The sequence below is a fragment of the Eleutherodactylus coqui genome, chromosome 5 (assembly GCF_035609145.1).
Source record: "Eleutherodactylus coqui strain aEleCoq1 chromosome 5, aEleCoq1.hap1, whole genome shotgun sequence".
Classification (NCBI taxonomy): domain Eukaryota; kingdom Metazoa; phylum Chordata; class Amphibia; order Anura; family Eleutherodactylidae; genus Eleutherodactylus; species Eleutherodactylus coqui.
The window spans coordinates 264,093,600-264,204,389 of record NC_089841.1 but is presented as its reverse complement, the minus strand read 5'-3'; the positions used below and the strand labels follow the sequence as shown (position 1 = coordinate 264,204,389).

Sequence of the window (110,790 nt, the reverse complement as noted above, 5' to 3'; positions counted from 1 at the left end):
TCAGTCTATATGTGCTTTTTTCAATTTTGCTTGCCCAGATGTAGGACTTTCTCCTTGTTAAATACCATTCTGTTAGTTGCTTCCCACTGTTAAAGCTTGTCTAGATCTTTTTGAATCCTTTTTCTCTCTTCCCTAGTGTTAGCTATCCCTCCTAGCTTTGTGTCGTCGGCAAATTTGATCAGTTTTAGCTTAATTCCCTCCTCTCATGTATAACAATGTTGAACAACACTGAGCCTGGGACAGAGCCTTGTGGTTCCCCACTTGATACATTCTTCGAATTGGTTGCGCAGCCATTTATGACCACTTTTTGAGTACGATCACTCAACAAGTTATGAATCCACCTCACAGTTGCCTTGTCAATCCCATATTTGGTCTTTTTTCAATATGCAAGGTAATGGATACTTTGTTAAATGCTAAAAGTCAAGATATACTATATCCACTGCATTTCCCTGATCAACCCATTCGGTGATTCCATCATTGAAGGAAATTAGATTCGCCTAGCATGACTTGTTTGTTACAAACCCATGCTGGCTCTGGTTAATTACTCCATTTTTATCCAAGTATTTGCATACATGCTGTTTAATAATTTTTTCAAACATCTTTCCCAGTATAGAAGTCAGGCTCACAGACCTGTAGTTTCCTGGATCCACCTTCTTCCCTTTTTTTGAAGATAGGGACAACATTTGCCCTTTTCAAATTTTCTGGGACTTCTGTTCTACAGGAATTTTCAAAGATTATGGCGAGTTGCTCAGCAATTACCTCCACTGCTTCCTTTAGTATCCTAGGATGTAATTCATCTGGACCTTGAGACTTGAATTCATTTAAGTTAGCTAAGTGTTCCCTCACCATCTCCCTGCTTATAGATAGATAGCCTACATTCTTTTATTCCCCCAATAGCACAGGGAAGATCAGTTGATGTTCCATCTACTTTCTGAGAGAAAACAGATACAAAATAGGAATTTAAAAGTTCGGCCTTTTCAACATTCTTAACCAATTCACTATTTTCATCTTGTAAGCTGCCAATAGCATCTTTGACTTTTCTTTTGCTTTTTGACATACCCCCAAAATAATTTTTTCTTGCTTTTGGCCTCTGTTGCAAGCATTAATTCATTATCAGCTTTAGCTTTTCTGACACTTGCCTTACAGTTTCTGCAGACGGCATTATATTCTTCTTTAGATATTCCACCCATCTTTCCATTTGATAAACATATTTTCCTTCCTTTTTAACATGTGTGGAAGTTATGTGTTCATCCATCTTGGTCTCTTTAAATGCTTCCCATTTTTCCTTCTTTTAGGGATTGTTATTTGTTAACGATTGTGCTTTGAGAATCTAATTTCTCAATATTTCCCAACCTTCTTTGACATTTCTTTCCTTAAGAACATCCAGCCATTGGATTCTTCCTATCCTCTTTCTGAGTTCATAAAAAATCTGCCTTTCTGAAATCCAATCTTAAGGTCTGTGAATATAAAAAAATGAAAAAAGATCCAGCGCTCCAGAAAAACCTTTCTGACTCAAATTAGTCAAAGGCTCCTTGAATATGCATACATACTTTTATTGAAAATATATCCAAATATGTCCGACACGTTTCGTCGCCTAACAGCGACTTTTTCAAGTGACATATACAACCATTACTGACCTTATATACTCTCTTAGAACAAATCTTACCTAAGAGGCACCCGGAGTTTATTCCATGATCAATCACCCGAGTCGCCGTGTCGTCACATCCGGCGCACGGGAGGGTTTACGGAGTACTTCCGGATCATGCACACTGCTTCCGGGTTCGTTCTCCACATTGAAATACCCATAGTATGACGTTACGCTATGCCGGTCATGTGACTATTGTAGGTCACATGATCCCCCAGCGTTCTGTCATCAATGCGCCCGGCGTAAGGAGAGAACGTTGCCATATCAACGGAACGCTCTCCTCTAGTATGAGCGAATATATCTCTCTTACTGTGTTATAGCGATATATAAATACAAGAATACATAAATTGATATATAGGTACTATCAGAACAATCAGGATGGTCGTAACCTCCTTTTAACTTTGCCATAAAGACAATTCTAAAAATATTAGAACCGAAGAGTGCATGCCCATCCAGACAAGATGACAATGCAGACCTCATTCTTATATTTGTTACCACTATTCTATATCTTAAAATTTCATTAAAATATAAACAATAACAATAAATACTCAAATTTACAATAAATATTCTAATATAATGTAATCTATAATCTAAAAATTTATATTAGACCATCACAAATCCCACAAACTATATCAATAAATATCCTATATATAAAAAACCACAAGAGTCTTGAGATGTATGCATAAATATGTTATGTTGTATATGTATATACATATGGGATAATGCATACATATATACATACCTATACACATTCTGAATAATACGAATAGTCTATCTAAACATTGAACTAACTAGATATATAAAAGAATGATCCTTTAGAATTTCTCTAGCACCTCATTCAGGCCATTAGGAGTGAGTGTGTTTAATTTATATATCCAATACATCTCCTTGATTCTTAGATTTTTCACTGATCGTAAGGAGATGCTCTCTAGTGGGGTAACTTTCAAACCCGATGGGTCACTGTCATGGTATATTTTAAAATGTCTAGAGATACTGTGCTGCATGAACCCCTTTTTTATATTGCTCTTATGTCTTGAAACCCTGGCTCTTAGCATATTGAGCGTCCTCCCAACGTATTTTTTGTGACATGGGCATTCCAATAAATATATCACGTTCTTAGATCTGCATTAGAGATGAGCGAACGTACTCGTCCAAGCTTGATATTCGTGTGAATATTAGGGTGTTCGGGATGCTCGTTACTCGTAACGAGTACCACGTGGTGTTCCGGTAACTTTCAGTTTCCTCTCTGAGACGTTAGCGCGCTTTTCTGGCCAATTGAAAGACAGGGAAGGCATTACAACTTCCCTCTGTGACGTTCAAGCCCTATACCACCCCCCTGCAGTGAGTGGCTGGGGAGATCTGATGTCATCCGAGTATAAAAGTCGGCCCCTCCCGCGGCTCGCCACACATGCCTTGTGAGTTAGCTGAGGGACAGTGGTATCGTGCTGGAGCTGCTGTAGGGAGAGCGTTAGGAGTTAGTGTAGGCTTCAAGAACCCCAACGGTCCTTCTCAGGGCCACATCTAATAGTGTGCAGTACTGTGTTAGCACTGTATTTTTTTTTTTTTTTTTCAAAATTGGATCTGCAGAGCATTGCGCCCTGCAATAGGGACAGAAGTGGTGGTTAGGCAGGGAGAGTGTTAGCAGTGAGTGTAGGCTTCAAGAACCCCAACGGTCCTTTCTAGGGCCACATCTATCCGTGTGCAGTACTGTCCAGGCTGCTGTTAGCAGTGTTGCATTTTTTTTTTTTTCTCAAAACCGGCTGTGCAGACCATTGCACCCGGCATTAATACTACAGGGATAGAATTGTGTAGGCAGGGCCAGAAGACATACATTATTCATTGAATAGATGCAGTGTGGCTTGTCCTTTGAAAAACAAGGGAAAAAATTCTATTTCGCCTGCCTCTGACAGTCCTCAGGGCTCTGGGTACGTGTGTGCTGCGTGCAGAACGTTAAAAAAAAAATCAGACGCAGCCAGCTACGTTTTACTGCAGGCTTGCGCCAATTTTTTTCCTGCATGGGAAATCCCTGATCTGCTGGAGCCAATAACTTTGCATCACTGCAGTTCTCTGACACATTTGCAGGGCCACAACACAGTTATTAAACTTAGTACTATTCATTGTATACACGCAGTGTGGCTTGTCCTTTGAAAAACAAGGGAAAAAATTCTATTTCGCCTGCCTCTGACAGTCCTCAGGGCTCTGGGTACGTGTGTGCTGCGTGCAGAACGTTAAAAAAAATCAGACGCAGCCAGCTACGTTTTACTGCAGGCTTGCGCCAATTTTTTTCCTGCATGGGAAATCCCTGATCTGCTGGAGCCAATAATTTTGCATCACTGCAGTTCTCTGACACATTTGCAGGGCCACAACACAGTTATTAAACTTAGTAGTATTCATTGAATAGACGCAGTGTGGCTTGTCCTTTGAAAAACAAGGGAAAAAATTCTATTTTGGCTGCAGGCTTGCGCCAATTTCTTTCCTAGCTTGGAAATCACTGGTAATACAGCATGCTGAGGGGTAGGGGTAGGCCAAGAGGACGTGGACGCGGCCGAGGACGCGTAGGCCCAAGTAAGGGTGTGGGCACAAGCCGAGCTCCTGATCCAGGTGTGTCGCAGCCGACTGCTGCACGATTAGGAGAGAGGCACGTTTCTGGCGTCCCCACATTCATCGCCCAAATAATGGGTCCACGCGGGAGACCTTTATTAGAAAATGAGCAGTGTGAGCAGGTCCTGTCGTGGATGGCAGAAAGTGCTTCGAGCAAGCTATCATCCACCCAGAGTTCTGCGCCGTCCACTGCTGCAAATCCGAATCCTCTGTCTGCTGCTCCTCCTTCCTCCCAGCCTCCTCACTCCACTACAATGACACATGCTCAGGAGCGGGAAGACTCCCAGGAACTGTTCTCGGGCCCCTGCTCAAATTGGGCAGCAGTGGCTCCTCTCCCACCAGATGAGTTTATCGTCACTGATGCACAACCATTGGAAAGTTCCCGGGGTCCGGGGGATGAGGCTGAGGACTTCCGGCAACTGTCTCAAGACCTTTCAGTGGGTGAGGAGGACGATGACGATGAGACACAGTTGTCTTGCAGTGAGGTAGTAGTAAGGGCAGTAAGTCCGAGGGAGGAGCGCACAGAGGATTCGGAGGAAGAGCAGCAGGACGATGAGGTGACTGACCCTACCTGGTGTGCAACGCCTACACAGGACAGGTCTTCAGAGGGGGAGGCACGGGCAGCAGCAGGGCAGGTTGCAAGAGGCAGTGCGGTGTCCAGGGGTAGAGGCAGGGCCAGACCAAATAATCCACCAACTGTTTCCCAAAGCACACCCTCGCGACATGCCACCCTGCAGAGGCCGAGGTGCTCTAAGGTCTGGCAGTTTTTCACCGAGACGCCTGACGACCGACGAACAGTGGTGTGCAACCTTTGTCGCTCCAAGATCAGCCGGGGAGCCACCACCAACAGCCTCACCACCACCAGCATGCGCAGACATATGATGGCCAAGCACCACACAAGGTGGGACGAAGGCCGTTCACCGCCTCCGGTTTGCACCCCTGCCTCTCCCCCTGTGCCCCAACCTGCCACTGAGATCCAACCCCCCTCTCAGGACACAGGCACTACCGTCTCATGGCCTGCACCCACACCCTCACCTCTGCTGTCCTCGGCCCCATCCACCAATGTCTCGCACCGCACAGTCCAGCCGTCGCTAGCGCAAGTGTTGGAGCGCAAGCGCAAGTACGCCGCCACGCACCCGCACGCTCAATCGTTAACCGTCCACATAGCCAAATTTATCAGCCTTGAGATGCTGCCGTATAGGGTTGTGGAAACGGAGGCTTTCAAAGCTATGATGGCGGCGGCGGCCCCGCGCTACTCAGTTCCCAGTCGCCACTACTTTTCCCGATGTGCCGTCCCAGCCCTGCACGACCACGTCTCCCGCAACATTGTACGCGCCCTCACCAATGCGGTTAGTGGCAAGGTCCACTTAACAACGGACACGTGGACAAGCACAGGCGGGCAGGGCCACTACATCTCCCTGACGGCACATTGGGTGAATTTAGTGGAGGCTGGGACAGAGTCAGAGCCTGGGACCGCTCACGTCCTACCCACCCCCAGAATTGCGGGCCCCAGCTCGGTGGTGGTATGTTCGGCGGTGTATGCTTCTTCCACTAAAGCACCCTCCTCCTCCTCCTCCTCAACCTCTGTCTCGCAATCTAGATGTGTCAGCAGCAGCAGGACGTCGCCAGCAGTCGGTGTCGCGCGGCGTGGCAGCACAGCGGTGGGCAAGCGTCAGCAGGCCGTGCTGAAACTACTCAGCTTAGGAGATAGGAGGCACACGGCCCACGAACTGCTGCAGGGTCTGACAGAGCAGACCGACCGTTGGCTTGCGCCGCTGAGCCTCCAACCGGGCATGGTCGTGTGTGACAACAGCCGTAACCTGGTGGCGGCTCTGCAGCTCGGCAGCCTCACGCACGTGCCATGCCTGGCCCACATCTTTAATTTGGTGGTTCCGCTTGTCAGACCTGCTCGTAAAGGTGCGCCGGCTCTGCGCACATTTCCGCAAGTCCCACACGGACGCTGCCACCCTGCGCACCCTGCAACATCGGTTTAATCTGCCAGTGCACCGACTGCTGTGCGACGTGCCCACACGGTGGAACTCTACGCTCCACATGTTGGCTAGGCTCTATGAGCAGCGTAGAGCTATAGTGGAATACCAACTCCAACATGGGCGGCGCAGTGGGAGTCAGCCTCCTCAATTCTTTTCAGAAGAGTGGGCCTGGTTGGCAGACATCTGCCAGGTCCTTCGAAACTTTGAGCAGTCTACCCAGGTGGTGAGCGGCGATGCTGCAATCATTAGCGTCACCATTCCTCTGCTATGCATCTTCAGAAGTTCCCTGCAAACCATAAAGGCAGCCGCTTTGCGCTCGGAAACAGAGCCGGGGGAAGACAGTATGTCGCTGGATAGTCAGAGCACCCTCCTGTCTATATCTCAGCGCGTTCAGGAGGAGGAGGAGGAGCATGAGGAGGATGAGGAGGAGGGGGAAGAGACAGCTTGGCCCACTGCTGACGGTACCCATGCTGCTTGCCTGTCATCATTTCAGCGTGTATGGCCTGAGGAGGAGGAGGAGGAGGAGGATCCTGAAAGTGATCTTCCTAGTGTGAACAGCCATGTGTTGCGTACAGGTACCCTGGCACACATGGCTGACTTCATGTTAGGATGCCTTTCTCGTGACCCTCGCGTTACACGCATTCTGGCCACTACGGATTACTGGGTGTACACACTGCTCGACCCACGCTATAAGGAGAACCTTCCCACTCTCATTCCCGAAGAGGAAAGGGGTTCGAGAGTGTTGCTATACCACAGGACCCTGGCGGACAAGCTGATGGTAAAATTCCCATCCGACAGCGCTAGTGGCAGAAGGCGCAGTTCCGAGGGCCAGGTAGCAGGGGAGGTGCGGAGATCGAGCAGCATGTACAGCCCAGGCAGTGCAACAGTCTTTAAGGGCCTGGACAGCTTTGTGGCTCCCCACCAAGACTGTGTCACCGCTCCCCAGTCAAGGCTGAGTCGGCGGGAGCACTGTAAAAGGATGGTGAGGGAGTACGTAGCGGATCGCACGACCGTCCTCCGTGACGCCTCTGCCACCTACAACTACTGGGTGTCGAAGCTGGACACGTGGCCTGAACTAGCGCTGTATGCCCTGGAGGTGCTTGCTTGTCCTGCGGCTAGCTCTTGTCGGAAAGGGTGTTTAGTGCGGCTGGGGGAATCATCACAGATAAGCGTACCCGCCTGTCAACCGACAGTGCCGACAGGCTAACACTCATCAAGATGAACAAAGCCTGGATTTCCCCAGACTTCTCTTCTCCACCAGCGGACAGCAGCGATACGTAAGCAATACGTAGGCTGCACCCGCGGATGGAAGCTACGTTCTCTCTCACCATCCAAAACGGGGACATTTCTGCTTCATCAATCTGTGTCTAATATTCCTCCTCCTCCTCCTGCTCCTCCTCCTGAAACCTCACGTAATCACGTTGAACGGGCAATTTTTCTTTGGGCCACAAGGCTCACTCATCTAATTTTTCTAAACAATTTTTATATGTTTCAATGCTCTTAAAAGCGTTGAAACTTTAACTTGAACCAATTTTTAGTTAAACTGGGCTGCCTCCAGGCCTAGTTACCACTTAAGCCACATTAACCAAAGCGATTAATGGGTTTCACCTGCCATCTTGGTTGGGCATGGCCAATTTTTACTGAGGTACATTAGTACTGTTGGTACACCAATGTTTTGGGGCCCTCACCTACAGTGTAATCATAGCAATTTGTATGTTCTTCGCCTGCACTCATGGTACAGAAGTGTGTGTGGGGTTGGCCTACACTTTAGCTACATAAATGTAACTTGGGCCTTGGCTATACTGCAGCTACTGAAATGGAACTAAGACTGCGCTCCCACTATACTGCTGCTTCGGAATTGTTCCTGGGGCCTGTGTAGGCTGCTACTATTACTGAAATGGAACGAAGACTGCGCTCCCACTATACTGCTGCTTCGGAATTGTTACTGGGGCCTGTGTAGGCTGCTACTATTACTGAAATGGAACTAAGACTGTGCTCCCCCTATAATGCTGCTAGTGATATGTTAGTGGGGCCTGTCTTGAATGCTACGGCTGAAATGTTACTAACTCTGGGCTCTGCCTATACCGCTGCTAATGGTATGTCTCTGGGGTGTGGAAACAGAGGCTTCCCAAAGACATGATGGCGGCGAGGCCATTTCCCACCAACGCTGTTACTGTTAAGGTGCATATAACCACGGACACGTGGAGAGGACACGTAGTGCCTCAAAAACATCCCCCGCCACGGCCCACTTAATCCTGGCCACATTCCGAAAACCAACAAAATAAAACCGTGCTACTAGGTCCGCAGTCACCACCACATTACCACCAACGCGGTTACTGTTAAGGTACATATTACCAGTCTGACTGGGGCATGCAGTGTGGGCCGAAGCCCACCTGCATTAAGCACGACATTACTACCGCAGCTGTGTTGGGCAATGCAATGGGATATTTCTATGTACAGCCGGTGGCTTCCTGGCACCCACCCATGCTGTGGGTCCACAGGGAATTATAAATGCATCTGTTTCCACTTGTAAAGAACCCCAGTCAGACTGGGGCATGCAGTGTGGGCCGAAGCCCACCTGCATTAAGCACGACATTACTACCTCAGCTGTGTTGGGCAATGCAATGGGATATTTTTGTGTATCGCCGGTGGGTTCCAGGGAGCCACCCATGCTGTAGGTGCACACGGAGTTTAACCTACATGTGTCCACTTGTAAAGAACCCCAGTCTGACTGGGGCATGCAGTGTGGGTCGAAGCCCACCTGCATTAAGCACGACATTACTACCTCAGCTGTGTTGGGCAATGCAATGGGATATTTTTGTGTATCGCCGGTGGGTTCCAGGGAGCCACCCATGCTGTAGGTGCACACGGAGTTTAACCTACATGTGTCCACTTGTAAAGAACCCCAGTCTGACTGGGGCATGCAGTGTGGGCCGAAGCCCACCTGCATTAAGCACGACATTACTACCTCAGCTGTGTTGGGCAATGCAATGGGATATTTCTATGTACCGCCGGTGGCTTCCTGGCACCCACCCATGCTGTGGGTCCACAGGGAATTATAAATGCATCTGTTTCCACTTGTAAAGAACCCCAGTCTGACTGGGGCATGCAGTGTGGGCCGAAGCCCACCTGCATTAAGCACGACATTACTACCTCAGCTGTGTTGGGCAATGCAATGGGATATTTTTGTGTATCGCCGGTGGGTTCCAGGGAGCCACCCATACTGTCGGTCGACAGGGACTTCACAATAGGGAGTTGTACCTGCCTGTGTCTATGAATTAAAAAGCCCGGTCTGACTGGGGCATGCAGAGACACCTTGACAGAATGAATAGTGTGTGGCACATAGGTTCCCCATTGCTATGCCCATGTGCAGCTCCTGATGGCGGTGGCACAGGATTCTATTTCTCATTGCTTCTGTACAGCATTGTGGGCTATCGCCCCGCCCCTTTTAAAGAGGGTCGCTGCCTAGCCGTGCCAACCCTCTGCAGTGTGTGCCTGCGGTTCCTCCTCATGGCAGACGCACTTCTAAATAGACATGAGGGTGGTGTGGCATGAGGGCAGCTGAAGGCTGCGCAGGGACACTTTGGTGTGCGCTGTGGGGGGGGAGGGGGGGCGGTTGGGCAGCATGTAACCCAGGAGAAGTGGCAGTGGAGTGTCATGCAGGCAGTGATTGTGCTTTGTTGGAGGTAGTGTTGTGCTTAGCTAAGGTATGCCATGCTAATGAGGGCTTTTCAGAAGTAAAAGTTGTTGGGAGGGGGGGGGCCCACTCTTGCCGCTATTGTGGCTTAATAGTAGGACCTGTGAACTTGAGATGCAGCCCAACATGTAGCCCCTCGCCTGCCCTATCCGTTGCTGTGTCGTTCCCATCACTTTCTTGAATTGCCCAGATTTTCACACAAGGAAACCTTAGCGAGCATCGGCGAAATACAAAAATGCTCGGGTCGCCCATTGACTTCAATGGGGTTCGTTACTCGAAACGAACCCTCGAGCATCGCGAAAAGTTCGTCCCGAGTAACGAGCACCCGAGCATTTTGGTGCTCGCTCATCTCTAATCTGCATGTAAGATGTTGTTTTATCTGGATTCTTTCATCTTCCTCAGTTGTTACTTCCATGAGTAATGTGCATGCAGCTTTTGCATCTCTTTTTTCCACATTTATATGTGCCCTTTTTCTCAGTTCTTTCATATTTCTCCATATCTTCCTTTCCTCTTTTTTCTTTTTTTGGGCGTGACGGGGCCAGCATATTTTTAAGGGTCTTATTCTTCCTAAAGATGCATCTTGGGTTTTGGTCTATGCATTTTCCCAAAATGGGATAATTTTTCAGTAAGCCCCAATTTTTTTTGATGATTGTTTTTATTTCATTATGCTGTGAACTATATTTAGTAATAAACATAGTTTTCAAGGATCTGTTTTCTTCAATTTCTTTCTCGTTATCTTTTTTCCCACTGCTTTCTGGTATTGCACTCACTCGTTTCTGAGCCCCCTCTATTATTTCTCCAGGGTATCCCTTTGCTCTAAACTTCCGTTTTATAATATCGGCCTGTGTTTCAAAATCAGATTTCTTGGAGCAATTCCTTCTAATCCTCCTAAGTTGGCCATAAGGAATGTTTGTTCGCCAACTCTTGAGATGGCAGCTATTAAACTCTAAAAAGCTGTTAGTATCAACTGGTTTAAAAAATGTTTTTGTCACGATCTCTTTTCCTTCAGTAAATATCTCTAAATCTAAAAACACTATATTGTATGGACTAATCGTGTCGGTGAACTTCAGATTGTATTCATTCGTATTCAAGGTGTCAATAAATTCTCTCAAGCTTTCCAGATCTCCTCTCCATATCATTAGAATGTCGTCAATATAACGTTTATACAACCCAATACGTGGGTCTATAAAACGCTTCCTTTCAAATATACCCATTACTAAGTTGGAAAAGCTTGGCGCACATTTAGTGCCCATGGCTGTGCCTTTCATCTGCCTGTAAAATACCTCATTGTATGTAAAACAATTATTGCTTAAAATAAATGACATGGCTTGTATAAGGAAATTTTTTTGCTGAGTCGGCACAAGGGGGTCTTCATCAAGGACCTCTCTTATAGCATCTAGGCCCTGTTTATGTGATATATTTGAATACAGTGCCTCAACGTCTAGTGTGCACCATAGCGATGGACTCTGCCATTGTTCTTCCTTTAAAATCTCTAACAGATGACCAGTGTCCTTAATGTAAGATGGTAAGGTTTTTACGCATCGTTGTAGCTGTATATCTACATATTCTGATAAGTGACTAGTTAGTGAGCACATTCCGGCAATGATAGGGCGTCCAGGGGGATTATGTATGCTTTTATGTATCTTAGGGATATGATAAAAGTAAGGGATCTCTGAATCGATACTTGTGATGTATTTATACTCCATTTTGGAGATACTATTTTCTTCTAAAGCCGTCTTCATCATAGCATGAAACAATTTATTAATTTCTCCCATAGGATCTTTAGTTAGCTTTTTATAATAAGATGCATCATCCAAAATTCTTAATGCTTCCTTATGATAGTCAGAATGATCAATCAGAACGATCCCCCCCCCCCCCCTTTATCCGCTTGTCTGACTACAACGTCTTTATCCTTCATGAGTCTATTCAATGTTTTTCTCTGTTCTTCGTTTAAATTAGGTTTCTCTATTCTGTTAGCTTTTTTACACATTACATTAAAATCCCTCTGGACATTCTGATAAAAAAGCTCTAAGTACTCGCCCTTGGCTTCTGTTGGATAGAATTTTGAATGGGGTTTCAACTCTGTAATGATAGGTTCCTCTAATGCAAATTCACTTACTGCCCCCTCATTATTCATATTTCTATTTTTATTTTTATCATGTGAGTGCTGTATGAAATATCTATTAAGAGTGAGATTACGAAGAAATGCGTTCAAGTCTACAAAGAGGTCAAACATACTAGATCTTTGAGTGAGACTAAAAGACAGACCTTTCGATAAGATTTCTACTTCTTTTCGTCTTAATAGATGCTGTGAAATATTGAAAATCCCAAATCTTTTTGCTTCTTCAAAGCTCACTATTTCCTCATCTGTATTGGATTTTTTTCTGCATTTCTTGTGTTTCTTACCCCCCCTAGTGCCCCTTCTTTTGTCCCCTCTGCTTTTCTTTTTTGTATTTGAGTGGACTGTGTCAGGGGGTGGTAAAACTGCGTGATTTTGGATCTTGCTCCTGGTCCACAGGCCATTTTGAGTGTTCTGTCCCCACTTGGTTTGGGGGTATTGCCCACTAATGTGTTGGTCATGGACAATGCTATTCGGTTGGTAGTGACCAGAGGGCAATGAATGGTTTCTTGTGACCCTAAAAAAACCGTACCTGGGACTCTTTGATTATGAGGGTTGTTGTTATTTGACCCTCTTTCATTTTGCCCAATTGTTGAATTGGCTAAACATAGATCCAAGATATCCGTGGGAGAGTCGCCTAGCGGAGAAGTCAGAAGGGCTCTCTCCACCGGATGTGGGATTAATTCCGGTGTGAAATATATATGATCACTATTTAATCTTCCTGTGTTATTTCTAGAGGCATCTAAACTCCTGATTGGTGTAATGGTGGGACTAGAACCTGCGTCTCTTGTGGTTTCACATCTCGTATCATCTATCGTAATCATTGATTGAAGATTTATGGTGTTTTCCTGAGGATGTGAGACACTTCTCCTTCTATTAACATACCCTTGTCCACCCTCTGTTTGTGTCATGTTGTCCCTATTTGTTCTATACCTATGTCTGGTTATACCATATGTATTTCTATTTCTATTGGTGTGGGAATTTATATTGGTGTAGTCCCTCCTCATGTCCCCTCCTTTTCTACCCCCCCCCCCCCCATAATGATATCTAGGTCTAGCTTGTTCCCGGGAATGGAGATTATCATAAACACCATGATGTGGGTTATTTCTTTGATTCCATTCAATATTATTTCTATAATTATTTGATCGGCTGTAATTAGTAAAAACCTGTGTTTCCCCAAACCAGATTTTTTTTGCGTGGAGGCACAAATTTTAAGATATAGAATAGTGGTAACAAATATAAGAATGAGGTCTGCATTGTCATCTTGTCTGGATGGGCATGCACTCTTCGGTTCTAATATTTTTAGAATTGTCTTTATGGCAAAGTTAAAAGGAGGTTACGACCATCCTGATTGTTCTGATAGTACCTATATATCAATTTATGTATTCTTGTATTTATATATCGCTATAACACAGTAAGAGAGATATATTCGCTCATACCAGAGGAGAGCGTTCCGTTGATATGGCAACGTTCTCTCCTTACGCCGGGCGCATTGATGACAGAACGCTGGGGGATCATGTGACCTACAATAGTCACATGACCGGCATAGCGTAACGTCATACTATGGGTATTTCAATGTGGAGAACGAACCCGGAAGCAGTGTGCATGATCCGGAAGTACTCCGTAAACCCTCCCGTGCGCCGGATGTGACGACACGGCGACTCGGGTGATTGATCATGGAATAAACGCCGGGTGCCTCTTAGGTAAGATTTGTTCTAAGAGAGTATATAAGGTCAGTAATAGTTGTATATGTCACTTGAAAAAGTCGCTGTTAGGCGACGAAACGCGTCGGACATATTTGGATATATTTTCAATAAAAGTATGTATGCATATTCAAGGAGCCTTTGACTAATTTGAGTCAGAAAGGTTTTTCTGGAGCGCTGGATCTTTTTTCATTTGTTTTATATTCATTGATATATTGTCGCATCACCACCTAGTGGTGCGACAGATCCCTGCTTGCTCCTTGTGTTTTATTTCATTTTTTCTGGACTGGAGGGAGGAGTTCTAGGAAATTTGGATCAAGGAATTCCAGTAATATATACAACGCCTACCAGGACGTGGAGGTGTTTGGTGGGGGGGTCACACACCAGGCCCACCCAACTACACCGGGTAAGTCCCATTTATATATTTGCCACACTAACAATATACTACAGTGGGAGGAGCGCTGTCTCACAATAGTCTTTTTGTTTAATCTTAAGGTCTGAGTTTTCTGAGGTCTTCCTCCCCTTTTTATCCAAACTTCAAGGATAGCATGATCACTGCCTCCTAAGGTCCCAGCCACCTTTATTTTCTCAACCATTTGCTCCCTGTTGGTAAGAATTAGGTCCAAGATAGCAGATCCCCTTGTTTTCTTTTTTACCTTTTGGAAGATAAAGTTGTCAGCAAGAGTGGATAAGAATTTCTTGGATCCATTACTTTTGCCTGAGAGAGATTCCCAAGAAATTTCTGAATAGTTAAAATCTCCAAAGATCATTATGAGAGACTGATTCGAGAGAAAATTTTTGTCTTTGTTCTGTCTTTCCCTTCTAATAGCAAGGTTCTTAAATGTATTCCAAATCCAAATCTTTGCTCGCGGCACCATTGGTGTAGCCAGTTGTTGCTACAGATCGACAAGTGTTTCCTATTGTTTTCAATGGGAAACCTTATATCGCGCGCCAATGCAATGTTTTTTTCTGGCCCGATTGAGAACAATAGGCGTTGCATTTCTTGGGAACACACAAATACAGGAAATGCTGCATTTGAAAGTGGCCTAAGGTCTGGTGGATAAAATTGAAGCAAATGATTGAAGTTGTCCTTCGGTGGTCCTCAGTGTGTTAAATATAAAAAACCTACAAGTGAATGTTTCTGCATTGACGAATCGTCTTGAGCTGTAGTGAAATCAGATTTATTTTACAAAATATTTTTTATCACATTTAAATCAGTGAGACAATCACAGACACTGTCATTTCATATTCCTGTTTATTATCCATTGTATTTTAAAATACAGCCAGAGTCTTCTCCAGAAGAAGGGAAAAGAGCATTTTTGCCTCTCATGACTGACTTATGATGAGAGTCAGGAAGCATATGGTTTCTCCATAGGGAGAACACTTAATGAGGAGGCTTATAAGGCAACACAAGCTCCTCTTGAAAATTTATGCAAATGGAGGATGGAACAATGCCTCTAGAGCACCACCTATTGCAAGATAGCACTCCTGCAAGTCAGTGTCTGACCTTTTAACAAGGCTTGTAACAATGACTGGGAATATAAGGCAAAGCTTAAGCCTTCTCCAGAAGGAAAAGATAAACCATGCTTCGACAGCCTGGTTTACTAGGTGTTCTCCAAAGGGAGAAACCATACCTTTCCAGAACCACATCATAGGGCTCTCACCAGCCAAGCCAGTAATGTCCTGAACACTGATGAAGGGCCAAAACCCTGAAACAGTCTGTCCGCACATGTTATCTTTTAACTTTGGAGAAGATTCTAGCTTATATTCTTCTTCTCTGAAGAAGATAGGCAGTCCCCCTGCTGGCCTGTAAGCTGTGACGTAACGTTCACTGGTTGGCAGGCAGAAGACTGCCAACCAAATGTACGTAACCTCACAGGAAGGAGAGGAATCAGGCAGCTGGAGGTAAAGTGACCCCCCGGACTGCAGGAGACAGGGGAAGATAGGAGAGGTGAAGATCTGTTAAGTAGACTGATGGGGGAGGAATAGATAAGTATAGAATCTTTCATTTTTAGTGACAGAACCCCTTTAATGTCTGACCATTGTTTATGTGTATAGCATCCCTCACTCTCCACCTCGCCATGCCATGCACATCTTCAGCCCCTTTACCTTTTGTATCACCCCATTACTTGTACCCCATCACCCCTATTGTTTCCATCAACTGATTACTACATATAACCGTGATTCTGGAATTTTTGTACTTTTGTCTCTCTGTATTCCCCCTGTCTATGTAAGCGCTGTGCAATATGTTGGCGCTATACAAATAAAGATTATTATTGTTTTTATTTATACTCACTCCATTCCTTGGAGACTTCCCTGTGCTGTTATCTAAGGGTTCCCCAAGAGTGTTCTTTTAGCTATGATGTGTTGTTGTTATTGTAAGCCATAACGATTTCACTTGGCTGTTACTTTCAATCTACATTAAAGGGGTTTTTCCATCTTCTAAAGTTATAGCACAGCACTAGGATATGTCATCACTTCATGATCGGTGGGCGCCAATCTCTGGAACCACCACTGATGGTGAGAATCTAGGGGGCATGCAGGGCTGTCTTAACAGCTATATCCCATTTGGGCTTTGTTTTTTCAATGGTGTTTCTAGATCTAATTTCGTAATCTATTTGATTCCAAAACTGACATCCTAAACTAAATAGGGGCTCCTATAGGTGTTCATACACATTAGACAGAAGTAGGCTTATGGCTGAACAACCATTGAACAATCGTTTCTCCGAAGCAGCCATACACATTTTAATCAACATGGGCTGTTGCAGTCATCCAAAACGGCCATACATGTTCAAGGACACTGGGAAAGAACAAAGAATCTTCTTGGTAATATTCTTTCATAAGAAAATCTTTTGTCTTTCATCTCTCTCTTGGCCAAAAATTTCAAACATGGCCGACTTCTTTCCATACAATAATGGTGTGTCGTCTGGATAAATGATGATTGGTTGACAAATGTCATTGATTGTTCTGATTGAAATCATCTATTTTCATCAACTTTTGAAATTATATTTAAAGGAGGGTAACTTTGTTCTGTACCCTTGGAGATATAAGCTCTTTAGTATCGCTCTCATACTTACATTTTTCATATACATTCTGTTTTCCTCAGATCTTAATGAAAATATGTCCTGCTATTTTGACTGGGAGATCTGGGATTTGGGTTTGACTGGGAATTTCTGTTAATTTGAATATTAGTATAATATTATTATGATGGTTGTTATTGCTTATTATCCATATATGTCCTATTATTGCTCTTTTTTATCCCGCATCTCCAGGCACTTTAGACAGTTAGATATAACTTTATACAGTGGTACTTGATTAGCAACTTATAATAATATTGCATATGTATCATGTCATTAGAGAAACTGAATCCAAAAATGGATAACAGGCCACACCTTTTGACAATTTCATTTAGTGCCAAGTATATGTTGATGCGGCATGTTACACATAGGGGCACATTATAAAGGGTCTTATGCCACTTTCTGGTGTACAAAAGTCACAATTTTTTACGCAAACAGGTATTTGCACATAAATTAGCAACTTCTTCCCTTTTTGTGCCAGCCTGACCACTTTTACAGATTTATATATAATTTATGCCATAGATTTCTGAAAAGGCGCATAGAGGAGCCGAGATGTGCCGTGCGCAAGGGTAAATAATACTACGCCCGACATCAGAGATGCAGGGCTTAGTAAATTTCCCCCATTGTGTCATTAATGTTAAAGGGGTTGGAGCAACCTCACTTAGCCCTATTTATATTAGTGGTGCTGGAATGCACTGCAGATACAACCCTCGGACAAGTGTGGTGCGGGTGTCTAATGCCATACAGCCCTTATGTCGCAATGTAAGTGTTTCTTTAACATGTTGTTCCTTGATTTGCAATGCAAGTGCTTTAATTGATGATTGTCTGATCTGATTTGCGAGCACTTTCTCATCCTGTATGTACTCTGTCTCATTCTTCCTAAAGGGCAATGACCGCTAGTAAGCTAAGAAAGTTAAGCAATGCGGCATATTTGTGAACATTTAGCAGTCTGCTCCTTGCAGTTGCACAAATTGCTTCCTGGTACCTTCTTATTACTGGTATCTTTTACTTTCTCAACAGTACATGTAGAAACGTTGTTGGGTTTAACCGTACATGTAGACTTGATGTTCTGTAATGGGTTATACTCAGGGCTTACTATGTGTGGGCACTGAAACTTTTCCTGAATCACAAACCCCAGTCGTGTGGTTCCCATAAATCCATCAGCGGTGGAGACAAGGCGAGTGATGTCTGCATATACATATTGTACTGCAAGCAGAGAACCTGTTTGACAAAAGATAACCTAGTTAAAATAAGAATATATACTGTATATTACATCAAGGTGGGAAATTAACTTACCTGAAATTTTCATTTCCTGGAGTCCATAGGCAGCACACAAATAAGCTAATAACTCTTTTATGTCTCGGGTAGAAGAGACAATTAAACAGCAGTAAACAGTGAACCAAATCAATCAACCAATAGCTTAATGGCATGAATAGCTGAAGAAATGAACCTCAGGGCTCTTTCACATGAGTGTATATCGGCCCGTCGTTTCCATGGTCGGCCTATATACACTGTGATCTGATACATTGGATTCCAAGGCATCAAATAACATGACCGTATTCCCGCAATGTAAGTGGCCAGCTGGCCAATATAGCGCCGGGTGTTATGTCAGGCCCAAAAGATAGTCCTGGAACTATCTTTTGGTCTGGAATACGTCGGCCGCTGCATGGGCTACTATGGGAGCCAATGACAGCGGCTGGAGAAGGGAGGTGGGAGGGAGTTTAGCAGCGTGACTGTTAAACTCCCTCCCTCTTCTCTCCTCCCCTCCGGCTGATTCCAATGGGAAGGAGCAGGATGGGGGCAGAGCTACGCTCCCGCCCCTTGTCCACAGCCAGCAATGGGAGGAGTTGGGACGGGGCGTTGCTTAGCCGGACAGGCGCACAAAAGTTAGATTTGTGTGCCCGTTCACGAGTTTTTACTCCTTACATCATAGCGTACATCGGCCGGCCGTGAAAACGACGGCCGATATACGCTCCTGTAAAAGAGCCCTCGGTGGCAATTGAGCATGCAGCAGTAAAGAAAAATGTATAGGTTGAAATTGCCTGCTGATTGCAAGAAATTAAGAGCTCAGGTAAGTAAAGTTTAGACTTTCTAATTGTCCTAAGGCAGCAAAGGTTGAACAGGATAATCAATCAAATAGCTGTTCTACAGATCTGCTCCAAGGGTACCTGTCACTTCTCTGCCCAGGAGACTGCATTGGAACAAGTGGAATGTGCCCACAGGGATAAGGGGCATTCAAGCTCTTCTGTAGAGTAAGACTCCATAATAAGATTTTTAAGCTAGCAAGCTACTGTGGCCTTGCTGACCTTCTTGCCTTATTGTGGTCCTAAAACTGGATGAAATAGTGTTGAGATAGATGCAATGAAGAAGAGTAAGGGCGCCCACCCACTGGCGTTTTTTTACCTGCGTTTTGCGTTTTGCGTTTTTCCTGCACAGGCATAGAGATAACATGTGTTCCTGTCCACTGGCGTTTTTTTTTGCGTTGCGTTTGCGTTTTTAAGATAGGAACTGTCAGTTGCATATGTGTCCTTATTTTTCTCCTAATGCACCCATGAATATCAATGGAAATTAACGGAAAAGCCGCGAAAACGCCACGAAAAACGCGCGGAAAAATCGCGGAAAACGCCCCCTCTCTGCCTCCTCTCCGCCCCTCTGCACTATTTGCAATGGGGAGAGGCGGGACGGGGGCGGGGCTAATTCACGGCACTTGGCCCCGCCCCCGTCTCGCCTCCTCTCATTGCAAATAGTGCAGAGGGGCGGAGAGGAGGCAGAGAGGAGGCGGGAGCACAGTTCCTGCTCCTGGCTCTTCCATCCCCCCCCCTGCACCCGAGGACAACGTATATCGGCTCGACGTGAAAACCGAGCCGATATACGTTCGTGTGAATGCAGCCTAAGAGATAGAATCCTAAGAAAGAACAGGCAGCACAGTGTTTTAAATCAGATTTGAAATAGAAGACAAGAACTTTAGGCAATAACCCTGGCATAGTCCTCAGAACACAGAAACATAGGAAATTGATGGCAGAAAAAGTGCACATGGTGTACCCATATATTATTTCCTTTGTATCCTTTGCTTAGAATACATACATACTTATCCCAGGCAGCTTGAATTACTTTATTGTTGATTTTTTAACCATATCCGCTTGAAGTTTCTTCCAATCATCTACTACTCTTCGAAATAATATTTTCTGACATTGCTTCTGATCTTTCCTCCTACTAATCTCAAATTGTGCCTTCCCAAAACTTACCTTTAACTTAATTTAAAGGTCTTGATCATGACTCCCCCCTTATTTCCTCCATGTTAGGGTGCGTTCACACGAACGTATATCGGCTCGGTTTTCACGCCAAGCCGATATACGTTGTCCTCATGTGCAGGGGGGGGGAGGCTGGAAGAGCCCAGGAGCAGAAACTCAGCTCCCGCCCCCTCTCTGCCTCCTCTCCACCCCTCTGCACTATTTGCAACGGGAGAGGCGGAACAGGGGCGGGGCTAATTCCCGGAACTTAGCCCCGCCCCCATTCTGCCTCCTCTCATTGCAAATAGTGCAGAGGGGCGGAGAGGAGGCAGAGAGGGGGCGGGAGCTCAGTTCCTGCTCCTGGGCTCTTCCAGCCTCCCCCCCTGCACATGAGGACAACGTATATCGGCTCGGCGTGAAAACCGAGCCGATATACGTTCGTGTGAATGCACCCTTATACAAATTAAGTTCTTTAAGTCTTTCTTGATAAGTTTTGTTCTTGAAGGTCCCCCAGCAAGAAATCCCAGACAACCCTTTTAAAAACAAGATATTTTCTCTAAAATCATTCATATTATCAGTCATAAGGAGACAGACCCTTTAAAGGGTTATTCCAATCACACCAAGTTGTTCCCTATCCACAGGATAAAGGATAGCTTGCTAATCAGTGGGGGTCCAACTGCTGGGAATTCCACCAAACCTAAGATTTCACTCCCTGTGTCCCAAAGTTATGGCATAAGAGAAATGCTACATGTAACAGTGCCCACATGAAATTTCCCCAGACATCCGTCACATAACAGAGATGTTCCTTTTTTGTGCATTTAGATTTTGCAGATCATCCAGTATATTACTATCATGTCTGTGTAACTGGTTTTGTATTTGTTATGAGCTTGGTTTTGGTGCTGTGTATATGTACTGAGCTTGGTTCTACTGCTGTATTTATATTATGAGCTTGGCATTGGTGCCGAAGTTATGTTACGAGGTTGGTTTTTGTGCTGTAGTTAAAGGGGTTGTCCCGCGGCAGCAAGTGGGGTTATACACTTCTGTATGGCCATATTAATGCACTTTGTAATATACATTGTGCATTAATTATGAGCCATACAGAAGTTATATACTCACCTTCCCTGCGCTGGCGTCCCCGTCTCCATGGCTCCGTCTAATTTTCAGCGTCTAATCGCCGGATTAGACGCGCTTGCGCAGTCCGGTCTTCTTCTTTTCTGAATGGGGCCGCTCGTGCCGAAGAGCGGCTCTGTGTAGCTCCGCCCCGTCACGTGCCGATTCCAGCCAATCAGGAGGCTGGAATCGGCAATGGACCGCACAGAAGCCCTGCGGTCCACCGAGGGAGAAGATCCCGGCGGCCATCTTCACCAGGTAAGTAAGAAGTCACTGGAGCGCGGGGATTCAGGTAAGCACTGTGTGGTTTTTTTTTTTAAGTCCCTGCATCAGGTTTGTCTCGCGCCGAACGGGGGGGGGGGGCTGTTGAAAAAAAAAAAAACCCGTTTCGGCGCGGGACAACCCGTTTAAGTACTGAAGTGGGTTCTAATGCTGTATTTATGTTATGAACTTAGTTCCATTAGTATATTTACGTTATGAGCTTAGTTTTGGTGCTGTATTCATGCTAAGTAAATAAAAGATTAAGGGTGGAAACACAAAGTGTGGCTGACTGCACATGGCAAACTCATGTCTACATGATCGGACAATTTTGCCGTTAATTTGTGCGGTACTTGGCTACCATGTTTTGGCTTAGAATTGCTGAATGCAGCCAGCACGTCGTGTGTTTTCACCTTTAGGGCTTCTTCTGAGCGTCGTTTTGATACTGAATAGGCACATCAAGGAATTGCATATAGAAGAACACATGGTTTCCTATGGGTTTTTTCAGATGAACGATTTTTTGATGCGCCGAAAAAAATTGTGCGTTAAAGAAAAAAGCACAATAGGCGCGTTTTTTGAGTGCCGAGATTTCTCCCCGTCAAAAGATAGGACAAGTCCTATCTTTTGATGGCACAATGGCAGATCCCATAAACGCCTATGAGAGCCAACCGGCAAAAGGAGGAGGCGGGAGGGGAGCTGCATACTCACGAATAGCAGCAATGACGTGCTTGCAGCTGCTATTCGTTCATCCAATTTAACGCTCAGATACCCACGCTGTTTTAGCATGGGTGAGCCATTAAGTAAAATTTACCAGCCATCCCCCAATAGAGGGGTAATGTATAAAAAAAAACAATGTGGTCATCTTCTATCCAGCTTGAGAAGAGAAAAAAATACTTGTGAGGTTCATTATTTCAGCAATTTATGTTATTTGGTTATTTGTTGATTGACTGCTTTATTGCTTACTGCTGTTTAATTGTCCCTTCTATCTAAGCTGTAAAAGGCTTACTAATTCACTTGTGCACTGCCTTAGGACAATCAGGTATATATAATCGATTCCTCTAGATATAATTGCATGAATTTTGAAGCATTATAGTCAAGTGTATGATTAACCGATTATACCAAACAGATGATAATGATCATAATTTTGTTGAGATATGTAGGTTGGGACACAGTCATTAACTGAAACAGAAACAGCTGTGTAGGAGGCTTAAATCTGGGTGAGGAACTGCCAAACGCTGCTACAAATATGAGGTTCTGGATGACAATTTGTGCCACCGATCATACACCATAACAAGACTGCGCACAGCAACAAGACACAAAGTAGTTAAGAACTACAGCTGTGGAAGATATACATATATATATATATATATATATCCATGCAAGGTGAAATGTCTATTTCATTATCTGAGCCAGAGAATGGAATGTGTGGCAGGTCCTGCACTGCTAACCATTATCAGAATATGCAGCTTGATAGAAACACACACTCATAACCTCAGGGCACATTTTTTACCCGCACATAACCCTAAGGCGTCATTTAACGACACATTGCTCATTCCCGCCCCTGCCCCCTCCATTGAACTCGAAAAGATGGCGCTGGCTCTTCATCTGAAAACACGTGATGTCGGACATCCATGACCACAGCAACTCATGCAAGACCGGATATAAAAAGACCATATTTAGACCACCCAATCCCATGCTTTGATTTCCAACCACGTACTGCTTCCTGCTGTCCATAAAGGGCAATTAACCCTTAATGCTATAAAAGATGCTTTACGCCTACTAATAAACAGAGTCAGGAAGACTTTCTACACTGACAGTCTTGTCTCCTTGTAATCTCTTCCATTGTGCGCACAATCTCTGAGCATAAGTTTGGAAGGGTGCAAACATTCCTATTGATTACGCCGTGGACCCCAAAATAAATCCACTACACAGCAGTGAAGCATAGTGGAATGCGGTACAATAAGGAGTGTCTGCAGGTAGCAGTGAAGCATGGTGGAGAGCGATACAATAATGAGTGTCTGCAGGGAGCAGTGTAGCATAATGGAGAGCAGTACAATAATGAGTGATTGCGGACAGCAGTAAAGCATGGTAGAGAGCAGTACTATAATGGTTTATTGCAGACAGCAGTGAAGCAAGGTGGAAAGTGGTACAATAATAAGTGTCTGCAGAGAGCAGTGAATGATGGTGGAAGACAGTACAATAATGAGTGCTCGCAGCAGTGAAGCATGGTGGGGAGCGGTACAATAATGAGTGTCTGTAGGCAGCAGTGAAGTATGGAGAGTGGTGAAATAATGAGTGTCTGCTTGCAGCAGTGTAGCATGATGGAAAGTGGTACAATAATGAGTGTCTGCTGGCAGCAGTGCAGCATGATGGAGAGCGGTACAATAATGAGCATCTGCAGGCAGAAGTGTACCATGGTGGAAAGCTGTACAATAATGAGTGTCTGCAGGCTGAGGTGAAGCATGGTGAAGAGCGGTACAATAATGAGTGTCTGCAGGCAGCAATGAAGCATGGTGGAGAGCAGTACAATAATGAGTGTCTGAAGGCAGCAGGGAAGCATGGAGAGTGGTGTAATAATGAGTGTCTGCAGGCAGCAGTAAAGCATGGTGGAGAGCGGTACAATAATGAGTGTCTGCAGGCAGCAGTGAAGCATGGTGCAGAGCGGTACAATAATGATTGTCTGCAGGTAGAAATGAAGCATGGTGGAGGTTTCTTGCACGTTAGGGCTGCATTCCGGGAAACGGAGTTGGGCATTTGGTACAGATTAATAATATCCTCAATGCCGAGAAATATAGACAGACACTGTACTTATCCAACATGCAATACCACCAGAGAGGCATGTACATCTTCAAATTTTTGTGCAGCACGATAATGATTCCAAACATCCAGCCAATGCCATTAAAAACAAAATTCAGCATAAAGAAGAACAAAGAGTCCTGGAAGTGATAATATGGCCCCCACAGAGTCCTGATCTCAGCATCCTCTGTTTGGTATTACATGAAGAGACAAGCCGACATCCACAGAAGATCTGTGCTTAGTTCCCCAAAATGTTTGTAAAAACCTCTCTGCTGAGTTAATTTAACCCTTTCCAATCCACTGTCTGACCTCTGAAGACATTATGATTTAAGGCTGTACAGCTCCGATGTTAGAAGACATCAGCCGGGGTTCTCTTACTGCATATTGCCAGCCTCTCTGCTGTCGTAACCTATCCAACGTGTCACCTCATGCAGTACTGGCTTTAGCCAGCAGATAGCGCCATTGTATAATGGCAGAAAAAGAGTAATGGAAAACCAGGAAACAAATTGGATTGGAAAGGGTTAAAAACTGTGTGCAAGTGTAGCTAGAAGAACTGAAGCTTTTTGAAGGCAAAGGGCGGTCACACCAAATATTGATGTAATTTAGATTTTTCTTTTGTTCTGTCACTTTGCTTTTTGGTAATTGACAAAAATAAATCATTCATTAACAATTCTATTTTTGAAAGCCTTCTTACTTTGCATCATTTTTTCCACACCTGTCTAAAACTTTTGCATACCGTAGTACTGTATATACAACTTTGTGATCACTCATAATTAAATTTTTTTTTCTTGGAGAAGGAGTGACCAAAAAACTGCAATCCTAACAGCATTCAACATGCGTGTTAAATAATGTGATATTTTTGGAAATGTTACTTTTACAGTGCATAGATACCATGTTGTTTTGTTTTGTTTTTAAAGTGACGGCCTAGAAAAGGATCTTTCACATTTTAATATTTTTTACATTTAAAAATTGATTTTTTTAGTCTCCGTAGGAGACTTGAACTGGCAATTGTCTGATTGCACGTACAATATACTGCAATACTTATGTATTGAAGTATTTCGTACATTTGCAGTTATTCTGTTAAACCGGTTGTCCAGTTACCGGACAACCGGCGTCCAATAGCACTGTCTGCATTAAAACAATAAACTGAAGTATAGTTACCCATCTGCAGCTGCTGGGATCCAATCCTGCAGCCCGCTGCAGTACCGGTGATGGTTGGGACAGATGATGTCACCGGAAATCAAGTGACCACTGCAGCCAATGAGAGGCTATAGCATCACATTCTTGTACAACTGGCATCATGGCGTTCGGGATGTGAGTGCCGATACCAGGAAAATGAGCCATAATGCTGCTATTGAAACAGGTTTGCCCAGGGTTTTCCAGTAACCGGACAACCCCTCTAAGCCTTGCTATAAGCAGGGCTTAATGGGAAAACATCCATAGCAGGCCTGGTAACCAAACGGCACCAAACAATTTTGTCAGGCCATTGTCAGTATTGATAGCGGCATCTAAAGGATTATGAACCGAGATCAGAGTTATCTCTGATCCTGGCTTTTGTCACCGTGTGTCATCTGTCAAAGACAGCTGGCACCTGCCATGTATGGAGCAGCTCCTGAGCCCACTCCAAACAATGATACCCGACTTCACTGTACATGTATGGTGTCCGTCGGTAAAGGGTCAAAATTAATTAAAGCTTAAAGTCTACACTTTAAACACATATTGACTACTAGCCTCAAGACTAGTAACTTATTTGGATCTGAGTTTATTGGGGAAGTCAAAGGCAGGTACAGAGCTAACAAATCCTTTGAATAAGCAGACCTAAGAGAAATGTAGGTGGAGCTCTGTTAAAAGAAGCACAATTGGCTATCTGAACTTTCTGTTCTTCCTGTCCAATAAAACTCTTTTTGGGAGTTCCTGTTTCCCCATGTGCCCATTACCTCTAGTTAATTTCTGGTTCTCATAAGTCATTTGAGAAGGCTGACGGCCATCATGCTTTCTAGGAGGGAAAAATTCTAAACAAATGCCCGTAGTCTCACGTGACTATGAGTGGACAGCTAGTGTTCTTTTTCCAACAGCAAGGGAGGCAGCCGTCTATACCCGTAGCTGTTGCTAGCTGTCTGTCCTTACCCCAAGAACAAATACCATTTTTAGGTCGTAGGTTCCTAACACTGCATAAAATTTGTTAACTGTAACCAGAAAATTTTAGTAAAACAAGGGTTTAACATTATAACAGATATCATCATCTCACCATCTGATATCGCCCATACTTTGACTGTTCTGTCCTGAGATCCAGTATAAATATAACGGTCATCTGGCGAGAAACAGGCACATTCAACACCTTGGAAGAAGAAGTCCTATGGGACATGTAATAATATATTTAATCTCTTGACTTCTGTAAAAATACACAACTGCATATAGAAATTTAAATTCTATGTTTAAAATCTCTTTTATTGCCATTTGACAATAGAACTACTCAAAGGGAACCTGTCATGTCCAGACAGCACCATAAATTAAGTTATGGTGCTGTTAGGGGAGGTGATATATTTTCTATATTCACCAGTCCAGTGTCCTGTAGGGTGACCCTGGACACATGGCATACACTGAGGAGCTAGGAGGGCAAGATGCTGGCTTGTCACAGCGGCACCTACCACTCTCCCTCCCGAAGGGACGCACATAGCCAAGGCCAGAGCAGCACTAGGCCTCTTCCGGACACCCCTAGGGTAGGGATGCCCAATAGATGATAGAACAGGAAAAAGTTTGTCATGGGTGACCCAGTGATCCAGACTTCAGAATGGCCAGGTGTGAAAGACAAAATCAGTGTACCTCTACGTGGTGATCCACTAGATCCGGACGGCCGCGTAGGAGATTATCACGTAGACAGTACCTCTGCACTGGGCCTAGACAAGCACTCACTCACGGTTGATCTCGCACTCGCTTTGCTTAGGTCGGGCTCACTCCTTTCTCCTCACATGCACATCCAGCTGGGAAAACTTCTCCTCTTCCATGCTTCATGACGTGAGGGCTAAAGGTACCCCCATGTAGCTGGACCTCTTGACTATAACTCCAGAAAACATGGACCCCCTTACCGCTTTCAAACACTCACTTTTATAACCTCTCTCATACCACGTGACAGGACATAAATTGATATATTTACAGACAGTCTCCAGGCTTTGCAAACACTAAACCTCTCTCTTGCTGCAGCTGTGCAATACACATAACAGAATGACAAGACAGTTTTGCACAGAGCATCTATATAAGACATACATGTATAACATTATGGAGGGGGCCAGGAAAGCATGCTCTGGGCCACTACACCAGCTCCTATGATCCAACGGTGTTTCCCTGTGAAGTTGGTGCACGAAAGAAAATCTGACTCTTTTCAGAAGCCCTTTCCCATGCTCTCCCATAGACTTGTATCGGAGAGCATGCATTGGACTCTGACAAGAGTCCAATTTCCTTCCATCCGACTTCAGAGGGGAGCACCGCTGGATCGTGGGAACGGATGAGCATAAAAAAAATATAATTGGGCTTTCTGTCACATCCCCAAACAGCACCGTAACTGTGTTAACAGGTTGAAAGGTTGCTTTTAAACAAAGCACCCTAAACAATATATTTTAAAACGATGTTCCCATCTGTGCTTCCTATCAACAGCACAGTATTCTTCTGACTATAAGCGGCACATTTTATCTCCAGAGTATCTTGTACATGTACCTTTAAAATAGCTGTTTATTAATCTTTTTTCAGGAAGGAGGCGGGGGGGGGGGGGGGGGCAAGAGAGGTTTTATGGTTGAGAGGTCCTTGTCTGAGAAAGTTCTCAGAAAAGTTGTATTTCGGATGGCAGTATGGTGGCGGGGGGGAGGGGGATGCACGATGCTTCGATTTCTTCATTGTTGATCTTTATTTTTCCTGTACCGGCTGTTGTCATGATCTTAGTTTAATTGATATTCAAGCACAGGCCGGCTTTTTCACTTTCTTCTTTAACTTTTAGTATCAGTTATTCAAGATTTTCCTGACTTTCTGCCAGCAAGGTTGTATCATCTGCATATCTGAGATTGTTGATGTTTCCTCCACCGATTTGGACTCCGATGTTGGATTTGTCTAAATTGCATTGCCTCAAGATTGCCTCTGCGTAAAGGTTGAACAATGCAGTAGATTGGCGTACGCCATTCCTTGATTCCAAACCATTCTGTGTTACCATTGGAGGTCCTGACTGTAGCTTCTGTTTATAGCCTCACTTATTGCTTCTGTACTGCCCTATGCTACAAATGCTGTGTACCGAACTTGGATTGTTGACTAAGCTTGCTTCATTAACCCCTTGAGTGGCGGGTTTCCTACCACCCTGTCGTGCCCACCAGGGCAGGTTTTTTAAAATGGTCTAATCATTGAATTTCAACTAATTTTGCAGTTGCGTCTCAAGAGCCATAACTTCATTTTTCCATTAACATGGCCATATAAGGGCTTGTTTTTTGCGGGACAAGTTGTGATTTTTTAAACAGGGGGGAGGAAAAAAAGAAATGGGGAAAAAAGAAAAAAAGGGGGCATGTCATTAAGGGGTTAAATAATGTATTAACTTCCTTCTCTGGGTCATTACGACGCATGGATACCACATGTGTGATTTTATTTTTGATTTTTTACAAAGTTAGGGCGCCCACCCACTGGCGTTTGCGTTTTCCGCGGGAAAAAATAGCAGCGTTTTCGCCGCGTTTCCCGCGATTTTTCCGCGCGTTTTTCGCGGCGTTTTCGCGGCTTTTCCGTTAATTTCCATTGACATTCATGGGTGCATTAGGAGAAAAATAAGGACACATATGCAACTGACAGTTCCTATGTTAAAAACGCAAACGCAACGCAAAAAAAACGCCAGTGGACAGGAACACATGTTATCTCTATGCCTGTGCAGGAAAAACGCAAAACGCAGGTAAAAAAACGCCAGTGGGTGGGCGCCCTAAAGGGAGACAAATGTTTTTATTTTTTTTTTATTATTTTTTAACTTTTTTTTTTTTTTTTTTTTTTTTAATTTTTTTTTTTGTCCCTTTAGGGGACTTCCACAGGGACCCATCAGGACCCCTGATCACATTCCGGGGGTCCGATGGTGACAGCCCTTTACATGCTGCAGTGACAGCCCTTTATATGCTGCAGTCACATAGACTGCAGCATGTAAAGGGTTAACACAGCAGAGATCGGAGGTTTTCTCTGATCTCTGCTGTAAGAGCTAGTACCTAGCTGTCCTCTGACAGCTAACAACCAGCTCTCCCTGCCACAGAGACCATCGGCTTGCTTCTGACAAGCCGATGGTCTCCATGGCAACCTGTAAACAAACCAGTGCAGGATATTGCCGACATATCTGCAATATCTTCTGCTGGTTTTTCAAAGCCCTTGCACTGCTCTCTGTGGGTCTGTGCAGGCAGAACACAGTGCCACAGCTTGTGGCATTGTGCTCTGCAGCTCCCATAGTGATACATAGCCCGGAAATCTTCCGGGCTATGTCGCTATGAGCAGTGGAGTTCGTCCCGGAAAATTTCCGGGCATGCCACTCAAGGGGTTAAAGGGGTTGTCCAAGTTAAGAAAATGCCTGTCAACCGTTCCCCCATCCATTAGAATAAAAAATCAGGAGTTACTTACCTCTCACCTGTTGACTGAGGTTTCCTTAACTCGGACAATCCCTTTAACAAAGTCATCCAATGTGTCTCAACCACTAGACTTTGAATTTACTATCAGCAGTTGACACTAGTCATAAAATTGACTAAAGGGCCAGGAAAATTCAGACAGAAATCCTGCAAACCACCAATATGTGTAGTATACTACAAGGGAAGGGAAAAGTGATACTTTCTTTGACCTACTTATAAGTTTAATAAAAGTAAGTATACATCATAAGATGTCTTTAGTACCTTATAACACATCTCATGTTCCCAGTCACATGTCTCCATATTCCACAAACGTTGAACTGAGTCCTCGAAGCCACTAAGTACATATGTCTCCTTTCTACTGATTTCCAAGCAAGTAACTTTGCTTTCATGAGACTCCAAATTATGATTGTCATTTTTTCTAGGGTTGAATAGACAAAGGTCTCCTCCCACCGTTCCATAAATAATTGTTTGGTCTTCAAAGACAGCTACTCTGCTCACAGAACCAGGAGTATTTGGATGTACTGAATACACGGGGCCATCGAGCATCGGAAGAGGGTCTCCTTTTGTTACTTCATATAGTACAATAGTGTCTTGGTAATCCACAGCCAGGAGGCTTTCCTGTCTGCTCAGAGATATACAAAGTACAGGTAAACTATGATCAGGAGGCGGAATACAAGCAACATTCTGTTTTTGGTCTAATGGAAATGCCAGTACAGTGCCAGATGTCAAGCCACAGAACAAAATTCTTTTGCAATTTGCAATCTCCAGGCAGGTCACCCCTGAAGAAGCTTCCAGGATATCTGTCATGCGACCTATAAGACAATAAATATTACTTTAATTCTATTAACCTTCAGATATTGTATGAACTTCTCTATACACTTAATTGCCCCATCACCAGAATAGCTGAACTACTACAAGGTTCGCAACTAATGTCCAAGCTGATAAAATAACTCTGTATAACTATAAACTATGATGTAATGGAAATTATTTGATTGTAAGGTATTATAATTGTTATATGAATTTAAAATGCGCATTACGAGAGATTGAAATATACCAGGAGAAGTTACTTCACAAACTAGGGACATATGTCTAGATGAGATAAGAATATCAAGAAGCTTCCACATGTTAGCTGAAGGGGCCCTAGGAATATCAAGATACTAAGGGAGGGGTTGACTCCTCACACTAGGAATAAAAGAATAATGTTCAGATATGTGGATGTGTATATATATATATATACACACATGTATGTATATGTATATATGTGCATATGTATGTGTATGTATATATGAAGGTGCACATGTATGTATGTGTGCCTATATGTATGTAAATGTGGGTATATAAGTAATATTTAATATTACGCCACAGAGTCATACGAAAAGGACTACACAAAATGGCCGACCACATGCTTAGCTAAAGTACGAGCTAACACATATGGTGAGATAAGATAAGGACTTCGAGCTGCTTGGGCCCCTCAGCACTCCGTCAAGAGTTATTCACTGCTGACTTGGAAGTTTATGGAAGGTATGCAAATGAAGGATTAGAATGTACCCAGTGAATGCCATGAAATGTCTAAGAAGTAACCAATCAGAGTTCAGATTGAGAACTGTGCAAAGAACTATGATATTTCTTGGAGTAATGAGGTGTAACCAATGGACACGAAGAAGGGTTAAGTTGACCTATGAGAAATGTTGGATTGGAAACTAACCAATAAACTGCATAGTTAATTGTCCAATGATCTTGCGACACCCCAATGTAAGGGGGCTATAAATAAAGAAGCCCGACATCGATTTGTGGGGAATTCTTTGATGAATCCATAACTGTGTGGGCTCTGTCATTTAATTCCTCCGTCATATGACGTACTGAACTCTAGGTGTGAGCAGCCCTACTGCACGGGTCACCTAGACTTCAGTCGCAGGGTACAGTCTGCTTTCCCTCATCAGGCTATCGCCGTAGCATGGGTCATATGACGTCATTCACGAGGTACACTCCGCTTTCCCTAGACGGCCATATATTTTTGCCGCGACATATGGATATTACAGTAAAAAAAATATTTTAATCCAATTTTAAGGGGGGCTTCATCAGTGCTGGGTTATAAAATGGACTGGATTATCAGAAAATTCAGTGAAAGGTTGAAAAACATTGAAGCTAGTAAAATGTCAGTAGAACAAATGTTAGCCACGGGGACTCCTGCCATGTCTTACCCTGAACTGCGTCCCAGACAACAATTTTGTGATTGTCACCAGTTTTAGGGAAATATACTCTGTCTCCTGCATCTGAAAGAGCAACACAACCACTACGGTCCTGGAAAGGTGTCAATGTCTTGGACTTTTCATCATAATCCAGATTCCAGAGCTTGAGGTAGCAGGCATGGTAGGAAGAAGAAACCAATGTTCTTTCTTTTAAGGCTAGGCCAGTGACTGGTACTCCCATCCCATACAAACAGTCTAGCAGTGTACCTCCCTTAGACAGGCTCCAGACCTGAAAGCAATGAACACGAATTGCATTCTACAGTACAAATAGTCAGTTTTCAGAATATAAATTTCACAGTGCAAATTATACTAAAAGGGGTTGTCCCGCGAAAGCAAGTGGGGTTATACACTTCTGTATGGCCATATTGATGCACTTTGTAATGTACATCGTGCATTAATTATGAGCCAAACAGAAGTTATTCACTTACCTGTTCCGTTGCTGGCGTCCCCGTCTCCATGGTGCCGTCTAATTTTCAGCGTCTAATCGCCGGATTAGACGCGCTTGCGCAGTCCGGTCTTCTTTTCTGAATGGGGCCGCTCGTGCCGGAGAGCGGCTCCTCGTAGCTCCACCCCGTCATGTGCCGATTCCAGCCAATCAGGAGGCTGGAATCGGCAATGGACCGCACAGAAACCCTGCGGTCCACCGAGGGTGAAGATCCCGGCGGCCATCTTCACAAGGTAAGTAAGAAGTCACCGGAGCGCGGGGATTCGGGTAAGTACTGTGCGGTTTTTTTTTTAAGCCCCTGCATCGGGTTTGTCTCGCGCCGAACGGGGGGGCTATTGAAAAAAAAAAAAAACCCGTTTCGGCGCGGGACAACCCCTTTAATTTACTCATATGTACATGAGTAACTTAAGTATAATAGTGCTAAAACACATCACTCTTTGGCTCATGTACACGACTGTGTTTTCACCACTTATCACAATTGCGTTGTATGGATGTGTAGTACGCGGGGAATGGGGTCCATGAAAGTCAATGGATTTTCGTTGCTCGATACACACCGGCGTGTGGACACTGCATATCAATATGCAAGAGAAATAAATTGCAGCATGCTCTATTTCTCTGCGTTCATACGCAGCATGAGCCTATACACTTGTATGGGCAATGTATGATATGCTGTCCATACGCAATACAAATGCGCATGGGCAGCATTTTCATATGCATCTCCGCTCTAGACGGAGCAGGGAATTTAAAAAGAAAAAAAACACACTGCGCATGTCCTTGAGCATGTGATTCGTGGGCATGGGCAGAGCCATATGCAGCCATACGCGGTCTCTACTGGCAGAGCGTATGGCTGTGGACATGGGCCTTTTCTGTGCCATTACAATGTACAAACCAGCTGATCAGCAGTAGAAGAATACAAATTATAATAATGAACTCTTCTTACAAGCAAATGTCCTTCTAGATATCTTGACATTCTTTCTTTGTTTATGAACTGGATGTGTAATTTTCAAGGGTTGTTTTGTTTGCAATAGAGCAATTTGTAAAGGAATTTTCTGTTTATGTAGTGGCCTAGAACACCATCCTGGTCAATAGAGAGTACTAACACAGAGCCGCATGGAAGCACCTTCAGCTTCCATGTAGGTGAAAATGGAGGAGGAAGAGTGACATCCCGTAGCGTTTGGAACGTGGATGTGAGAGTAGTGAGTCCCTGCAACAGAGGGAGCGCACTATCCAAGTCCTAAAACAGGTACCCGTTCACACCACAGGCTTTTCCTGTGCGGCCATCCGTAATTAGGATCACCGCACAGAGGTAAATTATTGAGAAACCCACGCATCTGCCGTGCGGGGTGTGTATTGGCAATGCCTCCCTGAATAGTTGTTTGCCAGAGTGCCTGCGGAGTGACCCCCCATTCCCCTTCCTCCTCTGGAGTGCTCCCAATCAAGGACCGGTGACATACAGATAACGTGGACTGTAGGGCCGTATTCATCCTATGTATCCTCCCTGCCTCCGAGCCATAGCCTGTTACTGTTAAACGTGAATTGTACCTGCATTACCTGCCGCCCAGCCGGCACATGCGCAGTGCAGAGCCAGCGCGTCAGAAGTGACATTTGTGTGCAGGCCTCTGCGAGGCTCACACAGAAATAGGACATGCCGCGATTTGTTTACCGTGTGAATTTTCACGTGGTCAAATGGCAGCCATCTGCATAGGATTGCATAAACTCATGCGATCCTATGGCAGCAGACACGGGCGGAAATTCTGTGGGAAATCCTGCCACGGAATTTCCACCTGTGTGCATTTGGCCTTACTATGATTCACTATGAAATATTTTGATTGGTTATTAAGGGGGTGAAGCAACTTGTGCTCAATTCCTGACAAGTGCTAGAAATTTTGCTATATAAACTATGCAATAATAAAACACTTCAGAACAGCTTGAAAACATCACTGAATGGCTCTCATTGTCTTCTTGCTGGATGCATCAAGAAATAATTAGGCATACCTGATTGATGAGGCTACAATACCTGTAGAGTATCTAGATTAAAGGGGTTGTCCCGCGCCGAAACGTTTTTTTTTTTTTTCAACAGCCCCCCCGTTCGGCGCGAGACAACCCCGATGCAGGGGTTAAACAAGAACACCGGACAGCGCTTACCTGAATCCCCACGCTCCGGTGACTTCTTACTTACCTGCTGAAGATGGCCGCCGGGATCTTCTCCCTCGGTGGACCGCAGGGCTTCTGTGTGGTCCATTGCCGATTCCAGCCTCCTGATTGGCTGGAATCGGCACGTGACGGGGCGGAGCTACACAGAGCTATACGGAGCCCCATTGAGAAAAGAAGAAGACCCGGACTGCGCAAGCGCGTCTAATTTGGCGATTAGACGCTGAAAATTAGACGGCTCCATGGAAACGAGGACGCTAGCAACGGAGCAGGTAAGTGAATAACTTCTTATAACTTCTGTATGGCTCATAATTAATGCACAATGTACATTACAAAGTGCATTAATATGGCCATACAGAAGTGTATAGACCCACTTTGTTTCGCGGGACAACCCCTTTAATTTATCTATCTATATACATACTATACAATGTAAAGTAAGTTCAGATGTACAGCTTTATGCACAGCATGTTTAGTCCAGTTACAGCTTACTAACTCGGATGTTCTCATCTTGTGATCCTGTTATTATAATATTCTTCTCACTGTGAAATACAGCAGTCTGCACCAGGTCTTCATGTTCTAGACAAGAATCGAGCAATGTCCTTAAAGTGTTAGAATCTGCTCTGAATACCTGGACTTGTTTTCCAAATCCTGAATAAAACAAATGTGTAGAAAATATTACCAAATATCACAGCAAATAAAATGCTTTCCGAGGATATATAGGGTATGTGCAGGCAAATATTTGAGGTGTTGCCGGTAGCATCAATCAGATTATAGTTTTCATATTTCTAGCACAGATTAGAATATTGAGGTAACTTGATTAGTTGCTATGGGTAAATCTCCATATTTTTGCCTGTGCTCACCTTCATAAATGAGGTCCATAATGACAGTCTGCAAATGACAATATGTCCCACTTGTGGGGGACCCAATCTAGAGATGGGGTAAGCTGGCTGCTTATTTCAAAAAGAAAATCGACAACATCCGGCAGGAAATCATCTCCCAATCCCAGACTAGTTCCGACCCTAGTCTGGTCAGTACAGCATCTAGCTCCTGCTCACTCTCTGTACTCAGACCAATCGCAGAGGAAGAAGTCTCCAGATTGCTCTCCTCTGCCTGCCCCACCACCTACGCTAGCGACCCTCTTACCTTCACACCTCCTCAGGTCCCTTTTCCCGGTTGTCATCTGCCATCTCACCACTATATTCAACCTATCTCTGACCTCTGGCATCTTCCCCTCATTCAAAAATGCCAACATTTCCTCATTGCTAAAGAAACCGACTCTTGACTCAACTAATGCTGCTAACTACCGACCCATCTCAAACCTCCCCTTCATCTCCAAACTACTAGAACGTCTTACAAGCTATTTCTCAGAAAACTCTCTTCTTGACCCCCTACAATCCGGCTTCCGGCCTCTACACTCGACAGAAACCACCCTGACTAAAGTGTCAAACGACCTCCTGACGGCCAAATCGAGGAGTGACTACTCCCCACTGATCCTCATCGACCTCTCCGCAGCATTTGACACTGTCGACCACAAACTCCTCCTCAGTAAGCTTCGCTCCATTAGACTAAAGGACACTGCTCTCTCCTGGTTCTCCTCCTACCTATCTGACGGCTCATTTTGTGTATCCTTTGCTGGCTCTACCTCCCCTCCTCTTCCCTTTGCTGTTGGGGTCCTGCAGGGATCGGTCCTCAGCCCCCTCCCCTCCTCTTCCACTTGCTGTTTGGGTGCCCCAGGGCTCAGACCTAACCCCGCTCCTCTTCTCTATCTACACAGCCCCTATGGGACAAACCATCAGGAGATTTGGCTTTCAGTACCATCTCTATGCTGACGACACCCAGTTACACACCTCCTCTTGTGACATCACAGCAACATTTCTACAGAACACCTCCGACTGTCTGTCCGCTGTCTCTAACACTATGTCCTCTCTCTTCCTAAAACTGAACTTCTCAAAAACTGACCTACTGGTGTTTCCGCTCTCTACTAACCAACCTCATCCTGACATCTCCATCTCAGTGTGTGGCACCATAACTCCCAACACGCCCGCTGCCTTGGGGTTATTTTCAACTCCGTTCTCTCCTTTATTCCCTACATCCAATCTCTTGCCTTAACATATCACCTGCACCTCAAGAACATTGCAAGAATCCGCTAATTTCTCACCGTGGACATGCTTGATTATTGCAACTTGTTGCTGATCGGCCTCCCCCACACCAGAATCCCCCCCCCCCCCTTCAATCCATCCTGACTGCGGCAGCCGGCTCATCTTCCTGTCCAGCTGCTACTTGGATGCCTCTGCCCTGTGCCAGTCACTGCACTGGCTGCCCATCAAATACAGAATTCAATTGAAACTCACAACCTTCATCCATAAAGCTCTCCATAGCACTGCGCCGCCCTACATTGCCTCCCTCATCTCAATCCACCACCCAGCCTGCGCCCTCCGCTAATGAAATCACATTAAGTGCCCCTTTAATTCAAACCTCTCATTACCGCCTCCAAGACTTTTCCAGAGCAGCACCAGTCTTCTGGAATGCGTTACCCAAAACTTTCTGGGCAATCCGCGACACATAAAACTTCAGGCGTGCTCTGAAAACGCACCTCTTCAGGGAGGCATACCATATCTCCTAAACCATTGTCAATGTGTATAGCCTCCCACACTCTCCACCTCGCCATACCGTGCACATCTCCAGCCCCTTTACGTTCTGTATCACCCCATTATTTGTAATATGTAAGCTCGTTGGAGCTCCTCACCCCTATTGTTTCCGTCAATTGATTACTTCATGTAACCGTGGTTTTTGTATCTTTGTTTTTTGTTTCTGTTCCCCCTGTCTTGTAAGCACTGTGGAATATGTTGGTGCTATATAAATAAAGATTCTTATTATTTGTTGTAGTAGACAATAACGGTCTCTACTTGGCAGCTGGATTAGCAGTAAAGTCACTTTGACTTGGCACACAGTTTCAATCAGTTGTAGCACAGTTTCAATCAGAGCATTAGCAATGCTTCAATTACTTTGGCAATGCTGGCTTTACAACCCAGCAACACTGTCTCAGCTTGTTGACCCTTGCAGAATCAAGTTTCAGTCTCTAATACTAAATGGATCACAGCACACTTTCCACCTTATAGTGTAAAAGGGAAGATAGTCCTCACCACCGGTGCACGCTCCTTCAAAGTCCTGGATCCCGGACCATCATTCAAACAGCAAGAGGTATGGAAGAGCAGCACTCCAGGGATTTTAAACAAAGTAAAAATCTTTATTGCCCAAAAACAACGTTTCAACTCTCCACTGAGAGTCTTTATCAAGACTTGATAAAGACTCTCAGTGGAGAGTTGAAACGTTGTTTTTGGGCAATAAAGATTTTTACTTTGTTTAAAATCCCTGGAGTACTGCTCTTCCAAGTTTCAGTCTCTACATATTCCCGATTGCATTAGCTTTATCTACTCGGCTGTACAGGTGTGGCTCTGCGGACACTCTCTAATAAGTTTTATGAACATTCTCAACAATTTCTATAACTATGCACTCTCAGACTTTTAATGGTGAACTCCCACTCTGTCATCAATACAGCAGGTCCTGACTGGAGATCCCACAATTATGACAGTCCACACTGACAGGGTGCTCTCAGCTCCAGCCAGAAGGTCTCAAGTTTCTTCCCCAACCTTTCTTACTTGAGTCTTCCAGAACTTGCACTGACCTCTCCTACTTACTGCTCAATACACCACAGCAGCCAAACACAACTTGCGTCCACACCCGACCTTTTATACCAAACACAAACACCACTATTCGGGTGAGACATACTTTACCATTTGCCCATGAGATACACAGCCTCTGGCCAGCACAGCAACCAGTTATACAAACCTCTAGTGACCACTGCAACTAGGACTGGAATCCCACCAAACAAGTCCACAAGGGCCACAACAGAGACTATTTTTACACGTACTGCACAGTTATGCATAATCAGCATTAGTTATATAATAACCATTGATTATCATTGGTTCTAAAAGTCCTGAGTAATTATCACATTTCTCCTAACGAATAAGTATCTATCACTATAGCTTTTCGCCTAATAAATGTGATCTTTTACATCACTTTCCTTGATAAATATTAAGAACTTTTACTCTAGTAAACATTGGTATTTATGATATTTCCCAAGAATCATCAGTACTTTACATTATCTATTTAATTAAATCTGTACAGTGAATATAATTTTTCCTAATCCCCATTACAGGCTTACCTACAGCAAACAATAACTGGTCATCAGCCGCCATGACAAAGATCAGACCACTGGGCATCTTTTCAGTTGAAACACCTCCTCCTGATGAAATCTAGGGGATAAGAACATATATGATTACCATCATGACAACTGATATATTGTTCTTTTAACCCCTTGAGTGGCACGCCCAGAAAATTTCCGGGAGGAGCTCCACTGCTCATAGCGATACAGCCCGGAAGATTTCCGGGCTATGTATCACTATGGGAGCTGCAGAGCACAATGCCACAAGCTGTGACAGTGTGCTCTGCCTGCACAGACCCACAGAGAGCAGTGCAAGGGCTTTGAAAAACCAGCAGAAGATATTGCCGATATGTCGGCAATCTCCTGCTTTGTTTACAGGTTGCCATAGAGATCATCGGCTTGTCAGAAGCAAGCCGATGGTCTCTGTGGCAGGGAGAGCTGGTTGTTAGCTGTCAGAGGACAGCTAGGTACTAGCTCTTACAGCAGAGATCAGAGAAAACCTCCGATCTCTGCTGTGTTAACCCTTTACATGCTGCAGTCTATGTGACTGCAGCATGTAAAGGGCTGTCACTGCAGCATGTAAAGGGCTGTCACCATCAGGCCCCGGAATGTGATCAGGGGTCCTGATGGGTCCCTGTGGAAGTCCCCTAAAGGGACAAAAAAAATAAAATTAAAAAATAAAAAATAAAAGTAAAAAAATTATAAAAAAAATTATAAAAACACTTGTCTCCCTTTACTTTGTAAAAAAATCAAAAATATAATTACACATGTGGTATCCATGCGTCGTAATGACCCAGAGAAGGAAGTTAATACATTATTTAACCCCTTAATGACATGGCCCCTTTTTTTCTTTTTTCCCCATTTCTTTTTTTCCTCCCCCCTGTTTAAAAAATCACAACTTGTCCCACAAAAAGCAATGGCCATGTCAATGGAAAGATGAAAAAGTTATGGCTCTTGAGACGCAACTGCAAAATTAGTTGAAATTCAATCATTAGACCATTTTAAAAAACCTGCCCTGGTGGGCACAACAGGGTGGTAGGAAACCCGCCACTCAAGGGGTTAAAGGACGATTTTGTCATATTTCCTGTCTTTCCCTTTTACCGCTTCAACTCTGCAATCTAGTTGTGTGTCTCCCACTATGCTAAGACACAGTACATAGTGTCCATTGTTTCTGCTCTATGCTGTAGAAAGTGAAATGGTAGGTGAAAAAGGATGAGTACATGTTATGCACACAGCTTGTTGTAATAACTGTTTTCTCTACAGCAGATCTCATACTGCTAGGATGGCCTCACTGGTGAAGTGTGCGCCAGTTGTTGGTGAGGCCAACATAGGTTATATCCTACAGGGCCAAATGGGTTAGGTGCATACCTAATCGGAGGATACCCAAATATTATAGAAAATCCAGAAAGATGTGTAGCATCCAAGTAAGTATATGTTTAATGTATTAACCATATAGCCTTTCATACCAGCGCTAAGGAGCCATTTTTGAATCCAACCACCATCTTTCCATATTTGGGAAGGATGCAGCTACAAACTGGGTATGCCGTTTCTTCATCTATTTGAGGTAGCTGCCGGGACCCTCTCAACTCCCCCGTTGCACTGTCCCAGAGATGTAACGTTCCTCCTTCCGTTACGGTCATTAGGATTTTTTGTGGGGTGAATACTGCAGCTTGCAATGGGAACCCAGGAACACCCGGTGTAAGGGAGAATATAGGGTCTCCAGATTCTATATTCCACGCACAGACCTATAAGAAACATGAATTGAGACATTGTAAGGCTGCTACATAAATTTCCATAGTTATGTAGGTTTAAAAATTAAACTTTGATCAACTTCAACCTTTTCTCACACAGACTTATTTGATCTTGAACAGTGTTTCTCAATGTTTCTAAGACAAATATCTCCTAGTCAAAGACATTTCTACCAAGTGCCCTCAAGGTAATGATCAGTCATAATATTGGTCAGAATTGTTCAACTGGCATCATATATCATTGTCCTGTGGCTGACACTGTTACGCTACTTCAGTTGGCAGCTGAATTGTTTCATTTTTGATGTTTAGGGTGGTGAAGGCAGGTACCATCTTGATTTGTGAAGTAATACTTTAAATGATCTCATTTGAGGACAATGACTGGACACCATCTTACTTTTGCATGGGACGACCTGTGGGGTGCAGATGCTGAACAGGTCGTCTCAGCAATAATCATTCTTGTGCTCACAGAATGATCACAGGAATGATCATCGCTAGTGAATGGAGGCGGAGCGGGCTGGAGATGTTTCTGGCCCACCCGCCTCCATTCACAGTATGCAGGCAGCCGTTTACCGTATATATGGACGACTGCCTATTTACACGGGTCGATACGTCATTCAGTTTTCTGAAGATACCCAGATATTGTGACAATATTAACAACATTCAGGTGCCACCTCACCGTGCAACAGAGAGGTACTCGGTTCAAAGAGAGATATAATTTGAATAGTTCCCCACAACAGAGCCAGACTGCCAGTATGCCCCCTAAACCGAAATGTGCTTGCAACAGTGCCAGTCTGCAAGAATATAAAAGAGGCACTATGCAAGAATGTCCAAGGCACTGACAGAATTTGCTTGCAATAGTGCCCTGGTAGCAAAAGCCTTCTGCGTCACCCACAGAGGATTAAGGGAAAACGTAGACTCGTGGTGGCGAACCTATGGCATGCATGCCGAATGGGGCTACCCTCTCTGTTGACACGTGTACCACTGGCTGCTCACCACGATGGTGATTACCGTCTGGGGTGTCACAGCTCCCCAGCTAGTAATCATTCAGTGGCGCTGATCCAGGGCGCACATACTGACATCAGTGTGTATACCCGGTATCCTCCTCCCCTGATGTCTCCTCATTGGTTCCGCAGGGAGAAAGGATAAGGGAAGAAGCGTTCCGGATGCACACACTTCAACAGCATGTGCACCCACAGCAGCGCCGAGTAGAGGAGGAGCGGAACTTAGACTACAAGGAAGAGGTAAGTGTATGAAGGGGGCGCTAATACTACTGGGGCTACTGTGGGATTAATATTATTACTGGGGGCAATATAGGGGACATTATTAGCAATAGTTTCCACTATATTGACCCCCAATAATAATAATATTAGTACTGTGGGGGTCCCTATCACTACTGAAGCCACTGTGAGGGTCACTATTACTATTGAAGACACTGTGGGGGTCGCTATTACTACTGGGGCCACTGTGAGGGTCACTATTACTACTGAAGTCACTGTGAGGGACACTATTACTACTGTGGGGGTAGTTTTCTCAGAAATACTACCTGTACCACAAGCCACACTAGAAAGGCAGCAGGATCTTAGAAAGGTAAACAAGTGGCTCTGGAGTTCGTGTAGGGACTGGTTGCATCTCAGTGGGGAAGGTACAGCTGTGCTGGGGGAGCAAATGGCTAGGAGGCTGGATGAGTGTTTAAACTAGGGACTGTTGGGGAGGGCAAAAAGAGAAACAGGGGAGTAGACAGTGTAGATAGCAACCTGGGACCAAGTAATGGGAATGGGGGTCGAGCAGTTAGAACTGACAGAATAGCTACTTTTACCATAAGTAGCACAATGAATATAAAAAAACAGCAACAACCGTATAAATTGTATGGCAACAAATGCAAGAAGTCTGATCAGTAAAGTGGGTGAGCTAGAAGCGAGAATATCTGATGAAAATTATGATATAGTAGGAATAACGGAACTCTAGAACCCTGTTGGGCCATTTCTAGCTTCGATGCAAGATGTGAGATGGGTAGGCATGGAGGCTCTAGTACCCTGCTGGGCTGCCTCTAGCTTGGATACAAGATGGGATACGGACAGGCATGAAGGCTCTAGTACCCTGTTGTACTGCCTCTAGCTCGGATGCAAGATGTGATACTGGCGGTCATGGAGGCCCTAGTACCCCGTTATACTGCCCCTAGCTTGGATACAAGATTTGATACGGGCGGGCATGGAGGCATACAGGTTCCGTATGGTATCCTATGGCATATTATGTTCTATTGGCAATAATTCTGGTGACCGAGCAGCCATGGAAGTGTGACAATGTTGTGGGGGCATTCCTCTGACTCCCTTGTGTGTGCAGCTGAGCATTATCCTGCTGCCTCTTGGAAGCCGCCATGAGAGGAACACATGTGGCTGTAGGATGTCCTGAACATATCTCTGTCATTGTCCCTCGTACCACTACTAGGTGTGACCGACTGTCGTATACGATGGCCCCCCAGGTCATCACACCAGCAGGGGGCAGTGTGCCACTCCACAGCAAAGGCAGGATTAAGTTGCTCAACCCAAGGTCTCCAGATACAAACACGGCCGTCGTCAGTGACCAAACTAAATCTTGATTTGCTGCTAAAAACAACCTGGTTCCACTGTGTTGTAGTCCAGTTTCTTCATTCATGACATCACTGCAGGCAGAGGTGACGGTGGATGGGTACCAAAGGCCGCACATGTAATGGATGCTGTGAGACCAAGTGTCCCTGGAAATGCTTTTGACGGACACAGGGGTGTAACGATTGCGCCACTTGTCTCTGGACAATGGACAAGGAAACAGATGAAGCTGCTGATGCTTGATGGATGATCAGACGATCCTCTCTACTTGTGGTCTGTCGGAGGGTCCTGAGCCCAGTCACCTTGTTTGCCCTCATACATCCACCAGTCCCAACACTTCCTAACAGTCTGGTCAGATGCTCCTCTGTACTAGTGGTCTGTCGGAGGTCATGAGCTTGGTCGCCTTGTGTTCCCCCACACATCCACTGGTCCCAACACTTCCTAACAGTCTGGACAGAACGGCCCTATGGGGGACAATTAATCAATACGACCATCCAGCTTCTCACATCCCAATAATGCGCCCCTCTCAGGCTCTCGTAATGGGGTGAAATCTCTTCTCTGTGTCGTAGAGGCGTCTAGTAGTCAGATTCAGTAAGATGATGATGTAATTTCAATGTATGGCATGGATGTTCGTACTATGTAATAGAATCTGTCATGGCCGATGAGGAGATGTGTGTGTGAATCCCCAAACACTATCAATAAGGTGAATGCTTGGCAGCCCATGCAGGGTGCAGCTTGTGCATGTGTGACCGAATCTTGATTTCTTTGCTAATGTATATGCTGAATCCTTATTCGATCTTGCTTATACCTTGTATAAATTAATAAAATCCTCTTTGACCATAAAAGAAGCATGTACCCGTTAAAAAAAGCTTTTCTACGTGCATTTTTTGGGGGTGGGGTCAGGGGGGGGGCGGGGGAAATGCCACCAAATTGAAGGAAGCCTAAATCATTTGTAATTCTGCACATGTATGTTGGCCTGCAGTGGTACATCTGCAGACAGTATGCTGCCTTGATTCCATCATAAATGAGATAGGGGAAGTGGCGTCTTCTTCATTGATTGAGATTCCTTTTTTAAGGTCAAACACATTAGATGTTCTCTCAGCTTTGGGCATATCTAATCTGTCTGCTTTAGAGGCAGGCAAATTGTTTCACCTTAGATCCAGCTGCTGAGTAAATAGCGCCAATCTTCTCATCCACATGCAGATAAGCATTTTCATAGTTTGTATGATCTTCTTGAATGCACAAATACTGTTTCCCAGTCGTGAGATTCCATAGAAGCAATGTGTGATCCAGAGAACCAGAAACGGCTCTAGTCCCCGAACCGAAGATCTTTACACATCGTATTCCAGCTGCAAGAGTAAACAGAAATGGTCAACCATGATCACACGGGCGATTTTCATGCGCAATATCTGATCAATGTAAATCACAAGAGCGATTCTTCTCTCGGACCAACAGTCTGAGATAGCAAATTCACTGCATGTTCACTTGCGCGGATTCCCCCCCCCCCCCCCACACACACACATACACACGCCACCGACGCAATTTAACCCTTTGCAATCCACTGTCTGACGTCTGAAGACATTCTGATTGAAGGCTGTACCGCTCCAATGTCAGAAGACGTCCAGCAGGGTATTCTTACTGTATATTATGGCCGCTCTGTTGTTGGGAGCCTATTCAGCATGTCAAATACCGCAGTACTGTCTCTAGCCAGCAGATGGCGGCATTGTATAATGGCAGAAAGAGAAAGCCCCCCTAGGAAACCCTGAATCCAAAATTGGATTGCAAAGGGTTAAAAGGCTATTTAACCTAATGAGGTCCAGATGTGTTATTTTTTACACCGAACAGCACAGCGCATTTGCACACCTCTCATAGACTTCTATGAAATGAGAGAGAACCCCTTGAAATCACTTGGTTTTATCTTCTGTGTTTTTGCATGCACAAGCACATCCATCTGAAGCTGCTCTAAGATTTACTGCAGTAATGGTGTAGTTTTCAGATATATCCAAACTTACTAACTCTTCATACAAGACCTATCCCAACATCAGAAGGATTTCAGTTCCCAAGTTGGGTGTAGACATATAGGCAAGGAGAAATAATCTAGTTTCAGAATTCCATTACTTTGTGTATTTCCAAGTCTTGATGAAGCCTAATTTATAGATATTTTATACATAGTTGAAAATGTTTTGGTCTCTTATAATATTGTATAATAAATAGAGATGAGCGAGCGTACTCGGATAAGCGGTACTCGCTCGAGTAATTGGCTTTATCCGAGTACCGCTGTGCTCGGGGCTAAAGATTCGGGTGCCGCTGCGGCTGACAGGTGAGTCGCAGCGGGGAGCAGGGGAGAGCGGGCGGGAGAGAGGGAGAGAAAGATCTCCCCTCCGTTCCTCCCCGCTCTCCCCTGCAGCTCCCCGCTCCGTGCCGCCACCCGAATCTTTAGCCCCGAGCACAGCGGTACTCGGATAAAGCCAATTACTCGAGCGAGTACCGCTTATCCGAGTACGCTCGCTCATCTCTAATAATAAACTCTGCTGAGAATCCGGTTTCATCTAGCACTGCACATAAAAGCCAGTCTTAAAGTACCATATGCTCTTTTTTAAACTGCTTCCGATCCGTTGATGCAGCTACCTGAATGACCAGCTAGTGTGTGAATGACCTCAGTGTCCTTGATATCCCAAATGATCATGGTTCCATCATCAGATCCGACGAGGAGAAGATCCTTGTCAGGATATACTTCTAATACAGTGATACCTAAAAACATAAAAGCTGCATTACACCACTGAGCTTAGTTACTAAAAACATCTATATCTGAAACAAGTTAAAATAGTAATGTAATCATCCAAGCACATGGCCCTACAAACATATTCATAGCGGAAAAAACTCTAAAGTTCTTTTACTTGTTGAGCAAAAACTGCATTATCTCAGAAAATAAAATACTACCGTTTACTATGATTTTAGTGGGTCAGAAACGCCATCTCTTCTCCTTAAGGAGAGCACCTAGACGGTGAGTGAGGCCATTTTTACTCCTCTGCGTAATATACAAATAAGAGGGATGAAACAATACCTCCATAGCACCAACTATTGGAAGGCAGAAATACCTAAAGTCAATGTTAGACTCTTTATACAAGCCTCGCAACAATGACCAGGCAAATACCCTGAAACAGTTGTATGTGAATGGGCTCTGACATTGCTTTAAATTCCTAGTCATTGTTGCAAGGTTTGGATAAAGAGTCTAACATTGACTTTAGGTATTGCTGCCTTCCAATAGGTGGCACTGTGGAGGTATTGATTCATCTCACTTATTTCTATGACTTTATTTAAACATCTGAATACTCCTTTAGCTATAATTGTCATGGGTTACAACGTCTTGTCTGCTAATCACATGTTAATACAATCTAATACATGTCACTTTACACTACTGTTTTGCAAATGTCATAAAAGGTTGTCCATCAGGGGGCACAGCCTTTCATTGTATGGCATTTATAAGGTTCCTTAATAAAAAGAAACTAGTGAATGCACTGTCTTCCACAACAGCTCCCCGGGTCTCAGCCTATCGTTACACTCATCAATGGTGAACCAGGCCCAGACCTATACTCTTACTGCAGTCTCACTGCACAGAAGCTCCATGTAGGCACCAAATACAGATGGTCTTAAGCACCTTAGCTACAGTTAGGGCCAGAAATATTTGGACAGTAACACAATTTTCGCGAGTTGGGCTCTGCATGCCACCACATTGGATTTGAAATGAAGCCTCTACAGCAGAATTCAAGTGCAGATTGTAACGTTTAATTTAAAGGGTTGAACAAAAATATCTGATAGAAAATGTAGGAATTGTACACATTTCTTTACAAACACTCCACATTTTAGGAGCTCAAAAGTAATTGGACAAATAAACATAACCCAAACAAAATATTTTTTTTTAAATATTTTGTTGCGAATCCTTTGGAGGCAATCACTGCCTTAAGTCTGGAACCCATGGACATCACCAAACGCTGGGTTTCCTCCTTCTTAATGCTTTGCCAGGCCTTTACAGCCGCAGCCTTCAGGTCTTGCTTGTTTGTGGGTCTTTCCGTCTGAAGTGGATTTGAGCAAGTGAAATGCATGCTCAATTGGGTTAAGATCTGGTGATTGACTTGGCCATTGCAGAATGTTCCACTTTTTTGCACTCATGAACTCCTGGGTAGCTTTGGCTGTATGCTTGGGGTCATTGTCCATCTGTACTGTGAAGCGCCGTCCGATCAACTTTGCAGCATTTGGCTGAATCTGGGCTGAAAGTATATCCCAGTACACTTCAGAATTCATTCGGCTGCTCTTGTCTGCTGTTATGTCATCAATAAACACAAGTGACCCAGTGCCATTGAAAGCCATGCATGATGAATGGTTTGCATCTAGATGTGAACCCTTTGTATTTACTTTCATGGAGTCTTCTCTTTACTGTTGACTTAGAGACAGATACACCTACTTCCCTGAGAGTGTTCTGGACTTCAGTTGATGTTGTGAACGGGTTCTTCTTCACCAAAGAAAGTATGCGGCGATCATCCACCACCGTTGTCTTCCGTGGACGCCCAGGCCTTTTTGAGTTCCCAAGCTCACCAGTGAATTCCTTTTTTCTCAGAATGTACCCGACTGTTGATTTTGCTACTCCAAGCATGTCTGCTATCTCTCTGATGGATTTTTTCTTTTTTTTCAGCCTCAGGATGTTCTGCTTCACCTCAATTGAGAGTTCCTTTGACCGCATGTTGTCTGGTCACAGCAACAGCTTCCAAATCCAAAACCACACACCTGGAATCAACCCCAGACCTTTTAACTACTTAATTGATTACAGGTTAACGAGGGAGACGCCTTCTGAGTTAATTGCAGCCCTTAGAGTCCATTGTCCAATTACTTTTGGTCCCATGAAAAAGAGGAGGCTATGCATTACAGAGCTATGATTCCTAAACCCTTTCTCCGATTTGGATGTGGAAACTCTCATATTGCAGCTGGGAGTGTGCACTTTCAGCCCATATTATATATATAATTGTATTTCTGAACATGTTTTTGTAAACAGCTAAAATAACAAAACTTGTGTCACTGTCCAAATATTTCTGGCCCTAACTGTACCTACAAACACGCTCCTGGTCATGCAATGTTCACCATCGGGTTACTCTACGTGTCATATGGTGCCTGCACTTTGTGGGGTGCCAAAACAATTGCAGTACAGCAGTATACATTGCACAATAACAAATTATATGAGGGTTTTTTCAGGCAGCACCTGCTGTCAGTGCATGGATACACCAGGGTCAGAGCGGAAGCCGCCGCTCCGGCCCTTGTGTAGTAGCCGGTGCTATAATTGCAGGCTGCTTTCAATAACAACTGTGCCTGCAATTACAAGCGCCAGCCATTACCTTATAATGTATTTTTATATATAATAGAGTTTTCTTAAGACGATTCATTTACCTTTTTTGAATCCTGTAAGGGTAGTTTGCAGAGGACCACCGGGTGGCTGGAAAAATCCGCTCATAGGAATAAAAGTAGGATGTGGATACTGATCAAACCAGGTGAAGCATTGCTGGCAGAGATCACCAATCAAAGATGGATAAGATGATTTAAAGAAATGCAGTCTTGCCAATATCTCTGTGTAAATGATGCAAGGATCTGTTTTAAAATGACAAAAAGTTTAATTTGTTAAGGCCCAATTAGACACCGCTCAAAATTCGCTCAAAAGCCGTCTTTTGAGCAATAATCGTTGTGTCTAAATGTGCCTATCTTTCACTGTTCAGACGAACAACGGTTTTCAGTTCTGCTAGAAAGCCATCCTTCAGCAGAACAGCTGATAAACAGGACCGCATGCTGTGTTCTGCCTGGGGAGAGCGCATTACAACTGATAATATTGTTACAGCTGTTCTCAGTTCTCAGCTCCGCGGGCAGAACAGCTGATAAGCAGGACTGCAGGCTGTGTTCTGCAGGGGCAGAGCTGATAAGCAGGACTGCATGCTGTCTGCTGTCCATGTTGCTGAATTCTCCACCCCTGGCTGAACAATGGAGCTAATTACAGAGCTCAGACCTCCTGCTGAGTTCTGTAACAGCTCCCAGAAGCTCATGTACATGCAAATAAAGCAAATAAAGTACTAATAGCAATTAGTGCCTATTAGTTACTTTATGCAAAATGATCACTGATCTTTTAATCTTTTGAAAGATATCTATGTGTGGAAATGGGCCTTTAGACCATACAATGCATGCTATGAGGTCATCTGCTGCATATAGGCAGAGTCATTATAATCAGGGTTTCTGTTATCTGCAGCTTTGTCATGGATCTCTGAACTCTATTACACGTTCATACTCCAAACCGGCAGCTCTGCCCTTCACCTTGCCAAAAAAGCCTATTTCACCTCCCTCATCTCTTCATAATCCAAGTTGACGCTCTGACACTTTACTCCTGAGAAAATCTGGAAGGAAATTATCTCCCAGTCACCAAGTAGCATCGATCTCCGTCCCTTCAGCACTTCCTCCTGTACCTTTTCAGCATTTTGACCAATTCACTGGAGAAGTCTCCTGGCTGCGGTCTTCTTTTCCCCTACTACCTGCATTAGTGACTCCCTCACACCTCCTCCAGTCTGTCTCTATGGCTGTTACTAGTTAGCTAAGTTATCTATACCCTCTCTTGGGCTAAGCAGCACATGTGAAAAAGACTTGGGTATACTAATAGATCATAGACTGAACATGAGTCAACAATGTGATGCAGCAGCCGAAAAGGCAAAAACAATTCTGAGAAGCATAGAGTCTAGATCACATGAGGTAATTTTCCCCCTCTACTCTTCTTTAGTTAGACCTCATCTGGAATACTGTGTTCAGTTCTGGGCACTCAACTTTAAAAAAAAGACATAGACAAACTGGAGCAAGTTCAGAGAAGAGTTACCAAGATGGTGCGTGGTCTCCAAATCATATCGTATGAGGAACGGTTAAAGGATCTGGGAATGTTTAGCTGGCAAAAAAGAAGGCTGAGAGGAGACTTAAAGGGGTTGTCTTGCGAAAGCAAGTGGGGTTCAGCACTTCTGTATGGCCATATTAATGCACTTTGTAATGTACATCGTGCATTAAATATGAGCCATACAGAAGTTATTCACTTACCTGCTCCGTTGCTGGCGTCCCCGTCTCCATGGTGCCGTCTAATTTCAGCGTCTAATCGCCCGATTAGACACGCTTGCGCAGAAGAGTCTTCACCCTCCTGGTCGGTCTGGCCCCTTCTAAGAGTCATCGCGTAGCTCCGCCCCGTCACGTGTGCCGATTCCAGCCAATCAGGAGGCTGGAATCGGCAATGGACCGCACAGAGCCCACGGTGCACCATGGGAGAAGACCCGCGGTGCATCGTGGGTGAAGATCCCGGCGGCCATCTTGGAGGAAAAGAAGAAAGAAGTTGCAGAGAGGGGATTCGGGTAAGTAAAATTTTTTTTTTAATTTCAACACATTCCTTGGGTTTGCGCGGGACAACCCTTTTAATAGATGTCTACAAATATCTGAAGGATTGTCACACTGCAGAGGAATCAGCCCTATTCTCATTTGCACAAGGAAAGACCAGAAGCAATGGGATGAAACTGAAAGGGAGGAGACAGATTAGATATTAGACAGTGAGAGGGATCAATGAGTGGAACAGGTTACCGTGGGAGGTGGTAAGTTTTCCTTCAATAGAAGTGCTCAAACATGACTGGACAAATATCTGTCTGGGATGATTTAGTGAATCCTGCACTGAGCAGGGGGTTGGACCCGATGACCCTGGAGGTCCCTTCCAACTCTACCATTCTATAATTCCATGAGTTTGGGGATGTAAGTGTTGTACTTACCTTCCCCGCCTTTCCACTTGTGTCAACGCTCAAACCCACCGCTGCAGTGCATTGAACTGCATACTAAGTAGTCTTCCCAATCCAAACTTGCAATAGGAGGAGTACTTAGCATGCTGCCAATGCATTGTAGTTGCCGATTAAACGCTGACACTGGTTGAACGGCGCCACCTCTGTAGCTTCATCACTGCTGAAGTCAGGAAGGAGTTAAGCAAATGTTCATCTTATAATAACTGCTTTTAAGACTTATTGACTATGCAGCCGAAAACCACATCAACATGAGGGTTAGTATGGGTTTCATGTCTCTTTCACACAAGCATCGTTTTGACGCTGATTAGGTGCATCAAAAAACTGCATCTAAAAGAACCCATGGTTTTCTATTTCAGATTTTTTTGATGCGCCAGGAAAATCACGTGTCAAAAGATAGCGCAGTAGGCACGTTTTTTTACGCCGAGATTTCTCACAAGTCCTATCTTTTGACAGCGCAGCGCCGGCAGCTCCCTTAGACTCCTACAGGAGCTGGCCAGAAAAGGGAGGGGGAGCGATAATGTCGCTAATAGCAACCGCAACATGCTCGCAGCTGCTATTCATTCACATGATTTAACGCTCTGATAGCCGTGCTGTTATAGCGCGGCTATCCGAATGCTAAAAATGCGCTTGTGTGAAAGAGCCCTCAAACTGTGTGTTAAAATTGATTATTAACTAGAGATGAGCGAACACGTTCGGCTCCGCCCCTTTTTCGCCCGAACACCGAACTTTGCGAACACTTCAGTGTTCGGGCGAAAAAGTTCGGGGGCCGCCGTGGCAGCGCGGGGGGGTGCGGCGGGGAGTGGGGGGGAGAGGGAGAGAGAGAGGGCTCCCCCCTGTTCCCTGCTACTGCCGCCCGCGCCGCCGCGCATCTCTCCGCCCCCCGGCGGCACCCGGACACTTACGCGCGAACACTGCAGTGTTCGGCAAAGCCGGTGTCCGGGTGCGGATGTGTCCGTAACGGACACGTTCGCTCATCCCTATTATTAACTAATTGTTCACAGCTGCTGTTTGGGTGAGTATCAGAGGAAGTTCTCGAAAAGTGGAAAACACACTCATTTGTAGCCTTCACAATCAATAAATATTATGTTTACCTTAAAGGGGTTGTCCCACGCCGAAACGGGTTTTTTTTTTTTTCAAACCCCCCCCCGTTCGGCGCGAGACAACCCCGATGCAGGGGTTAAAAAAGAACACCGGAGAGTGCTCACCTGAATCCCCGCGCTCCGGTGACTTCTTACTTACCTGCTGAAGATGGCCGCCGGGATCTTCTCCCTCGGTGGACCGCAGGGCTTCTGTGCGGTCCATTGCCGATTCCAGCCACCTGATTGGCTGGAATCGGCACGTGACGGGGCGGAGCTACACAGAGCCGGCATCCTGCACGAGCGGCCCCATTGAGAAAAGAAGAAGACCCGGACTGCGCAAGCGCGGCTAATTTGGCCATTAGACGCCGAAAATTAGACGGCTCCATGGAAACGAGGACGCCAGCAACGGAGCAGGTAAGTGAAAAACTTCTTATAACTTCTGTATGGCTCATAATTAATGCACGATGTACATTACAAAGTGCATTAATATGGCCATACAGAAGTGTATAGACCCACTTGCTGCCGCGGGACAACCCCTTTAAATAGGATTCCACAATTATGGAACGCGGTAGAGTCCGTCATAAATGTATGCTTTCAAATTATTTGTGCACTAGACTAGGATGAAAACATTTAAGTGCCTAGAATGCTCATATAGTATAATAATAATCTTTATTTGTATAGCGCCAACTTATTCCGCAGTGCTCATATCTATAAGTTACAGAGACACTCACCTGTAAGTCCATCAATACCACTTAAGGTAGGTTGCAAGAGTCGAAGTGCACCATAGACAAGCTTGACCTCTTCACTTTGCACGTGGTCCATGCACATATCAAAGTCTCTAATCAAACTATTGATTCCACATGAAACAATCTTGCTAGAGATCCAGTTCATATTGCCTGTAAGTAGACTTTCCATATGTTTACACTAATCATAAAATGGGAAAAATAAAGTCTAGATTGGCAATATGGGTAATCAATAAATCATATATACTAGAGCAGTGTTCTCATCTTCAAGTGCCCCCAACAGGAAATGGTTTAAAGATATTCCATAGAACACCGATAGCAAATCCTGATGCACTGACAATGCTAATATCACATGCACACATTCTCAAATTTTTTTTTAATTTTTTTTTTTAAATCAAATTTTTTATTAAGTTTTTTATGTTAAATTCAATTACGTACATTACAGTCATGCGTTGTTCTCAAGTAAGTACAATAAATATTGCAGTATCAGTACAATTAAACAGTATTTAGTTGGAGGGCCCCCCCGCGAGACCTAGTCCAGTCCACCAAAATTGTGTGGGCGGCTAGTGGTTTATCAAGCTGAGATTTGAGAATTTGTTCGGATCACGTATTTCTAGGGCTGCCTTTTAAGAAGGGCCCCTTGTCTATGTAATGTTATGCCCTGGCTGGTGCCACACTGGGGGACCCCTCGGCCGCTCCATCCACCTTGGGGTTCAAGGCTGATCCTGGAGTGTCATCTAACAATATAACTTGCCACTATACCTAATGTATTAATGTGGCCAACTAAGTTAAGATTGTTCATGGAAAAAAGGGGGAAAAAGGAAGGGGGGTAGAGTTGGGTAAGTTTGGGGGGAAAGGGGATACAGTATAGTTACATTCGAATCATACCAGAAGGATTGAGACATTTGCTTCTTTTTTACCTGGGTCGCTCTCTCTCTTCCGCTCCGCCTCGTACTCCAACAGGAGGACGAGTATATACTTGTGTAGTCAACGCCCGGGGTCCAGACCGCGCGCAACTATCGTTACCTTCCCGTGATACATTGGGGTCATCATCTGTTTCTATATTATGGACTGTGCATAGATAGATGGAATATACTTAATGATCCTTCCTTACCTCTCTCCAGGGGTGCCAGGTTAAAATAAAATCTTCGTGAGTGCCCCTTGCCCAACTTGTTAGCTCTTCCATGTTACATATCCTATCTACTTTTTCCCTCCACTGTGAAACAGAGGGAGGTTTTTGTTGAAGCCAGTTTAAGGGAATCAGTGCTTTCGCAGCGTCTAGTAAGAATGCTATTAATTTGTTTCTGAACGGCTGAAAGTAGGGGGAGGGCTTCCAAAGGCACACTATCTCCGGTAAAATTGTTATACCTGGCGAGAAAACTTTTAAGTTTTTTTCTATCTCCTTCCAGAAACGGGAGATTCCCGGACACTCCCACCAGATGTGCATCTCCAGCATTTATCTTCGGGCGCTAATTTATAATCGTGTAGCCATTGGGGGGTTTTGTACCAACGGACTAATAATTTGTAATGAGTTTCCTGCATCAGGACACATGGGGACAGGCCATATGCTAGCTTCAAGATTAGTTTGGTGTCTGCCGTGGATAGGTTGATTTTTAATTCCTTTTCCCAAGATATTAGGAAGGTTGGTTTGCTGAATAAAGGTGGAGTTATAAAGTTCTTCCTGATATTAGAGATTCTCCGAGACCCAGGTTTATCTTCTAGTAATGCTTTTTCAAAGCTTGTCTTTGGTCTAACAGATTTATGTTTGGATAGGAATTCTTTTATCACTTTTCCTACATGTGCCCGGTGCAGAAATGATATTTTGGGATTGGTGATCAGCGAGTTCGTAATTTCTTCTGGTGTTTTGTGGGCCTGGGTCTGCAGTTCTTCCATTCTACTTCCATGTAATTGTTTCCAGACACTCTGGGAACCTGGGTCCGGGGGAATCTCCAGTAACCTGCATATGCTTCGAATAGGTGTCAGAGGGGAGGGTGTAGGGGCCAATGATTCCCTAGTTTTGTCCCAGATTTCACATGGGCCCCTTAGGAGGGGATTGAATCCCTTAGCTCTAAGTATGCTCTTTTTTGGGAGCCACAGGTCTTCCACCAAAGAATCCCCATGTGAGACAGTCGCCAGGTCATATAGTATCGGGTCTCTCGACGGACGGGTCAGGTCCATCCAATATCCGATTTGAATAGAGTAATAGTAGTCCTGGACGTTTGGCAAATCCACTCCCCCCTTGGATCTCCTCTTGGTCATTAGATTATATGCCAGTCTGGGCCTTTTTTGCCTCCACACGAAGCCCGAAAAGATTACCCGTATGGATTTAAGGAAGGCCAACGGGAGATGTATTGGAATCATACGAAGCCTATAAAGGACGATAGGTAGAACATAGGATTTCAGGATATTTTTCCTACCAAACCATGAAAGGAATGGTAGGTCGTATTTTCGCAATAGTGTTTTGATTTGGGTAATTAGAGGGTAATAGTTTTTTGAGAAAAGGTCTTCAATTCTTTTCGTGAGCTTTATTCCTAGATAATCCACCACTGTCTCGGACCATGCAAACGGGGAACCAGCCTTCAGACGCCTGCAGTCAACTTCCGGAATTGATATGTTTAGAATCGTTGACTTCTCAAAGTTAACTTTGAAGTTCGACAGGGATCCGAAATCTCGCAGAATTGAGACCAGTCTCGGCAAGCTCCTTTCTGGTTTAGTAATTACAAACATGACGTCGTCCGCAAATGCTGCTGACGACATCGTGCCTGACTGAACTCTAAGACCTTCCATGATCGGGTCCTGTCTTACCCATTGTAACAATGGTTCTATAGTGAGGATAAAGAGTATTGGGGAGAGGGGGCAGCCCTGTCGCGTTCCATTTCTAATTTCAAATGGTGGGGAGAGTGAGTCGTTTATTTTTAGTCTAGCATGGGGATTTGAGTATAACGTTAATATAGCTGCAATGAAAGCAGGCGGGAAGTGGAAGCGAAGCAGTGTTCTCTCCATGAAGACCCAGTCTACCCTATCAAAGGCCTTTTCTGCATCAGTGCTTACTAAGGCCATGGGTATTTTACAAGCCTGGGCATAGTAAATTGCATGAAGTAGTCTGAGACACTTTCCCTTCCCCTCTCTGCCCCTAACAAAACCAGCTTGTTCTGGGTCTATTAGTGTCGATATAAACTCACTCACTCTTTTAGCTAAGAGTTTGGCCCAGATCTTAACGTCCAAATTAATAAGTGAAATAGGCCTATAACTACCACACTGTGTAGGGTCCTTGTTCTCCTTCAAAATAAGGGTGATATGCGCTTCTTGGGCTTGTCTAGGTAGAGCAGCTCCCTTTAATAGGGTGTTAAAAGTTTCGGTAAGACTGGGGATTAATTGTGCTTTGAAGGCTTTGTAATAGGTAAGTGAGAGGCCATCGGGGCCTGGGCTTTTACCATGGGCAAAGGAGTTCAGCACCTCCTCCACTTCTTTCCCTGTGATCGGAGTCAGTAGGGATGCTGCCTCTGCCTCATTCAATTCTGGTATTTTTAAAGATCTCAAAAACGCATCTACCCTCTCGGTCTGATTCTGTTGAGCCAGAGAACCTGCTCTTTCTTTAAGATTATACAGTTTTGAGTAAAAAAGTTGAAATTCCCTGGCTATGTCTGGCGTAGAGGAAACTTGAGAGCCATATTGTTTTTTTTATAGAAAGAATAGCATTTCTTGTCTTTGACTTTTTTAGAAGCGAGGTCATAAGTTTACTGCCCCGGTTTCCATGGGCGTAAGCTGCATGTTTAAAGGAGATGTCCCGCGCCGAAACGGGTTTTTTTTTTTTTAAACCCCCCCCCCCGTTCGGCGCGAGACAACCCCGATGCAGGGGTTAAAAAAACCACCCGCACAGCGCTTACCTGAATCCCGGCGGTCCGGCGTCTTCATACTCACCTGCTGAAGATGGCCGCCGGGATCCTCTGTCTTCATGGACCGCAGGGCTTCTGTGCGGTCCATTGCCGATTCCAGCCTCCTGATTGGCTGGAATCGGCACGTGACGGGGCGGAGCTACACGGAGCTACACGGAGCCCCATAGAGAAGAGGAGAAGACCCGGACTGCGCAAGCGCGGCTAATTTGGCCATCGGAGGGCGAAAATTAGTCGGCACCATGGAGACGAGGACGCCAGCAACGGAGCAGGTAAGTATAAAACTTTTTATAACTTCTGTATGGCTCATAATTAATGCACAATGTACATTACAAAGTGCATTATTATGGCCATACAGAAGTGTATAGACCCACTTGCTGCCTCGGGACATCTCCTTTAAGATAATTATGTTTTTTGTTAAATTTCTCCATTAAACAACATTTGAGACGGTGCCTTAGGGAGGTTAGCTCTTCAAGGTTCTGCTTGGTTTGAGATTGTTTTGTTGAGTATTCAAGTTTGATGATTTGGGCTAATAATTTGTCAATTTCTTTTTGTTTTTGCTTTTTTACTCTCGAGCCCAGTGCTATCAGAAGACCCCTAACAAATGCCTTGTGAGCTTCCCACACCGTCGGCATATCTACACTTCTCTCTGAGTTGTTCTTAAAATATTCCTCTAGAAGGTCTCCTATTTTCAGTCTCTCCTCTAGAGGGTCTAAGAGGGAGTCATTTAGACGCCATCTCCATTCGCCTGGTGTAATGCATGGCAAGTTGATATCAAGGTGGATCGGTGCATGGTCCGAGACAGTAATGGGGTCTATGTTTGCTCTCTTCAGGTGGGTCAAAAGTCCAGCGGAGACCAGTAAGTAGTCCAGCCTCTGGAAGGAGGAATGGACTTGGGAATAGTAAGAAAAATCTTTAGTGGAGGGGTGGAGATAGTGCCACTCATCCAGAACCCCCAGTTCTGACAAGGAGCGGTGCAACCTTTTTAATTTTATCTGTGAAGCTTGTGAGCGTCCTGTTGAGGAGTCCAGTACAGGATTAAGTGTAATATTTAAATCTCCTCCTAATATGATATGCCCGATGGCGAACTGCTTAAGAGTATCTAACTGTTTTAACAGCCAGGGGATCTGTTCGGAATTTGGGGCATAGATATTGGCAATTGTCAATTTGAACTTATTAATAGAGCCCCTCATAAAGAGAGTTCTGCCCTCTTCATCTTGGAGCTGTGCATCTAATTTAAATGGGATTGACTTATGGAGTCCTATGGTTACTCCTTTAGATGCCGAATTCGGGTGTGTGTTGTGGAAATATTGCTGAAAACCCAGACCCGGGAGTGCAAATTGTCTGTCCTTTTTAAAATGTGTCTCCTGGATAAATAAAATTTTTGTCTTACATTTTTTTAGTAGGTGTGCCACGCTGTGCCTCTTGTGCGGCGAGTTTAGACCCCGAGCGTTGAATGAAGTGAAGCGGATGGAGGTCATGGCGACGGCGCTATCCTGTACCACACCTGTAATTTTAAAGAAAAATGAAGAGAGTAATAGAATTAGTTCCTATTAGGCGCACAGGTAATGTTCCCTTACCAGGGGGCAGCGGGGGGGGGGGGGGGGAGGGGAGTAGGGGTGTGTTGGGAAAAAAGGGTGGGAACGAGGGTATATAGGATGAAATAAGTTTGTAAACAAATCAAAGGTGTGTCAGTTGAGAGAACCACAAAGGCGAAATCGCGGATGTTCTGGTCTTGCTACCTCCGCACTCAATATGTGTACGTGGAGCGTATTAACTCAGCTTTGTAATTCTCAACCGAGACAAGTTTCAAGTAAATGAGTAGTCAATAAGTAAACAGTGAGTAACTATTTTAACTGGGCCTGTGCCATATGGACGGGCCCCATCACTTTTGTAAAATATCAAACAGAGATAAAGTTCTTCTCCACTATATCAAATGATCATAGAGGTTCCAGTCAACCTCCTCGTAGAGTCACTACTATCAGAGTAATAGGATTTACAGATCCCTTCTTTTTTCAAGTTTCCTCCTGTGATGGGCCATCTTTGGGTTTCTTCTTTCTCTCTCTAGGAGAGCGCGAACATCCTTGAAGTGACTCCGCTTCCGAGTTAGGTAGTGTAGAGAGTGTAGGAGGGTCTGGCAACGGCCGCCAACATGGGATCTCAATCGGATCTAACTCCAACAGATGCCAACATTTTTGAAGGTCTTCCGGAGATCGAATATTTATTCTGCGGCCTTTTAGATTTATTCCCAACCCAAACGGGAAGAGCCAGGAATATCGAATGTCTTTGGCTCGAAGTACCTCCAGTAAAGGCCTCATCACTCGGCGTTTAGCCAAAGTTGACGGAGCAAGATCTTGGTACCCTTGTATGGGGGCCCCTTCATATTGCAGGTCTTTGTTGGTTCTGGAGGCATTCAGTATCGCTTGTGTGTATGGGTAGTTTAGAAATTTGCATATTATATCTCTTGGTGGTTCTGAGCTAGTGGGTATAGGTCTCAGAGATCTGTGGATACGTTCTATGGATATAGTTGATGCTCTTTCTTGACCCACAAGTAGGATAAACAGTTCTGTAGCAATTTTTGGCAATACTTCGGAAGCCCACGATTCTGGGAGGCCTTTTATTCTTATAGTGTTACGTCTGTTTCGGTTTTCTATATCTTCTTGTAGAATAAGAACTCGGTTTAGCTGCTGCTGATGTTCTCTTACCATCTGAGCCATTTCGGAGGAGTGTTGGATGATCTTAGATGAGGAGGATTCGAGAATCTCTACTCTTTTATTCATAGCCTTAATTTCGTCTTTGATCTCTAGGAGATCGTTTCTGAGTGGCCGTAGAGAGTTAGACATTAGATCCCTCATGAAGCTTTTGGATATTTGAACATTTCTTCTCCTTTTGATGAGTCTTCTTCGTCTCTTTCTCCGCTTTGAGAAGTAGGAGCTGTTAGACTCAGTGACTTCTTACTGGAGGGATGCGGGGATCTTGAGACTCTCTCTTTCAAGAATTTTTGCATATCTGATTGACCCTTGGATGGTCGTGGTGTAGATAAGGAGTCGTTGCTTCTTTCTCTGTTGTTTTTCCCCATTGTGTAACGGGTTAGATTTCAATCTAGATCTTGCGATGGGGCCCCTCACCAAGCTTGCCTTGTTACAGGGCCATTCGGAGGAGGTGATCCCTCAACAATCCGATCGGGAAATTTGAGAAATTTAAGATGTCGAAATAAGTTCTGTAGTATTTGTAAGTCAAGTTATCTTTCAGGTCATAATATTACCACCAGGAATGGTTGGTGTAGTGATTCCCTGGGTGAATTACTGGATGGGTTTGCTCTAGGGAACCGTTGCTTATGATTCCGCAAAAAATTCAGGCTGGGCCTGTGAACAGTTTAGGTTTATGGCAGGATTTGCTACTAGTATCAGGGTCTGTAGGACAGCAGCAAGTCTCGACTCAATCTAGAGGCTTTGTTCCGCTGAACCGGCTCGGGATTCCGCAGTGGAGAAAAAATTCAGGCTAAGCCTGTGTAGATTTTAGGTTTATGGCTGGCTTTGCTACTTGTATCAGGATCTGCAGGACAGCAACAAGTCTCAGATTAATCCAGATATTTCCTTACGCAGAACCGGTCCGGGGTTCCGTAATGGAGAAAAAATTCAGGCTATGCCTGTGTGGGATTCAATCCCTGTCAAGGTTTGCGCCTGTATTGAGGTCTGGCAGAAGGCAGAGAGTCCAATATTAATTGAGCAAGTGTAAACTGGATAGCTGTCAGCTCTCTGCTAGTTAAAAATCCAGTATGCTTTGCTTTGCTAGGCTTCAGATTCTCTTTATGTGGATGACAGGGGGGGCAAGCAGCTCAGGGGGGGGGGGGGGCAAGCTGGATAATGCCTTTCTTGTCTTGGTCTTCCGTTATGGAAGCTGCAGGTCATGTGGGTCAGGGGGGGTGCCCACCACCCTGGTGACAGAGTCTTAGGGGTTAATATGTGCTACTTTGGAGAGCAGATAGTATTCAACCCGTGGATGTTTATTGTTCTGTCTTCGTACTGTGTCGGGGGAGCTTCACCTGCCTCCCTGCTCCGCAGCGCAGCCGCCGCCTCCTCTCACTTTTCCCGCTTCCGGACGGATTACCGTAGTGTTGCGCCTTAATAGACGAGCGCGCTCACCACCTCCCGCTCCAAACCTGTTCTCGATGGCCCCCCTCCAGGCTCCGGCTGAACCGCTGACCGCTCGTGCAGGTTTGTGCCTCCTCGGGCGTCCGGTTTCTCGCGTGCTTCCAGGTCCTCCGGAAATTTAGGCCCCGGCTTCTCCCGCGGTTGTAGGCCCCGTTCGGTCCCGGCGGCCCCCAGCTGCTTGGAGCGTCTCTATCTGCTCCTTAGCCTGCAGAGATGCTATAGCAAATGTTCAGCGGTGTCTTCCCTCAAGCAGGCAAGCCAAAAAGCTAGTTTATCTGCTAAGATCACAGGAGCTAAGCCTCTGTGCGACCGCTTGCTTTGCTGGCTAGGCCACGCCCCCCACATTCTCAAACTTGAGGGCCGAAACACTGTATTAGAAATGTTCTAACTTAAAATGTTATAAAAATATATATTTCACCAGAGTCCTTCAAAACATATTCCATTATAACAGTAATGTTATTGGAAGAGAGGAAAAATACATAATTTGAACAAATTAGCTGAATGGAAACCAGGTCATTACCATATATTGTATTTTACAGCTTTACTGGCTGGACCTCATTTTAAGTTACCTGTTGGTCCTGAGGTCTTGCTAGTTATGATAGTGACCCTTAACCCCTTAATGACACGGCCTATTTTGGCGTTGAGGACCAAGCGATTTTGTGTTATTTTTCTATCTCCATTTTTCAAAAGCCATAACTTTTTTATTTTTCCGTGGACGCGGCCGTGTAAGGGCTTGTTTTTTGCGTGGCGATCTGTAGTTTTTATCGGTGCCACTTTTGGGTACATAGACAATATCGTAAAATTTTTTATTTTTTTTTTATGATAACAGGGAGAGAAAACGCATCAATTCTGCCATAGATTTCTTTTTCTTTTTTTTACAACGTTAATCATGCAGCATAAATGACATGCTAAATTTTTTCTGCGGGTCGGTACGGTAACAACGATACCAAAATTGTTATATTTTTTTTAGGTTTTTACACTTTTTTGCAATAAAACCCCCTTTTTTTTTGTAAATCCTTTTTTTTTCTCTATAACTGCATTCAAAGTCCTGTAACTTTTTTATTTTTCTATGTACAGAGCTCTATAAGGGCTTATTTTTTTGTGAGACGAGCTGCAGTTTTTATTGATACCATTTTGGGTAATGTACGGCTTTTTTGATCACTTTTATTGCATTTTTGTGAGGGAGGCAAAATGCAAAAAATTAGCGTTTTTTTTTACGCTTTTTGTCGTACAAAATAAAAAGTATGTTCAACTTTTTGTACACGTCGTTACGGACGCGTCAATACCCAATATGTGGGGTTTTAATTTTTTTTCCCTTTTTTTATGCTAATATTAGAAAAAGCATAAAAAAGGGGTTTTTTTACATTTTTCTTTTTTTTACACTTTTCTTTTCTTTTTTTTACACTATTTGAGTCCCTCTGAGGGACTTGCAGCACTGTGCCTATGATCGCTGTCATAAGGCATGGCAGAGCTACTGCTCTGCCATGCCTTATCGCTTGTACAGCGATTATAGGCACAGGCAATACAGGACGCCGGTGTCTGGCGTCCTGTTGCCATGGTGACAGGCCGGGCTCTCGCGATGACATCGCGAGAGCCGGCCGGAGACACAGAGGGAGCGCGATCCCTCTGTGAACTCTTTCCCTGCCGCGATCTACTTAGATCGTGGCAGGGAAGGGGTTAACAGCGGGGGGCGCATCTCCGATGTCCCCCCGCTGTTGCAGCGGGACGCCGGCTGTGACTGACAGCCGGCTCCCGCTGCGGGATAGCGCGGGATCTTATGTGATCTCGTGCTATCCCCAGGACGTACGTCCTGTTGCGGGAAGTACCAGGCTCCCAGGACGTACCGGTACGTCCTGGAGCGGGAAGGGGTTAAAGGGGTTCTTCTACTTCTACCTGTTTTGCTGCAGGAAGTAGACAGCACCAACCATTGCACAGTGGCCCAGGTTGGTACTGCAGGCTGAGTCCCATTCTCTGCAATAGGACTCAGCCTGCAGTACCAAGCTGGGCCACTGTGTAGTGTGCAGAGCAGTCTGCTTCCTGCAGCAAAACTGCTAGAAGTGGGACGACAACCCCTTTTAAAGAGTATGCATATTGTTAGGTGACTTGTTAGAATAAGCTGCCATGTGTACATGAGCAATAGTACTATTTTTGCTCATTATATGACTTGTATCCTGCATTTCACATCAATTTTTTCCTCTGTAGGCTGTATTTCTAATTTTCAGTTTACCCTGAGCTGGTGGGAGAAGACCTCGCTGTTATTATGACTCCATACACTGCACACAAAGAAGAGCAGCATTTGTTTTTCTCTATTGTGCAGCGTCCTATAGGGAGACCCCGGACACCTGACATACATGGGGAGCTGGGAGGGTTAAGTGATGACTTGTCACGGTGGCACTTACCAGACTCCTTTCCCTGAGGGTTAACACGCAGCAAAGGCCAGAGTATAACTGCAGGCCACCAAAGACACCCCTAGGATAGGGAATACCAATACACAGTCGAATGGGGGTAGTAGTTGTCACGGGTGACGCCATCGTTCCTACACAACTGAATGATCCTCAGCGGAGAATAAATGTAGACAGAGACAGTCTCTTGAGTACCATGGGTCCCTAGGAATGTTTAGGGCCCGGAATCAACTTTTACTTTGGTAAACTTGGAAACAATTATAACAAGGCAGTTCAATCAGAGATCCTGGCTCTGGACGGCTGCGTAGGAAAATCAGGCAGTAAAAGAATTGCTTAGTATCTCTGCATTGGCCTTGTCTTGAAGAATTACTTACAATTATGCTCTCTCTTATTCTTGGGGCTCACTCCACTCACATCCCGAACACAATGAGCACGGGAAATCTCTCCTCTTCTTCTATCTTCACCACAACAAAGCTGAAGGTGCTTCCATGTGGCTCTGTGTTTGGTGGCAGTCCAGATGGAACACAGGTTGAAGATAAAGAAGACCACTTTCCAATCTCAAGCACTCCTATTTATACCCTCTCTCATACCACATGACATGACAAACTGGATACATTTACATGCAGACTATGATTTTTTTAAAGTTAACCTCTCAAGTTCCGCAGCTGTGCAACACACACACTGAAAATGACAAGACAGATTTTGCACTGTGCATCCACATAAGACAAACATGTATGACGTTTATGAAGGGGACCAGGATGGTGTACTGGGCCACTACTATTGCCCTGTAACATACACAGAAATAACAGCATCATGGAGGTCAGTGTACTGCAGAACTGTGCAGTGTAGATGTGATTTTAGCAGCGTCTGAGACAGTAAATTATGTACCATTAGCTGAGAGCAGAATGTCTATGAGTATCTCTGCTCTTTCTCCCTCTAGTAGCTCCCTCCTCTGCCCCATCTCTTCTCCATAGTCTTCTATGGGGAGGATAAGATAGCACCCTGCCTCTCATTTGCTGTTATCTGTCGACCTAGCGTCTCTGTTACTACAGACAGTTTTCACATGACAACAGGTAGAGGCCGCCAAGTTAGAAGTCAGTGAAACCCCTGCATTTCAGAGTAATTTGTAAGCATCAATATATAATTTTAGGTAAATAAAGTAATTTGCATCTTTGCTAAATATCATATTGGCCATCAGATAAATCACAAATTGTTTCAAAGTGCAGCAATCATTTAAAGGCCATTGGTTACTTATTGTGTGTGTTATCTATGTCAAAAGCTAGAGAACATGATACATAATTTAACATACAATGATGGTTATAAGATATAGCGCGGCGCATTTTGTAGTTTCTGCGCCTGGTATTCAGCTCTCATCAGCTCAGTCCCATTCAAGTTAATTGCACTGAGTTCCAATACCAGACATAGCTGCTACACAGTGTATCATGTTCATGAAGAAAGAAAAAAACATGGTGCTTGCCAATGTGCTAGGCCCCTTCTATCAACTGATCAGTAGGGGGGTTGAGAATTGAACCATCTATATCAAAGTCACAGAAAAGCCCTTACATAATCTTACACCTAGAACACATATTACACATACCTAAGATTTCTCGCTCTAGTTCATCAAATAAGCCTGCATTAAGAAGATGGTAAGGCAGCTCACTCATTTTCCTGAGATTTGGTAAGTCTTCTAAAAACCACAATGGCTGTGGAGCCACCTGAGAAGAGTTTCAAAACAGAACATTGGAGAATGCCATCCCATGGGAGCCATTGGGAGAAATAAGTGTACTGGTGATAATTGCTTAATACCTTTCTGTCAGCATTCAGGGTTTTCTTCATGACTGGTAGATAGATGGGATGTTTGGTGCCCAGACTCCAAGTGCCCATAAAGTAAGCAGCTAGAATGCAATGTCTTTGAGCCTTCTGTGACCCACTCAGGTAAATGTTTTGTGCCACTTCAATGAACTGCCTAGAGATACAAAATACAGACCAGTAATATTGTGAATGCATCTCTTAGAATTTATTTGGAGCAATAGATAAAAAATGATTAATTTAGTATAAGATTGTACTCTGCAGGTGGCATCAATGGCTAAAGCCAAACCAGAGCATACACAAAACAGCTATAATGGCCATGACAAAAGTTATGATATACTATAGGAACTATTTCCTGAGTAGGGTTGCCCTACCAATACATAGCATAACATACACATATACTATATGTGTTCCTTCCCGGTACGCATGCGCACTCGCCGTCAACTTTCCGTGGATGGCAGAGGTTAGATGCGGCCAGGACAGCGGGAGCGCACATGTGCGCACAGGAGCCGCTGAAGATGACCCCTCATGTGGCACCTGAACAACAGAGGGACCAAATACCTGGTTGATGAGACTTGGATACCGCTGCAGGCATTCCACAGCAAATTAGCCCTGTGTGGCCCCAGCCTAAGACCTCATGTTCACTTGCGTGGCCTGTGGTTATGGAGAGGGCAAAGACATTTTACTTACCTCTCTGGACGCTGCGGGGCTCTCCGACGTGCAGTCCAGATATTCTTTCTCTTGACCAGTGGATGTGCTTGGCACGCATGCGCCGTGCACAGCTTTTTTTTTTTAAACTCCTGCTCTCCCATGTATCCATGGAGTAGCACAAAAACAGCTGCGTCTGTGCTGCGGATACGGACGGCTTCCATAGGCTTCTATGGAAGCCGCAGGAGCCGTCCGTATGGGAGACCCACAGGGAAATGAAGCATGATGCAATTTCCTACCGTGCGTGTGACCAAGGCATCAGATCGCATGGCCGTATTCTCATGATATAAAAGTGCCCGGCCAGCCAATAAAGCGCCGGCGTTTTTACGTCAGGCCCAAAAGACAGTCCTGGAACTATCTTTTGTGCCAGAATACATCGGTCGCTGCATGGGCCAATGGCAGTGGCCTCTGCTCTCCTCCCCACTCGCTTTTTGCAATGGCAGGGGGCGGGGATGAAAAAATGGTAGATTTGTGCACCCGGTCACAAGCTTCTACGCTCCATATGGTGAAAACGCCGACCGATACACGCCCGTGGGAAAGAAGCCCTAAGGTATGTTTACACGTAGTGGAAATACTGAACCATCAGTGTGAATTTTGACTTGAAATCAGCTGTGCCTCCACAGCTGATTTCAGAAGATACCGCTTTCCCTCTCACCACCAACATCTTTGCGCTATCGGTACCTCATTCACCGGAAAATCATACGATGTGATAAGCAATGCCGTAGACATGCCCCCTTACCACATACCTTTTTGGTAGGGTTGCCCCGCTGTAAAAAGTTTGTCCCAGGAGTGCCCTAAAGGTTCGAAAATACCGTGCTAGGCAGCGGCCTCCACTCTGATAGCTAACAAAGCTATGTTATATAGCGAGTGGCCAGATGGTGCAGGATTTTCTCTGTACTGTGCATATAATTTTTTCACTTAAAAAGCAAATAAAGCTGGGTGAAGCCATTTAAAACTAAAATCATCCCAGTAGACAGCGATCCTGTGAGCTAAGCCTCTTTGCAAACTTTGTAATAAGCCCTAATGTTTTAAACAATGGTCAGTCTCCAAATAGAGCCCATAATGGACTGTAGTTAGACCTGCACTGACACTGAGTATCCCAGAGACAAGGTTCAAAGCACACCTCACCTCAAATGCCCACCATCTGATTGATTTAATTGTCCCTCTACTTTATTTGATAATATTACCCCGTTGTGTCTTACTGTTTAACTTGGTATGTAGTTTCTACCTTGTGCTCTGCTGATATCTAATATATAATATAATATATCTAATATCTAATATTTGTGGATACTATCAAAACGGGGGTTGTACCATTGGATTGGCACATTGGCAACGTGGTTACAATTTACAAAAAGGGGTCCAAAAGTGAGCCTGGTAACTACAGGCCGGTAAGTCTGACTTCAGTAACTGGAAAAATATTCGAGGGGTTTTTGAGAGATGCCCTCGAAGAATACCTCAAGGAGAACAATGGAATAACTCCTCACCAGCATGGATTCAGGAAGGGTCGATCATGGCAGACCAACCTGATCAGCTTCTACGATGAAGTTAGTTCTAGGCTGGACCTGGGAGAGTCTATTGATCTCGTATATCTGGACTTCTCTAAACCATTTGACACCGTGACGCATAATAGGCTTATATATAAAATGAGACAGCTTGGATTGGGTGAAAACGTGTGTATCTGAGTAAAGAATTGGCTCAGAGATAGAAAGCAGAGGGTGGTAATAAATGGTTCATACTCTGATTGGGCCACCGTCGCTAGCGGGGTGCCACAGGGTTCAGTATTAGGCCCCATTCTGTTTAATATATTTATCAACGACCTAATAGAGGGGCTACACAGTAAAATATCAATATTTGCAAAAATATACAATATAATCAATGCAACGGAGGACAAGTTACGGCTACAAATGGACCTAGATAAGCCGGGGGCTTGGGCAGAAAAATGGCAAATGAAGTTCAATGTTGATAAATGTAAAGTTCTGCACATGGGCAGGAGTCACGGATGTCACCAGTATACACTAAATGGGGTATTACTAGGGAAAAGTGATATGGAAAAAGACGTGGGGGTACTAGTGGATTGTGGATTTAACTGGAGTAACCAATGCCAGTCAGCTTCTGCAAAAGCTAATAGAGTCTTGGGGTGCATTAAAAGAGGTATAGGGGCGAGGGACGAGAACATTATCCTCCCACTATATAAGGCACTCGTCAGGCCTCACATGGAATACTGCACACAGTTCTGGTCACCGGTGCTCAGGAAAGATGTTACAGTGCTTGAGGGGGTTCAAAGAAGGGCAACTAAACTAATAAACAGAATGAAGGGACTGGAATACCCAGAGAGGCTATCCAAATTGAAATTATTTACCCTGGAAAAAAAAAAACGACTAAGAGGCGATCAAATAACCATGTATAAATACATGAGGGGACAATACAGGGATCTCTCCCATGATCTGTTTATACCCAGGACTATGACGGTAACGAGAGGGCATCCGCTACGTCTACAAGAAAGCAGGTTCCATCACCAACACAGAAAAGGGTTCTTTGCTGTAAGAGCAGTTAGACTGGGGAACTCTCTGCCTGAGGAAGTGGTGATGGCAAAATTCATAGAGGAGTTTAAAAGGAGACTTGATGTCTTTCTGGAGAGGAAGGATATTATAGGCTATAAATCTTAGGATAATTGTTAATCCGGGTGTACAGGCAGGTAGGAACTATTAGGGGTTGATCCAGGGATTAGTCTGATTGCCATTAGGGAGTCGGGAAGGAATTTTCTCCCAAAAGGGCTAATTGGCTCCTGCCTCTTGGGGTTTTTTGCCTTCCTCTGGATCAACAACATAGGAGGATAAACAGGCTGAACTAGATGGACATTGTCTTACATACTATGTTACTATGATATTCGTATTCCTACAATTCATTTCAAGAATAAGAGATTCCCAACAATAAATTGAAATGGCAAATACTGATTTGTTACAATAACACCACAAACATTTAGCTAGCCTATCAAAGCTCATGATATGGTGATGAAGTAGTGCCATTAACAAGATAATATACTATATGCAATATACTTCATAACATACTATGATAAACTATTGTTAGCGCAATTTTCGCTATTCGATATACTGTGGGTGCCATATTAGATAGAAACAATGTACTGGCCTGGAGAGCCTTTCAAAGACCACACGTCTTACATCATATGTCCCGAAAGAATCCACCTTTATTTAAGTGGGTAAAAGTTTAAATAAGGTTTCAACACAGGAAGTTAAGTAATTCAGGATACAGTTACATTATTTTGTGTGCTGATAGGTCCTTTTCAGAGGGAGGTATTTGTGAGGTAGCTGTGAGATCATTCACCCCGGAGGAGCTTCCCTTGAGCACGCTCTATTCATTCTTGACTTTCTGTCTAAAGGAGATACTTCCTGTGTTTTCTCTTACAGTCAGCCATTTCCTGTCCCTCTACACAAAGACATTCCTAGATAAGTAGTTCTTTGCTAGTTAGAACCGATTTGACCAGATTTTGGACACAAAGCACTGCTCCTTCAATTCTTGTGGAGGTGGGGGGGCAATGTTCCCTTCCCCCAGAGGTTTAGATTAGAGACACAATATAGCATCTTCACAGTTGATAAAAATACAGAAAAAAACCAGACAAAATGGCGAACCTCTCAGCCATCTACCACATTATATATTAACTATTACAATCTACCGCTGAAGTTAACTTCATACCTGTGAAATAAACCTATTACGGTGCGCTCATCTGCTTTCTTCTCCACCAAATACCCCTCCAGATCATAGCGTAGACGGCTCCAAGTAAGGGAAGGAATTCGTATTGCAACTTCACTTGGAGGTGCCCAGTACTCATAAATTTCTGCGAGGACATCATTATCAATGGAGAGGATATCCTTCAGCTCAGCTTCTGACAAGCCATTTCTAGGAATTGGATATAATTTATTAGTAAGGCTACTTTGCCACGAGCGTATATCAGCCGGCCGTTTTCACGGCCGGCAGATATACGCTGTAGTCTGTTGTATTGGATTCCAATGCATCAGATCACATGGCCATATTCCTGAGACGTAAAAGCGCCCGGCCAGCCCAATATAGCGCCAGGTGTTTTTAAGTCGGGCTCAAAAGATAGTACTGGAACTATCTTTTGGGTCAGAAATACGTCCTATGGAAGCCCATGGCAGCGGCCACAGGTGGGAGGGAGTTTAGCAGCGTAGCTGCTAAACTCCTTTCCTCTGCTCTCCTCCTCCCATGCAGGCTCACCTGTCCTCTCCTCCTCGCTTGCTCTCTGCAATGGGAGGGGGCAGGACCATAGCCATCAATGGAAGGAGGCAGGACGGGACGGCGCTTAGCATCGCCCCCTCCTATTGCAAAGATCGAGCGAGAAATAGAAGAGAGGTGAGCTTGTGATGGGGAGGGAGGGAAAACGGACGATGGTATGGTAGTTTTGGCGCATATGCGCCGAGACCCATGCCGTCTGAATGGTCGCACAAACGTTTGATTGGTGCGCCTGTTCACCAATTTTATCTCTCCCAACATAGCTTATATCGGTCGGCCGTGAAAACAGACGGCTGATATACGCTGGTGGGAAAGAAGCCTTAGTCAGGCAAAGTTATAGTTTTTTGGGAGGGGAGCCCAAGAGATTTACCATGGTCATACATCATAACTAAAGATGTTGCATACTGTTAAAATTGTTGGGTAACATAAAATTATTTTCTTACCATCCGTTTATTTTTTTTACATGTGTAATACTATGTGGATCTAGAATGTGGGAATTAAGGCTTCTTCAGACGACTGTATGCGGAGTTTCGCACGCCTTCACGCAGCTTATTTGCGCAGTAAACAAGGTAGCTTGCACGCATATCGGCGCATATTACTGTACATTTTGCACACACAGGGCATGTTCACATTCTACTCTGACTTAAACACCCCTACCCTGACTTAATAGGCTACTAAGCCTAATGAGGTCCACATGTATTGTTTTTCATAGAGTTGCACAGTGTAGTGCGCTTTTCTTACCCCCCACACTTCTATGGGGGCCTTTGCTGTGCACTAGGCATAAAGATCGAGCAAGTCCTATTTTTATGTGTGCACAGGGAATGCACACGCAAAAAGCGTTAATGAGGAAGAACTGTTGACATCAATGGGTTTTATTCTCAGGGCATTGCATGCATTTACTGTGTTTTCCCAAAAATAAGACACTGTCTTATATTCATTTTTGCCCCAAAAGAGGCACAGGGTTTTATTTTCAGGGTGTGTGTTAATACTTACCTAGCAGGCGCTGTTCAGGTCCCTCTTGCTGGGCTGTGGCACTCTTCCATGTAGTCTTCAGTGCTAAGCAAGCATTGTTTTCCGGGTAACGGGGCTTGAATACCCCGCCTCCAGCAATAGATTGCTGTGATTGGTTCAAGAACACCGCCTAAGCCAATCAGAGCCGGTGTCCGATGAACCAATCACACACATTTATTGAATGACATCATTGAATGGCTGTGATTGGTTCATCGAGCCAAACGGAAAAATGTCAGGGCTTATTATCAGGGTAGGTCTTATTTTGGGGGAAACACTGTATTTTATGCACACAAAAACATGCACAAATCTGAAGGTATCTGAAGAAGACCTTAAAGGCAGTCTATTGGGCATATATGTGAGAATATTTGTATATCAGTTTTTCATACAATCAATCAGTTTTATTAATGATCATAGGGCAGTTATCCTTACTAATGCTAATATGATCATTCAAACCTGAAAAATACTAAGAAAATATAAATAATAGCAACATATCTACCTGGATGCCACAATGTATCCTAATGCATGTGAAATCAGCAGTTTGCCATAAAGCTTTTCCAAACGCTCATATAATTGGTGCACAGCATCTTTTGTGTTGGTGGCAATACAAAGCTCGGAGGTTGGTGTATAAGATGACCACCTCTTGGCTTCATCAAATGCCAATTTAAAATGTAAGGGTTGTCCACATTTTCCGAAATTGTTTAACACAATGTCACTTTGTGCTTGAGTCAAAATTCGTCCAGCTGAAGACATGAGCATTTCAATCATCTGGCCTCCTTCTTCAGCAGAGAGTGGATGAACTTCCAAGTAAGAGTTCTCATCTACGATTTTCTCTCTGAGGGTATTCAAGATGCCCCCCTCTTCAGGTAATGTGGACAACACAATGTGTACGTTGTAAAGGCATTCTTTGGGCAGCCAATGGAGATGATGGGCACCCCCTGATTGAGAGAGCTGATCAAGTGAATCCAGAAATAACATTAAGGTCTCTGTCTTTCTAGTAGATACTGTTGTGAGAATCTGATGAAAAAACCTCACCGTCTCATCATAATTATTAGTGACCCGAACAGTGGGTGGTGCCAAGTCCAATGCTAAGCACACCTTGGCGGAAAGACAACATAATATCGTGAGAGTGCAGAATTCACTATAAAAAGATAACAGTATGGGAAATATATAAATAAACCTACCTGATAACAAATACTCTTCAACACATCATGAATCTCTGAGCTTTGTGGTGATGTACCAAGAAGTCGCAGGACCAATATGTAATTCTCATTATTAGCCACCAAATGTTTGACCATATCGAATGCCTTACACATCAGTGCAGTTTTTCCTGACCCAGAAGCCCCATAGATTACAAGAGGGGGCCGTATGTCCTTGTCTGTAACGTGACCAACAATTCTTTGCAACATATCCTGTCGTCCACAAAATATTTGTAATTTTTTGCAAGAGAGGACAAGATGATGTGTAACTTCTTGAGTCAGCCAACCTAGCCATGGGTGCTATTTTTGAAAAACAAAAACAAAAAACGTTTTATGCTTTTTCTGTCAAATTTAGTATCTTTATACATGTCTGAAGATTTTTATGGCTTCAGCTGATCATATTTACCTTTGATTCAAGTTGGTCACCATCCTTTCTGGATAAAGAGTTAAGGATCTGATGATTGATCACAGCAATAACTTGGTCACAGAGTTTCTGAAGATATGCTTTTTTCAAAATTGGTTTATTAATGTCAACAGTATGTGTTTTTACTTTATCGGGATGCTTTTGTGTTATTCTGGTCTTTAGGTCACCTAGAAGTTCTTGAGCTTCTGTGTCTGGACATCCGTCTTCTGTGACATCAATGAAGTAAGAGACCTTATCTTTACTGAGATCCATGTCCTTTACTTTCCTAAAGAAGATAGTAGTGCCAGCTTGATTAGTTTCAGGGGCCAAAAGTCCACATTCAATTTCCCATTCTGTCACTGTAAAACATGGTGAAAAAACAGTAATACCCTTATCTCAAGTTAGGTGGCATTTATACAGCATACAGTACAATATTATATGTTAGAATCATTAATAACTTCAAAAGAGTTGTTGATTCAGGGATTATTCCCATTGCCAGAACGGAGTCAGGAAGGAATTTTTTCCCTTAAATTGGGAAAATTGGCTTCTACCTCATTGGTCTTTTTTTGCCTTCCTCACTTAAACAACACTTAAACAACAACTAATCCTATGTAGCACTTATGATATATGATAAAACCCTGGAAGATATATTCATATTGGTACAAAGGAACAGTGGAGCAATTGTCCATGCCAACAAATCAGCTTCCATTCTCAATTTTTTTAGAGAATCTTTGGAACATGAAAGCATTGGTCTGATTAGTTGCCACGAGAAACTACTTCCCTTCTCCTTTGCTACAGTTTTGGCACATCTCCCTCTTTGGTTTCCAGATTTGCCAGAAGTTTCACGCATGAAGTTTTTGTGGCAGTTTTTGATGCAGTTTTTTAGTTTAACACAAGCATGGTTGCAAAAAAAGAAGCGTCAGTCTTTCTTTTATACTTTTCTTCCTTTATGATTCACTGCTGGCTTTGGCACAAAAAAAGTCGGTCATGAAAACTTCTTTTGTGATTCCAGTCTAAAGGTTATGTGCTGTTTCACCTGACAATCAGTTACTGTATATAAGGCTTACGTCGGTATTATTGTATCTTGACGCCACCGGAAGCTAGGGGTTGGACAGGGGAATCCCCCTGTCACACCCCTAGCTCCCGATTGGGTCAAGCCTTGAAGGTGCTAGCAGCAGCGTGTGCATTAATTTGTGTCGGCACTGCAGCCTAGGATCACGGTTAGTTTTCTTCATTGAGGCGTACATGATGAGCTGCAAATGCTGCCATGTTCCAGCGGTTACATGGCAGCATTTACACCTAAGTACCTAAGGCTAAGAAGAAAACTAAACCTGATCCTAAGCCTTCAGGGCCAGCACAAATGAATGCACATGCTGCACCTCTCACTGTCCCCGGAGCTCCCGGCCGGCATGTCACTGCTCCCCCTACCCCTTGCACAGTAGCTGTGCTCGCTCCAGTGGCGCATCTGTGTTATGCCTCCCAGGCGCCCCGGCGATTCACAGCTCCGTCCAGTCCGTTGCTCACTGGTACATGGCGGCCGACGGCTGTCTGCTGTATTGTGTGTGCCGCCTCTCTCCTCCAGGATGCCTGGTACCCCGCTCACCCCTCCACCGCCTCAGTGGTGTGTGGCCACCAGCTGTCTACTGTATTGCGACCGCGACCTCCCTGCTCCAGGTACCCCACTAACCTCTCCGCCACCTCAGTGGTGCGCGCCGGTCACCGACTCCATTGCGGGTGCCGCCTCTGTGCTCCCCGATGCCCGCTACTCTGCTGACACTTGGTGCTGATGTGCCACCACCGCAGACACTCCTGGTGCCGCAGTTGTGAGGACGGCACTTCGGCTGTGAAACACACCCCCAGCCAATCACAACCTGGGGGCGTAACCTTCTTTTTGACAGTGCTGTCTTATGTTGCCACCCCTAGCTTTCGTTGGCGACATAATACAATAATAACGCTTACGTCAAATCTGAAATATATAGAGCATTGAAGTTAACACTCAAATTTCTACCGCAAGTACGTCACGGATCCACACATTGTCATTTAATGTTACTAATTCTGGGCTAATCATTGTGAAAACTGGAATGTATACAAAATAATTTTTCCTGTGGATGCCAGTGCAGATAAAAATTTGCACATATTTTTTTGAAGTGCATTTGATGGTGATGGGATATTTAAGGGCTGCATGTGCAGCCATGTTTTTACTGCATTGGCTTGATAAAGACTGTACACTACACAGTCGAAACGTTGCTGTATTTATATGCGAAATGGATTAAAGGTGAAGTTTTAAATCTCTAAGAAGTTACTGCAAATTTTTCAACAACCCTGGATGCTGCTGAAGATACCGTTATATATCTTGATTGACTTTGGATGGGAGGTCTGCATCCATTTTCAGCTTGGCACCTAGTGAGCCCATTCAGCTCTAGTGAGTATTTTTCTCCTATATATCTGTTGTGCTGCGATTATTACAACATATTGGGACTTATTTTTGAAGTGCATGTGAATGGGTTTCTGGAGACACCATTTACTCTCATGGAAAGGAAGATTAAGGCCTCATTCACACGAGTGTAAAAATCACGCCGAAGTTACCTACATAAACAAAAATAGCAGCTAACTGCACAAAAAATAGTGTGAAAGGGTTTTCCGTAATCAAGCCTCAAGCTTAATAAGCAGAGAAATTGCCCATTCACAATATTGGAAGCTGCATTGTGCTTTAAAAAATCACTGCTGCTTCGGGAGGAGACAGGTGAAGAAAGGCCCAGGTGGAACCCCCTTCTCTGCGGGGCTTTCCTTCATCTTAGCGGAGGGATATCCCCAGCAGCCACGAGACTGAGGTTCACCTGCAGGGTGGAAGAAGGAACTCCCCAGCAGCGTGATGCCGGGGTTCAGCTGCAGGGGAGAATAATAGATTCCTCTGCTGCTGGGGAGAAGGGGGTTCCCCCGGGGCTTTCTTTCATCTTTCTCTTTCCCCTATGGGCTAATTCCACTGTAGCAGCGAGAGAGAGAGAGGCTGGGGATAGAAAGGTTCTCCCAGGGATTCCCCTATAGCATGAAGAGAGAGGGCGGTGCTAGAGGCGTGTGGCTGGAGAGCTTTCCTCTAGCCCCGCCCTCTTTGCCACCACTCTCTGGGAAACTCTGTAGCCCAGCTCCCTTTATGTCTTCCCACTACGGGGATTCCCTTGTTCTTTCTGCAGGGGGATTCCTTCTCTCTGCTGCTGCTGCTGCTCAGATTTCAGGGACAGCTGCACAGGAAGTTTAAAGTGTCCCGCTGTAAATTCCTGTTAGTCTCCGCTGGGAAAAGGGGAAGCCCTGGGGAGTCCCCTCATACCCATGGGGACTAACAAGAGCTTAAAGCAGGACATTTTAAATGTGCTTCTATGTGAAGTGGCGCAGCAGCACTCCCTCCCTCTTTATCTCCTTGCACCCCCCATTCCGACTGTTTAGAAACGTTATCCAACCAATCAGAATGTTTACCTAATCAACCTCACCCTCACCCTTGTTATGCAGGTAACATAGGAGTCTATGGACATTCCTACACAGCATGCACCAAAGAAAGGCCAGGTCCTATTTTTTTAACGCAGCAGACAATTTCAGTTGCGGGTTTCAGTCACGCATGTTGTAGTATTTTAGTTTTTTTTAACGTGCCCAAAATTCTTCTGTCTGAATGTTTCCATAAGAATGCATTGGTTCTAATAGTCGCAATTATTTTACATGCATCCTTTTTGTGTGCATGGGTCCCTGTGTGAATGAGGCTGCATTCAGACGAACGTATATTGGCTCGGTTTTCACGCCGAACAGATATATGTTGTCCTCGTGTGCAGGGGGGGAGGATGGAAGAGCCAGGAGCAGGAACTGAGCTCCCGCCCCCTCTCTGCCTCCTCTTCGCCCCTCTGCACTATTTGCAATGGGGAGATGCGGGCCGGGGGCGGGGCTAATTCTCGCAACTTAGACCTCTCCATTGCAAATAGTGCAGAGGGGCGGAGAGGATGCAGAGAGGGGGCGGGAGCTCAGTTATTGCTCCTGGCTCTTCCATCCTCCCCCCCCCTGCACACGAGGACAACGTATATCGGCTCGGCGTGAAAACCGAGCCGATATACGTTCGTGTGAATGCAGCCTGAGCGCTAAATGAGGATTCTGTGGATTCAGTGTGGATTCTGCTTAAAAATCCATGTTAAATCTTTGACATGAATTTAGAAACTGAGAAATTGCTCTGGAAATATCAGTATATCATGCGCCATATGACTTTTATAAGGCCTGCTTACCACATCACATACTTATTGCAGAAATTTTCAGCACCAAATTTCCACAACAGTACAATGTTGGTCAATGTGCTTCTGTCAAACCCCATTCACTAAGGCCGCCTGCACACGGGCGGAAATCCCGCAGCAGGATTTCCCGCGGGATTTCCGCCGCTCAAAGCCTGCATAGGAGTGCATTACAATACGCACTCCTATGCAGTTTGGCCGCGGCATGTCCTATTTTTGTGCGGAGCTCGCAGAGCCTCGCACAGTAACGTCACTCACCCGGCCGCGGCGAGAATCCGACCCGCTCGTCTGCAGGCGGCCTAACAGTGGAGTCATATTGCAGATTTTCAGCTCCGAGGCATGCTCTAGTTGTTGCAGAAAATTCACTGTGGATTTCATTCATTTCAATGTTATGAGTGAAATCTCATTGATAAATCCGCAACATAATCATGTGAGGATTTCACAGAATTTTTTTCATAGAGATACAGTAAATATTTTCTGCTGTGCGTGAAACTAATCCAAAGTGTTCGCAAACCTACATACCATGTTTCCTCGAAAATAAGACCCTATCCTATATTAATTTTTGCCCCAAAAGAGGCACAGGGTCTTATTTTCAGAGGCTGTCTTATACTCCCCATCACCAGTAAGAGATGCCCTGTTTGAGAACTTCACAGAAGCCTGCCAGAGCTGCAGCCGAGTGGGCGGGACTCGAACAGTGCCTGCTAGGTGAGTATTGATTTTTTTTCATGTGGTGTAGCTAAGGCTTATTTTCAGGGTAGGGCTTATATTTCAAGCCCTCCCCGACAATCAGGGTAGGGCTTATTATCGGGGAAACATGGTAGTACATAAAAATGGTCAGTCCTATATTATTGGTGCAGAATTTTGCCTAAAGATAAATTACTACTCAATATACTCCGCATGTACTGCTCTTGGGAATACAAACCTGACATGTAATACTTGTGTTTTTGCTGTAGAGTAATTGATCCTTCAACATATGCAGCTTGTGCAGCGGAACGTAGAACACTTGACAGACGCTTCTCCACATCCCTCCATTCCTTGGCTTCCTTTGCCTGGATTTCCACATGGGATGTCCTCATATCAGAGAACTGAGGGAAATGAACGGTTATGGGCTGTAATACATATTTTGGAGGAACAGCATTCATGTCTTTCCAGAACCAATGGGTCACCAGCTGGGCTTCGGCCTCATCCTTCAGCACTTTCTTGTAGAGTATGTCAAATTCTTCTCCATCTATAACCCGAGGTATTGGTCTGAATCCATAGTGATTGCCAATTAATGCCTTTTGAAAAATAAGCACACGTATTTTCAGCTAAACAAACTGAGATGTAGATCTACAGACTCAATCACTCGACTTGGATACTTTCTATCCTGCAAGTATGTACGATTGTTGAACACGCTTAATTAGGCATGCTTTTGTTTTCATGGGTGTTAAGAGTCTCTCAGGGGAGGCTTATTGAGGCTTTGTTGTAAACTAAGAGACACCCAGGAGAGGTTTGTTATTTGTCATTGGTGCAGACAACGGGCAGGTAACACACAATTAGATATAATGTCTGGGTTATTTTGTGTTCTTTATTTAGTATGTGAGGAGTTAATTTACGTTTATGCCTTATTGACTACAGCGACTCCATTTTGTATTCTTTGCCTTTGCTAAATACATGTGTAAGGGGTTAATTCTAGACTTTCTTCCCCTTTTAATAAAAATAAGAAAATACATTTAATTTCTTCTTCTTACAAGCTCACTCCTTATCTGTTCTGTTCCCGCTATGCGACCCTGAACTTTTACTAACCATCCTCCCATATATGTTATCCTGTTTTCTTGTTCATGTTCCGAGAAGCGCGTCCAAGCATGTTATGTTGTGATACAGTTGTCACCGGACATTGATGTAAGAAATATTATTGAAAGATATATTGTTCAATTAAAAATCTGCAGATGTTATGTAGCCTTGAGCATGCCTGGGGCATGCGCAGTAATCAAATCATACGTCAGCAAACTTTCCCTATAACTTCTGTAATACTCTGAATAAACTCACTTCACTCTGACAATCTCATCCAGCATGTGGTTGTCCATTTGTGTCGTCTATGGGTACCCATATCTCAAGACTAATTTGGAAGCAGGCAGCATCCGCTCAACGGTCACAGTTTGACCCCCTACATTACTTGGCGCAACCAACGAGGGCCAGAATTTAACTCCTTACCTGCAGCCGATATCTGACAACCCTGCCTGCCGACCATCCGGACTAGGGGACACGGGACCTCAGATCTACAAAACACCGGTGTAAGGTAAGCCATTTGACTTACCACTTAAAGATCTGAGCCCCCCTGTCTTCAAAAGCCACGTGTCGACAGAAAGGTTTGTTGCTGTATGTGTATAGGATACTTCTGCCTGTGTTATTTACGGTGTTCTTGGTAACCGTGTTAGACGGAAGAACCCACATGTGTATATTGCCATGCTGTCGGCTGTAACCATTGAACTGATAACTTTCTGCTGTACTCTGACTGCCGCACTCATTTTCCTAGCTGTCATTTGTTATAAGATCACAGAGGCCGCGTATAAAGGTGAGACGTGGTCTCCTCTCTCTCCATAAAAAGGTCTACTAGTAAACATCCGTACCCTGCCAGCCGTAGGCTTGGCAGAAGGGACTGTGTCCTGATCTACCCGAAGGACTGAGGTAGAAACAGCGGACATCAAAGTCCATAATACTAATAAGTGAATATTCATACCCTGCCAGCCGTAGGCTTGGCAGAAGGGACTGTCCTGATCTACCCGAAGAACTGAGGTAGAGACAGCGGACATCAAAGTCCATAGTGTCCTGCCAGACGCGACCTGGCAGAAGGGACTTAAAAGGTCATCGCGACCGCCAGATTTACCCAGAGGACGTTTTGTACATCCTCACTACTCCGTGATTGTGGTAAATCAAAAAAAAATGGCAAGTCCAATTATTAGTATGGGGTCCAGACAGTCTCAGACTTTCTTGACCCCTATTGAGATAATTAGGGAGAGAGAGGGGGAGGACAGTTATAAACAAGCCCGTAAAGTTTACCAGCTGATAGGGCTTAAAAAGGCAGGAACTCTTAACTATGAGTTCTGGCGGCAGTACGGAACAAAACACAAGAAAGCGATCAAAGACGCCGGTCTAGATAAAGGAGTAGAGGCCATAATCAAATATAGTAGAAAGGCAAATGTAGAACGGTGGGATTGTGAGCCGTGGTTTGAGGGCATACTTGTGTATGCACCCCCGGTGCGTGATCCGGCCAGAATGCACCCGATTTTACCAACCGCAAGCAGCTCTGAAATTCTTCCTGAGTATCAGAGTTGTACCGCTGCAACTCCGCCACAAGAGCCCCAAAGAGAAAAAAAACCTTATTGGCATTGTCCCAGGTGCGGACAACGACACCCTTTACAAAAAAAAAAAACAGCTTTAACTATGTGTAAACAGGAAAAGAATGAAACCGTTGAATGCTATTTTGGCAGACTAGAAACAAAGGCTAGAGACATGGGTCTCACCCTCTGTACAGATGAAGTGTACTACCCAATGATGTGTGAAGCGTTCATGCAAGGCATTGGCCCATCATTGGCAGATAAAATAAAAGCATGCACCCCTGATTGGCAACAAGCCAAGCCCAGAGACTTGTATAAAAAGGCAGTAGGGTTTACTATGGATGAGAAGCACCCTGCAGTGGCGGTCAAATACTATAGCAACCAGGGGGGGGAAGGTGCAGCCCCAAGACAAATCCAACAACAAAACACGCAAGTGTTACAACTGCGGCAAGGTAGGCCACCTGGCCAAGCATTGCCGCTGTCCCAAGAAACCTTGTAACCAGGAGACGGATCAGGGCGCCACTCCCAGCGACAACGCCGCGTCGCCCGAATCCGTCCCAATGAAGTCCCGGCGATCCAGCCCCAGTATCCCTACCATGGAAACAGAGGATAGAGGCACTCAGACTCTCGAGCCTGTTTCCATATGAAGTGAGGAAGTGCCCTTCCTTATAGACACTGGGGCTACAAATCCTGTCTCAAAAATTCATGTGAAATAGTAGAAATGTTTAAGGCAAAGAGTATGCCTATATGGAAAAGCAAGTTAGAGAAATAACAAAGGACAGACAAAGCAAGTTAGAATTTTGGGGATCTGAGACCCACAAAGTCTCACAGATTCAGAGATAAGCAAAAGTTGGGGAAAGTAAGTTAGAATAGATGGATTGAGAAACGTGTGGAAACGGTAATTATCAGAAAAAGGGAATTCTCTTATAGTTTGTGTCCCTTTGGGACATAAAGCAAGTTCATGTAGAATCTGTGAATAATTATGTGTCAAATAACCAATATTGTCTGTGTGTCTTCATGTTATGTAACCTAATTTTTGTTATACATTTAGTCTTTTGTCCTTTCTTTTATGTGTTTAACCATTTCTCTGCTGTCTGGGTTTGATAGTCAGTGCAGAGAAATATATTTTTGGTTGTTTGCCAAAAATATGAGACTGTTCTGTTCCAGAAATGAAAGTCAGAGGAAAAAGACAGACGTTGAATGTATTGTGTGAATTGTATGGTTTGGAAATGGAAGAATACAAGTACAGAGGAATGTGTGCTTCTTGTGAAAGCTGCAGCTGCAAGTCGCCCCCACCCCTTGTCTCCAAAAGGGGGGGGGGTATATTGAGAGTTTACAGAGAAGAAATGCGTGCCTCTAAAAGCCAAAAAGATTAGAGCGGAAAACACTGGACGAGTAACTCTGCTTGCTTGAATAGAATGAAACCCGTAATGAATCCAGTGAATTTTACTGTTTTTGCTGTTCTTCGTGTAAATGTCAGTCCTGTCACTGGTCGGACGTGTGCACAATTGCTAAATGTGTGTTACAGTTGAATCATACCGTTACGTCCTGTGTGAACTCTTACTAATATTTGAATGAGACTTGACCGCATGAACGGATGAGAATTAATGACCCGTGTTCAGACTGTAATGAATGCATAATGTGTGATGTAGGCGCTGTGTGCTGATCATTTGGAAGCCTGCCAACAAGTCACAATTATAGAAGAAACGTGCGGACGGCCATACCTGTACTTACACCTGCTGCCAAACTCCGCACCTTTCTGGGCCTTGTTTTCATACTGCCCCCATTGGTCCACTTTGTTTTCGCTCTTATACAACCACTCATTCTTTTCTCTCACCCTTTTATACTTCATCTGTTGTTCTTTTCTGTACTGAATTTTCTGGCCAGGTGACAGTATTGACACAAAAGTCCAGGGGACGACCACGGCCACCTGGATGCTACTCAGAATCCAGTGGCTCGAGGAGCTCCCTCATGTGTTTGTGCGGTGGCAGCAGTACAGGCAATGGTTAACAAATCTTCGGAGTTGGTCTTGAACCAACTCCCCCTAGTGGTCCTCACCCCCCCCCCCCCATGACACCCGGAGCATATACACGCAAGTGCAACCCAAGCACTTATTTCTGGCCCGTCAAATCCAGCTACAATGTGCTCTTGTCATTCTTCTACTACTTTGAACTCGGTTACCCTTCCAATTAAGTACCCTAGTTCAAAAGGGGGGGAGAGAAGATATAGGTGATCTAGGTATTGCAGGTCAGCAATTTTTAAAGCTATTTTTAAATTTTTAATTTTTTCTTTTTCCTTTTTACAACAAGATTCTGATCTATTTGAAATAGAATACCAGCCTGATTGTCTAGCGGTAATCGGTGCAAGGGGTTTCAGAGGTGCCAATTCAGCTGGCAGAAACTGAACCGCTTGAGGTAATGTTTAAAGGGTCACGATACCTCACTCGCTTCCTTATGCTGGAAGGTCCTGAAAGCATATTGAGAATTGCGTGATGGGACCCTTGGGAGGTTGTATCAAACTTCACCTGTCCGGTGAGGCTCGTATACACCCCGGGTCTGAAAGTCACCCGACCTTATGTCGGATGGCAGCAGACCAAGCGACACCTCTACCCGTCCTCACTCTTACGTACACAGAGGACCAAGCTCTTAGCCCCCTTGGTCCGTCAGTACCCCCTGGCACATGTCCAGGAAGATGCAATTGCAGACACCGTCTCTTCTTTACGTTAATTTAAAGCCCTTGTTAATAATGCATATTCTGAGTTGTTTTTGTAGATGGTACCAGGGTAATTGATGACTCCACGCTGGATATGCAGTGATCACGCAACAAGATGTCCTAAAAGCAGAATGCCTCCGCATGTCCCAGGACAGGAAGCGGAAGTACAGGCCCTCGCTGAGGCGTGTGGAGTGGTAGAAGGTAAGACGGCAAACATTTACACTGACTCCCGATATGCATTTGGCATAGCTCATGATTACGGCCTAACATGGAAGGCCAGACAGCTTGTTACCTCAGCAGGACAACCAGTTAAGAATGGTGCAGCGGTGACAAAGTGGAAAGCTCACACCAATTCCTACAGCAGAGAAACAAGAGGCAACGCCATCACAGATCACACAGCAAAGGCAGCGGCCCTTAAGCCGTGGAAGAAAAGAAGAAAAAGAAGAATTTAACAATAATTTTGGACTTTGATATAAACCTTGGACTTTGAATTACTTTGATACAAACTTTGGACTTTGATATGCTAAAGACTTTACAGTTACAAGCAGCAGAAATGGGACGGTGAATGGCGAACAGTCAACAGAACTTGCCCACCAAGGTCCCTGTGCCCCATGATGGCCCAGCGAATGCACGGAAAGACACACCTACCGGGGGTCCAGATGTCCGCCTTGAGGTCGTGTCCTCTGGCCTGCTTCGTCGCCTCCGGTGCGTTCCGGCATGACGTGCCCACAAGGGTCTTTCTGACTTTGTTCCTGATGATGTCGCCCCCTGTGGCTAGAAACGCGCTGACGCCGAAATCTGCGATCTGCACGGAGCCGTCTTCGCCCCGGGGAATGTTTCCAGCCTTAACATCCCTGAGGATCTGGCCGTTCTTATGCAGGTACTCCAGGCCTTCTAGCACCTCCTTCAGCATGGTGGCGATGCTTGCCTCATCCAGCACCCCGTTCAAAGCAGCAATGAGGTCGACGCTTGAACACGGACGGATGGCTCCTGGGTTTCCTGTAGTTGCTGCATCATCACTTGTCCAATTTTGCATGACCTTTGCCGTAAGCAACAGGGCAGAAGTAAATTTGCCACATAACACTTGCCTAGACCACTCTACCCATTTCAGGGATTGCAATTTGACTACACTCAGCTCCCACTTGTTGGGAAGTATGAATACGTGCTTGTTGTTGATGATATCTTTCCAGGTCGGAGACCTACCCTGTTATCAAGGTAAATAAGCAGGTAATCGTACAGGAGCTGATGAATGAGGTAATCCGCAGATACGAGGTACCGGAAGTGATTGACTCAAACAAAGGTACACACTTCACACCTGCAGAGCTTAGACAAAGTTAACAGACTAAATGGTACGCTTAAGTTAAAGGAAGTGTTGTTTGGTTTTATGCCAAGATTGGGGTTGTATCATCCACAGGCCCTACAGCAGGGCTATGACATAGTAGCCGGATATGTAAAGCACCTGTGTGACCAATTAATGGTAACCCAGAATCTAGTCTTTTTCTCCCATTCCAGGCCCAGACAACCTAGAGGGATCTTATTCCCTACTACCTGGAGATTGGGTGGTCGTAAAGAGACGTGTCCGGAAATCCCTAGGGCCCAGAGTCAAAGGGCCCTGTCAAGTCCTGCTGACCACACCTACTTTAAGTAAAGTTGTAAAGAACTGTTGTTTGTTTTAGGACTAATGGACTTTTCACGCCCTACCTTTGCCCCCCCCCCCATGAGAAGGAAAATGAAGGACATTTTGTTTATTGATGGACTTTGGACTCTTCACTCCATGCTTCGCCCTTGTGAGAGGGTGCAAAGGGACAATGCCCAAAACCACCTTGTTAGGCACCACCAAGTACTGTTGGACTTGTACACACACCTGGTGCCACTGGTTTTCCTTTCTTGGCTGTTCCTGTTCCGTCAAAAGAACTGTTTGCATGGACAAATGAAAACTCAGAAACCAGAGATAGCTGGTGGGGTAACACATTTAGTGCTTTGAACCCTGCCAATTGGTTTTCTGGTTTAGGAGGTTGGTTTATGGGGATCCTACAAAGTATATTACAAGTTGTGATGATTTTATTATGCATTTATAGACCAATTAAGGTTATAATTTCATGTATTTCTAAATGTACTGAAAAAAGCTTTCTCTTCGCCGATATGAATCACGTGTTTATGGACTAGGAGTCATACTTGTCTTGACCCCATGTCCAAAACGGGGGAATGTGAGGGGTTAATTCACGTTTATGCCTTATTGACTACAGCGACTCCATTTTGTATTCTTTGCCTTTGCTAAATACATGTGTAAGGGGTTAATTCTAGACTTTCTTCCCCTTTTAATAAAAATAAGAAAATACATTTAATTTCTTCTTCTTACAAGCTCACTCCTTATCTGTTCTGTTCCCGCTATACGACCCTGAACTTTTACTAACCATCCTCCCATATATGTTATCCTGTTTTCTTGTTCATGTTCCGAGAAGCGCGTCCAAGGACGTTATGTTTTGATACAGTTGTCACCGGACATTGATGTAAGAAATATTATTGAAAGATATATTGTTCAATTAAAAATCTGCAGATGTTATGTAGCCTTGAGCATGCCTGGGGCATGCGCAGTAATCAAATCATACGTCAGCAAACTTTCCCTATAACTTCTGTAATACTCTGAATAAACTCACTTCACTCTGACAATCTCATCCAGCATGTGGTTGTCCATTTGTGTCGTCTATGGGTACCCATATCTCAAGACTAATTTGGAAGCAGGCAGCATCCGCTCAACGGTCACAGTTTGACCCCCTACAAGTATTAGCCATAGGCAACTGCAGAGTGCAGCCTAACCCCCTGAGGTGTACAGTGCCGGGAAATAGTTTCCCAAATGTTCCATATTTATTACCCTGAAATTGTTTTTTGATTTTTATTTAGACAAAGCATAATATTGGAAGAAGTGAACATATAAAACATTTTATGGTTTATAACTACATATTTAACCCCTTAATGACACAGGACTTACAGTTACATCCCGAGGCGTCTGGAGTTTGTACGGAGAGGGATCAGGGGACGATCCCGCTCCATACAGTATGAGTGCCGGCTGTTTCTTAATCTGACACCTGCCAGCAAAAGCGTGAATGCTGATTGCGGCTGTTAACCCTTTAAATTCTGCTGTCAGTTCTAACAGGTCGGGATTCGGGGGTCCTGAATGCCCCCTTACCTCCCCACAATGTGATCATGAGGGGCCATTTGGTTGCCAAGGCAGCCTGGGGCCTTCTGAAGGTCCTCAGCACTGCAAAGGTTAATTGCCTATCAAGCCATGCCCAAGGCAAGGCTTGGTAAAATGCCTGTCAGATCACGGTATAATGAAATACTATGGTATTACATTATACTGCAAGAGTGATCAAACAATTGAAAGTTCAAGTCACCTATAGGGACTAAAGAAATGTAAAAATGAGTTAAAAATTATTTATTAGAAAGCATAAAAGGTAATAAAACTTAAAAAAACTTTTTCTGATATTTATAATAAAAAATCAAAACCATAAAAGACAAAAACATATTTAGTATCGCTGCGTCTGTAAAAGTCTGATCTATCAAAGTAATGCATTATTTGTCCCACATGGAGCATATTGTCAGAAGAAAAAAAAATGCCAGAATTGCACTTTTTTTTTTGGCCACCATGTCCCCAAGCAAAAATGTAATAAAAAGCAATCAAAAGGTCATATGTACTCCAAAATGGTAACAATACAAACTACAAGATGTCACACAAGAACGCAGCTTACACACAATTACGTCGGTGGAAAGAAGATGACGGCAGAAAATAATTACATTTTTTTCTAAACATATTCTACTTTTTTTAAGTAGTGCAGCAAAAAAAATGTACATCAATTTGGTATTGAAGTAATCATGCTGACGGAATTGCGTTTTTTCCCATTTCAAACCACTTAAAGATTTGTAAAAGTTTTTCAGTACATTATATGTTACATTTAATAGTTTTACTCTTTAAAAAGAGCCCTTCAACTGTAATTACATGAGCTAGGGCCCATTTAAACGTCCATAGGCGTTTTTCTACGTGTGCCTGCCAGCGCCATAAAAAAAGCCTGTACAGCATATATTCCGAGGCCGCAATGTCGTGGGGCCTGGAGAGACATTCCCTCCTCCGTCCCCCTCGCCAGGCTCACCTCCTATGTCCTCCCCTCCGGCTGTTTGCAATAGGAGGGGGCGGGACGGAGGCTGAGCTAAGCTCCTGCCTCCTCCCCACTCCTTGTCCACAGCAGGTAATGAGTCACACTGCTAAACTGCCTCCCACCTACCTTCTCCGGCAGCTAGCATAGCCTCCTGTATGGATCTGCGCAGTTGCCGCCGCCGGCGTGAGGGCGCCCGATCGGGCGCTTTTACGATGGGAAATACACCCCTGCTTACTGATGCATTGTAAGCCAATGCATCAGAGGGGCAGCGTATACGTCCGTGTGAATAAGCCCTTAGTGTGATACCAAGATACTAGGACAAATATTGCATTTGTGAACAGAGTAAAGGCTCACTTACACAGGCGTATGTGCGTTTTCGCACATTAATACACTGTGTATTTACCCGACAGAAAATCGTTTACGCCCACAGGTTTTTGCGCCCACTTTACGCCCACTGCATACTTGCACATGTAAAAACGAACACAAAAAATTGCATTGATTTTGTGCACTTAATATGCAGCAAATACGCAGTTTTTTTATTTAATTGTTTTTACAATGCATAATACGTACAATAGTAGGAAATGCTTCATATTTTGTCACGGAATTGCACATGAAAAATATGCTCATGTGAACAAACCCACTGACATCAATGGGTTCTATTGACTGCGTATTACACATAAAAAATTGTGCATGCAATATGTGGCGTGAATGAGCGCTAAAACGCAATTCTTTTTAATAAAAGAGCTGGTTGGTATTTCATGCTGGTAATAGTTAGCGCAGCATAAATCTGCTGACCAGTCCCATTATTCGCATCGGTCGCACACAAAAAAATGCAGCATGCTCTATTTTCTAGTGAACACCAAAAGTCCCCATAGAAGCCAAAAGGAATGCGCAAAAGTGTGCAAGATACGCTAGAAGATGCATGAAACACTGCACAATTGTGCAGGGAAAAGAACACATCTGGGACTAATTAGCCAATTTCATTGCTGCGTATTTTTTACTGTGCGCAAAAGCTCATGCCTTGCGTGCACAAAAAGTACGCATACGCCTATGTGACACCAGCCAAAGGCCAATAACTGTATGTGAGAAGCAGCACACACTTTTACCACAAACTTGTTGGGAAGCGAACAGCTGATGCACGCTCCAAGTAGATCCTGACCATGGATCCAATCTTCAAGCACTTTTGCTTGAAAAATGCTGGGTGTCCAGCTGAAACGTTGTCTAGGTTTCTCAGAGGAATCTATTAAAGAGGCATCATCTGTGCTCTGAGGATGTGAATTTCTACTTTTGCACCAGTCTGCTGCTCCTTCTACTTTCTTTGGAACCAGCCAAAGGCCAAGCGAGCATGGTAGCTTCAGTGAGCATGGGGGTATGAAATTGCAAGCAGACCTCTCTGACTGCAGTTTATCTCCTGCAGGAACATTTAACTAATTGTAATTAATTCAGTTTGCTTAATGAATAAATAAAGGGTCAGTTAAGTCATCACCTCTATCATTAGAAACTATTCAGTGTGACAAATATGGGGAGTATCTGATCAACTACAGTACTGTTACATACAACCATGTGTAGTGGACCACAATGAGCGGGCTCCTCTGTAGTGTCCCAGAACAAGATTCTGGTCCCCTCGATAAATGTCATACATGTTTTGTCTCATGTTGATGCACTGTGAAAAGCTGTCATGTCATTTTCTGTATATGTGTGGCACAGCTGCAGCGTCTGAAGGGTTAACTGTGCTAAAATCACTGCCTGTCAGCTCTGTCTGCTTAATGTATCTATTCTACTGTGTCATGTGGTATGAGTGAGGTTAACAAAGAGAGAGGTTGAGAGCGGGGGGAAAAAAAAAGTCCATCTTCAGGAGGAGAGTGTGCTAACACAGACTCGCATGGAAGCACCTTTAGCTTCCATGTCGATGAAGATGGAGGAAGAAGAGCAACTACCCATAGCATCTGGAGAGTGGATGTGATAGGAGTGAGTCCCTTTCAGAAAAAGAGCGCACTACTCCAGTTTTACTAAAACAGGTACCTATTCACAACACAAGCGTTGTTCCTGTGCGGCCATCCGTCATTAGGATCACCGCACAGAGGTACGTAATTGTTACACCCACGTGGATGCTGTGCAGGGTGTATCTAGGCTAAGCAGTCTTCTTAAGTAATTCTGTCTCCCAGAGTGTTTGTGGAATGACCCCAACCCTTTTACTCCTCGGGAGTGCTCTCAATTCCAGGACCGGTGACATATAGATGATGTGAACTATAGGGCCTGTGGGGGGTTAGCGTTTAGGATCGTAGCAGCGTGGGCATACGCGGCCAGAGACAGTGACACCGGGCAACAACGTTCTTTAGTCCAGGCTTTGCCTGGGTTTATTGCAGCAGAAACAAAACCAAAACGGAAATAAACACCTGCTCGTCTGAGCACTCACTATACATATGCTTGTTCCTGACTACTCACTGTCAGAATACTTCTTGCTTGCTGCACACAGCCAGTCCGGTCCTCAGACCTGTGGAGGTCTCACCACACCCTCCTGGGTGTTGAGGTTAGGGGCGTCACCCTGTCAACCTCGCCTTTTGGCTCTCTCAGCCCACACGCTGGGCTAGCTGGGCTCTTTGCTCCACAGAGCCCTCTCTCTGGCTCTCAGCCAGACGCTTTCTCTGGCTCTCAGCCAGACGCTTTCTCTCTCTCCTGCAGGCCCAGGCTTTATAAGGCCTGGTACCAGCCCCTCCTGGTACGTGGGAGTGACCATCCCACCCTTCGCTTTGACCACTCCAGGAAAAGCCGGCCCCGACTATGCGGCTTGGAGCCACTTACAAAACTACAACGTGTCAGTAACATAACGTTACTGACACAGAAATGCTGGCTTCCTCCACCGAGCCCAGGCCGCTCGGTGGCACGTATCCACCCTCCAGCACTTTGTCAGTCACTGTCTCACATACCCTCCCCCTCTGTTCGAGCCCGTGGGTTCGGACACTTAGCTGTCCTGAAATGCGTCCTTGACGAGGCCTGGGTGTTGGGCTTCGGTCCCATGCTCAAAGTCTTTTCTTCTTGGCCCTCCAGGGTCAAAGCTCCAGGCTCGGGGGTCTCTTTCTAGTGCAAGAACCTTGTCTCTGTGTTCTTCCAGTTCCTTTACCTCTGACTCTTGGTAGTATTCAGTTCACTGATGAGCTGGTCCTTGGAGCCAGCCTCCCTGTGATAGGCTTCTACCACTTGGACAAACAGTTTCTTCACTTTTGGGGTTTGCTTTTGTACGTCACTATTCTTTTGCTGCAGTTCTTTCAAGACTTCTGCGGCCACTTGTGAGACCTTCTGAGCTTCAGTAGTCTCCCTTTGTAAACATAATTTGGCATTCTTTACTACTTGTAACTTTTTCAGATTCTTTAACAAAATCCCCTTTTTTCTTTTCTGTCTGAACTGGGTTTTAGACATGTCTGGTCTCCGAACACTTCTTTCAGCCGCTTGGCTATCTGATTTACAGCATTTTATCTTCGTGCACAACTTCTCTGAGAACTGCTGAAGCTCTGCTTTGCCTGACACTACCTTCAGGGGGCGCTTCAGGGTTAGCGCTTCAGTCTCTTTCTTAATATTCTCCAGCAGGATCTCCATTTCTGCTACCGGTCGTTGGAACACCCCGTTTAGCTTTCCCCGTATCAGGGTTCTCTTTTTTAGCATCTGTCTTGGTGCTTATCCCGTCTTGCATTTCAGTGCGCACCCGCTTGTTATGCTTTTCTTTTGCAACTTTAGGAAACACTGACTTCTCCTCAGTAAGCCACTGTTCACACACTTTTTGTTTCTTCTCCCAGTTGGACGCCATCTGACATTGGTAACCAAGCTCCACACTAATGTCTTCTACTTCCTGCTGAAGGCACACTGTAAACTTCTCAAGTTCATCATAGACATCAGTTTGAAGGCAAATCAGCTGATTTAGCGCTTCCACTTCTAGGATTTCACCGTCTTGCTCTTCAACCATGACCCAGCATGCAGGGTTCTCATACAGTTTCTCTTCCTTCTCTGACATCATTTTCAGGGTGTGTGTTAAAGTTAACACTTCGGTCTCTTTCATACAGACCCTTTCTTCAGCACGCTCACATTCAGTGACATACCTTGCCGACCTGATTTTCTCCTCTGTGAGCTGCTGTTCACATAGTTGCTGTGTCTTTCTTAGTTTGGACACAAGGTCCTTTTGGAGACCAAGCTTCACAGAAGCACCTTCTATCTCTTGCTGAAGATGTACTTTAACCTTCTCGAGCTCATCACAGGCAGCTGTCTTCTCTTCACACTGCTGCCTTGTAGTTTCTAATTCTCCTTGTATTTCTCTTTTCTGCTCTTCCACAGAATCCAGACACAAAGCACTCTTCTCCAGTCTATCTTCCAGATCCACCACCTCAGCCTGAAGTGTTGCAATCTGCTCTGATAGCTTTTGCATCCTCCCCTACTTGCTTGAGGAGCACATTTTTCTCATCTTGCATAGCCTTCAGGTGTGCGCTGAGACCAAGCTTCTGCTGCTTTTCTTCTTGCAGTAACTTCTGAGACTCTTCAGTCTGAGCTTCCAGCTTCTCCTGCAGCCTGCTCACCTGCTCAGACAACGCTGTCTGCACACGGTCACCTTCGGCTATTTTTATTTGTAGCTCTTGAAGCTGCATCTCTACTATGTCTTTCTTGCATTCATATGCACACTTGTCTTCCAACAACCCCTTCACCTTTTGGGACAGCTCAAGACACTCATTTTCCAATGTTTCTTTCACTTTTTCAAGTTGCTTCAACAGCTTGGACAGTTTCCCCACAGCTACAGCATGACTCCATTCCAGCTCCTGGATTTGGGTTCCATGTACTTCAGCTTCCTCATCCAAGCTCATCTGTAGCTGGGACACCAGTCTCTCAAGCAGCACTTCCTGGTTTTCCTTGGGACCCAGTAAGTCTTCCAAGACCTCTGCTTGCTTTTTGGTCTGACTGCACGCAGCTTTCTGTATTTCCAGCTCTTCCTTGAGCTGACTTACTTGGCACTCCCAGTCACCATTTTTCTTTGCTAGCTGCATTTTCAACTCTGCAACCTGATTCTGCAAACCTGTAGTTTGATTATGTGCATCTGTAGAAGCTCTTTCTAACTTGCAACACATCATCTCCAACTCCTGGGTTTTCATTTGCAGTTTCTTACAGTCCTGTTCATACTGCACAGCTTGTGCCTCCAGACATACTCTGCGTTCAGCCTCATCTCTGGCTACATCTCTGAGGTCTTGTATCTCTTCATGGGCTGATGAAAGATATCCCTTTAACTTTTCTTTCTTACTTCTCATCTCTTTTAAGCGCTGTTCATACTGAACATTCATCTGTTGCAGCAACACTCGGCGATCAGCTTCCTCCTTAGCCAACCTCTCAAAATGCTCCTTCTCCTTTAAGAGAGCTGCACTTTTTGTTTTCAGCTGCTCCCCCTCTTGAAGGCTAGTTTCTTTCTCAAACTGTGTTTTCAACTTTTCACACTTAGGGGCTTGTTCTCCCAACATAGCCGTGTGATCCGTTTCAGTTTGTCGTATAAGGGGCTCATTCCCTGTAGTCTTGAGTGACTCTGTCAGTGTAGCCAACTGTTTTATTAGGCGTTGCCTTTCCTCCCATTGCACCCGCATAGCCTCTCCATGGGCTTTCAGCTGCTGAGCCATGGCCTCCTGTTGTGCTTTCCGCTGCTGAGCCATGGTCTCCTGTTGCAGCACTATCTCTGGCATCCATTGCTTCAGCCATTCCTCCATACTGCTGTATCTGGTTGCTGCGCCGTTGCAGCTTCCACCCGGGACATGGGGTTACGGCACGCTCAGACAATCTCTCTTTGGGCGGTTGCCCTTAGCAACGGTTCTCCAGTTGCTGCAGCAGAATGTCCATTAACTGGTGTATGTCTCTTTAAGACCGCTGCCCGCATACTCCACCATATGTGGGGGGTTAGCGTTTAGGATCGGTAGCAGCGTGGGCATACGCGGCCAGAGACAGTGACACCGGGCAACAACGTTCTTTAGTCCAGGCTTTGCCTGGGTTTATTGCAGCAGAAACAAAACCAAAACGGAAATAAACACCTGCTCGTCTGAGCTCTCACTATACATATGCTTGTTCCTGACTACTCACTGTCAGAATACTTCTTGCTTGCTGCACACAGCCAGTCCGGTCCTCAGACCTGTGGAGGTCTCACCACACCCTCCTGGGTGTTGAGGTTAGGAGCGTCACCCTGTCAACCTCGCCTTTTGGCTCTCTCAGCCCACACGCTGGGCTAGCTGGGCTCTTTGCTCCACAGAGCCCTCTCTCTGGCTCTCAGCCAGGCCCTCTCTCTGGCTCTCAGCCAGGCCCTCTCTCTGGCTCTCAGCCAGGCCCTCTCTCTGGCTCTCAGCCAGGCCCTCTCTCTGGCTCTCAGCCAGACCCTCTCTCTGGCTCTCAGCCAGACCCTCTCTCTGGCTCTCAGCCAGACCCTCTCTCTGGCTCTCAGCCAGACGCTTTCTCTCTCTCCTGCAGGCCCAGGCTTTATAAGGCCTGGTACCAGCCCCTCCTGGTACGTGGGAGTGACCATCCCACCCTTCGCTTTGACCACTCCAGGAAAAGCCGGCCCGGACTATGCGGCTTGGAGCCACTTACAAAACTACAACGTGTAAGTAACATAACGTTACTGACACAGAAATGCTGGCTTCCTTCACCGAGCCCAGGCCGCTCGGTGGCATGTATCCACCCTCCAGCACTTTGTCAGTCACTGTCTCACAGGCCGTATTGTTCTTGTGTATCCTCCCTACCTCTGAGCTATAGCTTATAACTGCTACAAGTGAATTATACCTGTAATTGCCTGTTATACAAAGTTTATTTAAGTAAAGTTATACTGGGCCTTAATCTTTCCTGAGGACCCGCGGTACTACACACAAGTCTTCGTGTTTTTTACTTCACCGCATTGATTAACGGTGTGGGAACGGTGGCGTCACAAGTGATATCTACTACAACCCCCCTCATCCACTTTATTGGCACTGCCAGCTAAAGGAGTGTCGAAGCTTGGTTGGCAATCTACTCTGGCCTTTGCAGCGTGTCATCCCTCTGGGACCAGAGCCTGGTAAGTGCCACAGTGACACGTCAGCACTTCACCCTCCCAGCTCTTCACATTAGCCAGGTGTCCAGGGTCACCCTTCTGGTACGAGAGACTTTACTCAGTCCCTAGAAAAACACCAATATTGGAAAGGTAGCTGTGCGCTCAGATAGGAGAATGGTGATTAAATAGTGATCTTGAGTACTCACTCTGAGGGGGAAAAGTTCCCCAATGTAGCCAAAATGGGGTGTTATCTCCTTCCCCCCCCCCCCTGGAATCCTGGCATAACCTTTAAAATCACTAGGAGCATATCCTTAGTCCGGATTGACACTATCACTCAACGATAGTTATTTCTTCTTCATTCTTCTTTAGAAAAACTCAGTGTACAAAGCTACAGATGCAATCCCTCCCGTGGAGGATTAGACAGCAGGTGCAACGCATTTTGGCCACTTAATGGCCCTTATCAATCATAAAGACTGTTGTAATATTACAGCTATATGTATACAGTATTTACTCACCAAGTGTGCGATATCACTCAGTGTTCTGTCGCTTAGTGATGACGCTATACACAGAGTATACGTCACCACATCTAACATGGCGGCGTTGGAATGCATAGCGTGCCTTCTAATGTAACGCGGTGACGTAACCACGCTTTCCCCAGTGTTGAATTCATTCAAATGTAAATAACTTTATTTGTAGTGCCTTGTAGTACCAAAGGTGTCCATATATTTATACAGGTATAGCAAAAATATATGCTTAAATTCATTGAATTATTGTAGGATTTAGTTCTGTTAATGTTAAAAATACTTTATATTGAAAAATTAAATAGAAAACTTTAAGAATTTAATTATATTATGTAATAAATCTTTTTACGGGGACTTATATCAGCACTGGGAAAAGGCAGCAATTTACTTACATGGAATGTTAAACACTACAGACCTTCTCTTAATTGTTTTTAGTATACAGATCCTGTTTCTCTATGGTTTTATGAAGTCCTGTTGTTTATACTCCCAGATAAAATTGATATTACTTTAAAAAATAAAAAATAGATGGAAATTACCAATTTCTAATAAATCAATAAATGCAAATAACTTATGATTAGAGATGAGCGAGCACCAAAATCATCGGGTGCTCGTTACTCGAGCCGTGCTTTTTGTAATGCTCGAGAGCTCGTTTCGAGTAACAAACCCCATTGAAGTCAATAGGAGACTCGAGCATTTTTCAAGGTGACCCATGCTCTGCATTATTTTCAATGGAGCCGCACCCCTGACTTGTTTTTCAGGTAAGGGCTTTACATATAAGCCCTTACCTGAAAATCAATAATTTTAGTGTAAAACACTAAATAAATAAACTTACCTCTCCGCCGCTGCTGTGTCCCCCGCGGGAATGAAGAACACATCTGCCGCATGCGGCAGATGTTTCCTTTATCCCAGCTAGTAAAAAGGCAGATGTTTCCTTTATCCCAGCTACTAAAATTCCCTGCTGCTGCACCTGCCACATCTGTGACAGATGCAGCAGAGGAATTCTTCAATTCCCTACCGCAGCTGTCACACATCACAGCTGCGGTAGAGGATCCTGCTGCCGGCAACCCTGTCATTGGTTTTCAGGGAAGGGCTTTATACATAAGCCCTTCCCTGAACAACAATAATTTTAGTGTTAAAAGGAGAAAAAAAACTTACCTGTCGGCTGCTGCCATGTCCCCGCAGGGATGAAGAACACATTTGCCACATGCGGCAGGTGTTTCCTTCATCCCCGCCAGGAAAAAAAATTCCCTGCTGTACCTGCCACATCTGTGACAGATGCAGCAAAGGAATTCTTCATCTCTGCGGGGAATAAATGGACGAGTGCTGCCTCTGATTGGCTGAGCACTGTGACCAATCAGAGGCAGCTCTCAGCTATTGAATGACAAATTATGTTTAAAGCCCTTCCCTGAAACACAATTATTGGGTGCCGGCAGCAGGATCCTCTACCACAGCTGTCATGTGTGACAGCTGCGATAGGGAATTAAAGAATTCCTCTGCTGCATCTGTCGCAGATGTAGCAGCAGGAAATTCTTTTTACTAGCGGGGATGAAGGAAACATCTGCTGCATGCGGCAGATGTGTTCTTCATCCCTGCGGGGGACACGGCAGCAGCGAAAAGGTTAGTTTATTTATTTATTTATTTTACACTAAAATGATTGTTTTTCAGGGAAGGCCTAATGTTTAAAGCCTTTCCATGAAAAACAATTCAGGGGTGCCGGCAGACCATTGTTTTCAATGCAGCCGCAGCTCTATTGAAAACATGTGGGGAGGAGAGGGTGAAATTTTTTCGAGCACCAGAGCACTGCATGGTGCTTGGTCAAGTAACGAGTACATTGAGCAGGCTAATGCTCGGACAAGCATGCTCGCTCTTCTCTATTTATGATATCTATAAAACAGACTAAAATGTCCCCTCAATAGTTTTCGAATACTAATTATCTATACAAATAGTCCCCTTAAAACTATGGTTTCATATTGTATGTACTCTCAGGAGTAAAAGAAAGGGGGGGGGGGGGGAAAGGGAGAGAATGGGAGAGAAAAAAAGGGGGGCTATGTATTCAAAGGGAATACTCTTGGGTATTCACACCCTCCCAGGCTGTGTTCTTTCTGCCCATCTGGGTAAAGAAAGGTTTCCACAAGATGCTGAATATCATATTGTTTATAAAATAATTTCCCATGGAATCGCTTTATGTGTTCCAACGCCGCCATGTTAGATATGGTGACGTATACTCTGTGTATAGCGTCATCACTAAGTGACAGAACACTGAGTGATATCGCACACTTGGTGAGTAAATACTGTATACATATAGCTGTAATATTACAACAGTCTTTATGATTGATAAGGGCCATTAAGTGGCCAAAATGCGTTGCACCTGCTGTCTAACCCTCCATGGGAGGGATTGCGTCTGTAGCTTTGTACACTGAGTTTTTCTAAAGAACAATGAAGAAGAAATAACTGTCGTTGAGTGATAGTGTCAATCCGGACTAAGGATATGCCCCTAGTGATTTTAAAGGTTATCCCGGGATTCCAGGGGGGGAGATAACACCCCATTTTGACTACATTGGGGAACTTTTCCCCCTCAGAGTGAGTACTCAAGATCACTATTTAATCACCATTCTCCTATCTGAGCGCACAGCTATCTTTCTAATATTGGTCTTTTATCCCCATTATTTCTACTTTTGTGGGACATTCTTTTTATTTGCATGTGCTGCTCTCCAACTTTTGATGGATCATAGGAGAACTGAAGATTTTTTCTGTATGTGAACTAGGACTATCAAGGCGTTGTCCACACCTAACAATAAAAGAACACCAGGATGGAAGAGGCTGAGTGGATGCCTTGTGAATGCCCTTGGCCCAATGCTCCGAGACCTATGTGCTGATGGATGGGAAAAACAGCGAGAGAATGAAGAGCCGCCGTGCAACATACCCAAATTTTTTTCCAATGTGAGTAATGACCGGTAGAGAGCTGGAGAGAGAAGGAAGAGTGTTGCGGGGTTCAGGACCCACAGATAACGGGACTGTGGTTTCTCCTGCCTACCCGTGAATCTTCCCTGTCACACCACTTTGTGTTTTGCACTGTTTTCCTGCTGGTGTGTATTGCTGATCTGTACATAGTTATTTCAAGTAAACGAGCTTCACCGACCATTCCCATTTTGGCTCAGAAAGTTAAATCCCTGTGTGTGTGGACTCTTTATTGCTAACAACTGGATTCACCGCAGAGGACAGAAACAAGTGACAAAAGGACTAAGGTAAATCACCAGTGTGTTAACCGATTTAATAGCCCGCTCCTCGGATGCTTACATGTATGATTACCAAGTGAAGGTATCTTGGACCTTCCTAAGCTCTCCTTTTTACATCTGGATGATCATTGAGTTTGAAAAACCATCCAGAAATCAGACATCTAGGAAAAGTAAACTGAAATGTAGAGAAATGGAAATTACTTACAATGAAGTGTGGTCCTATGGAAGTCCTCCGACAGGCTTCTGCCTCCTTCACACAAAGCTCTGTGATCATGTGATCTACTGAGCTAAAATCACGGACACCCCAGCGCATGTCTACCACCTATAGTGAGGGATGTTGTAGGATACATCTATTAGAAGTGTCAGCGAAAAAAGAATCACTTTTTTAATATTTGGTTGAGTAATAGATTTTCAGTTTTAGGGTGTGTGCAAACATAGCGGAAATGGGGCAGATTTCTCACTGAGCGAAATCCACATCAAAATCCAAATCTTTTCGACATCACAAACCGTGTCGAATCCTGAAACATTGATGCAGATTTTTGCGTGGATTACCAGCAAATATCACTCCTTCTATTGAAAGGGTGAAGTCAGCTGATGCAGTATTTGAAATGGAATTTGTGTGGATTTTGGTGTGGATTTTCCATTGCGGAAAATTTCCACCATTTCCACTATGTGTGAATGGAACCTTAGCCAGGTCATTATTTAAGTTATTTCCCTAGAAATGCTCCTATTCCTAAATGTAAGACTAGTCTTGTAACTCTTTCCAGGACAGGTAAGTATTGGTAATGGCAATGTGCGACTATCTGGACACCATGAAACCATAATGTAAGAGAATGATGTATATCCGAATTATTTGGCACTAGTAGGTGAGTATTAGGCCTCATGTCCTTGGGTACACATGGATTCCCAGTGCAGAATCCTACATGGTTTCCAGCTGTGCCTGCAGCCATGAGGCTAAAAAAGACATTTTCTCACCTGCCCGAACACAGTGCGGATCTCCTCTTCTTTCTTCTGGACGGCAGATGTGTCCAGGCCTACCAGCGGTGTGCCGCACTTTAAAAAAATCTCCTGCTTTCCCGCGGATCAGCGACATGGCCACAGTGTCATTCACAGCCGTGCCGCGGATCAGACAACTTCCATTGACCTTAATGCGGGAAACCACAGAAAATGGCGCATGTTGCAATTTTTATCCCTCGCAGATAAAAATTACCTGCGGATGCCCCATGAATGTCTATGAGCATATTAAACTGCGGATCATCCGTGCTGGTGACCCATACACTAATCAATTTTGCACATAGACATGAGGCCTTAGGCCTTAGTCAGACGGGCGATTTTTCGCGCGATTTGCGCATGCGCATGCGTCCGGCGATTTTATAAAACCATTGCTTTGCAATGGTATCGGACACATGAGCGCTTTTTATGCGCTCATGCGCTCATTCTCTTCTCTATATGCGCTCAATGGGGCCGGCGGCAGCAGCGCCGACCCCATTGAGAACATATAGAAGACAAATCATTCTTCTCTGCCACAGCTGTAACAGCTGTGACAGAGAAGAACGATGTTTGCCCATTGAATTCAATGGAGCGGCAATACAGCCGCTCCATTGAAAGCAATGGGCTGCCGGCGTGCGCGGGGTGAATTGTCGGGAAGGGCTTAAATATATAAACCCTTCCCTGCAATTCATTCTAAAATGTGTTAAAATTAAAAAAAATTGTATACTCACCTTTCCGCTGCAGCCGGAGTCCAGCCGCGGCCGCTGTCAGTTCTCCTGAACTGCTTCTTGGCACTATTCAGCCGGCGGGGCTTTAAAATCCCCGCCTGCTGAATGATCTGCCTCTGATTGGTCACAGCCCTGACCAATCAGAGGCAGGGTTCACTCACACACCCATTCATGAATTCATGAATGGGTGAGTGACTGCTGCCTCTCAGCGCTGAGCCAATCAGGGGCAGGTCTGACTCACATCCATTCATGAATTCATGAATGGGTGTGAGTGAGGCATGCCTCTGATTGGCTCAGCACTGAGCCAATCAGGGGGCAGGTCTGACTCACACCCCCTTTACACCCACTGCAGGACGGCCACGCGGAGTTCCGGCTGCCGGGAGAAGGTGAGTATACAATTTTTTTTTATTTTAACACATTTTAGGATGGATTGCAGGGAAGGGCTTATATATTTAAGCCCTTACCGACAATTCATCCCGGGCTCGCCCGCAGCGCATTGCTTTCAATGGAGACGGCTGTATTGCCGTCTCCATTGAATGCAATGCGCTGGACAGCTCCGGCCCGTTTCTAATGAAACGCGGCTAGGAGCAGATTTTCAGGCGATTTGCGGGCGACTTACGTGCACCGGTCACGCGATTTGCGGATGCGCATCCGTCATGCGATCCGCAAATCGCGTGAAAAATCGCCCGTCTGACTAAGGCCTTACTTGGTTTTCTGCCTTGATTACTAATAAAATGCAGCCTGATCATTATTTAAGTCACAATTATTGACAAGCACACTCTAACTAACAAGCAGTTGTACCATTCATGTCTTTTATTGAGAACATTCAGTAGGAAGCTATAGTGCAGGGAGAAAACGTAAGTGAGCCCTTGAATTTACTAACCTGTAGGTCTTTGGCAGTAATCACCTCCAACAAACTTAAGATTTGTACAATGTTAATGAGAAATTTTGGCCCATTTATCCCTTCAAATGGGTTTCCATTCATCTTGCATGCACAGCCCCTTACTGGTTGTGCCACAACATCTCAATAGAGTTAAGATCAACACTCTGACTTGGCAATTCTAAAAAAAAAAAATTTCAATGATTTTATGCTTTTGGGGTATTGTCTTTTTTTATTACCCATTGTCTCTTCAGCATGACTGCTGCATTTACATTCTCCTGCAAAATCTTTTGGTATACCTTAGAATTAATTGTTCTTTCAGTGATCAAGGTGTCCAGGCCCTAACACAGCAAAACAGCCCCAAACCATGGTGTTCCCTCTACCATGCTTCAAAGTTCTGATGACATTTCGGTGTTGGTGGGCAGTGTTCTTTTTCCTCCAAACACAGCGTTGTGCATTTGTGTTAAAAAGTTCCACTTTTGTATCATCTATCCATAGAACATTTCTCAGAAGCATTATGGACCATCCAGGTGGTCTTGGGCAAATTTGGCCACAGTGTTTGTTCTGGACAGCCGCTACTCCTTATGTGGTTTTGTTACATAAACAGCATTCTTTTCCAGTGTTTTGCTAATAGTAGACACATAAACAGAGATTTATTTTTCAGTTTTTTGATGTCGGGCAATCTCTAGGTCTGTGCGGCAAATGTGTCATCACTAGAGATGAGCGAGTATACTCGCTAAGGGCAATTGCTCGAGCGAGCATTGCCCTTAGCGAGTACCTGCCCGCTCGAGACAAAAGGTTCGGGTGCCGGTGCGGGGGAGCGGTGAGTAGCGGCAGTCAGCAGGGGGAAGCGGGGAGAGAGAGGGAGAGAGAGATCTCCTCTCCGTTCCTCCCCGCTCTCCCCCGCAGCTCCCTACCCGCCGCCGGCACCCGAACCTTTTGTCTCGAGCGGGCAGGTACTCACTAAGGGAAATGCTCGCTCGAGTAATTGCCCTTAGCGAGTATACTCGCTCATCTCTAATCATCACTATATACTATAATTCCTCACACCAGAGGAATAAGAGCAGTAAACAAAGTTTTGTAAGAGCATAATGACATACCAGAAGAAGAGTGCGTTTATATTACTGGGATGTTTGTTAATATTTTGTGAGACGGGGGTCGCAGCAAAATTTTTCCCCATTTATGGTAATGTTTTTTATTATGAAGTGGAAGGATTGATATATTTGTAACAACTGCCCCACTAACATAAAAAGTGATGGAGGTATATAGATGATTGTCTGTTTCCTTGACAATTAGATATTGAATCTACAGAGTTTATTCATGCAAGCATTCATAATGATTGGGGGTGTTTTGGGTCTGTAAAAAAAGCCAGCAAGATATTTACTTCCTGGACCTAATAAACTTTAGGGAAAATGGAAAGGTTTGTACTGAGGACTACTTCAAGGACACAAATAGAAATAGCTATGTACATTGGGACAGTTGTTATCACTAACTCTGGCTTAGCAATATACCCAAAAATCAATTAATAAGAATTAAATGAAATTCTTCCAAAGAGACCCATTGCAGAGAACAAGGGATGATGCTGAATAAGACCAAAGTGACTGCCCTAAGGAGACTCTATATGTAGCTATGGAGGTGGTTAGACAGAGGCCAATTGCTAAGAGATTGTATGTAAGGGCTAAGCCCCATTTACACACAACGATTGTCGTTTGAACAAACAAGCGAATGAACGAAACAACCACTTTTTTTGCATACAAATGCATAGCATTTACACTTAAGAAGCACACATAGTCCTCTTGAATGGAGAAAAAGAAGTGCTGGTTGTGAAGAAGAAAAGGAGAGTGGTGATTGTGGAGATTTCGTATTGAGAGGAACAGAGGACGCTGTCTGCAGACCTGACACCTCACGAGAGTTGTGGTATCTTCCAGGTGCACAGATCAAAGATGTGTCTGATAGGCTGTCAAGACTCTTTGGTCCTACAGAACACCACCCATTCCTACTAATACATGTAGGGACAAATGACACTTTAAAAAATGACCTTGCAACTATCTGCAGAGACTTTGAAGACCTTGGAAAGAAGGTGAAGGAATTAGAAGCACAGGTGGTCTTCTCATCCATCCTCCCAGTGGATGGCCACAGAATAAGAAGATGGAACAGGATTCTAGAGGTAAACAACTGGCTACGTCAATGGTGCCATCAGCAAAGATTTGGATTCTTAGACCGTGGAGTAGAATACCTATATGATGAACTGCTTGCTAGAGATAGGCTGCACCTTACAAAAACAGGTAAGCATATATTTGGTGAGTGCCTTACTTCACTCATTAGGAGTGCTTCAAACTAGAACAATATGGGAAGGGAAGTGAAAGGCCAGGCAAAAATATACAGCTAATTAATACATTTGAGAACCATGCTATTAGAAGTGGAATGAAAGAACAAAGACAAAAAATTCAGAAGGCAAAAAAAGGAGCAAGAGACACCAATCACAAACTAAAATGTTTTTACACAAATGCAGAGAGCATGGGAAAAAAACAACCAGAAATGGAGCTCCTAACGCAGAAAGAGAAATATGATGTCATAGGCATCACGGAAACATGGTGGAATGATACACATGATTGGAATACAAGGCTTGAAGGATACAACTTGTTTATAAGAAACAGACCAAAAACGGGGGGGGGGGGTATTGCATTGTATGTTAGAAAAACATTCATCTCCACAGAGATTCAAGCTTCAGAGCATGGGAGTTCTGTAGAAACTGTTTGGGTAAGAATACAAGGAGAGAACAACAGAAATGACACCATTGTTGGCATTTACTATAGGCTGCCTGGACAAGCAGAAGATATTGATGAACTCTTTCTACATCAGATGGCCAAGCTCTCAAAAAAGCCTGACCTAGTGATCATGGGAGATTTTAACTATCCAGACATTTGTTGTGAATCTCTCTCAGGTAAAAGTAATGGATCAAACAAATTCTTATCCGCTCTTGCTGACCACTTTATCTTCCAAAAGGTCGAAGAGAAAACAAGGGGATCTGCTATCCTTAAATTTTGGATAAAAAGGGGAGGAAGACCTGAGAAAACTCAGATCTCAAGGTTGGGTTTCAGAAGGGCAGATTTCAATGAACTCAGAAAGAGGGTAGGAAGAATCCAATGGCTGGATGTTCTTAAAGACAGAATTGTCCAAGAAGGTTGGGAAATATTGAGAAATGAGATTCTCAAAGCACAATTGTTAGCAATCACTGAAAACATGGAGAATGGGAAACATTTAAAAAGACCAGGATGGATGAACACAGAACTTGCACACATGTTAAAAAGAAAGAAAAATATGTTTATCAAATGGAAAGATGGGTGGAATATCTAAAGAAGAATATATTGCAGTCTGCAGAAACTGTAGGGCGTCAGAAAAGCTAAAGCTAATAATGAATTGAGGCTTTCAGCAGAGGCCAAAACCCTTAAAAAAAGATTTGGGGGTATGTCAAAAGCAAAAGAAAAGTCAAAGATGCTATTGGATGCTTACAAGATGAAAATGGTGAATTGGTTAAGAATGATGTTGAGAAGGTCAAACTTTTAAATTCCTATATTGTATGTTTTCTCTCAGAAAGTAGATTGAAAATCAACTGATCTTCCCTGTACTATTGGGGGAATTAAAGAATGCATGCTATCTATAAGCAGAGAGATGGTGAGGGAACACTTAGCTAACTTAAATGAATTCAAGTCTCAAGGTCCAGATAAATTACATCCTAGGATACTAAAGGAAGCAGCAGAGGTCATTGCTGAACCACTCGTCATAATCTTTAAAAAAATCCTGGTGAACAGGAGAAGTTCCAGAAGACTGGAAAAGGGCAAATGTTGTCCCTATCTTGAAAAAACGGAAGAAGATGGATCCAGGAAACTACAGGCCTGTGAGTCTGCCTTTTATACCGGGTAAGATCTTTAAACAAATTATTAAACAGCATGTATGCAAATACTTGGATGAAAATGTTGTAACTAACCAGAGCCAGCATAGGTTTGTAACAAACAAGTAATGCCAGACTAATCTAATTTCCTTCTATGACTGTATCATTAACTGGGTTGATCAGGGAAATGCGGTGGATATAGTTTATCTTGGCCTTAGTAAAGCATTTGACAAAGTATCTCATATGATACTTATTGAAAACATGACCATAAATGGGATTGACAAAGCAACTGTTCGGTGGATTCACAACTGGCTGAGTGATTGTACTCAAAGAGTGGTCATAAATGGCTGCACATCCAAGTGGGAGAATGTATCAAGTGGGGTACCACAAGGCTCTATCCTAGGCCCAGTGTTGTTCAACATTTTTATAAATGATCTGGAGGAGGGAATTGATGGGAAACTGATCAAATTTGCTGATGACACAAAGCTAGATGATTAGCTAACACTAGGGAAGAGAGAGAGAGAGAGTATTTAAAAAGATCTAGAAAAGCTTGCACAGTTGGCAGTGACTAACAGAATGGTATTTAACAAGGAAAAATGAAAAGTCCTACATCTGGGCAAGAAAAATGAAGAAAGCACATACAGAATAGGAGGAATTGGGCTAAGCAGCAGCACTTGAAAAAGACTTGGGTATACTAATAGATCATAGACTGAAGATGAGTCAACAATGTGATGCAGCAGCCAAAAAGGCAAACACAATTCTGGGATGTATTAAGAGAAGCATAGAGTCTAGATCACGTGAGGTAATTATCCCTCTCTACTCTTTCTCAGACAGACCTTATCTGGAATACTGGGTCCAGTTCAGGGCACCCCACTTTAAAAAAGACATAGACAAACTGTGCAAGTTCAGAGAAGAGTTACCAAGATGGTGAGCGGTCTGCAAATCATGTCCTATGAAGAACGGTTAAAGGATCTGGGAATGTTTAACTTGCAAAAAAGAAGGCTGAGAGGAGACTTAATAGCTACCTACAAATATCTGAAGGGCTGTCACACTGCAGAGGCATCAGCCCTATTCGCATTTGCACAAGTAAAGACTAGAAGCAATGGGATGAAACTGAAAGGCAGGAGACACAAATTAGATATTAGAAAAAACTTTCCAACAGTGACGGTGATCAATGAGTGGAACAGGTTACCACGGGAGGTGGTGAGTTCTCCTTGAATGGAAGTGTTCAAACAAAGGCTGGACAAATATCTGTCTGGGATGATTTAGTTAATCCTGCACTGAGCAGAGGGTTGGACCCTTCCAACTCTACCAGTCTATGAGTAAACAAGTAGTCATTGTGTTTAGCAGGGCAAACAATCACCTCTCCACTCCAGTCATTTAGTCTTTCAAAAGACTGAACAAAATGTGATTGATCTTTTTTTAATCTCAGAACCCCTTTAATGGTTAAAGCACCTGGAGAACCCATGCTTCTAATCTCATCTCCTCAACTGAAACACCTTTTCCCAGTTAGAACTTGGAGAAATCTATAACACAACATAACAGTAAGGTTCACTTACTTCTTCTTAATGTGGATGCTTGCTCGATGTCCTCAATAAAATCCATGAACGATACAGCTATATGTGTTATTAGTGTAGTTTAGATTGTATTTGTCTATAATTGTGACTTAGATAACAATTGATAGTAATCAACTCAAGAACTTTAGGTATATAAAGCCTATTACAGTTGTAATACATGATGGCGTAGCAGAGATCTCTTATGTAGTATCCCAGGCAACTGAAGATAGGTTTGGCAAGAACAAATATTTTACTGTTTTACTCCTTTTACTATAACTGCTGATTTACAATAAGCTATTAAACATGTTACCTCAAATGTTAATCCATGTTTCTGGCAGAAAGCTTGTATCTCGGGATAGGCTATATACAACAGTGCATGTCGTTCTTCTGCCATACCTAAAAGGGATACATGAAAATGTGTTTCTTTTATAGTACTTAAAATGCAATAAACTTTAACCTGATAAAGACCAAGTGCCATAAATACCGCACCATGGTAAAATTATGGTGTGGGATTAAAGCTCCTGCAATCTCATAGGAGCAGGTCAGGTCCTCAGATGTCAGTGACAGCTGAGTCCCAGGCTGAGAAAGCAGAAGTAGTTCTGCCTTCTCTTTTGTGGTCTACATAGTGCGCAGTGAGCCGTTTCCGCTATTTGACCCAGAAATCACGTGATCAATGGGTGCCTACTGGCATGGCAGAGCTGCAGGGCCTTAGTAGACCCTGATCAGCTCTGTCAGTGACTGATGGATGCCCCAGTTACAGTGGAAAAGTGTGAAATAGAAAAAAAATGACATTGTGCATGTTCTAGAGGTCTTATGTGACATCATGGGGGACATAAATGTTTAAAAAATATAGTTACAAAACTAAGAAAAAAAAGTACAGAATAAAATAAAAATGTATATATAAAAAAAAAAAATAGACCCACTGCTGATGCCAACCAAAATCACTCTGTAAAATGTCTGAAACAGAATTGGTAACTAGAGATGAGCGAACCTACTCGGCCATGCCCCTTTTTCGCCCGAGCGCCGCGATTTTCGAGGATTTCCGTACTCAGGCGAAAAGATTCGGGGGGTGCCATGGGTGAGTGGGGGGTTGCAGCGGCGAGTGGGGAGCAGAGGGAGAGAGAGAGGGCTCCGCCCTGTCCCCGGGTGCTACCCCCTGCTCCGCCACGCCTCCCCCCGCCCCCCAACAGCCCCCGAATCTTTTCCCCCGAGTACAGTGCTCAATCGAGTAATTACTCTAAACGAGTATATTCGCTCATCTCTATTGGTAACCCATTCCTGCACTTTATTTTAGCATAACTATACTAATTTTAAAAATAACTATAAATAAAAAAATCTTTCTATTCATGTTTTCATTCTGTATCTCTCTTCAAATGATACATTGAAGCATTTTCACTCAGGTTAAAAGATTACTATGGAAATTCCATAATGCTGACTGTTAGGGCTTATTCACACGAGAGTATATCGGCCGCCTTTTTCACAGCCGGCTGATATACGCTATCATCTGATGCATTGGATTCCAATGCATCAGATCACACAAGCGTATTCCAGCGGCGTAAAAGCACCCAGACGGCAAATATAGTGCCAGGTGCTTGTACGCCAGCCCGCAAAGATAGTCCTGGAACTATCTTTGTTCCCAGAATACGTCGGCCGCTGCATAGGCTCCTATGGGAGCCAATGACAGTGACCATAGAAGAGAGGGAGGGACTGCTAAACTCCCTTCTCTCCTCCTTTCTGGCTATTTGCAAAGGGAGGGGCGGAGGTAGCTCTAAGCTCCACCCACTCTGCTCCTCCCATTGCTGGCTGCAGACAAGGGGCGGGGAGGGGGCAGTTACTTAGCTCCGCACCCACCCCGCCCACTCCCATTGCAAATAGCAGCAGGGAAGGAGAGAGGAGGTGAGCTGGCGAGGGGGAGGGAAGGGGAGACAACAGCATTGCGGCCTCAGTGTATATGCGCCGGGCTCGTGCCGTCTGAACGTTAACTCGTTTTTACGGCGCCAGCAGGCGCACGTAAAAATGACTACGCTCGTAGGAAAGAGCCCTTACTATAAGGCAACATTTCACAATTTTAAAGATCAATAGAATTACTGTATTTCTCCCTGTAATATTTGCAGCCAGATTTAGGCCTCATGCCCACGGCCGGGTTGAATTCCGACTGCAAAGTCTCGCAGCAGAATCAGAACCGGTGACCCCCAAAGACCCTATACTCAACCTGTCCGGATCCGATGCGAGTGTCTTACCCGGCGAATCGGCACGCATGCACAGTGCAAGGCATGATGCACTGGCGCTGGACTATGACGCGGATTCCTGCGATACTTCCGTAATGCTCACTGCGCAGAAGTATCACGGGACGGACGGCTTGCATTGACTGCAATGGAAGCCGTCCGTGCGATTTTCTGCACAAAATTAATGCTGTGATTCTCCCCGCGAGCGGAAAATAGCAGTTGATTTCCGCTAGTTGGCAGGGGAGAATCTTCTAACACAGCATTGCTGAGGAATCCACAGCGATAATCTGTCCGTGGGCATTGGGCCTGAGAATTGTACATTTCTGACTGTAAAGCCATGTATATTCCCATCATGGTTTGCGTTGTTTACAGTCTTTGACACGAATCTTGACAGATACATCACCTTATAATTGCTTACAGTCGATGTAGTGGGAGTTGGCCCGAATTGTTCTATTTTGAGTTAGTACATAATATGTTCATTTTCTTTTCACAAGGTCCTGCGCGACCTTCTTAGGCCTTAGTCAGACGGGCGTTTTTAGCCGCGATTTGCGCATGCGCATGCGTCCGGCGATTTTATAAAACCATTGCTTTGCAATGGTATCGGACACATGAGCGCTTTTTATGCGCTCGTCCGATAAATTATAGAACAAAAAATCGCAGATCGCACCTATCTGCGATCTGCGATTCCTGTTCTCTTCCGTATATGCGCTCAATGGGGCCGGCGGCAGCAGCGCCGACCCCATTGAGGACATATAGAAGACAAATCATTCTTTTCTGCCACAGCTGTAACAGCTGTGGCAGAGAAGAACGATGTTAGCCCATTGAATTCAATGGAGCGGCAATACAGCCGCTCCATTGAAAGCAATGGGCTGCCGGCGTGCGCGGGGTGAATTGTCGGGAAGGGGTTAAATATATAAACCCTTCCCTGCAATTCATCCTAAAATGTGTTAAAATAAAAAAAAATTGTATACTCACCTTTCCGCTGCAGCCGGAGTCCAGCCGCGGCCGCTGTCAGTTCTCCTGAACTGCTTCTTGGCACTATTCAGCCGGCGGGGCTTTAAAATCCCCGCCTGCTGAATGATCTGCCTCTGATTGGTCACAGCCCTGACCAATCAGAGGCTGAAAACACTCACACACCCATTCATGAATTCATGAATGGGTGAGTGACTGCTGCCTCTCAGCGCTGAGCCAATCAGGGGCAGGTCTGACTCACATCCATTCATGAATTCATGAATGGGTGTGAGTGAGGCATGCCTCTGATTGGCTCAGCACTGAGCCAATCAGGGGGCAGGTCTGACTCACACCCCCTTCACACCCACTGCAGGACGGCCGTGCAGAGCTCCGGCTGCCGGCAGAAGGTGAGCATACAATTTTTTTTTATTTTAACACATTTTAGGATGGATTGCAGGGAAGGGCTTATATATTTAAGCCCTTACCGACAATTCATCCCGGGCTCGCCCGCAGCGCATTGCTTTCAATGGAGACGGCTGTATTGCCGTCTCCATTGAATGCAATGCGCTGGATAGCTCCGGCCCGTTTCTAATGAAACGCGGCTAGGAGCAGATTTTCAGGCGATTTGTGGGTGACTTGCGCGCACCGGTCACGCGATTTGCGGATGCGCATCCGTCATGCGATCCGCAGATCGCGCGAAAAAACGCCCGTCTGACTAAGGCCTTAAAATGCTTATTTTATGTGAAAAATGTCTCAATAAAACTGATTGAACAATAATTGCTTACAGTCAGGATTTGGGCTTTTTAATATCAACAATATCACTGCAGAACCACTGGAGCCCCAACGGAACACAACACTGATGTGAACAGAACATTAGGTGAAATTATGTAGCAAGGAATCATTTGTATTAGATTATTTGAACACTTCATGATTTTAGCCACTCTAAACACCGAGAAGACCTACCTGAAAACGAGGAGCTTACGAAGAGTCGAACAGAGTTGGATGGCTCTACAGGCAGAGTCTGAGCTTTCCCTCGGAGGATGTCCTTCAGGTTCCCCGAATCCATTGCTCTGTAGAGAACAAATGCTATGACAGGTAGCCAAGTCGCCGAAACACTTCAGCTCTACAAAACCACATGGGACATCCCCATTTATTCTTCACTGTATGTGACTTATAATTCACTTGAAACATTATGTTGCTTAATTCCAAAAAGTAAAAAATTAAGCTCTGTCCGTCACAAAAAAATGTGTGAACATCACTTCAATAGTCATCTAACTAATGTGTGGAAAACCGTTAAAAAAGCTATCTGGTCATGAAGTATTGTGAGGTCCCTATGACCGTTATAATTGGCTATGTTCCTTGAAATTCCTTATTGGAATTTCATGACATCACTGAATAGCTGTGATTGGCTCATTGAGCGCCGGCTGCGATTGGCTGCTGGCACTCGATAAGCTAATCACAGCGCTCGCTTTGCTGGAGGTAGGGTATTTAAAGCCCCGTCACCAGAAGAAGCTGGGATGGCAGACGGGGAGGACACTGCAGTTTGCCAAAGCGCCACCGGAGACCATTGCGAG

The 110,790-nt window shown here is 44.5% G+C and overlaps 1 protein-coding gene across 1 annotated transcript; it reads right to left on the bottom strand.

The window, feature by feature from the left end:
- Positions 1 to 17,456: 17,456 nt before the first annotated feature.
- On the bottom strand, positions 17,457 to 110,309 carry NWD1 (NACHT and WD repeat domain containing 1). The gene is made up of 21 exons (XM_066602055.1): positions 110,180 to 110,309; positions 106,351 to 106,436; positions 98,200 to 98,316; positions 77,944 to 78,298; positions 72,763 to 73,118; positions 72,342 to 72,656; positions 71,657 to 72,255; positions 69,595 to 69,798; positions 65,173 to 65,332; positions 64,964 to 65,081; positions 52,906 to 53,070; positions 48,688 to 48,885; positions 45,880 to 46,002; positions 44,404 to 44,600; positions 40,388 to 40,666; positions 38,922 to 39,012; positions 35,190 to 35,344; positions 32,053 to 32,329; positions 30,113 to 30,663; positions 26,476 to 26,581; positions 17,457 to 18,054 (listed from the first exon to the last, which is right to left on the bottom strand). The coding sequence occupies exons 1-21, from the start codon at positions 110,280 to 110,282 to the stop codon at positions 17,747 to 17,749; spliced, it is 4,863 nt and encodes a 1,620-aa protein (XP_066458152.1). The 5' UTR covers positions 110,283 to 110,309; the 3' UTR covers positions 17,457 to 17,746.
- Between the last annotated feature and the right edge of the window lie 481 nt (positions 110,310 to 110,790).

Coding starts and splice junctions, on each gene's coding strand:
- NWD1 (XM_066602055.1), bottom strand. CDS start 110,282: ATGGATTCGGGGAACCTGAAGGACATCCTCCGAGGGAAAGCTCAGACT. Junction 72,256..72,341: donor TGAAGAGTATTTGTTATCAG/GTAGGTTTATTT, acceptor CTTTCCGCCAAG/GTGTGCTTAGCATTGGACTT. Junction 48,886..52,905: donor TGGTATTGATGGACTTACAG/GTGAGTGTCTCT, acceptor ATTTTAAAACAG/ATCCTTGCATCATTTACACA.